Here is a 144,179-nt window from a genome sequence, read left to right on the forward strand (position 1 = left end):
TGACTCTATTTAAGCTCAGTGTAGGCATAGGAGCTGTAGCTTGTAGGAGTATGAGTTCCCAGCTCAGTCACAGCCATGTCTACACCAGGCAATGGACCTGCTGATCTTTACCTGTTAAGCTCACTTCCTAGTTTGACCTCAGACCTGTCTCATCACCATGAACTTACCCAGTTACCTGGTCTCTTGGTTGGCTGGTTGCCATCCCCAGGACTGCCCTGCTTGTCTCACTCAGGTACTGTGGGGCTGGGCCCTGGCTGGTGAGGCTGCTGCCCCGCTGACTGTATTAGCCCTGTGGGCTCCCAGCTCTTTGGGAGCCACTGGACCTTGCTGTGCACTGACGTTCTGAATGTTGAGTGTTGTCTCTCTATAACAACAGAAAGATAGGAGCTACACAGAAAACTTTCTAGTAGAAGCTCTACTATGACAAACAGCAAAAAATCTTTTGGGTGAAACTGTGAAGGCCAGGTGCCTTCAGCTTAATGCATATGTGATTAGAAACAACATGTATAAACTGTTATCTTTCAGTTCCATCTCTTAGAGATATTGAAGTGTTCCACAACAGGATAAGAGAGAAATTCCAGCCACTATTCCGAATAAAGTTGCCGTTGCAAACACCTGTGGTATATCCAGGCCAGCTCAAGACCACTGAGAAGAAACCTCTGGTGACCTGCTCTGTGTGCTTTTGCTCTAGGCCAGGTCCAAACAGGGAACCTCAGTATCTAAATTGGTTTGAGCACATATAAACATATGGGCTTACTGAAATAAAAGGTTTCTCTCAGTGATAACGAAGAGGTGGTGGATGTATTCACCTGCCTGCAATTAGAGCTTACTGTCCCTCTGTGTTTGAGCATGAGATCCCTGTGCCTGAAGGCAGGCAGCAGCTCTGCTTGAGGGGAGGCAGCTCTGTAGCCTTTCTGCAGCACAAGGATGTGCAGGATGTTTGCTGATGTCCCTGATATCTCAAAAGCATTCAGTGTAAGTCTGTAGAGTGCATGTATGGTGACTGGAACTGCCTTGGTTTGTTTTGTTGTCTGGAAGATCATCATCAGTTACTGTGAAGGACGTTACTGGCAGGTAGAAAGAAGAGCTTGAAGGACGAAGAGAGGAAACCTGTTGGGAAGCAAGAAGTTCAGTTTCAATTGGAAGTCTATTACTGACTCCTCAGATTCCTCTGTTCAGCTTCAAAACTTCTTACATCTTTCAGCTTATTGCAAAATTAATAGACTTTTCCCAAAGTTTGATGGTTTTCTACCTTCCCACCCTTTAATGTACAAGGCTCATATTAACCTTTGTGAGATTTCTGTATTGTGCCATACCTAACAGTTTTCCAGTACTTGATTTCTCAGAACATATAAAAAAGGTGAACAAAACCAGGTCTACTTGAAGTATTTGAGGGTGGGGGCTTGTTTGTTTGTTTGCTTGCTTGCCTCCACTGGAAAAGAAAGCAGCAAAAGGGATGGGGTTAACAAAGGAGAGAGAGGCAGGGAAAATAAAGGAAAAGAGCCACCTGAAAGAGTACTATACTGAATTTGAAACTGTGCTGCTAAGCCTTGCAGGGCAACTTCAGAAGTTTTCTACAAAGAAAGCTAGTTTGATGAGCAAGAATTATTTTGTTGTGTTTGATAGATATGAGATGGTGTTTATCAGTAACTCACATGTATCTACCTATTCCTGGGATACAGATTAAAGCCACGATGACCCACAGTGTAGACAGCTCTCCAGATCCTGTACCAGGAGCAGGCAGCCTTCCAATGCAAACAAGGAGCTTTAAGTAGTGGTGATTAATTCATCAACCCAACAAACTGGAAAGCTGAATCTCACTGAATGGCTCATTAACCTAAACCATATTAAGCTGCTAACACTAGTTAAAGTCACATATAATAGTGACTGACACTAAAGGGAACACCAGCTGGCACATTCACCCCTTATTCACTCCTTAAATACTTGTGCCTGAACAATCTGATGAAGCACTGAGGGGTACATAGGCTGACTTGGAGAGGCCCCCGCAGAAATACATAGAAACTAAAGTTCAGGCAGTCATCTCTGCAAAGCAGAGCAACATCAGATATGCTGTGATAGTGGTATCAGATCTACATATAATTCCTAGGAGATCAAAAAACCCCACATGCCAGTCAAGCATGTCTTTACCCCTGATACACAACTATGTCTGAGTTAGGGCTTGAATTAGAAACCTGCAAGACTTACAGCATTTCTGCGCTTCCCTTAACTGTGGCCAGAACAGCAAGGAAGAGCTGGTTAGCTGCACTAAATAGTGATTATTCCAGTTGCTGTCCATGTCTGTGTTCTAGCAGATATAAGCCATTGCTCAGGGCAGAATGCCAGTTCTTCTGCAATTATTTCTTTACCACTCCTGTTTGCAGCTGAGTTGATACAAGAGTTGACAAGTGGTATATACTTTTGGTACATAATTGAACTGAAATGCAGTTTAAAATAAATTCTTCTAGAACACTTCTTGGAACAGCTTCTAGAGTTGTTTTGTGTGCTAGATTTTCCATAGACCCGATTGTCTGGGACAATGAATTTTCTATATTTAAACTGACAATCCTGTACCTTTGTCTTGTGTCCCTTTGTATAAACACTGCTTCTGTGTCATGAGGGAAGTGTAAAAACATTCTATTTGCCTTTTTTTTGCTTTTGATTTACTTTAGCATTTTTTTATTATTATTCCTACTGGGAAAACCTAATTACAAATACTATTTCTTTCTACAACTGTATTGGTTCAGGGTGTGCAGAATTAGACGTAAGTGTCCCATTAATGCCAATGGAAAATTTACACCTTAGTGTCCTTTCTCGTTAAGCTGCAATTTGTTCTGTCCTTTTGAGTCTTTCTGTCCATAAACTCTTTGCTTTACTACTTAGCATTCAAAAACCCAGCTACCTTAAGCTTAGTATCTTCCTCGCCATAGTTAAATTGAATTTGCAAGTACATATGCTTGTAGTTAGCTGAACTGCAGGCTTGCACGCAGAATTCTGCTATCTTCTTTTGACATAATATGCTGCTTACATGAGCAAACTCCCTGCTGTCATACCACCAGTCATTCTTTCTAATACTGCTTATTGGCCCCCCCCGCCTTTTTTTATCTCTTACTCTTTCTTCTGAATAAAGCAGTGTTTGCCCGCCAGCAGATTTCATTCAAATGGGTAGGATATCAGGTTTGCTCACATTTTCAGCTACCATTCAAAATAAATACAAACAGTTAAGTTATTACCTGACTGTAAATGATTGCAATTAGTTCTGCACTGTGTTCTGGTTATCAGGACTTTTGCTCACTGCCTTTTAATCGAGTGTAGCAGTCTCTCCACAACTAGGCGCTTTGGATAACCACTTGTGAGCCGTATTTGCCTAAATCCAACTCAATTTCTCTAATTTAGCAGCCAGTGTTGGAAGTGGCTTGAAGATACCCTTCTGTTTTACAGATTAGGCACCGATCTAGCGCCTGCTGACTTACACCGACTGTGTGGTTTTCTTTTCTTGCCAGCAATTTCAAGGCAGTATAAATTTCCAGTAATAAGTTTCTCAAAATAAATCTGTGGAGGTTCTCATGTTGTTCTCTAACTAGAATTCTTCAGCCTTTGAGAAAGTGAAGGTGGACGAAGGAGATTTCTGTACGTTACACCTCATGTTGGGGGTTGTGGGGAAAGAAATTACAGGTTCACTTTGGTTAACAACCGATAAAATATGAACCTCCTTTTGTCAGTCATCAAAATACATTCAGCAAGACTAAAAGGCAAATGGATAAACAAAAACAACATCTGTATCTAATTACTCTATGAAAGCTAGAAGAGTTAAAAAAACAAAAAACAAACTGCACAGGAACAGCAGATCTGTTGGCAGGATGATGCTTTTCTGTCCCTGTTTGCCCTGCAAAGAGACAGTTTCCTGGCAATTTATGTCACTGTGGGATTGATACTGCTTGTCAACATTGAATGGAAAATGCAAACATCACTTTCAGTCAAACTGTGTTTTTGTTTGGTTGTATGGGTGACTTACTGCAGTTTCCATGTAACAATATCTCCTTCATCATGAAGGATTTAGGGACATTTTTGGCAGGTTCCTTGTTCTCTGCTATCTCCAGATGTGTCTCTAAAAACTTGGTATGCAGTGTGGAGAAGGAAAGTGTGTGATTCAGAGGGGTTCATTTCCCCCTCTTACTCCCCATCTGCTGTCTTTCTTTCAGTACAGAGAATAATGCAAGATGCTCTTCTGCATCACAGAACTCCCACACCCCAAATGTATTCCCAGGGGAATACAATTTAGCAATAATATTCTATGCAAGCACACTCTGAGGGGTCAACATGACACCCATGGTAAACCAACCTGAGGCCATAACTGTGTGATGGTTGTAATATGAGCTGCAAATCACCTGTACCTTGTAGAAAGGTATGTTCAGGTTTAAGGAGAAGGGTGCATGATCACTGTGCAAGGATTTGGGAAGGAAATGTCATCAAGCAACATTCACAGGCAAAATACAAAGTAAAAAAAAAAGACTACTGAGCACTGCTGATGGCAGATGCTGGTTGAGCAGGATGCAAATTGCAATCATCCCCTTACAAAAATAACTGAACAGACTTTGTCTTCTATTTGGAGAATTATCTTTTTGCATTTGCTGCTATCTTTTTTTTCCCCCTCCTTCCTAAGATTTTTAAAAAAATTTATTTTCTTACAAGTACTTCAGGATGATCCATGCTTTCACAGGTCAATCAATAGGCAAATGTAGGCAAAAACCCTCTATAAATTTCTGAGGAGAAGTGCAAGCAAGGTGACTTTGTTTTTTCACTCTTTATATTCACTACAGAGTGAAAGAACCAAACCCACTTTTTTTCAGCACCAAATACTACCGACCCAATAAATAAGTTTAGAAGCACTGAGCAAGAGTCAACAAATACTCAACAAGAGGACACGAAAAGTGTAATGCTTCCAACAGAAAAGGCAGAATTTGAAGCTAATGTCACATTACTTTAATTAACAAAAAAAAAAAAAAAAAAGGAATTTTTGACTTTAGATGTTTTAAACTCATGTTTTTATACATAGAAAAGAAATGTCTGCAGCTTACTGACTTGCTAATTGCAACTTGTTTCTTTTTCCCAAAGTATTAATTCAGAGGATTAACAGGCTAGTTAGACTTCTGATTTCAACTATTTAAAAGATAATGATCTAGTGCTAAAGCATTCTCCAAAGTCACATTGTCAGTAAACCTTCTAAGGCCCCAGGTTGGAGTTTATTTGCAGGGAAATTGTGACTATTTTAGGACTCTATTAACAAGAATGCAAACAGGGTCTTTCAGCCACAATCCTTGGCAGAACACATCGTGTTTTAGCCAGCTGCCTATCAAGTAGCATCATTTAATTTGTAATCTTGTATGTTTTCAACAAGGATGGGAACTTTCTTTACAGACTAAAGTACAAAGTAAGTTTGGGATGGTGTCATGTGGCAGCTGAGAAAATGGCCAAGTCCAGGTCAGCACTCAAGATAGCTCCTAGAAGAACAGTGGGAATTCAACCGCTGAGCTTCCCACTGAACTAGATGTTACAGATCTAGCTTTTAGGCAGATGGTGTTGTCTGGAATAGCTATACTTGCCTCTGCCTGAGTTCCTCATCATCTCTAGGAGCAGTTCTGTGCTAGCTGTGACCTTACCACATCTGGCAGAGTACAAGAACTATTGAGAGGCAAGACATTTTAAATAGATGATCTGCTTGGTAGTGTTTTGCTCATTCTAAAGCTACTTGTAAATTCTGCGTAAAACCGGGCAAGTAGATTATTTTTTTTTCCACAGCTTAGAAGAATTGAATTCTGACCAAGTCATAATGTTTGATTTTGATCTTTTCTTTTCAAAAGGTTTCAATTAGCAGCTTTGGTTAGATTTGTAAAGGGTACTTAAAAAGCAAAAAAAAAAAAAAAAAAAAGACCTGCCCAGATCTAAAAAAAAAAAATAGTTTGACCCAAACCAGATTTCCTTTGCTGAGTAGCACAGGTATGTGGCTCAGAAATGACTTGCAGACTCTGTAAGCACATAAGGCCCCTTCGCATTCATAATGCTTTATATAGCACCTGCTTTATGCAGCACCTTTATGTAGACCATTTTGGAAGACACCAAATCCTTTTTACTAAAAGCAAAGTAAAGGAATAGTAACCAATAGCAAATTATGCTAAGTGAAAGTAACTGTCTAGCAGGGGGGGGCAGAGAGGGACAACAAAGCAAAGGGAAACTTAAAATCAAATTCCCTCCGCAACTCCTGTTACACTGTGTCTTCCTGCCAGCTCCTTCTCCCTTGCATTACATTGCTTTAGATGGTGGCTTCTTATCGAGTAGATGTTGTTGTAAGTATCCGTGATGTTAAGAGCACAGATTGCATTTGCTTTAAATAGGAACCGTGTGTCCCTAAACTTCTTGGGCTTTCTAGGAAAACTTCCTACAACGTAACTTCTAAATTGGCACAGAAATGTAAGTGTTTTGCATTACCTCTTAATGAAATGTGCAATTAGCTTGGAACTTGAATATGACAGCTGGTTATGAATGCACCACAAGTAATGACAGGTTTATATTTATGTAAAGCTTTCTATCTGATCTTGGGGTCTTCTGCAGTATCTCCGTCTTTCAGCCTATTTGATGGGTAGCTATGTATGGATTACCTTCTCGTTCTATACTGCCAAACTAGCAAAAAGCTAAGTGACTTGACTAGCAATTTGTGACAACTGGAAATAGGATAAGGGACTCAAAAGATTAAATCCTGCAAACTTTATTTATGTGAGTAACTGTAACTGGTCTGAATCCTAATTTCATGCCCTACTGCCTTAATCACAAAATGAGCCTTTCTCTGGGCAACAAAGCAGCTGCAGAGAGAAAAGAGAAACATAAAGCTTATCTCACAGAAGTCATAACTTACATACTGACAGCCCTCCAAGGGAGAGGGCTTTTAGCCTTACTTTCTTAAGCAGCCATTTTGGGACCGTAGCTGGTATTCACTCAGCCACTACGGTCTTCCAGCAGGGAATGTTTTATCTTTTGGCTGTTGGCTTTGTTGTGATTGTGCACAGTTTGTTTTCAAATGAAATTCACAACGTGGAATTAAAATACAGTGTGTTCAGAATGTAGGACAGAATGTTAATTTAAAGGCAAGAAAAGGTCTGGAAAGCCTGTAAGGGATATCAGAGAGGAGAAGTGGTTTCCATGACAACAAATCCACCAAAATCTTTGCATTCATATTGATTCTAGTGATGGATGAGCCAATTTGGGGGCAGGGAATAAAAAAAAGGAGAAAAATATTTAACCCTGATGAAGAATGCATTTTCCTTGGAAAAAAAAAAAAATTATAGGAGTCTTTCTTCCCGAAGTCCTTAACTCAGATCCCAGCTACCAGAGACTTAACGCAAAGCATGACTAGCCTGGCTTATTTCCCTGTAGTCTGGTTTAGTTTGTAATGTGCTTTGTTAATTGTGCCCCCCCCAGCTGAGCTAGGCAGGGGAGAATGATACTGCACAAAAAGGGACTGAAACTGCCTGAATAAAATTATAGGGGACGAGGGGGATACGTGTCCTCCGAGTGTGACAGGACTTGACACTGTGTGGCTCTCTGAGCAGCCAGTGCGGATGCAGGCGAGGAGCAGGGCAGGAAGGAGCTCTTTGTGCTGCCCTGGAGCAGCCCTGGGACACCTCTCTGCTGGGCTCTATTGTGCTTTGAAGACTTTTTTCCTTTTTCATCCGTGTCTTGCCTGGTTTTGCCGCTCATGTGCCAGTGTGAGCATTTATGTGGCTTTCATGGCGCTCTATGAGACAGGTAGTTAGAAGCACTTCAGGAGCACAGACTCAGCTGCTTTAACAGCTTTTCCATTCCTGAGTCGTGATGTCACTGGAAATTAGCCCCTTGTAGACTATTACATACTTCAGTGCTTTTTAAAATCTTCACTGCACACGCTTTTTAAAAAGTGTGCTGCTGTAGGTCTTAGTTGTATATATGAGGAGAATGAAACAAAGGAAAATAGACTGATGGGTCTCAAGCCCTCAATAAAAACTTATCAAAGGGACAGAAAAAGTATTTTGTGCTGTATGATCTCATGTGGATACCATATGCGCTTTAGGTAACACATGCTTCTTGCAGTCACAAAGTAACCTGAGTTTAATTAATCTTCATAACTATAGTTGCACAGGAAATCTGTAAACAGCTTTGAAAAGAATCCTTTAATTATGATCATTTACTCTTCAACATTTTACATTCTGTGCATGCCTCAGACACCATTGCTCTCTTAAAAAAATGGCCACATTATCTTTTTAATATATTAAATGCTGTTGCAACAGGACCAAAACCTTCTTACAGTCAGTGGAGCTTTAGGGAAGACTGCCTGGCTTATAATTTCCACCCCATGTAGAAAAGGCAGGAAGAGGTTTATTCTACTATAGTGTTGAAAGCAAAAGCAGGAAAGCAGAAAATAGTGTTCCTATTGCTCAAGGCATCCAGCAAAAGTCCAGTGCAGATAGTGCAGCAGTTCATTGCTGAGATCTCTGACATCTTCCAGTGCCACACGTTCCAGAAATCAGTGCCTGGGTTCTGCTCTTATTCTGCACACTAACATCCATTTCTAATAATTGCCCTGTAACAAGGTGATATATAGAGAGATTAAGGGAACTAAGTTGTGGCTATGGGCCGCTGTGTCAACAAGAAGAGGCAAAGGTATAAACACAATGCAGATGCACAAAGCTACTGCTCAGTGAAGTGCTGGGCTGCAAGGAAGCAGGCTTTCTGGAAGGATTTTAGGGTCTAAAACACCAGATTTCTTGAGGATGAGAGTAAGGGAGAGACATAAGAGCTTCTGCCAAGAAGTGATTGCTGAAGACTGGGTTACCAGGAGCTGAGCAGGGACGGTGGAGAGGCTTTGTTTTCAGAGATATATGGAGTCTGAAAGATCTGGTAACCCAGGCCCATTTTGCTTACAAGGTGGTTTGTTGATAAATCCCACTGTCTTGAGTTTTTTAATTTCCAGGTTGAATTAATTTCAGTCCTTAAACAGATAATGAGCAGAGACACTGGTATGGCTTATTTTAAAGTTACTGCTTCTAGATGCTTTTGAAAAAAATATGGAGACATGAAAGGTCTTTAATGGAGAGTTTGTAATTTTTGTTGCCGTAACCAATGTTGCCATGTTTGTTATCAAGACTGAAACTGTAGAAAGAACCTCTTCACTCCAACAATCACTGTGGAATGGCCTGTGGAAGTACATGGTGGGATTGCCCTGACCTCTTCGCTAGCAGCAGCACAAATGTACCAATGATGCATCACATGAGACTGCTTCCTCATGCGGTATTCTGGCTCACTCAACTTGGTTGGCATCTAATGGAAACACAAGGGACGCTGTTAGCAAGCAGCTCGTCAAGTTCTTACACTCTTACACTCACTGTTCAAGGTCTGCTTAGGTTTTGTGGCTTCATCTGATTCTCACTGTATCCACACCTCTAGCTTGAGCTAAGAAGTGACTTAAAAATGAAGCTAGTTTGCCCACTGAAGTCATGATGAAACTCATGCTGTTAATGTAGCCAACAACAACTAACAAGAAGGGTGACAATTATGGTGAAAAACATGGCTTGGCTTCCATGCAAGAACAAGTCATAGACTAGGACTTGGAAAGTCTTGGAAAAAAGGACAAAAGAGAAGTATGATATGTCAATACAATCACAGATGGTGTGGAGATCAACTGAGACAACAAATAGGCATTCCCATAATGTAAGCAAGAGACAACCAAGGAAAAGAGCAGAAAGTGGATTTAAAAGCTACCAAAAAGAATGCCTTTTTGTTACAGTCCATAATTAGACTTTGAAATGCCTTGCTAGTACAAGTTCAAAAAATATAGCTAGCTTTAAAAACAGGAGGACACCTACTTCCTTCTCTGTTTCTAGAGAGTTCTTATAGCTGGGGTAGGAAAGCGAGGCCTGGAGTGACCATGTCTCACAGGAAGCTCTACGTCCCTCAGCTGGCTGGGCAGCTCTTGCCTCTAGGCTAGGTAGTAGCACCTTGGTCCTATTAAGTTAACAGCGAAACCTGTCCTGTTCCCTTTGTCTTCTACCCTTTTCAGGGCCAGCTGTTCAGGGGTAGAAAAAGCACTGTACCCTGTTGAGAGTCAGTGGATGGAAACATTACTATTCTGTGAAAGTGTTATCTTTCCATTTTCATATTTTGGCGATCACATTGGCTTGCAGTCTTACCACTTACACAGTAAGTGAACCTTCAGCTGCATCTATAAAGAAACCAACCAATGAGTCTCTGATTTTAAATTAATATAAGCTTTATTCCTATGGTGGACTTGGATAAATTTGTGATTTAAATGAAAACGTGTCTTATTTATCTTTTAGGTCCTTCTGAAACCCACTGAAAGAGCTTTACATAGCATTATGTAAACAGCTAGTATTACACCTACTCTTCATAGTACAGCAACAGTTAATCAACATTAATTAGGTTTAAGCACAGAATATGTTTTAAGTAACTGTTTGCAATATTCTTCCTGTCTTCCCGCAAAATTCTTCCAAATCTCTAGATATTCTCTGTGGATTAACTAATTGAGTTTCACACCATCTCCTGTTATAATAACGGAAAGGAAACAAAGCAGGTAGATGAGGGGACTTGTTGAATACCCCAGTGACTAGTCAATGTCAGCGCCCTGCTTGCACTATTTGGTTCATTTTTAGGAAGAATAGTCTCCCCCTTTGAACAAGGGGAGTGAGCTGGGCAAGCAATTCAGGTCCTAGGTACCAGAGAAGACACCCAGTGTCTAAGTTGTGAATAGACCTTTTACTGTCTCTCTGCATACAGAGATGTTCACCTTTAAGTAACAATTTCTCAGAAAGTTTCTGATTAAACAGAGCAGAGAGCTCATCTGCTGTAACTTGACACAGTTTCCTTGAAGTCAGTGGATTTAACTAGGGGAGAATCTAAACCACTGTAGTTAGCAGTGCTTTGATATTCACAAATTATGCTCTTGAAATGAATATAAAATCACAGTTATCCCTCATGAGAATAAACAAGGGCTCTCAAAACTCAGCAGGCATTGTGCAGTGTGTTAGAGTGGTTTCAAGCACACTGTTGAACCTAGCAATGAACTGACTCCAAGTCATTCTTCATAGGAGCTCTAGAAAAAAAAAATGTGACAGAGGTTTTTCTCAGACATAACTGGACAGGCTGTTTACCAGGTTGTTTTGCGCCAGTATAGTAACCTGATACTGGTAGTAGAAAGTGATCATTGTATTAATTCCCACTTAAAAGAATTAATACTTTCTAGAACGCCTTATATCTCAAAGCACTCCTGGAAACCGAGGAATCCTCTAAGTTCCCTGTAAGGCAGGTGGACAAGTATTAAATCTTCATTTCACAACTCCGAAAATTGGGTAACAACCACACTGACTGGTTTGTTGAAGCCTCTCAGTTGACTAATGGCAGAAGCCCTGCAGAACTGAGAGCAGCTGCTGACCACTGGCCCCACATGCAACACATGGCCGTGATTCCTCATGCTGTAGGAACTGTGTTCATCACTTGTCTGGGCTCCATAGTGGGAATGAGTCTTCCATTAGTACACAAGCATACTGTCTCCATCATCCCAATTTTATTTATTCTTTATTAAAACATTCTTCTGGGGACAGAAGGAGTATATTCTGTTCATTTATTTATCTACAAATTAGACATATGATAGGAAGCCTAAAGATAAGACTTTGCCTTAATAGTCAATGTGGGAAAGATTTGGCCCTAGGGAATTCTCTGTCCTCATAAAGACAATACAGCTGTGTCCTTCACCAGCTGCTGTGTGGGAAACAGCATCTGAGGGAGAGGAGTTAGGGCAGGGGGGGAAGGTACAATAAGAAAAAAATATAAACAGAATAATTTGAGACAGCCTTAAAGTAGTGAAAAACAGACACCAGAATCAGTATCTAGAAGTCTGACACTCTTCGCTACTCCTGGAATTAAGCAAGGAATGCATGTAAATTGTTGTCTCTTTTTAGGGACAATCATGTATGAGACAGGAGTTCCGGTCTCAGGCTCTCAGATGTGTGCTCTTGTCTTTTCTTGGCAAATCACTGACTTCAGTGAAAATATTCTCATTGGTAACAGTCGCAGGAACACTAAGGAGAGCCTGGCAGTCACACAGACCTTCAAAAACCTCCAAGTATGATGAAAACATGCGTGCAAAATACCTAAATGAAGGTGGAGCTATGTCAAAAATGTGCCATTAAGATCACCTTTTTTATATCTCTATATTTAATGCTGACTGATCATGAGATACTAATGGTAAAATGTTAGATATTAAGCCAATTACTGAATTACATTTCAAAATCTAAAAGAACTGACCCTGAAGAACTTTGTGGGTTTATAGTTTAATGTAGATACAATGTTCCTAACAGACACGTTTGAACCGATATTTAATAATTTTTACTTTTCTGTCCAATATATGACAATATAAAAAGCAACCCCTTGGGCACTGTGCAAATACCTCCCACAGTAAATCTGAAACATAAACACAATGCTAAGTCCAACCTAATTAAATAAAACAAATCAGGTATTAAAAGACTTTTTTAAGCTAAGTGCTAGTGGATTTTGGAGTTTTGCTAGTGGATAATGCTAAAGGGATTTTAGTCCACTATGCTTACTCTTTGTTATTTCAATATAGAAACATCTGGCTAAGCCAGGCATTAGCGAGATGTGCTCTGTGAATACAAGTGTCCCTGCTGCATGTGTGCATGTTAAATACAGTGTACTGGCATTTTTTTCCAAACAGTCAGTCCTGATGCCAGCATATAGCTTAGGAAATGTTGCCAGTGTTATGAAAAAATAGGAGGAAGAAGTCTGAGCATACTGCATTATGAAAAGGAAAGTAATGCACATAAGAAATAAAATTTTGATATATTAAACAGTATTTAAAAGTTTGAAATCTACAAAACAAAGCCCTGGGTATTAGTAGTGATAATGAGAGATTGTCAGATGATGATACTTTGAATCACTGTATTTATAAAGACTTTGCAGTTCCTTTAAAAAGTGGGATTTTTTTTTCATGTTACCGTTGGTATATTCTATAATGACTCAGCAGTTGACGTGTTGACTATCTACTTACGATTTCCACGAAGCCATTTGGAGCAAAGTGCATATGTCAATTTACATGTTGATTGGATTAGCATGGAGGATAATGGATTTATGAGAAAAATAACCAGGATTTGTGTTATTTTAAAGTGTATCTCAATTGCTTACAGTAAAGGAAAAGAGAATAGTAAGTCATGAAATTTCAGGGAGCACTAAAATCAGGATATGATAACAATATCAGGGCTGATAGCTTTCAGGAAAGGGCTTTTAAGCAGTGTGCTTTGCAGCTTTCTGCAATAATAATGTCTAAAACCCCCAAGCAATGAGCACCCTGTGAGGGTATGTAATTGCTACCTTCTGTGGTCTCTGAGGTTTTGATATCAGTTGAGCAGTCATGTGCGCCTCAGCCTATTGCCAGGGACTGAAAATTACATTACAGACTCAGAAATGTGCAGCACTTTGAGTAAATCCACACCCAAACCCCGGAAGACTATTTGAGTGTAAAGGCATTCCAGATGGGAATTTAAATGCTAAATTTCATGTCGTATTATTTAGCAGGTTAGTTTATCCCTCATTTGTTTGCCATCTGTCATGTTTTCAGAAAAAATGCTTGTAACTCATCAGCCTACAAAAACAGAAAAGATTGCTACCTCAAACCAAAGATGATCACTATAAGATGCAATTTCAGAATAATTATAAATTAAAATGACACCATTAGGGAAAATTCTGCTTTGCAGTTGTTGCTTTAGTTAGTAAAGTCAGGACCACTACTCCAGCCTTGAGTTTTTTGTTTGGTTTTTTGTCTGTTTCTGCACACACAACTGATTAGATCTGAGAGTGGGTACATCTGTCTGGCAAATCTGTGTTATGAACAGATCATAACCAATAGGGACAAAAATGGACCAAGACTACAGTATATTTGCTCCATTGGCAAAGAGTGTTTTCAACTGGATTTATGGTTTAATTTCTGTCACTACTAATTTGGGAGTGAAACTCTGTACATAAAACCTTAGCATATTTGAAAAAAGGGCAGCTATTTACCTGCCAAAGAATAATTAACTGCTCTTTGCTCACCTGAATTTCATTAGGGAGGGAAAATATGGTGACTTTTCCAAACAGAAAAAGAATAGCAAAAGCCCAAAAACCAATATAAAATAAATGCAATGAAACATAATACAGTTTCTATTTATAAGTATTTCTCTACTAACAAAACCAAAATATGGTAAACCTCAAAAGTTATTACCTGTTTTGCAAATTTAGTTAAATAAAATAAGCATTCTTTTACTCTATGGAATAGGCAGGGAAGAGCACAGTTTCTTAGAAACTGAGGTCAGTATGTCTTTTTACATCTTTCATTCCACCAATCAAATCTGAGAATCCTGCTGCATTGAATTGTGGTCTTGTCATTGGTCAGAAAATTCTTTTAAATTTATAGGACCAGAGGGACTATTATGATAATGTCATATGCAATTTTAGATTTCATGAGTTGATTCTTATTATTTCCTGGTCTGCTAGATTAAAAAAAAATTTCTTATCAAACAGGCCATTGTCAAAATGCCAGTATCAGTGTTGTAGTTGCATGGTAACACTTGTTCTTCCTGACACAACACCTGAAAATGTTTTGTTTTGTTTTGTTTTTTTTCCAGTCACTTGTGCCTGTTGACAGTGAGTAAATATCAAAGGTACAAGGAGTAATAGAGGATGTAGAGGACAGAATGAACTTACCATAAAATAAAACTGCCTCTAGAAAGCTGTGAGATATTTTGGAAGTACATGTGCTTTAGTAAAGCCTTTGACACCATTTCCCACCGCATTCTCCTGCAGAAACTGTCTGCGCATGGCTTGGATGGGCATACTCTTTGATGGGTAAAAGTCTGGCCGGATGGCCGGGCCCGAAGTGTGGTGGTGAATGGAGTTAAATCACTTGTGGCCAGTTGGCAGCCGGTCACAAGTGGTGCTCCCCAGGGCTCAGTACTGGGGTCAGTTCTGTTTAATATCTTTATCAATGATCTGGACGAGGGGATAGAGTGCACGCTCAGAAAATTTGCAGACAACACCACGTCGGGCAGGAATGTTGATCTGCTTGAGAGTAGGAAGGCTCTACAGAGGGATCTGGACAGACTGGATTGATGGGCCAAGGCCAACTGTATGAGGTTCAACAAGGTTCAGTGCTGGGTCCTGCACTTGGGTTACAACAACCCCCAGCAGCGCTACAGGCTTGGAGGAGAGTGGCTGGAGAGCTGCCCGGCAGAAAAGGATCTGGGGATGGTGGTCAACAGCAGGCTGAATATAAGCCAGTGGTGTGCCCAGGTGGCCAAGAAGGCCAATGGCATCCTGGCTTGTATTAGAAACAGTGTGACCAGCAGGACTGGGGAAGGGATCATCCCCCTGTACTTGGCACTGGTGAGGCTGCACCTCAAATACTGTGTCCAGTTTTGGGCCCCTCACTACAAGACAGACATTGAGGTGCTGGACCGTGTCTAGAGAAGGGCAACGAAGCTGGTGAAGGGTCTAGGGCACAGGTCTGATGGGGAGCAGCTGAGGGAACTGGGGGGGTTTAGTCTGGAGAAAAGGAGGCTGAGGGGAGACCTTATCAGTCTCTACAATTACCTGAAAGGAGGTTGTAGCAAGGTGGGTGTTGGTCTCTTCTCTCAGGTAACAAGTGATAGAATGAGAGGAAACAGCCTCAAGTTGTGCCAGAGGAGGTTTAGACTGGATATTAGGAACAATTTCTTCACCCAAAGGTTTGTCAAGCATTGGAACAGGCTGCCCAGGGAAGTGGTTGAGTCACCACCCCTGGAGGTATTTAAAAGAATGGTAGCCGTGGTGCTTAGGGACATGGTTTAGTGATGGGCTAGGCAGTGTGAGGTTAACATTTGGACTCGATGATCTTAAAGTTCTTCTCCAATGTAAACAATTCTATGATTCTATGATTCTAATTGAGAGAACATATTGCAAGTGGAAAAAGTGAATTCAGAACTATTCACAAAACGCAGCTGTAGGGAAAAAAAGAAGCAGAAAAAGAAAGAAACAGTGAGATTTCATTAGTTGTATTTGTGGGGGAACATATGTAGTCATTTATCCTTTGAAGAGATCTGTATCTTCAGTACAACTAGCTGGATACAAGAGCTAGGTGCTGAGTACGTTACTTTGAGGTATATTTGATCTTTGCTCTCGTCTGCCCTAGCCTACTCTGGCTGACTGTCTCCAGTTCCAATCTGAGAGAATTATGTTGTCTAACCTCTGCATTCCTGACGTGTATTTAGAATAGATGTAATTTACCTTGGGTTGTGAAGCCTGTGTGTATTCACCAGTCCCACAAAGCTCCTGCTGTTAAAATTGAGGGAAGTCAAAATGCTGGATTTATTATTAGAATCTGAACTCTAACACTATCTGGAAGGGATGAAGATGTCATGCATCAGTCTATGCCAATGTCAAGGGTACAGAGACTTATTGCTTCCAGAGGAATTAAGGACTAATTCAGTCCCTTCACACTGATGGCCAAATCCTTCTCTGTGTCACACCATTTCAGGGAAGAAGAGAACATAACCCCAAGAATCAGAATTTCACATCTTCTCATTTAACGGAACTGCTTTACTCACTTTCCTCTTCTTTGAATCATCTATTTTGACACTCTTGAGTGTTCAAAAGGAAACGAAGGAAGACTTCTGTTCCAGGCATGAAAAGCAGTCTTTTCCTGGACCTTTGGATCTCAGATCCACAGATACGCATGGAGCTACATGTTAGAGCAGAGCACACGTACACCCAGGGGATCTGGCCCTCCTGGGTAAGGAACTCTCTGGTGCACACACACAGTAATCCCTGCACTGTACCCATATCCTGACAGCCACTGGCTGTTGTCATTTCCCTCACAGTTTGGCAGTCAGCACAGGTTAATGTAGAGCTGTCCCTGTACAGAATATGCTATATAGCAGGGCCTTATGCTTGGTGACAGACACACAGTTCCTTCTTCTGCCTTCCCAGCTGTGCCCAGAAAACAGCTTCTTCCCCGTGAAGATGCTTAAACTTCTACAAGTCCACCTTCTCCCCAGCAAATTTCTTTCCATAATCCCGGCCTTTAGTTTTGCAATGACTTCATTAGTTTAGCCCGTGCAAATTCAGAGGTTGCTGACTCCTTAAGCCTAATTTTTGTGCTACTTAAAAATCCTAAGACACAGATCTAAAATGAAGAGGCTATTTTAAAACAGTAAGTTAAAGTTCTTTACATTCTATATGATTTAAAAATAATAAAAAACATAATGAAAGAGTTGATATTACACTTGCTGGAAAACTCATGTAAGGATATGCTGATTCTGCCGTTCCTATCAAAGCAGAACTCAAATGTGACCTGATGTCCGTGGGAAAGGCAAAATGGCTGTAAGGATAAGAATATGAACAAGAACTAAAAGACAGGGGCTCTTCTGTAGACTTTGCCATGTCTTTTTAATTCCTCAGTGCCTCTGTTTCCCAACCTGTACAACACAGGGTTACAAAACTTAGCTGGATCAAGCCTAAGGAATGCGATGCAACCATACCAAAACAGGCAAAATAGAAATCTCTTCCTTGGGGTTTTCATCTATCCAGTCATATACATTACAGTAATTGCTAAATTGAGTTCTTGAAAAGACAGAAACTAGTTGATAACAGTAAGGCATTGTCAATCCATTATGCAAATGCAAAATAAATGAAAGGACCAGAGGACTGGGTAGAACATAAAGTGATTGTGGTTTCACGAGACTAAGCTATTGCACAGAGGGATGCAGAATTAGGGTGTTGTATTGTTGTGCAAATAAAACGGCAAAGAGGGGGGTCTAAGTTGTAATGGAAACAGTGCTTCAGGGCCAAGGACTGCTGTGACTCCAGATGTCAGTAGTTTGTTAAACATAATACAAAACAACATAAAATGTAAAAAATGCAACTGGAACAAAAGGTTAGGCTGTCTCTCTCCATGCCTCAGTGAAAAGAATGAGAAGAAAAACAAAGTCACTTGGCAGCTGGGGTTTCTCAAATCTTGCCGGTGCTTCTCAAACCTTGCCGGCACTCTGCGATCTCCTCCGTTGCTAAAGCAGTTGTATCACTACACAAGCAGCACCCTACCATTAAGCAAATAGGGTCTCTCTCATCCCATCGCTACATAAACAGTCCCCTACCACGGCAAAAACATCCCTTCATTACCGTGCAGTATCTCGCTATTTCAAACACAGCATCCCACTACTGCATTACAACTCCATTACACAACGTCATGTCAGCAAACTCTCTCATTAAGTGGCAAGTTTAAGAAAGCATTGCTGAAAAAACAAACAGGCCTGCTAGGTGTTCTTTTTTTAAAGCTTCTCCAACTTTCTTTTGTCTTCTTACTCTCCATCAGAGTGTCAGATTGACTTTGCATAACGCCACTGATGGGGGAATAACATTACAGATGAACTTGGGTCACTATGTTCAAAGGTCTTACCTGGTGCCTTGGGGGAAAACAGACTGCATGGCCTAACTGTCCACTTTGCTTTTCCTGGTGCTTATCTGGGGCCACTGGGATGACCCTGAGTAAGAACAATCCTTCCAGGAGAATGAGAGTCATCCCATCTCCGTGCTGTTGGACTCAGCTCTGTTAACAGAGTTAATACTGTTATCTGTAGCCTGGACCATTAGTGTGGACCTAGTTTCCAGTAAAAATACATCAAACACAGTCTTAAAGATTCTCCCACTAAGAAATCAGGTAATGAGGTGAAAGGAGCAGGACTTAGATTCTCTGCTATGAAAGATAATGAGATTTCAAAACTTCAGCTATATTTCTAAATGGAACAAAACCCTCAAAAATCATATTCTGAATTTCTAATTCTAATTCCACAGTTCTAATTCTATTCTCTTCTAATTCAACTAAAAAATAGTAAAAGTTCAAAGCAGCAAGTCATTGCAAACTGTGAAATACAAATCTAGGCAAGCTTTGGAAGAAACAACAATAAATTTTATTATACCAACTGCTATTATTGGTAAACAAGTCAGGTTTGGGGGCATGCAGCTCCTGCTTCAGGTCTGAAACAGAAACAGTCTTTGACTCCTTTCCAGATGCATCATCTGGTCTAATAAAAGATATTAAGTCTCCCAGCATGCCTTGCCTTATTCATATGTTTAGGCCTCTTCTGCCACAATAAATAGTAATAATAGGATATTTCTGTAAGAAAATGACATTTCAACAGTACTTCTTTCATCAAAGCATCATTCAACAAAAGTGGGCTGGTTTTGTCAAACTATCTTTTTCAGCAGGCACAGACTTTCATATTCTGTATAACAATTCAATTTAGCAAAAATTATCAGTGTTCCAAAATAATACATAAACATTGGTAAAAATGTGATGATAGCTTTCATTTGGGAAAAGCTTAAACAGGCTGGAAATGGATCAGAAAGAAGAATAAAAAACAGATACAGCAGAGGCATTGCATAGAGCCTAAGATCCTAGGGCAGTCACAGCCACAGGACATGGCTGAGACCAACGGTATTATAAGAGTGAACTGACAATTTTTAATTTGTCAACAATGGAACCATCTATAGCTGAATTAAGAGAGTCACATATGTTTGAACACAATCAAGTCACTAGCTGTGATCAGAGAATGATTGTGCAGCAGTATATCACAGGGAAATCTTTTTGGATTTCCTTAGAAGTATCCTGCATAAGCAACTGGGTACTTCTAGAACAAGGCTATTTTACTGGGATCTGTTGCTATGTACTATGTGCAAATAGACATTGACTTTCCTCACCTGTCATCTGTATGCTCCTAAAGGTGAATGGTATCCATTTTGGACAGTTCTTCTAGCACTTAATATTTTGTGACTAAACTTCTTTTATTTTTTTTAAATACATGGGGCACTTCCCAGTTTCTGTTGGGACCCTCTATACTGTAAAAAAGCTCTATGTTCATTTTTCTGGGCTTCTACATAGACACAGCAGGGGATCTCTGTTAAGATCTGTTTGTTCTTCCTGACTTTGTTTTTTGCTCCTGCACTATCAGCAGTCACCTCTCATACCTAGACATCAAACCCTTCCACACTGCTGCTCTCCACTCGAGCCAGAGACAAGCCTCTTTGGTGGAACTGAGTCTCCTACATGAAGCATTGCAGGACTGGATCAAAGCTAAGTATTCTGTTAAATTTTAATACTGCCTATAACCAAATTCCAAGGAGCTGCTGTACTTAATCATCCTGGTATCTAGAGGCTGTTGTGAGAGGCAGACCTGCCCAGAAGCAGTAAAAGAGACTCCCAGCTGAGAGTAGATACCTGTTGCACAGCATAAATCATCCTATCCCTTCCTATATTATCCGCTTCTCTCCAAACCCGCTGGTCTGGATGAGCAGGGAGAGCTATAATCCAACTGCCTTCTTGCTATTATCCCACTCAAATCTCCATAATAACATGAAGTGGAAGGAGAGCCAGAGCGAATAGCAGCCCTGTTACTCACCCAAACAGCCAGCCAGAGATTGTGTAGAAATGTTAAATGCAAAACAGCCTTGACTGCTGAAAGAAGGGACCTCACAGCCAAGCCTATGCTCTCACTGAAGTATCAGTCATGAGTTTTGACGTATTTCCCTCTCTGGACCCTCAGCTAGGGTATCTTATTCCAAAGAAGTCATCAGAGACAAAATCAACAGATCAGTAACTCTAGTTCAGTCACCTCCCCCTGTTCATACCATAGAGCATCAAATAATTCTAATATTAACCTTTTGTAGGCAGCAAGATATTCATTATCTGCAAATGCTGACAGTCTATGGAAATTGCAAGATAATCAGTTTTTTTCATCTAAAAATATGAGTGTACATTTTCCTGAAGAACCACAGGACAATAGTGACAACGAGAGGCTAGATTCAGAAAAGAAAATGAGCTCTGAGGAGGGTTATTGGCTCTGTTGAAAAAGCATTACCAATCCACTACTACTAACAGAGTTTTCTCTCATATAAAGGCCAGCAGAAAATTAAGACTAGATATTTTTCACCTGATAGCAAATATTAAAACCATGTCTGTGTCCTAAAAGATTTCATAGCAAAACTCTATCTTCTATAAGCATGCTTGGCTGCTTTGATGTTGGAATATCGGCGTGGGGGGCAGGGAGGAAGGGGCGAAATCTTGTCTGATTAAAGAAAATGCTGTTATTTATGTTAGAAGGACACAGACTCAGGATCAAACTTTCTGTAGGAAAACTAGTTCCATCTGTAAGTGAAATTCTGCCAAACCTCTGCATCCATTTCCACTGGCAGAGGACCTTGGCCCTCCTTTTGCAGCCTGTAACCAATCATATGAAGTGATTCACAAGAATAACATTAAAGTAGCTTTTTTCTTCTCTCTCTGGCGAACATCCATCACCCTCTGTCTGATATGCTGTGAGGAACTCAGAGTGCAGAGCTTAAATTGTTTTAGTTCCCAAAATTGTTCCAGATTGTTTCAGTTGCCAGTGAGCTTGGACACCGTTTACCGCTTAAGTTTTCTTAGTGACTTTGTATCAACTGTCTGATTAAAGTTACCATGTGATTTCTGTTTAATGTTTAACCGTAGGCTTTCTAATACGATTTCTCACATCTCATTCCCTAGACCTTAGAACTGCATTTCCATTCCCAGTAATGTATAGACAACCAATCCTCTTATTGTAAGCCTTATATTAAAGGGCTCCAGGCAGTACCTAGAGTGAAAGGTACCCTTTTGTCAATAATACCTTGAGAGAAATTATTCACTAAACTTTTCTGTCTTTTAAATATCAAAACAGATAGCAATGAACATCCAATCCGAGCAGGTGGGATTTTGACTAGTTCTGTATTATACTACCTGCTGTTACTCATTCTGTGTTTTACAGCTTGGCCTAAGCCCTGTACAGATTCACACTCAGTAACCTCAGTGCCCATGATGAGCCTTGACACCTTGCTGGTGTGTACAAAATCCACATTCTGCTTGCATGGATCTCTTGAGACTGGAGAGAAACAAAGTCATTTAGACTGACAGCTCAAAAACAGTGTGCTTAGGAAATGTGTCCTTTTAAAAGCAAAATATTCCCAAACTTGCCTTGCTTGAAATAAAGCACAGTTATTCTCCTTTTTCAAAGGGGTTCCACCCACATTATTGAGGAGTAGCTTACTATTTAGATTTAAAATGGGATTTTGTAATGGATTGGAAACGACAGACTGACTCTTAGACACTTGATTGTACATTCAAAGAGATGGGTGAAGCACTGCAAACTTTCTTATATGTGTGATCTACTCTAGTGAAAACTTCCAAGAGAGAAAACTACATAATCTGCTTTAAATAATTCCATTCATCTGAATAGCAGATGGCTATCTGGCCTTCCAAGATAGCTTTGAAAAATTCCAATTTTGATTTCAGCATTTAGAATTTATTTTAGTGGAAAGTTATTTCATGTATCTCACCAAACCTAAATCAGAATGTCTTCACCAGTTCTGCAAGACGCCACCCTTAGAAATTGCATTTCTCTAACCTGTTTGTGTTATCTAATTGCATTGCTCTGCATCTTTCTAGGAGGTGCTAACTAGGGGAATGATCTCTCCAGTGAAGCCATGCAATGCTGAAGCATCCAAACAAGAAATATTATTTCCAATACTCAGGACACCATCCTCCTGAATAGGTAAATGCTTGGATGCTTTTTGGCACTTCTTTGCTTCAGGAATATTGTCAAAGTGTCACGGTCAGAACAGCTTCCAAGGCATCTTTACAGATGTGATACACAATGTATCACAAATACTGACATGACCTTTACATTATTAAAACATCTTCCGTTGTAAAGCTTATGACTGCTATTGTCTCAAATGGCAGTGCCTGACAGGACTGTATAATTGCTCTTTATTATTAAGTCTTGTGATTTTGCATCTCCTCCTTCACGTATTTTCTTACTACAGTAATGCTAAGTATTTTAATGTTCCTGTGCTTTTGCTTACAGCCCTCAGATAAGCATTTCTTACTTGTTTTTTACTGGTACTGCTCTTGCAGTCTGCTGTTCCAGCCATTTATTTTATTATAAGTATTTCCTACCTGCCATCTTATTTATATCATGCCTCCAAGTGCCAAGACACCTGGAGAGGAATTCACAAACTTCCAACATCCAGTAAAAACACTATCAACCTTGACAATGTTTTTTTTTAAAACTACCACCTTCTCACATTTGTTTTTCCATCACACATGCATGTATGAGTGCATTTGTGTGTGCAGCTGCTGAGGTCAGAGAGGGGGAAATAGGAATTTTTTTAACAACTAAATATTTCCAGTTTCAAATTCCTTAAGTAAAGACAGCCAATCTATATGATGGCAAAATAAAGGAAGATAAAGCAGAGTATCAACACTGCAGCTGCACTGCTTAGTGGTAATGGAAACAGCAGGACAATGTGAATTTGCCAAGTGACTTAGTAGGGACTGCCATTCCTTATCACAGACAGAGGTCTTGGATGGGTCCAGCCTCAGGACAGTTTTCCCTAGGAAAGGGGCATTCAGCAGCCTTAGCTAAAAGCGGGTTATTTCTTTCATCAAATAGTTTCTTTAATGAAACTTAGGGTTTCAGTCATCCAAAATGACTCCTTAATCTGGAGTAGACTCAGGATATTTTCTACAAAAAAAGAAAAAAAAAGAAAAGAAATTAAAATGGTACTTTGATTTTTCTATCATGAATCCTATTTGACACTTGAAATAGTCTAGTACACAAGAAAAAGTCTGAACCATGAGCAGAAATATTGACTGACTTATATCAGTGACTGCTGATATTTGCAAAGGTTTCCGGGGCACCTACATCTCTCACCCTCCTCACCTTCAGGTCCAGAGCTCACAGTTAGTAATATAAAAACCACTAAGAATGGAAGAGCTCCCTCACTGACACCTCTTACAAATGAGATGATGACTTGCTACTACATCGGTTTAAGAAACTGCCATGAGCTGTGTCTTTTCCACAGAATAATGCTGGCAGGTAGGAAAGTGTGCCCTTCTGTACAAAAGCTGGTATGCTATCTTAAATGATGTTTTAGTAAGTCTAAGCCCAGAAGTAAAATTAAGACAGCTGCTAGCTACAGTTCATAAGAGTGGCAAACCCACCCCAGGACTGTGAATTGTGTCTCTGTGCAGGACATGTGTTCCCAACAGAGCTACCGGGCAGGAATACTAATGCCACTACTGAACTCTGAATGGTATTCTTTGTCTAATGCTGCCACCTCTGAAGTCAATGAACACTAAAGTCTTATGAACACTAAAGTGGAAATTTAGTTAGTACTTGTGCTCTGCAAAAAATCCTTGTCCAAAGCATAAAGGAGAAGTACAGTACTTCTTTAGTCTCCTTCTGAACCTACTTCCTACCAAAAGTAAGGTTAGGTTCCCCGGTTAGCCTCAGGAAAAGGGGAGGCTGGTTCATTTATTTGATTTTAGAGGAGAGTGAATATTATTTGTCATTATGTTATGGGACTAGACTTCTTGACTGCTGCCGTTAGACATCATCCATCAGAATCACACTGAACAGTATCTTTAAAAAGTGGTAATAAACTTCTGTAGACAATAACCAAGAGGAGCAGGTGCTTAACATTATTTAATCTTATCAGAGAGCATATGCATTTGCCAAGTCTTACTTTTATGACTGATGAAACAAGCAGCAGAATGGAGGAAAGTCCCTAGAAAATTAAGATGACATCAATGCAAGAAGATTTAAAAAGAGCCAAAATTCTTCTGAACTCCAAACATCACTGGATAGCAGAAGCTAGACACATTACATGTAATATAATTTATGTTCACTTTGAATGTGTTCCACGCTGTCACATGAAGCAAGAAGGCATTAGCAGAAACAGCTGTGCTCCCTTCATTCCCCTCACTCAGGCTTCCAAGGAAATAATTGCAGTTACAAGATCTTTTGGAGTTACAACTTTGGGTTTACAAGACTTTTGTGTATTCCTGCCCACTGGTAAGGGTACAAACAATTGCAGTATAAGATATACCATGTTTATATATCTGAGGGATAGGATCAATCCTAAACTATTTGACTTTCAAAACCAGAACCACATTGTTTGTTTTTATCTTAGTTATCAGTCTTCAAACAAACCAGTCTCATGAGAATGTTATGCCATCCCATCAAAACTTGAAAACAGTTTGGAATCTCAGACATATCTTTATGTTCGAGTTATGTGTTCTTTTTCTTTACATGAATAGCTAATTAATGTATTCAGCTTAGGTTTCAATTTATCTCTTACCTACAGGACATTTATTTTAAATGTTCTTATCAGAGCAAACCAGAAATTATCTTTATATTGGCAATCTCTTTAGTATGGTGAAAACACCATTTTCTGACTATAAATAACTTTTAATAAGTGCCGCTCTGACTTCCTCAAATAATTCCTAACTACCTTGAATCTGAACTTTTGAAAGTCATCAAACAAATGTCCTTTTTCAAGAAAGACGTAAATGGATATGCTACAGCCATGTGTCACACAGACTGCAAGCCTTTTTTGCTCTTTATAAAACATGGGAAACCTTTTCAAATGAACATAGTAATTTTGGGTGTTCAGCTTGAGAGACTAAATAGGTTTTCAGAGCACTGCTACTCAGTATTTCCTAGAAAGCAATCCTTTTCTGGTTTGTTGAGGATAGACACTTGATATCACAAATCCCTTTTAACAATCTTAGCTTGTTTTATTTCTCACTAATAAACTCAATTTTTATTACTGCTAGTGTCCCACTGATGCTTCTCTGGCAAGAATTAGAATAAATACCCATTACTGTTTGAAATTGGTTAGTGGTTTATAAAGAGGAGTAAGTATAGAGTTTTAAGGTGAAATTACATTAAGTGCGGGGTAACCAAGTGGCCAAGCTGCCAAGAAAGATTGAGCAGTCCCAGTGTGTCCCACATCACAGGGACTTCCCACGGTCAGCAGCAGGGCTGCTAGCTGATCTGGCTGTTGGAGAGTCAGCTAACAAGGTATTAACTGGATTGCCTGAGACCCAGCCAGAGTCATGTGGCAATGGATAGCTGAAACTGCTGGAAAGCAATGTCACCCCTCACCTGTGACAACCTCCTGGAGTCTCCTTCCACATGGCTCTTAAGATATCTGGTATGTAATCTGTGGCTCCTGCCCATGTAAAGACTGTGCTGGATAGCTCACAGGACCAGGAAAGCTGGCCAGCCTGCAGTGTGCTAATTAATAAATATTTAGGCATTTTCCTTGGTATTGTAGGAACATAATTCAGAAAATATCAAATGAATGTAAGATTGTTAATAACAGAGGAGAATGTCAACCAGCACTGCCTCAGTAAAAGAACCCACCCTGACTGCTAGTACTAGCTGATGTGCGTGTGAAGAGAGAAAGATGCCATGGGTCTGGGAAGAGCTGGCCCCTCTTATTGTGGTGATAGTCATGATTCAGTGTTTTAACCTACCCTAGCTATTTTCATGGCTTGTTTATTCCTTAAGACAACTGGTTTCCCCACACATTCAATTGCTGTGATACCTGCATGAAATCTGTAGCATTAGCAGCGTAGTGTTTGAACTCTCTAACACAGGTGGCTTGGCTATTGTGAATGAGGCTGATGTAATTGCACTATGGGTGCATAATGCAGGTCAGAGGACATACTTAAAATGCTTATGGATGAGTTTGGAAACAAGTTTGCTTAAACAAGGTGGGTTTTACACCTCTATTTCTATCTGGAAGCCTGGATTAAGAGGATGAAGCTTCTCTGTGGCTGCTGAGTGGCGTGGACTGCCCTGGCAAGGGCAAGAAAACTAAAGACTTGGTACAGCTGCCTCCATGAAGGAGGGCTTGAGAGAAGCCACTGTTTGGTTGTGAGGAAGCAGGTTAGAGGCCCTTCAGCAGATCATGAGGCTGTACCTCTCCCCTAGGCAGTCTGCAGAAGAAACACAAATACTGGCGAGTGCTAAAGAGATACTTTGACTCATTGAAGGAAGGGCAAGAGGAAACACACTAAGCTCTACTGCATCATTTTCCTCACAGACTGGCAAAGCCTACCAAGTTCAGCAGTGAGCACTGTACCAAAACAGACTGACAAATACTGGAGCCCCCTGGGTATGTTTGTCGGTTCTGCTCAAACAATCTGCCTTGGCTGGGATTTGAGAACTCTCCCTTTCTGAATGAGATTTCTGTGTTATTGGAGAAAGTTGACAGAGTTCTCTTCCCCCTGAGCTCCTCACACATCTGGAGGGCATACAGAGATCCACGCGGGCATAGGCTGTTTCCTAGCACTAGCCATGTGTGTCAGAATTGCACTGCACTGCTGCTACGTGCCCATGCGAAACAACTCGTCCTTTCCAGAAGCATTGGACAGAATTACTGTGCATGTGTAAGCCAGTTGCATTGCTGTCAGACAGACAGACAGTGCATGTTCCACAAAGTCTGCACAGGCACAGACCTACACATTTCTGTCTGCAAATTTCTTTCAGAAGTACTCTTGCCCTAGAAGAATAAGACACTGGTGCCACTTTGGAATTACTCACACATCTGTACTGGACACTTGATTGCTCTTTTTATACCACTAGCTTGCTCTTAAGTTAGGATGACAAAGTGGCAGTGGGAAGAGAGATTTTCTTTTCCAAATTCTGCTGCTGCTTTTCCAGCCTCTGCTATAGGACTGGAGTGTGTGGTGACCAGGAAATTATAGGGTAAGGATTGAAGAGACTTTAAAAAAATTATTTTCTTAGCACACAGAAAAACAGTGCTCCTTCCAATATGCTTTTAACATTAACTCTTACGGGGATATGTGTGTCTGAGTGTGTGCACATATGGTGTTTGTTTTGCTTTGGGTTTCTTCAACATATGAAATTCTTTTTTGATAACTTTATATAGACATCAATAAAGTAGCAAAATCTGAGACACTGCTAATAGGAGCATACAATCACCATCATCAGTACATCCCAACTCAAAACAGGAATACATAATACCTGCTTATTGCCCCAGTGAAAATCAATTCTCATGTAGCTGCCTAATTTCTTTTCCTCTCTCCCTTCTCTTCTGCCAGTTAAAATGTATTTTAGAACTGCTTTTGCACGGGGTCTCCCATTTATCAGGCACCCATGGCCAGCTGAAAAGAACATCAGTAGAACTGTCAGGCTGTTCATAAAATATTTGGTTGGTGGGCTACAAATATCACATTTGGGGTTAGAGTGAGGTCCCAAAATAAACTGAAGCTGGAAATTTGTTATGGAGGACTTCAATGTCTTTGCAAGGATACAGCTTTGAAAACTTCAGAAGAGGACAAAAAATACTTTAGCACATTTTTGCAAAATGAATGTCTCACCCTCTCCCCAGGAAATTAATCAGAGTGTAATCAAAATATATTTCCAGCTGCTGAAGTTCACTTCCTCCCTTGTAGAATTTGCTCACATAAATTGAACCTCAAATTCAAAGCCATGTTAACTGGACAGCTGTGTTCATAAGCTGCATGAAGTGGCAGTATCTGGTCTTATCTCTGTTGTGCCTGCAGTAGTCCTGCTTGATGGGACTTCCTTACACAGAGATCACATATATGGGAGAGAAAAAAAACCAACACAGAAACCCCTAAGCTAATATTTACTACAAATCAAGCAGAAACTTTGTAAGTGACAGTGGAATACATACAGTCTTCACTTATTCAGAACTGTGACTTTTGCTGTGGTATTCCCACCCTGCAAACTGGGATTGATGGAGCTTACCAATCTAAAAATGAGAAAATTCATGGGTTGAGATAAAGACAATTTAACAGGTAAAGCAGCAGCTGATAGCACAAGCAAAGCAAAATAAGGAATTCATTCACTCTGTCCCATGGTAGGCAGATGTTTAGCCATTTCCAGAAAGCAGGGCTACATCATGCATAATAGTTACCTGAGAAGACAAATGCCATAACTGCGAATGTCTTCCAAACTTCCTCCTCCTTTCCTTCAGCTTTTAATGCTGAGCATGATGTCATATGGTCTGGAATATCTCTTTGGTCAGTTGGGGGCAGTTGCCCTGGTTATGCCCCCTCCCAACTTCTTCTGCACCCCCAGCCTGTTCGCTAGCAGGGTGAGAAACAGAGAAGTGTGAGAAACAGAAAAGGCCTTGATGCTGTGTAAGCGCTGTTCAGCAATAACTAAAACATCCCTATGTTATCAAAACTGGTTTGGTCACAAATCCAGAAAACCAGCATCATACCAGGTACTATGAAGAAAATTAACTCTATCTCTGCCAAAACCAGTACAGCAGGAAATCAAGAACAATTACAGCTGCAAGGAAAATATAGGGCAGGCAGAATGTAATTACCCAGGTTGGAATATGGCCAGGACACAAGGGCTTAATGTTCTTATTCTTGTGAAAGGAACAACAAAAAATTCTTGCACCGCATCAGCCAGGCTCTCTAGTTTGCCATGGCACCTCCCATGGCGCTGTTCCCAGCACTAGAGTAGCCATAGGCTCCTAGGGAACTGGTCCCCATTGCCTTTCGGTGTTTATTGCCTTAGGTATGATGACTGAGGAAAGAGCCAAATCAATTCAGAGACAAAACCAAAACCATCTAGGTAATTTAAAGGAACATGCTATCGAGCTGCAAAGCACAGCACCATTGAAACAGGTGGCTGCTGGGAATCCAGATTCTTCAGGTGACTTTAAAAGGTATTTGAACATACTGGAGGAAAAAGCACACTAGAGAAAGAGTAATAAAAAGAAGCATCAAAATATTGAAAATATTGTACTACTGAGCTAGAACTAATTAATTTGCCTAACTATCCTGAACAGGCATTACAAACACTGAATATAGTCACAGTGCCAGGACAAAATGCAAAATGCTGGTAGGTTCCTAAAATGGCACCAAATCCATTAAATGGCTCTGCATACTAAAATCACAGTTAAGATTTTAATATTTGCATGTTTTGAACTGATGTTAATGCCTGACACATGGATGAGGGTATCTCAGCTGCAGAATTAGTATACCAAATTACCAGAAGAAGATGTCAGAACTTCCACTGTGGAAGATTTTGTGTTGATAATTCAAATTTAAAGCCTGAATTAAATCACTGACAGTTTTTAATCTCTTTCAAAACAGATCTATTTGTATGTTTATTTTACAACTGTGAATATTTTTATTATTCATGTGAATGTCTAGTATTGCTTTGAATGTTACTCAGTTCTTCACCTCAACAAGTTCACACAACACAGCATATGTGTTCTTTGATGAAAAAAATTGCCCTTTCACAGATTTGAGGACTGCCTTTTCAAAGTTCCTTTTAAAATTTTCTGATATGAGTGATTATGTTAAGTTGATAGCTTCTTAGGATATAAGTGGGGGATGACATCACCTTGAAGCAGTATTTCTTTGTAATGAAAGATTGAAGTTTTGTTTTGCTGAATAACACAGAACTCAACAGATATTCCATTTCTTGTTCTGTTTTCAGCTATCTTGCACTTTCTAGAACATCCCCTCTGAGTTGGTAACAGAAATGTTCCTTCTCAGTTCTCTTACTCACACAGCTCCACCAAATAGTGCCATAGCTTCTTGAATTTAGTCCCTAGAAAATCGCCTTGGCTCAGAAAATCAGGTCCTATGCATAGACATGTACTTGGTGATGCTCCCCTTCTTTCAGCAAACTAGTTTGAAACAGAAACTCTTACATTTAGCCTCAAAGACCCCAAAATCTTTTGCATCACCTGCCTTATAAAAAAAAAAAAAAAAAAAGATGATGCATTGAGAAGAACTTCTTTTCTGTAGTGATGTCTAACTTCTTGAGGTGTCAAATCTGGAGGCAGATTTGTCAGGTAGTAGTCATGCATTGGACAAATACTACCTTTGTCTTCAAGGTACACTAGAAACTGGGGGCTTGGATATACAGAAGTGTTACAAGAATAAGAAGAGGTTTACTTTCATAGGGGAAGAACATACTTCTTGACAGAGGAAAGTATAATGTTGCTACTTGCTCCCTTCAAAGCTGTTCAAGAGCATGTCATCCTTCCAGGTTTAATTCCCCTCTCTAAGAACAAGAAACGAAACCTCATCCACGCCAAGCAATATATATACACAAAGTTTAAGATTCTGCTCAGCAAGTCACTGTGCCTCAACGCAGCAAGATACCAATTGCACAAACAGGAGAAACATGCTGATGAGATTCAGTTAAGTGGTATAAAAGAACTCACTCACTTGACTTAGTGCATTTCTAAGCACATTTCTCACAGACAAGATCCAGACAACCCCCAAGAGTGCAATGGTCTATGAATTGAGTACAAAGTCCTTTGGATTTCTCAAGTTCTCGAAATGTGAAACAATCAATTCTGAAAGATTTTTTGACAAAGAGGAAAAAAATTCTTTGCTATAGACTAGAATGGTATGCACAAGTCCAAGTCCTGGTACAAGTGTCCTGCTATCAGAAAACGTTTCAAGCAATGTGTTTTTTGTGCCTCTACAGAGAAGAAATGTATAAGGTCTCACTAATTCCTTTGTGCTGTTCACTGATAAGTTAAGAAGCAGTTTAAAGATGAAAAAAACCCCTAAGAGAAGGAACTGCTCTCTTCTTCCCATGACATACAGGAGAGAGTTCACCATGCGCTCCATTCATACAGTCTGAGAACGAGCTTCTCTCCCCAGGATTTGTGTTATTGCCGCACAGTGGTACTGGGGCCATGTGAAACATCACCGTGTGGCAAGGCTATGTGAGATAATGTGTTTCTGTCCAAGATGTCTTCCTAGATAGCAAGGTGCTGTTCTTTCAAGAGGAGGAAAAAAATTTGGCTAGTCCCCAATTAATTTGATGTGGTTTGCAGTATGAAAATAATGTTGCATTTTTAAAATAATCTCTTTAGATAATATCAAAAAAACTGTAAAGATCAGTCTTAATGTTAGGATCCCTGTTGGTTTGAACCACAGTGCATTGAACAAGGAAATTTTGAAAACTTTTTTGGATGACAGGAAGTGTTGGCACTGCCATCATCTTCATAGCTATTGTCCCTGATGAAACTGGCTTTTGCTACTTCCTCAGCCATACAAGGCCCTCTATAGTCTCTTTTCTCCTTTAGATGAATGCTGTAATGAGAGGCTCAAATCTTTTGTTTCTGCTATACTTAGTATCTGTCCTTGTATGCAATAGTTTTCTTTCCCTTCCAGATGTTATCAAAGTCCAATAACTGCTCTTGAGAGCCAAGACAGATGTAAGCTATTTTTTAAAACACAATTCAAGCCAACTTTCTTTCTTTGAGATGTAAAAATATAACGAAATATTATGAATGCCTTTTAATGCTATAGAAATGCAAAAATAAGCGCTATAATAATCATTAGATTATTTATCATCATCTGTCAAGGCCAAATCCTAGCTCTAATAGCAATCACCATGGCTAGGCTCCAATGTAATTATTATCAGGGACCTGCTCCAAAGACCATTGTCAAAGTCAATGAGAAACTTTCTCCCACTTAGTTCAGGGTACTTTGGACCAGGCTCCAAACTGTCTAAGCTTGCAGAAGCTGCCTTTGGTCCTCTCAAAGCCAATACTCACAACACCGAGGTTGCTGTCGGTAGAGATACTTCAAGACAGCAATCTTTACAGCACTGCCTGGGGAAGTTTGGCCAACCAGCTTTACGTAATAGCTAATTCCTTTCCCTTGTTACCTCTGATTGCTGTATCCCTTAGTGCCACCTTAACAGTTGAGGTGATGTTGCTCAGTTTCAGTATTGTCATTCATGCTTGAGGATCCTTCCAATGGACAGTGACTATTAATTGCCCTATATTGACTTGGCAGGTCAGAAATATATTGCAGCTTTTCAGCAATTTACGGAAAAAGGGCAGCAAGACCTTTTATTTTCCCAGCTTCTCCACTTCGTGCTTGAATAAGACGAGGCATAAGGAGCACAAGTTAAATTGTAACAGCTAAATACTTTCAAATCAAAACCAAGTTTGCTGAATATAAAGTTTTCGTTGCTGTTTGACCCCATGAAAAGGGAGATATGGGTAGCTTTAATAGTGACACACATTCCTGCTGGTTTTAATCAACAGATAATTAATAACAAATTATAATCATAATAGCATATTTCATCCCAAAGGCTCCAAGAGCTCTTGATAAAAAGTTGGCCAAATGCTGTACTTAATTATACTCATGCAATCGAGTTCAAATGAGGGTGGACGTTCTTTAACCTCTACAAGGCAGCCACTTCCAAGAAGGAACGTAGCACGTGCTCATCAGAACACGCTGCTCCATGCAATGAGGAAGGGCAACAAGTAAAGACCCTCTGAAAAAGCCAACTGAAACACCGGGGAACACTTAGCAATTATTACTTGGATAGGAACTGGGTGAGGGAAATGTTAGTCTTAGGTTAGCTAGTACAGACAGAATGCTACAGGATCTTGTATGAAAAATGCTAGCCAGAACCTTCAGATCCAGCCGATCCATTTCTAACACCCCATACAAGCACCTGTTTGCTCAGTGAGTAACGTCACACTGTGCAGCACATGGGTGATTACATTTCTTATCCAAATCCTGGCTAGCCATAACCGTGCTGAGCTTTTGAGATCTGGTGGCTGATAATCAAAGGGTAATGACCTTGACAGTTTAGCAAATTATTGGCAACAAAGGCTAATTGCTACTGCAGGATACGGTGCTTGAATATGGTACGTTACTCTGCACATGATCTTTATTTGCTGTGAGTTGGTTCCTATCTGGTATCTAACCATCAAAAGCTGCACTATCAGAAGAACAAAAGGCAAAAAACAAAAACAAGCAACACTAACCATGGGGATGTATTTTCCTTTTAGCAAAAAACACCAGCTACCTTTTGGAAAGATTACACTCTGGAGTTGTTGACAAATAGAATGATCAGAGCAACAGTCTGTTTATCATGTCATCTAGAATAGCATTAAAAATATAGCACTGTAGCTTGTAAGATTTAGCAGTATTAAAACTGGTGCAAACACAGTTGCAGTAATAGTTCTTAAACCTGCCAAAGCAAGTACTGAGTTGCTTTGTACTTAGTGCAGTTGTCGTCTTCCTTCAGGCCTGCAGATAACAGCTTCCAGTTTACATTCATTTTCAGTTCCCTCAACTGAACTATCATGTTTAGGGTTTCAGCCCTCGAACCCCTTATATCGCCCTTCTTAGATTGCTAAAACAGTGCCTCAGTAACATTTCTTGCCAAACGCACACTGTTAGACTCTCCAGATTAGCCAGGTTACACTTAATTCCTGGAAGTGACAGTTCAGTCTCATTGGCAAGCTTGTTCCCCACGGACATCTTGGGTAACTTCTTAAAACTGACTAGACAGTGAGATGCTCCAGATTTACACCCTTCTTTCTCCCAGAGGTGCCTGCATTAACGCATGCAGCCAAGCCCATGCCCACCCAATATGTCCTTCAGGGGAGTCAGCGCACGGTCATGCCCCTAGGGAGACAGGTCTGTGCATCCAGGAACCATACCTTCAACAGATTCCCCTAGAGATGTGCTTCTGAGTCACCAGCTTGCCAACACAGCAGGCGAAGCCTAGCACATTTATAAATAATCTGTGGGAAACTCGGGGGAAACCATAGTTTTCCTCCCTCACAGGAGCTTCTTTAAACAGAAGCTCCCTTTTCTTAGATGTTTGTAAGGAATTCTGCAGCGTACAACAGCATTACAAATCAGATAGTAAATTCAGCAGATAGGCAGAGACCTTTATGTGCAGGTACCAAGCGCAGTACAGGTGTCAAGAACACCACAAGCTTGTGCAGCCTGTGCTGAAATCCATGTAGTATTCTCATGAAGTTTAAAGTGAGCTTGGAGACATCTGCATGCCTCATAAGTCAGTATAACTGCAGCCCCCCAAATCTCTGAGTTTTGATGGAATAGCAGCAGATCTTTTTCAAGTCAATGAACTATGGCATGACATCCAATTTTAAGCAGAACTTTCCACTGTCACAGCTCTCCTAGCAGCTAAAGCTTAAAAAGTTAGAGATTATGACACTGCCTCCAGAACAAATCACAGACTCCTTCCTTTCAAGGGATGCAGTCAGGAAAACGCTGTAGGTAGGAAGGTTGGGAAGGCAAAAAGGAAGGCAGGGAGTAAGGAAGGGAGGGAGGGAGGGAGGGAGGGAGGGAGGGAGGAAGGAAGGAAGGAAGGAAGGAAGGAAGGAAGGAAGGAAGGAAGGAAGGAAGGAAGGAAGGAAGGAAGGAAGGAAGGAAGGAAGGGTTAGCATTTTGTCTCTGTGATACTACAGCACCAATTTCCAAACGTATTGGATCAGTAGGGTAATTTTAACTTTCCAAATCTCTCATGACCCATAATCAGATCAAACTGAATTGAGGTGATCTTAAAATCTACTGTCTTAATACAGGTTCACTGCTGAAACGTAGATCACACGTGGTGACCAGCAGCTCAGGAGCAACAATTTGGGAACCGCTGTGTTAGGGTTTGCTCTGAACAGTGCTGGATATTCATGGAATTTGCCACAGAATTTATTCTCTTAATGCCAAGTTAGTCTGCAAAATTGGAGCCTTCAAGTGAAAAGAAACACATCTAGGCTAAAGCACCTCATTTAAAAAGGTGAGGAAAAGTTGTACAAAATCTTCTACCCATAGCTGCAGATGGCTAGTTTATGAGCTGCTTTCAGATGGTAGTTTTGACCTTACCAACACAAGCTGTCATGGAGGCAAAAGACAGCCAACCCCACTGTGTTGTAACCAGCGCAGAGGAAACCCAGACAGTCACAGGGCAGCAACACGGCAGGTAACCCACAGCTGCCTTACCAGACAATGCCAACGGAGTGGAGAGGGCTGTAGCCTCTTCCGAACTCATGGCACATCCACGCCCAGAGAAAGGGAGCTCTTGTGTTCAAGATCCAGCCTCACGTGAACCGAACAGTCGGTTAGCACTGCTCTGGGAGCAGGTCTCAACAACTGCAGATATCCTGCATTTTAAAAAAGCTAGGTCAATCAGAACCAATACTTAGCCTGAACACAAGGACAATGGGCCTATGATGAACACAAGGGCTAATCAAGTGCTAATCAGGAGCAAAATCTATAACCCTGAAGTAAGAGTTGAGATGCCAGAGCAGTAGTTATTCATTGACACTGTATAAATTAGACAGCTAGAATATCATTAGCTATTACCTTTTCAAACCGCACGGGCAAAGAAAATTCCTGATTATTATGGTGGATTACAGGACAATCCAATTATTAGTCTCAGCATAAATACTCCTTGTAATTAATGGGCAACAGCGTTAAACTCTGCTAATATTTTCTACATTAAAACTCATAAGCAATCTGGCAACCCATGCACAATTAGCTGTGTTACAGAATGGTAATTAGCCAGTTTTATGAGATGTATCCTCTCTATCTGCACTTCCTAGTAATAAACATTAGTGTTTATACTTCTGTTGCTGTATGATTAACGCATGTTAAACATTGGTTCACACATCATCCTTAAATTCACATAGATCAATGTAGACATTAAGAAAACAGACAAACATTTGGGGTGGGTCCAGAATCCACTGATGGGGTAAATGATAACCAAAAAAACCCTCCAGACCTGCTTGGGAGGAAAAGGAGGCTAGGTCTTCCTGACTCAACAACTTGCTGGGTTCGTTACCAATTTTATTATCATAAGACAACGGATGTTAGTAGAGGTTGTGACTGTTACTTCATCTTCTGAAGAGTGGCTGTGTTTTAATGCAGTGAAACATGTAGGATGGGGTTGGTTCTTCTACTACAGCGATGGCTACTTTGATGCTGCTGCGAGAGAAACCAGTTTACCTTGAAAAACCCTCTAGCAGGTGTTCATTCGGGTGGGCTCACCCCGCTCCTGCCTCTGCTGGGGAACGTGCCCTTGAGAGGGAGACGGTGGGGATTTCTGACTGGGAATCTTACACTGAGGAAATGTCAAACTGGGAAGAATCCCAGGGCGATTCTGACCATTTCTTTTCCTACACTTTGACATTTTTGAGGAAGTTTGGAAATCTATCTTCGTTTCAGCACTTTGAAAACACAGTTCTAAGTTTTCCCGTTGTCAAGGACTTTCCGCTTGGAAACACACACACACACACTCAAACTCGGTCAGGAAACAGAGTTTTTCTAGCAGCTCCCCGGACTTGCCGTTCTTAACTTTGTGCAACTTCGGGGCCGAGGGGAACGGGCGATCGCCCGCCTGCTCCAGGGAGCTGCTCCCCGGCACGGCTCTGCCTGGAGAAGGATGAGGGGAAAAGGGGGAGCGCGGCGCGGTGCCGCCTCCAGGCAGAGCGATGGCGGCCAGGCCAGGCCAGGCCGGGCCTGAGGGGCGGCCGGGGCCGAGGCTCCTGGGGGTCCCGGGGGGGCCGGGGGGGGCCGGGGCCGGGCGGCCCCGCCGCTGAGGGGCGGGCTGGGGGCGGGGCGGGGCGGCGCGCCCGGCCTCGCTGCTGCGCGGCCCCCGCTGCGTGGGGAGGGCGCGGCGGAGCGGCGGGCGCCGAGCTTTAAATGAACATTTACTATCGCTCGGGGAGGCAGCGCCGGTGGCTCGGGCCGGGCGGCGGCGGCAGCGGCAGCAGCAGCAGCTCTCCTCTCTCCTTCTCCCCCGCCGCGGCGGCAGGTAGGTGCGCGCGTTCCAGCGCCAACTTCAGTCCTTCGCCGTGCGCCCGCGCCGCGGCACCCTGAGGCGAGGCGGGCGGCGCTGGTTGCCCCGCGGGGAGACCCGGCCGGTGCCCGCGCCCTGCCCCGGCCGGCCGGGAGCGCTGCTGCGGCCGCCCTCGGGCGAGGAAGGCTGAGGCGGCGCCGGCGGCGTCTCCCCCGAGCGCGGTGGGGAGCCGGGGCGGGGGGGGGGTGGCCCCGCGGGGGCGCCGGAGCCGCTGAGGTAAATCGCCCGGGAGGCGGCCGCGGGCGGCCGCCTGTTGCCGTCGCGCCGGTGGCGGGTCCGGTGGCGGGTCCGGTGGCGCGGGGGTTGGCGGTGACACCCCGCGTGTTTCACAAGCACGGGCGGTCGCCGCTGAGATGCGCTGAGCCCCCGCGTGCGCTGCGCAGGGCTGCGCGGCTGCGGGGCGCTCCTCGGCCCGCGGAGCTCTCGCTCCCCTGGAGACCCTGAACAGCCTCATCCTCATAAAAGTTATTTCCAGAAGGTGGAGTGGTTTATTTTCTTTGGTTTAATATTAAGTGTGTTCTAGCGCTCTGATAGTCCGTAGCAGAGCGTGGATTTGAAATCACGAAGTGTCAGTCCAGTGCTCTGTTTCTAGCTTGTTAACGGATTTAAAGACTCAGTTATGATTTCTCTTCATGTATTATCTTTGCTCAGTTGCTTTAGAACTGAATTTTCAACAGAGATGAGTGAACTTTAAAGAAAATCAGGTCAGGCATAGATTCCGGGCATCAAACCCTTTTCAGGTCCCAGAAATAGCCACAGAAGTAGCGTGACCAATTCTTTTTTCATGCACAAAGCTTTTTATTTTTTTACTTTGGTTGGAATTTCTGACAGATACTGGAGCTCATCGGCTGGATATTTTCAACTTAGTTTATTGAAATAAACGTGCTTTCTAAGCTTGCATTCTTATGCAGTTAGACTAGTCTCCCTTGACTATACGAGTTTCTGACAGATTGTAGTTCTTTAAAATAATGAAGTCTGTTTAGCACAAGCTTTTTCCATTTGCATTTTTAGGGTTTAGATCTATAAGAAGGTGAAAAGGAAGATGACTGTGAGGGAATGTGCATATTTAGCTGTTACAGGGTAAAAAAATGGATATTAATAATAAAGGTTCAGAGGGAATGTTTTATTTCTAATATTCTGTACTTGAAACAACGGGGTGCTTAAGTTATTGTATGACTTATAAAGTCTCCAAACAAGAATTGACAAATATTTATCTTGCAGTAAATGGGTCAGATGATAACATCTTCCACTGGATCTCTTAATTCAGTATTGGACAGCTTTGGTTGCTAAGTAGCTATGAATTTCTAATCCCAAAGTAAATGATGTCATAATGACATCATCATGTCCTTTCACCTGATTGATTCTCATAAGAGAACAGTAATGAGATTTGATATACATGTCCCATCTCTTTAATATTCTTCCTCTGCTTCAGGGGATTTCCTGACCTGCCTGGCAAATTCCAGTGAATCACACTGAGCTCTAGTAAAAAGACTTTCCTTTTGGAGATGAGGTGGAACATTAAAGGGACAGTGGCTGATCCTGGTCTCTTCAACATCTGAGAAGCTTGGCAGCTCATGTTTTAAATGTGGAGATCTAGATATGAAGTGCAGTGATTTAAAACTTGGAGTTATTAAATTCGCATGCAGGTGTGAAAGTGACTTGAATTTCAAAGACACTCAGCTTGAGCTGTTCAAATTGACTTTAATTGGGTATGTGGAACTTCAGCACTGTTGAGGATCAAGTCACTTAATGTGTGTGAATCTAAATACTTTAGATGGGGCGGGGGAAGGGAGAAAACGTAAGCTGATATCTTCCTTCAGTTGCCAAAATAAATTTCAGTCTTAATGGTAGATGGATGAAATCTGTCAGAAATTGCCATGTTATTACTGTGTTAGAGAATTAACAGCTCCGCTTTGGTTTTGGTTTTTTTAGGAGTAGGTAGCATAATTTAACCATGGGTAAGTTTGAAGCATTTTAATATCAACCCTAGCATCATAGGGAACTCCTTGTAAGAGAGTTCTAAATCTTTAGAGTTTATAGAACGTGTAAGAAATCTATGGGTTTTGTTTCTTCTGAGGTTAAAGGTACAAATGATGTCATTTGGTGGTGGTAATCGGCATGCACTGCTATTTTTTACAGTTATTTTTATCATCTGTGTGTTCATATGAGCATGGGTCTGCATAAATTTTTAGACACTTGCTTTCATGATAAATAGTTGTTTTGTGATCATGAATTTCTTCATACCCACCGAATTTGAAATTTTCTAGACAGGGCTGTGTGTATTTTATGTGTGTAAATCTTACTATTTCATATGCATGTGGAAAAGGGAGAAATGAAGCGATTTTCACGTCTGCTTTATTGAACATGTAATTTCGTTTGGTAAAGTTAAAAGCTGAGTCTGCTTTAACATTTAGAGGCTGCACACACCAGTCTCATTTGATTCATGAATACCGTGGGTTGCTAAAATGCGTTTCAAAAGTAAACAATGACTTGTTAGCATGGACTAGTTGGTGGTTAATGTATTTACTGAAGATACTGACTGCTGATGTGATGCTTCTGTTCCTGCTAAAGTACCGCGGCGTTGATGGCTCTATTAAGTATAACAGAGTAGTAATTGAACATGAGGGCTGGGAACAAGTGGGAAGGTGGTGGGGGAAGATGTTTTTGACTGTGTACTTGAATCTATTCACCGTGTAAGTGCAATCCAAGCTACAGATGCAAAAAGGAAATTTCTAAATAATCTGTAAGAATGCTGCACTCATCATCCTATATGCAGTGACAAATTTCCACAAGCTTTAGATGCTTTCTGGGATGACTCAACTACGAACAAGTGATTTGGAAAAAATATTATCTCTGAAGAGAATCCTTGGTGACAATTTCTTTTCAAGTTATCTTAGGATTTTCTACTTACCATGATTTCTTCTAACTCATGCTTGCCTTGAATGTTGGAAACGAAAAATGAATTTGGACTTGGGGATATATCTGTGCCGTTCAGCTGCATGTTAGGTGGTCATCTGTGACATTTGCATGGTTGTGCTTTTAATATGGTGACACATTTGGTTACATAAAATGCAGAAAGCAGTGCACCTCAGTGCCTTTCTGAATGCTTGTAATGGAAGGTTGATGCTGCAGTCCTGACCATTTTGAACAGGCGATGACAGCGCAGACGTGGCCAAATAGAGAAAGACAGTGAACACTTTTACAGTCGTGACAGATCTCCCTTAAAAGACAAGGTCAGTTGTTGCAGTGGCTCAGTAAAACAACGGACAAGGCAACGAAGTCTTTTGTTGTACGACTAGCAATAAGAAATGGCATCTTTAGATTTTTGTTATCTACTGCAAGATTAAGCTGTGTCCAGATCACGAGTGAATTATCTGGTATTTGGCTTAAAAAAAACCCCCACAACTGATATGCTTCAGAACTTCCAGCAACTGAGATATTTTGTTCTGCTGCTTCTGTCCTTTGACTGTCAGTGTGAGGATAGCCAGCGTTTCGGCCACAATTTATGCTTTTGTCATAAGCTCTGTGTGAGAATAGAATGAAATACCAAGTGGATTATTGGATTTACTTTTTTTAATTTAGATTTTTAAGTGGAAAATAATATCTGTAAAATCTGAGACTTTCTCAGGCCACTTGTGTGAGCCTTTTATAAGGGCAACACCGGCGGTTGGATATTTGAAATGTGTTTTGTTCAGTCAGATTGGAAGGTAACCTGATAAGTAAATTCATCTATTCCTGGATCTTCTTTACTGGTTAAAAAAAAAAAATCTGCCAGCTGCATAAAGAGTGCTATTTACAGAATGCAGACAGGATTTGGTCCCTCATATACTAGGAAGTAAAATAATTTAAAAACATAGTTTTGTATATGTACTCTACCCTCCTTTCCGTTACAAAGGAATCTGAAGAAGGAAGGTCACGCAGTGTAACATGAACAACAAATTGTTACTCTTCAAGAAACCCTTTGGGTTTTTTATTTTTGCAGAAATGTATTTTGCAATAATTTTAATTGTTCAAGATCTGGCCAACATGCAAGCTTGTGAACACAGAAGACACTGACCACGTCCACAATAGAGCTGATGTAATCTGCAAACCAAGGACTAAATGCTGCTGTCGGTTGCACTAGTGTAGTAGGAACAACATCAGCTTGAGAGGTCATGCTTGGCTTTTCCCCAGGGAAGCAGACCCAAACCATTTACATAACATTCTGATATTTCCGTGTTGCTACTCTGATCAGTCTTAAATGTGCAGAAAATGCCACTCTTTGAACAATAATTCTGCTTTGTATGGGGTTAATGACAGCTCTGTTACCAAAGAACCCTGTGGGTTTCGGGCAACCCACAAGGTGTAACAGGTACCAGTCCTTTGAGTGCAGCTGTAATTGATGCAGTGCTCCGAGTCATCACTTTGGTGTCTCAGAAGTCCTGTGTTTGTTTTACTCTGTAGGAATTTCAATGTGCCACTGATTGTCTGTTTAAAAAAAACCAAAACAACCCCAAAAAACCCACAGGAAACCCCAACAACAACCGAAAAACCCTAAAAGAAATAAAATCAAATCCTGATGTGAGCTTTACATGCTGCTAGCTGGCATTATCTGTTAGATATGAAAAGGCTATTTAAGATTTAAATTAAGGATATTTAGGTATCAGTTGTTCCAAAATCACTTTTCCACTCAAAATTATTTCTGAAAGAACACAACATCCAAAAAGATAGAAGTTATTTAAGAAGAATTTAGTGATTTGTTAAGCTGAAAAATTTTGATTTTTATTGTTTTGATCTTCATATTTTAAAAGATGTGATATCTTGTTAGCAAACTTAATGCTGATTTTAGTCTGAAGCACTATCTTAGAAGAATCATTGTGTAAATTGAATATTTTCTGTGCAAAATAACAATTCTTTTAAAGTTTAATTAGAATGATATAATAATGAAAAGCATACAGTGAAAAATCAGTACTTTTGATACCAGTTGTATTCATATGCTTATCAAGCAATGCCTACACAGTTGAGGCTCATTCCTTAACTTTACAAAATCGTGTAACAAGACTAAAATCTAGGGCAGAAGAAAGGAAGAAACAGTCGCATCAGTGGTGAATAAATACATCACAAAATTTTCTTTTGAAAAAATACATGCTTTCAGTTACCGATGTATTACTTTCAATATAAACTAAAAATACATAGGTAAATTGTCCCAGTTTCATCTTGAATTCTGCTTGTGCAAGAAGTGCTGATTTTTATTTTTATTTTACTTTTTCCTCCCTCTGAAATGGAATGCATAAAACTAAGCTCAAGATGCAAACTGCTTTCCCAGAGAAGTTTGCTCAGTGTTTTCCTCGCTTCTGAGTAGGGGGTGTTGGATGGGAGGGGAGAGTTTGCACAGTTTGTGCACTCACCTTTCTTCTGAAATGTGACTTACAATATGCCCTTGAAGACAAAGGGCACATACCACCAACTCTTCACCATTATGAACCCTAGAATTAGTTTGGGGGTTCTGCGATATAGCTTCGGGGAATCGGTTTGCTTGTTGTTCGTTTTTTGTTTGTTTGCTTTTTCCTGGCTGAAATGTACTGGAGACTCAGTCTGACAACAGATACAGTGCTCAAAGAGAAATTTTTCTCTATCAAGGTGATGTTACTATACCTCTTAATTTCAGGCTACAACAATTGTTTCCCCAGTGTGTGACCGTTTTCTCAGTGAAGCTGAGATGAAATGAGGCAGCTGTTTTAAAAACAAGTATCACAGGAATAAAACATGGCCTCCAGTTGTGGATACAACAAGGGGGGCACTGTTTAGTATTCTTCTCTTCCTCGATTGTTTTTAAAGGCTAATGAAAGCCTAAGGAGACACTCAGACAGTCACACTAGCACAAATCCCTATTATTGCTCTGATGATGAGCCTTGATGCTGGAAATTTTGCATGCTGCATCTTTATTGCCTTCTGTAAATGCCACAAATAGCAGGAAGGGATAGATAAAATGACACAGATGCTTTAATTATGATTTGATTACAGAGCAACCAGAGGAGTCTATTCTGAGGAATATGCAATTAGAGAAAATTCTGAGGACTATCTAACCTTCCGAAATTAAAATTAACTGGGATTATTTGAACAGGGTTTTAACATTTCTGAAAAAATATCATTCCTCAAGGATCTTGCTGCTCTTGTGTGATGGATCCTCTCTAGACTAGCAGATGGGTTTCAGGGTAACACAATGTCATTTTCCTCAGCTGCATCTGCTGGTTTGCTTCACCTAGCAGTCCCATCTTTGTATCCCTTGCTGGCCACGTACAGGAGGGTGACGCAGAACCTGCATTTGGACTGGAAGTAAGCAACCATCCCCGGGTTGAAGCACAAATAAAGGCAGAGCGGTTTAAGCATTCCTGGATCATCGCTCCATATCTTCTCTCTGAAGATGGAGTTTTTCGATCTCATGAGCAAGAAAATTAGAGTTGTGCAAACTTTTTATGCAGGTTCCAAAGGGAAGGCATAGATGGAAAATTCCATGCCTTTTCCTCTTGCAAGCTATTTAATAGCAGAAAGCCATATGATTAAATATGTTAAGCTTCTTTGTGGGCTTAAGTGGCACAAATGACTTGAATTTAATTCCATTTATTTCACTAGCTGTCAAACACGAGCAGAATAGCAATATGCCTCCAGCCTCAAATGTAAAGATTCTTAAACCTTATGGAAGTTACATTCTCAGATGGTAATCACGCTTTTTTCACTTTCCTGAAATGAGTTCACCTATTTGGACAGGCAGCATCAGCCTGGAGACTGGTATCAGGCACAGAGTTGATAAAACAATGGGTTGTACCCGCTAGCTGCAGGAACAGCGAGGTGAGGGCACAAGCAGGTCACGAGGCTTTCAGGTTGCAAACAGCACCATGTACACATAATGGTGATGGCAGCCGTGAACAAGTAATGTCTTACTTTTCCACAATGCTTAATATTTTCACTTACCAGTAGTAGAAGTTTTTTTTTCTCTTATTTTCTGCAGAACCTAATATTTAAATATTTATCACTTATGCTTGAAAATCATACTCCCAAGCGTAATGTCAGTCACTCTCGGTGAACTACGGCTCTCCAGCCTGAAAGGGCCCATCCTGGGTGCTAGTTTGGGGCGCAGAGTTTGCTTTGGAGCTGGAGTGTGGCAGCAGTGGGAGGGAGAAAGCCTCCTGCTTCAGCGAGCTTCCTGAGACCTGCCGTCTCAGCTGTTCAGAGAGGCCATGTGAAACTTTGTTGATCTTGCTGCCTGGATGCTCCGTGCATGGACAGGGCGTTGAGAGAGGGGCACCAGCTGGTTTCACTCATCTCCCTGGCAGGTCTGTTCTGAAGGCTGACCTTACTTTTGACCTTACTTAGCTTCAACAGCAACGGATACACCTGACCTGACACTGAGCACATGTCGTAAGTGGAGGAGCTGAGGGAACTGGGGTTGTTTAGTCTGGAGAAGAGGAGGCTGAGGGGAGAGCTCATCGCCCTCTACAAATTGTTACTCTTCAAGAAACCCTTTGGGTTTTTTATTTTTGCAGAAACGTATTTTGCAATCATTTTAATTGTTCAAGATCTGGCCAACATGCAAGCTTGTGAACACAGAAGACACTGACCACGTCCACGTCCACCTACCTGAAAGGAGGGTGCAGAGAGCTGGGGGTGAGCCTCTTTAACCAAGTAACAAGCGATAGGACAAGAGGGAATGGCCTCAAGCTGGACCAGGGAAGGTTTAGATTAGATATTAGGAAGCATTTCTTTACAAAACGAGTTGTTAGGCGTTGGAATAGGCTGCCCAGGGAGGTGGTGGAGTCCCCATCCCTGGAGGTGTTTAAGAGTAGAGTTGACTTAGTGCTGAGGGATCCGGTGTAGTTGGGAACTGTCACTGTTGGGTTGATGGTTGGACTGGATGATCTTCAAGGTCTCTTCCAACCTAGACGATTCTGTGATTGTGTGAATGCAGCCTGCATAGCTGAGGATAGATGGTCTTCAAGACAGTTAAAAGAATTGCTGTTCTTTCTGAACAGGTGCTGACCACAATTAAGCTTAAGTGTACCTAAAGATCAGCTGGATTCAGCAGCCTGTCAGTCCCCTTTGTCAATGGCAAGGGCATTTTCTAGTGTAGTGCCTTCTTTATTTATTTTAACATTTCTTTTTAAGAGCCTTCAAACCCTCCAACTTCAAAGCGCTTCTGTTCCTACTGACCCATGTGTATTTCACAGGGATGAAACCTCTAGCTAGCAACTTAGGGATGATTTGTCAAGGGTCGCTTTAATAAATTAGGTTATTTATTTTCTGACTGAAATTCCCTGGTTGGTGACTAAGAGAAACTTTGTATTAAGCTGTGCAAAGCATAATGAGGCTGCTGTAATGCTTTGATGTGGAAATGCTTAAATGTTAAAAAAAAAAAAAAAAAAAAAAGTGGTGTTATTGATAGAGAAAGCTTACTTAAAGTATCTAGGGACAATTTATGTAAACCAAATATAGATTATACTATAAAGATTATAGATTTTGATAGTAGCCCTTTAAAACTTTAATATTGGGCATCACAAAAAGGTCAAAATCAAATTATTCTCTTGAACTGTTCTGCAGATACTTACAAACTCAGTCCTTTTTTAAAAATAAAGATGTATTTTATACCAGTGATAATATTGCAATAGATATACAGTAGGACTTTTGTTTCCTGATACCTGTTACAAAGCCATTCTTTGTCAATAAACTTAATGAGCTGACTGTTAATTTTTCTGAAATTAAACGGCTATAGTGAATTTGCACTATGTTCATCTCACTTAATGAAGACGGTTATATAAGTGTCGCTTCCCCTTAGCTGACTGAATTGTATTTCCCATGCCACTTCCTGCTTTCCATGTTGCTTGTAGATTAGCAAAACAGAGTTTGCTGTATTTTCTTCTTTTCTTCTTATATCTATTCTTGAGGCTTATTAGCACAAAGTAGCTCTGAGCCATGGCTTGGACACCAGAGATTCTGAAAGCCTCAAATAGCCGTAATAATGGAGTTGGATGAAGGATGCTGGTTGCCATGGGAACAGTGCATGTGCCACACAAGATAATGTAACTGCTGTAGTGCAGAGATCTGTGCTGCATATTGATTGCAAGATTTCTTGAATTCCGTATGAATTTTGTGCTTTGTACCGTGTGTTCCACCTAGCAAGTGAGAGAAGCTTGTCAGCTGGACTAAATCCAGAGAGATTTTTGCCAATTTGAAAAAAGTTGACTTTTGCATGTGGGTCAGAAGGGGTCAGAACTACTTGAGAGTATTGTTAGGTTCACAGCCTTTCCTTGTTGAGTTGACAGTGTCCTAACTGTGGTGTTAAATCAGAGTTAATGAAGTATTGGAACTGAGGCAGTATGGTTGATTCCCTGTTGTTAAAAGTGACAATAGAAGGCCTTAGGAAACCGAACCATCACCTATATGATGTTTCCTATGGTGACTTGTCACGTGGATGTCTGCACAGTGTCACAGTTCCCCAGCGTACCTCTTCATTGCTCTTGTTGGTGTGCCACTGAAAATTTCATTTTTGTTCCAGCTTGTCGAGGACGAATCTAATTAGTGGCATAGCTGTGCAAAATATTGTGATTAAGAAATATCACGCTCATTGACAGCCAAGAGAATGAGTGCAGTATTGGTCATTTCACCAAGCTGGGGGAAGGTAAAACATGCAGGTTTTAATTTGGAGGAATTCTGTGTGGGCGAGATTGGAGCTTCTTTTTTTCTTTGAATGTATGAAAATCACACCTTTTCAGAGGGGCAGCGTCTACCAGGTTAACATAGTACTAGTGGGCTGCTAAAATTGGCAGCAGTCTTGCATAAAAATGAATGAAGTAGGACTGGTTTTGCTATAATTGTGCAGTCTAAGTTTTCTGGGTCCTGGAATAATAGCGGAGAAGCTCTAGTAATTGTCCCAGATCCTCACTGGCATAGGCCAGCAAAGGTCTGTCAGTGGTTTACTTAGCGAAGTGCTGCTTTGCTGCAGGTAAGCCCTGGCGTGTGATCTCAACAGAGACCCATATTCTGTTTTGGGATTCCACTTCCTTTACTCAGATGAGATCTCTAGGCCACGTTCGTTCCCCAGTGAAAGACAGCTGGATCCACTACTGCTCAGGATGATCGTGCAGATGAGATAATGCAAATTAAAACTGTCCTTCTCATGTTACCCCCCTGGGATGGGTGATGCCAGAAACTCTTAGTTGTCTTGAGCAGGATTGCTGGCAATTGGCCACTTGTCCTCTCTCTAATGGTAAAAGTTGTAATTTCCCCAGTGCTAATGTTACTGTATCAAACCTGCCACTCCCCTCCTCCCAAGTTATATGTGGGGATACATACCCTTTAATTTTGTTCTCGGATCTGCTTTCCCAAATTTTTAGCTATGAGGAGTTTGTGTCAGAACACAAACTTCTGGCAGCTAGTTAAAAAAAATAAAACAAACAAACAACAACAAAAAATATGCTGAGACTTATTGAAAGGTCTCCGCTTTTTTGTTTTTTATCTTTTTTTTAATCCCCAGAAAACCTCCTGTTAGAGAAAATACTGTATAATTATTGATCTTGCAAGGTTTTTGGAGATGACATATATTGTTTCATACCTACCTCACACTGAATCTGTGTGTTGTCTGAATCCACCTTAAAGACATCAGAACTTTAGGAACTGTGATTCAGTGAGGTTTTCTGGGTCTGCTCTAATAAGATTCTTATCTTGAGGGAGAGATGGGTAACTTAAAATATATGTGAGGTATCATTTGTCAGAAATGTGTCTGAGAGGACGTATTTAGAACTGCTAGGCTGTTGTGCCCTCTGGGCATCATTTACAGGGTTGTGTGACTTTGTTCATCAGTACAGGTCATCTCAAATGTGCTCAGATAACCAGTCAGTTTCTTCTTAACTCCCATTTCAGTTTTTTCTTGGCTACTATTCCTGGTTTTAGATCCTACCACCACATCCCAGCAGAGTACCTAATTTTATTGCCAGTTCAAAAAACTGGTTGTACAGGATCAGCTTCTTTGGAGTTAGACTGGCTGTTAGGAAGGATTTCTTTGCAGAAGGGGTTGTTGGGCGTTGGAATGGGCTGCCCAGGGCAGGGGTGGAGTCCCCATCCCTGGAGGGGTTGAAGAGTCGGGTTGACACAGCGCTGAGGGATATGGTGGAGTTGGGAACTGTCAATGTTAGGTTAATGGTTGGGCTGGATGATCTTCAAGGTCTTTTCTAACCTAGCGGATTCTGTGATTCTGAGTTCTTCTGGAGTTCTATTGTACAGCCAAGACAAACTGAGGTATCACCTAAGATGCCTGTTTATAACCAAGATGCCTGCTTTGTAATGTATAGACAGTTACATTTTAGACAACCTAAACATAGTATGGGACTAGTGCACTCTGATATGTTTAATTAAAACCATTAATTAGTCATTTCTTTTGTAACCTTCTAAGATTTTCTGGGATTGTGTAATAATTCATGGGCGAAAATCCTTGGACTTTTTTGAATCAAATCACATGTTGAATTTAGTTAAGTGAACTAATTGGTGAACTTGGACATGAGACATCACTTTAGGTATTAGTAAGACTCTTCCCTGAGTGAAACCCGACTCCAGTGGTGTCAGTCATCCACCAGTTTGGCTAAGCCCTTCCTGCTGCGCCCGGTTTGAGTAGTGCCTCTCACACCCTGTGGTCACTTCGTGTGCTGCTGCCATGTAAACAGAGACTGGGACCTTCTGCCAGGTGTCTAGGGATTAGCTGGTTAGGTTTGCATATGTGTGTGTATGTACACATATAAATACACATCACACTGTGTGTTTGTGTATCTATGTGTATGATCTCTACAGTTTTTATCTTTTCCTACTGTCAGTTGTGCTCCTGCTGTCATTCAATGATGTTTAAGATGATTACTTGGATTAAAAAGTGCTTCAGTTAGGATAAAAGTGAACTGACTGGAACTGAATGTCAGTTCTAACTTTTGTTTTGGTCTATGCTGTGTGCACTCGGCTGGAAATGGCTTGTCACCATAACAAGGTGGTAACATGGTTCTGAATGAACATGCAGTAGTGGCACAGTTATTGATTGTCACTAGTTTGTCCTTCGACTATCTGGTACTGTCCTGATGTTAAAGAAATGCTTTTAAGTATGGGCCCATGTGTGAATGTCTGTAAATACATACAGCAGCCTGCCTCAAAGTGCCCGTGAAGAATGCCAGTGAGCATGCTTACTCCTTCTGGTGGTTTATGGTGTTGATGTCTAAGTCTATTGCATTGCCCCCAGGAATTTCCAATGTCAAAATGGTGCTGAATTTGATAAAGGCAGGGACTGAGTTTATAGTATGATATCTTTTCAACCCACATTTTTTCTGAACAAAGTAGAGTTTGAGGGGCTAGATAAAGCACATGTGAAAGGAAATATGCTTCTGTCGCTTGATAGAAAACCACCTAGGTTAACAAATGTGTCAACTTTTGTGTTATTCCTTAGGTGACTTTTCTAGGTTGAACTCCACTGAATCTGAAAGCTGCTGCTGATTGCTGAGGTCTTGTGTAGCATCTAGTGTACATCTACCTTGTTTACTGGACTAAAGCTGTAGGAATTGAGTGATTATAAAGTAACAGTTAACACCCTGTAGCTGAATAGATTTTTAGGAGTGCAGGTCTGATACAAAATGCAGCTGCTGCCCCCTCCCCTATCCTGCCAAAAACCCCAAAACCCACAAAATCTCTGGCATGTAAGATGGATGCTGGATTGAATATGATCATGTTCCATTATTGTGCAATTATTATATTATTTATTATAATGTTCCATTATTGTTTTATTTATTGTTGAGAAAGGAATAAAGATGAATATTTCTGAAAAAAAAAATCAGGAAAATGAGCTAAATGCTTACCTTGGAAAGGTCAGTGACCTGAATGGATCAACAGTAATTTTTACTGGTTGTGAATCTGGCCCTGGCATCTAGGTCCCCTAAGGAGCAGAGGAAGGGTTTTGCTGTTTTTTTGAATACAAGCAAATGGATACTGTCTATGGTTTCTAACTCAGAACTCCCTTTTCCAGTGCTCATAGCAGCCTTTAAGCCTTCAAGAGGAAGCAGCAATACCTGATGGTGCATAGATACATGTGGTAGAATTTCATCTTCATAGCTGGCTGAAAAAGGAGATTGATGGTTCTGCTTCACAGTGACACTCGGAGGACTGTGAGGAAGATTATTTTCCCACATTTGCATTCAGCTACTCCAAGTATATCAATTTCCACTGAGCGTAAGGATGATTTTGATTTTACACAACGAGAGTTTCCAAGGAGGCACTAGATTTACAAAAGCGGTTGCCAAGGGTCTCCAAGGGACTTGACAGTTTTACAGACTGATGACATACTACTGGTGTAGTCTTAATGGAAGTTGGGTTTGATATAAATAATAAAGAATTGGAGGTGCTCAAGGACAACATTCAAAAGCAATTTGGAGAGGCCATGGAACGTTTTGATTTGTCGCAGTATAATTCCTTCCACAAAAGGCAGTTGAACTGTGACTGGTGGAATTTACTTATTATAGCTTTATACTTTTTATATTGAAAATTGAGCTTCAGCATTATATTCCATTTCTGTCTGTCTTTATGCAGATTACACAAAAATAAATGGGTAGTTTATGAGGGTAAAATCTTCATGGTAGGGAACATTTAAATTAAAATTGTCAAAGAATGGTTTTTATTTTAGAAGAGTATCTGTATCTCTGCTAAAGCGATTTAGTAATGGACAAATATGGGCTTGGGAAATGCTTAGATGGACCTTTGAAAAACTTAAAAAAAATTGTCCAGGAAATTTGTTAAAGTCTACTTAAAAAAACCCACACATTATTATTTGCAGATCATGTCTATGGCAGCACTGACAGTATTAGAAAGGCAACCCTATTTAGTTTGTTCCTTTGTTCTTTATATAAGAACTTGCTGCCTTGTCTTCTGAGTAACACAAAAGCTATTTTATTTCTGAGGAACAAATGCTTTGAGTGAATCCTGTAAGATACTGGTTGTCTTTCATGAGGCCACTATATTCTCCTTTTGCCACTATTTTTGAAGTTGTAGAAAATTGCAACAGAATTGCATTGCAAGGGTAAAGCTGCTTATTTTGCTTCAAGTGGTTAAAGAAAAGAATTGCTGAGAGGTACCTAAGATATGGCAGCTAAATATTTGAATGTCCATGTACCTGCTAGTTAAAAGCTATGTGTACTGTGGCTCTAGGTTAATTCTTTTCATTTATAGATGTACTGATGTTAGAGGTGAGATGGAGGGGCAGGGGAATAATCTTCCTTCTTTAAAGGCTATATAGATGTTGTCTTGAAATGCATTGTATTCAGGCTGACTCAAAAGCTATTGCAGTTTGCTTTTTGCCACATAGGGATTAATCACATTCATGTATTTACAGTCAAGATTAGCTGCTTCCTCGCTCCATGCAGACAATCTAAAAATCACATTGATGATGGGTAACGCTGATAAACATATAGTAAAGCAAACAAAAAAAGTGTGCAGATTTATGGGCAGTTTTGTTCTTAGGGGGTGTCAAAGGTGTGCAGATTGAGGATAGCTAAGCCGTTAGCAAATGCGCTCCTATTGTTGAAGCACAGAATGAGGAAAAGCAGCTGTAATTGCACAAAGATATATCAGTTGTACTTCCCTTGTGGATAGAAAGACATGCAAATAATTAACACTACAAAGGAATGGCCACAATTAAAAGAGTCTAGCATTACCCTCTGGTGTCCTGTTTGGAAAGCAGATGAAAACTATCAAGGCCCAACTCCCTGCTTGCTTCGCTGCACAGAGGAGACTTTTGGCAACGGGGTCAGAAGCAGAGCTGAAATGATTGCTACTTGGTGCTGCAAGAGTGGTTGCTCCTGCTTGGACCCTTTAGGATCAAAGAATGGCCAAGGAACATAACTGTGGGTGTTTTTTGTCCTTCATCCACCATTTATCCCACTGGGTCTGCAACTTTTTTGGCTGAATAGTAGCAAGCAGGTCTGCTCTAAGTAACCCAGCTCTCTCCAGCAGGTGTGAGATTTGGCACTGGGTCCCTTGAAGTTGGGTCCGCAAGAAGAGTTTGCAGCTGAAGAGCTTTGAATAGCAGCAGGTAACAAGCTCAAACTGCAGTACCTCAGACTTGTCACTGTTTCTTGCTAGCCTCTGGATTAGGAGCGTAAGCAAGCAAAAAATTCTGAGGAATGCTGTAGCCATTTGGAAAAAAAAAAAAAAAAAGGCAAACAACAAAACCCCTAAGAATTGTTGTTTAAGAACTTAACATTGAGTCAGAATGAGGAACACAAGTGATTATTACACTTAGCATCTGGCATGTGTGTCAGCCTACCTTGTGCCTGAAAGCGGAGTGTATGGCTGTCTCCAGACAGTTTTATCCATCAATGCTGTATTCATGTACTTCAACAGCGAATGGCTGGTGTAAGAGCGTTTGTGTGGGTACCGTACATTCTACTATACTTATATTATCAATGATTATGCTGATATGGTTTCTATGTGAAACACACTGTGAGCCTATCTGTAGATTGTTACATTCACTTGTCTTTTCTACTGGGCTGGGCTACTTGAGACCACACTGCTTTGTTTATTTATTTTTTTTAAAGGCATTTGCTGTGTTTGAGTGAAGTAATTCTGTAGTTGTTTATCTTCTGCTAGTGTTTGTAATGAGATTTATTCTGTAGTCCTAGTTATGAATGTTGTACAGCAGTTTTTCTCTATGATGTTCCTACTTTCAAGATGGAGGATTTACTCACAGCCGCTAGAAATGAGTGTTGTTTTTCCAGCAGGAAGCTCTTGTAGTGGAAATCAGGGAGCTGGAAGAGAGGTTGGAAGTGTAAATGAGAAAATTCAGGGATCTTTGCAGAAAGCCATAGCTCCACTGACCTTGATACACTTACAGCAGTGGACAATGCAGTTCTGTGCATTTAGACATGGTTATGAAGAGCATAAAATTTTGACTGGATCGCAGCTGGGCTGCTGTAACGTATTGCAGGGGAGGGTCCTTATTTTCACCAGGAAATCTGAATTGGTTATTGTTCTGTCTGGAGGATGGCTATCACAAGAATTCTGCTTCCATTTATTTTTTTTATAGGATTAATTCAGTCCCAGCTACCTAATGTTACTGTTGCTTCCACAAAATATTTCCACTTCTAGAACAGCGAACTAAAATAATCTGCATTCAATTTAGAACAAGGCTTTATATTTCATTTGAATAATGATCACAGCTTTCTTAAAATCAGAGGTGAAATTCCATCACTGGTTGGATGTGGACAGGAATCTGAAATGCGTGATACACCATTGAATGAGTTGTGTTTGAGGATGTCTAAACTGTCTTGCAAATAAATGTCTCCAACATCATGGTTTGTTTCTAGGCATCTTTATTTAGCAGGAGCATGAGTTATCTCTGCCATGTAGCAGTCAAGATTCACAGCTTTCGTGGAAGATCTACTACTATGGGAATAAAGACTTCCTTTGTTTACAGGAGGCGGCGGGGGGGTGGGGGAAGCACCCTTCAGGCTGTTGTTTATAGCTGCTGACATGTGATAGAACAGGAACATGCCTTTGCTTGTGGAATCTCAGATTGGCATCTTTACAGGGAGGGGGAAATCTTCAAGGGTAGTTTAAAGCTGACACTTTGTCATCTTGCAGTGATAAGCCCTAAAAAGAGCTGTTGTATGCACTGGAGTATGTTATGCATAATAAAAATTGAATACTGGGAGAGTTAGAAATGGTAGTTTGTATTCAGCAGCTGAATTATGCAAGGTATAGTGTGCTGTCTTGTTTGGAACATTCTCAGTTAATGGGAATTTTTTTGCTAATAAAAGGCTTCAAGATTTGGTCCAATGGATCTTAAAAATGGTAGTGCTATTTATGGATATGATTGGCAGATGTAATCCTTTTCCTGCTCTCATCTACATCTTTCCTTTGCTAGTCTGTGCCAGCCATTAGACCAAAACATAATTAAATCTAGTATTTCAGAACCAAAGTAGACATTAATCATTTGGGGTACTTTTTGCTTTTTCTTTTTCTTAGAAGTCTAAGAAAGATAGACACCTTAATCCCACTGAAATGCACACGTACGTATTTTTGGCTCCTTTGAAAAGTTCAGCCACCCTATTTAATATAATCCAGTGGTGATCTTCTATCAGCGCTCTCAATGACATATTAGTCTTTGACATTCCCATTGCAGATGTTGGGAATGAATTGGAAACATCATATATTGTTTAAAAAAAGCTACCATAGTAATTTTTTCTTATCTATTAGTCTCTGTTTTCTGTTTTTTTTTTTTTTTAATTGTACCACTTGATACCCCCCAAATGCTTCCATAGCATAAGACATACCAACTTGCCTCAGTTTCCCCTTTTGTTGAGGTGAGTGATGACTTGCTGTCAGCCATTGTACAAGCTTTCTTTTTCTGAACAAACCTGAAAAAACAGAACAGCCTATAAAAATGTACAAAGTAGCATTGGCCCTTCTAAAGTGTGACAAGCAAGTAAAAATTTTGCCTTCTTAAACAATGTACTAGCTTTGCCCTGAACATAGTTATCCCACAAGGTTGTTATGACTGTTTGATACACATGCTGGTGTGTCCCTTTTAACAGGTAGCCATGTAAAAGGTCATAAGGTTTGAAGATAGGAATGATGGAAGCCTAAAACTGGTGATATCTTGATGTAGCCTGTCCTCTGCTGGTTGGAGGCACTTCAGTGAACGTTTACACAAGTAGGAAACAATATTTGGAGTTTATTTTCTCTATTTAAAAAAATGGATGGAAAGCTTTATCCACAGCAGCTCTGTTAGCATAAACAATTAAGGAAGAGAAGTTGCAGTCCATGGACCTGACACTTCTTTCTTCTCGCAGGATGTCCGAGCAGTGTGCCACCTTTAGAGATGTGGTGGACATCATGAAAATGCATGGTACACAATCATAGGAAATTTAGATTAGGAAGAACCTCTGGAGGTCATCAGGTCCATGCATGTGCACTGTGTGAGTTGGTTTTGTTATTTGTCCACATTTGAATGGCTTATAACAAATTTTTAACAAATCAAGATATTGCATGCATGTCACTCGGGTTGCTCACTTTCTCTGCTTCTTCCAAGTTGGTTGTTGAAAGCTCATTTTTATAGCTATAGGGGGGTTAATATTTCTCTCCTTACTGCAATAACTTTATAGCATGGTGTGCTGTTTGTTTAGGCTTGTTAAAACTTGCTCCATTTAGCCAAATGCCCTTTTCCTTCAAAGTAACATGAGCTCCCAGGGGAAGCTGAGGATATTCACTGCTTGACAGAACGGAGCCCTCCATTCGCACAATCCCTGCAGTCTGGCATTATATGTGGAGTAAGTCCATTACGACTGCCTTAGATTGGCTTAGAGCTAAATCAGAGGCAAGAACATTTCACTCTGTCTGTGCTGTGCAGATAAGAACTAATATTTGTCTGTGAAGAAATCTGACTTGTTTTGCCACTTATTATTTTATTATTCCCAAAGGGGTATACAATTAACTTCTGTGCACTCTTCTTTAGGAGTCCTCATTCCCTGGTTAACACCTGAAAGATATGGCTTCAGATGAGACAGGGTATGTTGCTTATATTCAGTATTGTGCAATACAGAAAGATTTCCTTTCTTGTGGAGAAAAGATGCAAGGAATCGCTTATTGTCTAATAGGCAGAACCAGATTACTTTTGGTTTGGTTTTTTTTTTTTTATTTTAGGAAAATGGATGCATTTTAGAAATTATTTTAGAAAAAATAAAGAATAAAGAAATGTGTAGGAATATAAATCAGAGCTTTATTATTTCAATCCAGGTTTTATGGTATTGGGTTCTGGGAAAAATAAAAGAACTTACTCTGTGTGTGTGTGTTGGTATGAACAGGTGCAGCAATTGCTTTTGAAATGAGTCCAAGCAAGTAACATTAAGTCCTCATTTTACACCTCACTGAATGCTGTGCAAAGAGCAGAACTTCCCAGCAGCATGAGCAGATATAATTCCATTGATAGCTTTGGCGCTGAGCCTATTCACTTAAATCAGTGAAGTAGTATCTGCTCATGCCTCAGTAAACAAAGCCTATTATATTATATTATATAGGTCAGTATTTGTTTTGGGACAGTTCTTAGTCTTTTGAATGCTTTGCCTTCCAAGGTTAATACTGTATTCTCAAAAAGAGCTTCTGTTTCTTCAGCCTCCCATTTTTGAGGCTGCAAGAATTGTGAGACCAATATTGTCTTCCTTCAGTTGAGACTTTTGAGGCCTGTATAGCGGAAACAGTATTTTACTTCCAAACTTCTGGAGTTTCAGTCAAGCTCTTGGTGTGAGAGGAAGGGCTCGCAAGATGGACAGATGAATGCACTTGCAGCAGTGAAGCCTGAGGGACAGTTTTAGCTCCTTTTAGAAATACTGCGACTCTGTAGGACCACAGTGTTCCCAGTTTGAAATCTAGAAACAGAGGGGTTAGGGAACCTTCCTAAAGCCAAGTGCTGCTATGGTAAAATGCAAACAGCTTTGCTTCTGTCTCAGTAGATGAACAAGAGTCACTGGAAAATTGTCTGTGTAGTTACCTTTGAACAGTAAATAGAAAAGTAATTTAAAAAACCCCATCAATACCGGGTTCTACAAACTCATTGTTCAGGGGGTAGAGTGGTGGTTTGGTCACAAAGTTGTAACAGCCTTTTGTGAGTGAAGAGCTCCTTGGGTTCTCTGTGGCAGGTAAGAAGATGTTCTGCCATTTACTTCTTGTCCTTCTCTTACCACCCAGGTACCAGGGCCAGTGGAGGGAGTGGAAGGGATTTTTCTGCTGTATTCCCTATGCCTGTAGCTATTATCCAGGAACTCTGTAATGTGGGGTGTGTCCCTGGTCAGCGGTCTGGCATTAGGCTCAGCATTTTTTTCAGAAATGTTCATACTGAATATTATCTCTTTGTTTTATTCATTGAAGTGAGATCATCTTTTGAATATTTCTGTTAGTTTTCTTAGTCACAGAAACCAGAAAAGTGAAGTGCTTACTAGGGTTTTCCCACTTAATTGCTGTGAAACCTTGAACCGGTCTTCACGATCTCCACTTTTTTTTTTTAATTGAAGCATTTGTAGTGAGGCAAAAAAAGGATGTTTAGCCCTCCCCAATAAATGAAACCATCTCCTCCCTTGCAGGTCTCTCTTGGAACCATGCCTCTGATTTCATGAACACTTTCCTCCTGATATCACCACAGCATAGAAATTTGAGAGAAGAAGCGGAGCTATTGACTTGCTTATGAACAACAGAATGGTTAAGCAATTTGTATGCAGACCTGAGTAAAACAAACAATACAGAACAGCCCCCAGCTAATATTATTTTCAGCTATACCACATAAGTAATATAGCTGCGAAGAGAAAAACTGTGGGGGAGGGTGAAGGACCATACTTACCTTTTATTTTTTTCAATGGGGTCTTGCTCAAGTACTCAGCTTTTTGATTGCTGCAGTCAGATAGCTAATAACAAAAAGGAAATAAGACTGAGGGACATCATGGTATCTCTAACCTGTCTTAGGAGACACTTAGCGGAGATGACCATTCAGCCCACATCTACTGACACTCAGTCTTACTGGCCAGAGCAACTTTGCCTTGTATATGCCCCTGATTCAGCTATGTTAAACTTCTTGGGTGTTACCTTAATTTCAAGCATGTGCTTAAATCTCACTAGTTTAAAGCAAATCTTAATCATTTCAGTAAAAAAAAAAAAAAAAGTGCAGAACTAGATTTAGAGAGAGAAAATATGTAATTCTCATCAACTATTGATTTAAGTTATGAAAAAATACCATATTTTTCTATGCCATCACTGCTGTATATATTTAATAAAAAAGAACGGTAATACTGTACTACAGAAAGCTGTGTTCACTTAGAGCTTGAGAAGGCAGCAGTTATTTGCTTCTCATTTGGAAGGTGACATTCCCAGCTAGATGGCCTAGAAAATCATTTTCAAAAAGTAAGAAAAATTAGTTCAGGAGGACTATTGAACATCCAGCACTCTCCTAGGCAACAAATTGCCAAGTACCTGGCAATACCTGACACTATGACAAGTGTTCAGCCTGGGGGGTGGTGACAAGTGATGAGCTATTCAGAACACCTCTTCCCTTTCACATCTCGGGTGAGCTTGCAGAGCTGCCACTACAAAATTCTCGTGTTTGGGGCTTTTTTGGAAATTGATAAACTGAGCAAGGATGTTCCATTGGCATACAGTAAATGTGGTACCTCATAATACTGCTGTCTGTTTTTCTATTTTTAAAGAAGAGCTTTTCATGGCATGTTGTACTAATTTCCAAATTGTTTGATGGACCCTGAGACATAACCCAAGGATAGAAAGGGTTTATGTCATCTGGGGGGCTTTTTTATAGCAGTTTTCATGTACGTCAGTTTTTTGGGGGGTTTTTTCTTTTTTTTTTTTTTTTTTTTTTTTTTTTCCCCTAGAGCAGGCTGGTTTGTAATTGGCTTTTGCAAATAATTTTTTTTTTGTTTTACTTTTGCTCTTAAATATGACAATGCACCTTATAAAAACAGTGCAAAGGGAAATGATGCCAAATTCATAATTTCAAAATACATAGGACTTTTGCTTCCCTTTAGATTTGTTTGTCAGAATCTAGTATTTGGCACTATTACCCCTGTGGCTGTGGGACTTTCTGTGCAGCTAAGGGTTGGAAACTTTTAAATGGGAGGTAACTAAACGCCATGAAGTTGCTGCTGCAGGCTGATGGAAATGAGCGTTAATGTGCCATTGGTATTCTCTCTGGGTTTCTCACCAGCATTTCAAAGAGCAAGTGTCCTCAGAGATTTACTCCTGTGATTTCTATTGAGTCCAGCTATTGTTGTGATGGGGTTCTGGGAGCTGAAAAAGAGCATAAAAATACCTGTAGAGCAGATACATGAGAAATAAAGTTTATAATTATGTTGCTCATTATTAAGTTTGTTCTTTGATTTAACAGCTTCCTGGAACCTGGGGTACACTACCAGTCACATCTGGGGTAGAATTCATCAGCTGTTTGTTAGAAAAGAACTACAGATAGGCAGAATCCAATTACCAAAGCTGAAACTTTGCCAAGACTCTGGATTTACTTTTCCAAAAGTGCCAAGGCATCTTTCACAGTCACAAATTATGACACTTAGCTTTTGGATGGGACACAAGGATAGGCTTATTGTGAAGAATATGGTTGCAGAAATAATTTGCCTAGTGTATAGACAGCGTCTACATGTGGTAGTATTCCTCAAGAGAAGGGAGAGAGACAGTTGAGCTGCCAAGCAGTACAGATAAATTGTATCTGAAAAGAAAAAGTATTGGTTACAGAACGATATAGGTAATTGCTACCATATGTTGTTCCAAGCTTTTTTCTTCAACTGAGCAGTCATGTATTACAGTGCAAATAACTGAAACTTCTTCAGACTCATCTGCAAGTTATTTTGCGTGCTTAATGATAGCCATGAGTTCTTTGGGACTGTGAAGGCCTTCATCGAAAAATCTTGGTCGTCCAATTTCTCAGATGGAACCAGTGGCATTGACTAAGCTAGAGGAAGGATAGACAAAGACAAACTATACTTGTGAGGCTGTTGAGCATTATGGAGCAAGCAATACTTTGAATGTGGATATCAAATACCTATATAATATTTAGTAGGTGGCAACTGTAAGAGAAGATTGTGATGGAAAAAGGAGTTTCCTTCCGTTCTACAGGAATGTATGCTACTGCAAGATCTCTGTAAAGAAAAGAGTGTGAAATGAGATAAGAGGCAGAAATGAGGAATGCTAGAAGCAGCCCAGGAGTGTGTGTACTGTATAAGGGATGGACTGTTTAACCTATGCTGCAAAGAACAGATCTCTTCCAGAAAGTTTAGTCAAGAATAAAGTGTTTTTTATCATTAGGTAGGGAATGCTCAAATATGAAAGACTGTTCAGATTTTCATATGTAAATTTGACCTCTGGCATTCTGAAGGCCAATGGAACGGGACTTTCAAACCCCAGAAGGCACATTAGCAGTGAACAGTATTCAAATGACATTTCAAACACTAAATACAGTAACTCACTCTTCTCTTATATCCCATCTGTCATTGTTCTGTCTGTCTAGCTAATTTACTGGAGTCTTGTCATGTGACAGTGTATTTATCCTCGTCACAGACTTATTTCACTTATCTAAGATTTCCAGTTTGGATGAGTGAAAGAATATTGCTGCAGTGTAATTCTCCACTGTCTAAGAGATAAGCTTCTAAAATCTCAGTGTGCACCCCAAGAGAAGTTAGGGTAGTATCCAGGACTTCACTTATAAATCAGTTCTTGACCCTGTGCCTTATCATTAAAAGTCAAAAATCATCTATCTTCAGGATTTGAAAACTGATAGTTTGTGCTATAGTAGAGGATCCATCTTGCTAATTCTAGCACCTGTATACTTCTAATCCTGTTAAAATACCATTCTTCTTTGATAGTCATTGCATGTGTACTCTTAAATTACTCTTATTCCCTTTCCATAATTCTTTACTGTTGTTGTTGTCTCATCATTGCTTGTAAATTTTTCCCATGTTGCCATGGCATCATAAAACGAGCATGTTCTAAGGCTTCACAAGGGGCTGACATGATCCTTCCAGCCTGGGGAGAGCATGGCCAGTGTCTGAGCTGTCTGGAGATAAGTCGTTGTTTCTGTTGCGTTATCTACTACCACACTCAGATGCTGCTCCCCTTTGTCTGGAGGTCTTCCCAAATCCACCAAGAAACAGGGACAAGCTAGCACCTTTTAAACAGAACCAATAGTTGAATAACTATATGCAGGTGCTAGAAATTCAGAAACTAAAGGATTTCGTAAACCACAAAACACCAGCTCTTACTTACTACAGCATATAGTAATCTCTGGCTGCTGCCATGGTTGTCCTATTCAAACATGGAGAGGATGTCTGTATGGATATATACTCAGCCTCTCAGTATTACAGAATCACAGAATTGTCTAGGTTGGAAAAGACCTTGAAGATCATCCAGTCCAACCATTAGCCTAACATTGACAGTTCCCAACTACACCAGATCCCTCAGCGCTATGTCAACCCGACTCTTAAACACCTCCAGGGATGGGGACTCCACCACCTCCCTGGGCAGCCTATTCCAACGCCTGACTACCCGTTCTGTAAAGAAATGCTTCCTAATATCCAGTCTAAACCTTCCCTGGCACAACTTGAGGCCATTCCCTCTTGTCCTATCACTCATTACTTGGTTAAAGAGACTCATCCCCAGCTCTCTGCACCCTCCTTTCAGGTAGTTGTAGAGGGCGATGAGGTCTCCCCTCACCCTCCTCTTCTCCAGACTAAACCCCCCCAGTTCCCTCAGTATTGCTCTTGCTCACTTTTTTTCATCACTTGAGGATTCCGAAACAGCAAGGGGGGGGTGAAGAGTTGAGATCCCAGATGTCCCAAGAAAGAGTTAGTCTCCTACTTGATGTGTTTCAGAAGCATGAAGTGGAAGAAGGGAAGAACAGGAGATAAGCTGAGTTTCAGAAATGCTCATTCTTTGGACTTTTATCAACGACGTAGGGTTTTTCTGTTGTGGTGGTTTGTCGGGTATTTTTTTGCCCCCTCTTCCTCCCTCAGTACTGCAGGCTGCTGAAATATGACTGCCTGGGAGAGTCTTTTCATGCTTAATATTGGTGCTGCGCTATCTGAACTGCTTTATGTTGTTGTAATTACCGTGATTTCTATTGGGGTCTGTAATCTCTGACAGGTCGAGCTTATAAATGGAAACTTTGCCTAGGAGTGTTCAAAGTGTGTCTGGCGGTGGCCTTTCCATAATAAATAATGAACATTTGCCATGATAAAGTTTGAAGAAAGCGGGTGGTTTTTGGATTGAGGGGAGGAGGTATATGTGTGTGTTTGTCTTTTCCTTCGCTGCTTCTTTGGAGAACTGCGCTCCCTAGCTGGAAGATATAATGGCTGTATGAATTGCTATTTAATCAGGGATGCTAATTAAGTCTTAGCTCTTTAATGCTTTCGTGGGAGAGCTGTATATGATTTGCAGTGGCTGGAATTGCAATTGCAGGCAATTAAGCTGCTCTTGACTTGGTAGGACCCAAAAGTGCAGTTTTATGATGGATATTTGGGACTTGGAGAGATTCTGCCACCTTCAACATTTTCCTTGGTCTGAAGATCGTTGTTGTTTTTAAGAGGAAATAATCTAAAGCAGTGAGGCAGTGAAGAAATACATTTCAGATTTTAAGTAGCTTTTTGTGTATAATTACAGCAATACATCCACTTTTATGACACAGTTAATATAATTATTGGTTAAATATAAAGCTTATTCTTAACAGAAATCTTACTTAGCTTTCCAGCATTGCTTCTTTAGTTTTATAATGGAATTGAGAAACTAAGGTTCTTTAGCGCTGGCTATCTGCCATCTTATCAGATGCCAACAAAGGGTTCCTACACAGGTCTTGGCAACACTTTTCAGTCAGGTGGGTCGGACTTAGTACAGTGGTTGGTCTCAAATGAGAAATTTTCCAATGACTGGCCTAAAGAACTGTAATATCTGTGAGCTAAAGTGGGAGAAAATGTGTGGAGTACTTGTCGGGTTTATGGTAGTACAGACAAAAGCAAACCAGGAACCAAATCCTGCAACAAATAGCATGCAGGTCTGCTTAGTGATTAAGTATAGGCTGGGATTTTTAGGTTCTGGGTTTTTTAATCCCCCAAACATTATATCTTGGTAGTTGAAATCGGTGGTACTTCGTAGTGGTCACTGTAATCTTTGGTCCTCTAGGAGCTGATTCAGTAATTATGTCATAGCCTTGTATCCAATAATATGCTATTTCTGCATGGCATAAGGGACAGAAGAGAGAAAAAAATATTCTTCATGTTTGTTTTTCTTTATCTGAATACTGCTTGGAAAGGCAGACTTCTCTTAGGAAAAAAGAAATTCAGAGAAATTTCAGATGCTTGATGGAGGAGAAAGAGAGCACAAGATGGATTTAAGAGGTTTTAGATAAAAAGCACAGTATATAATCATAGCCTGTGAGATTAGAGGAGTTTTTGACTTTGTTTTCAGCAGAGTTAACTCTTTCCTTCCCCCTTTCTCCCTTATTGTCTCAGTCACTTCTCATAGGGCAGGAGCAAAATGGAAATGCAAAAGTGATGAAATAAACAGTTGGGAAGTCTGTGAATGGGCACAATAATGTCATAAGGAACAATGTCAGATCTCACGGAGCAAAGGTCAAATGGTTGGTCTTTACCTACTCCATGAACACAGGTTAGGAAGCTTACTCTTCCTTTGGCTCAGTGTATTAATATAGTGCCCTGTATTGTTTTTCAGCTGTGTACCACCACTCAATTGTGTCGCTAAAGTATGCCAAACTGTGGCACTGTGATGATAAACTGACAAATATTAATTGAGGGCAACAGAAGCCACATACTGCAGTGATGCAAATAGTGTTGAAATTAGCAGTGCCAACATAGTCAAGCAAATAAACCTAACTCAGCAAATTAGCTTGGGTACTAGAAATGCTACAGTGGGTAAATTGATGAGCTTATTCAACTAGGCTGCCTGCAGTAGCTGAGCTAGCTTTTTCAGAGCAGTTTTAACTGTCTTGGTGCTGGACTGCATTGCTTACCGTAAATAAACACTTTCTGTAGCTCGTGCTGGTTTGTGATGTGGTACATGGAATATTTACCACTAGCACTCTGAATTTTCTTCGTCTGTGCTTAACCACAGTGAAGCAGTCGGGAGTGGTACCATCCTGACTTCAGTCCACTCTGAAGTACTTTCAGTTAGCTACATCAGATAAATGTTAGAAAAGCAGAAATGATGATTGTAACAGTTGATAATAAATGGAGCCTCTTTCTGCTTTGCATTTGAAACCTGTTCTGGAGCTGGGATTAGCTGACTTTGTCCTTCAGGATTCTTCCAGGTTTATTCTATGCAGAGCTTTTACGACATACTGGTTTGAGTTTTGGCTTACTACTATCCTGCCCCTCTTGCGATCAAGCTCCACAGAGGAAGCGGGAGGTTGTTTACAGCAGAGATAGTCAGACTTCAGATGCTAAAAGCTCCCCAAGAATCTGGATACCCAATTACTGCTGAAGTGCTTATTCAAACACATGGGAATTTGTGAGACAAATCTTTTGGGTACTGCGAATTGCACTCTGATTTTGAGAGAGGAAAAGGACAGGCGTTATGTAAGCTATTATTTTTAAGTTCATAGTTAACAAAATTAGTGACCTTTGAAAACTTGAACATTAGCCATCATAGATTGCCATACTGACCTCTGCATGAGAGGAGGTTGCACTCTGAAATGTTTACAGCCACGTTCCAGAGAACGTACGTTTTGAATGATGTTGAAATCGTTGTGCTATATAGTGAGATACAGTCTTCATGAAGAGGACTCAGTTCCACTTCCAGGTTAATCAGTTCCTGTTAGATGGTTGTGGCCATTTCACCTTTCTCAGTCTTAGTTTATATTTGCTGTAAATTAGACGAATGATCCTAGATTGATTTCTAATGTTTAAAATCTATGACATGTAACATTCTAACAGCAAGGAATTATTGCTGATGAGAGAATGCATAGGCATCGTGCAAGATCAATATTTCCCTAATTTGTTCCAGTGTGAAAATACATGTTTTCCAAGATCCGTTCCACGTGTTTACATAGAAATCTGCTCCTACTTTGAAGGGTTGTCTGGGCAGTACCAAGATACTAACTGAAGTGGAATGCATCGATCCTGAGGAGGCCCTGGGGTAGGATTAAGTGAAATCTTTGATGGGAAAAGCATGGAGTAGAACATGTACTATGGTGTGGCAGCAGAGGAATAGATGCTAATCTAGCCAAAATAACACTGGGAGACTGGAAGCCTGCTGATAAATAACATTGCTCATCTATTATCCATAAGCAGCTGAGAATACAGATTTTCTTGACTGGCAAGAAAATATGACTGTCCCAATTTTCAGGCTGTTTTCTCAAATAAATTAAGAGAGCTTATTATTGCATCTATGATTGCCTGAGGACACTTTTCTCAGATCTCCACTTGAGAAATTCTGGCACAATAATCTAATTTGGACACACTGAAAATAGGGGTCATTTTGTTAATATTTCAATGCCAGAAATGTGCTCTGTAGTGTATGTATGCCTGGCTTTTTCCAGTGAAGATCCTCTCTGCCAGCTCAGACCAGAGCTTGGTGACAGGCATATTTTACAGATGTTTAAGAGTAGCATCTCCAGATGTGCTTAAGGATCACACCTGAAACTGAATTCTTGCTGATTTTGGAGGGTTATTGGCTTAAATATCAATTATAGATCTGACCCAAAGCAATGTTAAAACACAGAATTGGATGCTATAGAACTACTGCTGTTGGGTCACATTGGATTTCTTTATTTATTTCCCTTTCAGACACATGTCTCATCCACGTATATGCTTTTATCTGTGTTGGAATTCTGGGAGCTTGAGTAATTTTAAGAGAAACACTAAAAAATGTGGTTTCTTGGGCAAATCTGAAGCAGACTCCACTGATTGAGAAGTAGATGGCTTATTACTCCTCCTGTTGTAAGGGAGAGCTTGACTGATTGCTGCCTTAAAACAAAAGTTAGGCTCCAGCTGGCGTTCTTGGAGCAGTCCAGCTAGGAGGGGAGATTTGAGCCGTGTTTTTATTGGTGTTAATTTCATTAATAATAGAGCTGTTGTCCAGGAAGAGACTAAATTCTTGAACCAGAAATATGCATAGGCTTTAAGTGCTTCAGTTGAAAGGTGCTTTTATTTACTCTGAGAATGTATTCATCAACATAGCCTGTGTTTCAGATATTTTAATGTCGTTTTTATACATGCTTACAGTCATTAGTTTGCAAATGATGATTGAATTAGCAAATTAGATTCCTTCACCCTTGGCAAGTGCCACAAACCTTGCAATTGGAAGGCTGTAAAAGCCTGAGAGGGGAAAAAAAGCAGTTTCCAAAAAGAGCAAAAAGAAACCATACCAAATTATTTGCTGTAGCAAATAAGGTTTTGTCTGATATAATTAAATATATACAACTATTGGGGTTTTTTTTTTTCCAGACAGTCAAATGGGATTAAAGTGTTATCGGTATGAATGTTCACATCCTCAAGTGTGGATCTGGAAAAATGTTTTCTGATGTGCTATTGTTCAGGTCAGGCAGCTGGAAATAAAGCTGTCAATCTTACAGATGGGTGCAGGCTCTTCATTTTTAGAACAAGGTAAGCCACATGTGCACTCTTACCTGATATGAAAACACATTTTTCCTTTTTAAAATTCTTCCTTGTGAACTGTGTACCTTTAGAAAAGGGCAAGCTTAAGCTAATCTTCTACAGGGAAAAATCAGCAAAATCATATCTCTCATGTATAATATTTTTGCTCAGGTGGCTTACTGTTCAAACAAATTGGGGGGTGGGCAGTGGGGGGGGAGATAACCCTCTCCTTTGCCTCCTTGAGAAAGGTGTTTGCTTTCTAAGACTTCAGCTTGAACTTCATACTGAAAAATATGCCCCCTGAGATCAAGGAAAATTGTGTCTTGTAGTGACTGATACGAAATAATTAAATTTCTGCCTTGGAATGAATAGCTGTCCTCTTAGAACATAAATGGTCGGTCAGTTGAAACTGAAGATGTAACACTGTTTCTGACAAGGCCGGACATATTACTAATGAGGTGTCTCAAGGACCTCCACTGTCTCTCAAAACAGCCTATCTGCCTGGCCCTCGTGAACAAGAAACCTAGCACTTAACTCACCCAGATGGTATATTTTATCTGGGACTTGCAGGTTTTCTAGTTCTCCTGCTTGTTGGTCTGGACTCCTGATCAGCTTAATTATCCCAGTTAAGTACTGGGCCAGTGTGGCATCAGAATCACTGACAGAGGTCTTCCAGAACTGGCAAGCACTAGTGCTGGGGCACAGACTTTGAGGGGAAAATTGTCCCAGATGTTGACTCTGGTTTTCAGGTTGCAGCATTTAGCCTTTGGTTCCAAATTGTCTTGTGTTCTCCTTGGTGTGTTGATGTTCACCAGATGGTGTCTTATCTTTCTGTTTGATAAAAGTAGCAGGCTTTGATTCATGACAGAAACCAACATTTGGTGTTATCTGGCTTCATGACCCTGTCAGTTGGCTTTCACTTATGAGTAACATCAGTGTTGGTACTTGGATATCTTCTAGTAAGTTTACTGTAAACAAAAAAAACCCCTACAAATCAATTCCTTCATGAGGTAGAAAACTCTTAGCCTATGCTTATCCTGCAGTAAGTAAAGGCGATATTTTGTCTTATATTTTAAATGAATGAATTTGTGTGAGCGCTAGCCATTCTTAATGGTCCCAAACAGGAAGAGTTATTAGCAGGTATACAGGGGATGCCTAAGGGGATTGTTCAATCTGTTTCTTTTGACCAAAGCAGCAAAACTTTGAAGCTGCTTAGTAACTACAAAGCTAGAGACAGGTAAAACCAAAATTATAGTGATTGGTTGACAATGCATGTCATCCATACCAGAAACCTTTGTACTACATTTCGATGTATTTAAATAATCCTATGCTAAAAGCTGTTTAGAATCATCACTGTAGTCAGAAGGTAAAAAAAATGCCCAGATACACTATTAGGCTTTTAAATGAAATGCCACATCACACAGATGTGACCAAGGGATCCCAAGTTTGCTCTGCGCAGGGCCTGCAGCTGACATGCCAGCAAGAGGCACAAGAAATGTGTAAGAGTAGGGGCTGCACCCAGAGCCTCGGGTTTGATGCCTTGCCACGTCCAAACATGAGCCCCATTGCCATGTGTCGAAGACTTGCTGCCATCAGTGTATGGAGAATGTAAGAGAAGACTTGTATCTCTTACAGGATATTTAGTTACAGAAAGTTGAGTCTGAGATGCTTAACAATTCAGAACCAAGGCGTAGACACATAGCTGCAAAATAAACAAAATGCTTTTGGGTTTTGTTCAGAGTGATGCCAACGTTTTGGAGCAGAGCCTGACCCCCTGCTGGTCTTGAGCCAGGTTTTCACTGTGGGTTTAAAATCATTTGGGACAGGAGTGAAACCTCACCTCGTTGGTATTGTAATGCAAACGAGTCATCAGTTAAAATGAAGGGTGACTGGTTTTCATGTATTGACCATTTTCAAAATTCTCAAAATTATCATGAGGGGGTTTTTTTTATTATTTTTTAAGGAAAATGAAAGCAAATTGTTCCATTTATCTCCTACCTTCAGAGTGAGCTTCCTGATTGTTTGTCCTTATCGCTTCAAGCCAGAAAGTTTTATAGATTTGCTAGGCCCCTCAATATTGCAGCTTCAAATTAATGATTTGGCAGGAGGGGAGAGGGGAGAATTTCTTGTTTCCATTTAAACTGCTTTTAGTTCAGAATGAAATCCCATTTAAACTTAAAGGTTTGGTTTGAAGTTTGAGGACCAAAGAAAATAGAACAGAAAGAAAATTTGGCTTTAGCTTGGAGCTGTATCTGAAAAGGGTAACCTCAGATTCAGGGCTTCTCTTTCACTCTCTTCTGCACCCCCCTCCAAAGGGGTATGTTTCTGCTGAAAGAGGCTTAACTGTATTAATATGTGCATGTGCCTGCAGTCTTTTTTTTTTTTTTTTGTTTAGTTTGGTTTGCAGTGTATGATAACTGCATGTAAGACTCACAAATGTAAAGTCTTTTCTTATTCAGAAAATAGGGCTATTTAAAATAAGCCATGCTCTAAAATGTAGAGGCAGCACCAAAATTAGAATCATTTGGAATTAGCAGTGTTGGCAGCTGCTATTGTCAGTCGATAGGCTTGTAAACTAGGAAACAGAGCATCTGCCATAGCTGCCTCCTCTCCACCAGGCTTGGAGAAGTTCAGGCCTGCATTATGTATGGCTGCTGAAATAGGATAAGGGTTTTTGTGGGAGTTAGGAGGGGAAAAAGATGAATTGTGATAAAGTGATACAAATTGAAGGAAGCTTGACTTGCATGACGATAGTATACCCAGCCTCTAAAAGTGTGGACCATTACCTCTCTGTTCGTCTAAATGCATCCCTAGCCCTGTGTCTGATGTACACAGCTTTGTGGATCCTGTCTGTTGGGTGGGTCTCTAAGATTTAGACAATGTCCCACTGTGGATGTCATCCCAAGGGACTGGCCCAGTCACACAGAGAAGAGGATCTTGGATATGCCAAGATGTCATCCTGTGAGGAGTAAGTTGGCCATGGCATTTTTAGGCAGTGTTTTTAGATTTAAGACAAACCCAAATATCCCCAGATATTGGGGATAACTGGAGGTGGCAGAAAGGAGTACATTAAACCAAGAGAAACACCCAGCACAAAAATGCAGCATTTTTGTTGCCCAAAGTCTGTTTTTATTATACCATAGCTTTTGAAATTTTGTGACTTTTTCTTCATCATCATTTTACAGAAATGGTTTTTCTAGTCCTTTTGGCTTCATAGTGAAGCATGAAACTGAAACTTGTGTATTTTTTTTAAGGCTAATACAAAGAATAGACACTCTTTATTTCTCTCTCTCCCCTCCCCCACTGGTGAAGATAGGCCTTTTCAACCATTAAGAGTTAACAACAGCCTTTTCAGATTAGATATCCATTTTAAGACAGTATCTGGTCTAAATTTGGCCTTATTGGGTACTGTGAATTACATGGGAAATTATAGGTTGAGGAGCACTGCATTTAGGGAAATTCTGGGTGTTTGGATCAGATTCTGTGAATTTTGGCTTTGAAAGTTTGGTCAGGGCATACAGATTGGAACAGGTAGCGTTGCCTTTGCTGCAGCTCCTCCCTTCAACAGTGGGCTGCTTATAGCAGTGTGACGTTGTCAGTGTTGATACAAAACGGGTCATTCACAGGCTGGTGATCAGTAGTCAGTGCCTGCATTAAATGAGAAACTTCAAACTGAAATGATGCTCTTTCTGATGTATTCTGACGTGTGGAGCAATATGTTACTAACTACTCTTGCCCAAAACAATAACACTTCAAAGAAAAAATAAAAATTACACCGTGACAGATGGGAGATGCTTACAGACGTCAAACAAACCAAAATCCCAGGAGACACGATCAGCACATACAGAAGGAATGCAGAGTGTTTTATATTATGTTTTTACATCATGTTTTCACCAAAGGAAATACGTAGGTCTTCAGGAAAATAGCAGCTCCCAATGAATTAGGCCGTGTGCCAGTTTTCATAGACTTCTGACAACATTAGTAACCCCAACATGATGGCTGTCCCAGGACTGGCTATGGCAGATCTGGCCTAGCAGACCAGTTTCATACAGTTAGTTCTTCCCTCCTGCGTCCACCAGCCTGTGCAAACGGCAGACCCCTAGCCATTTCTAAAGGAGCAGCTCGAGCAGCTCTCTAGTCTCACTAAGAGGGGTGCTGCCATGCTCCAGTCCAACTCGCACAGTGACACCCTTCAGCAGCACTGCAGGACCACCTCCTCCATCTCTTTTCCCTAGTGGAAGGCTCCATGCCAGCAAATGTCACTATAGTGTCTTCTTTGGGAAGACAATAACATGCAACTTGCCAGACCAGGAAAAATTAAATAACAAACACTACCTCTAGTTACTTGCACTGAGATTTATTTTTTTTTCTTGCATAAAGGGAGACTGTGATCTTTGCTGGAGCCTTTATGTGCCTTTATTTGGCTTCACAAGGCAAAGAGTCTTTCATACCTAATCATTTGTACATGCTGGAAATAAAAAGAGGCTATTCAAGAAGTGTAGCAATATTATTATTGAAGGTTAGGGGATTGCACTGGCACTCAGAGAAACTCTGCTCTAAATTCTGCCCCAGCCTACTGCTTGGGCAAATTACTTTGCCTTTCTGTTGTACTTGCTGCTCCCTTTTTCTGTCCTGGCTTCCTGCGTTGGTGTGTCTCCAAGGTCTCGTCTTTGTGCAAGTCTCTGAGCCAGCAGAAGCTCAATGCCTTGAAGGCAGGAAGTCAGAACTGCCCAGCTCCTGCCTGCAGCAGCTCAGTGGAACTGCTCTGGCCAAGGCAGAAACTATTGGGGCAACTGTATCACAAATACCAAATCAGGGTGCAAAACAGGGGCCAGTGGGGAAAAAGTTGATGGGCAGGCTGTTTACCACCCTCATCTCCCAAGCAAAGGGGAGAGGGGTGGATGGGAGAAAAGGGTATGTAAGGGAAGCAAATCAAGTGACTGGCAGTACCTGTAAATCAGGACCGTGTTTGATTTCTGCAGTTCAGAGCAGTCAGTAAATCCACTGCTCCACTAACTTGTATTTGGCTTGCTTCTGTAGCCAAGAGGGACCTGGTATGTTGGGTTATTTCCTGGGTGTTAGCAAGGAGATACTGGATGCTAAGACAGCATCAACCAGGATGCTGACTGTCACCAATCATGACCTTTTTTGAACCTCTCCATGTTCCCTAGCAATTGCATTTTCTACCAGTGTGGGCTCTGAGGGAAGGCCTTTGGGTTTGCACAACACAGATGCTTATTAACACCAATTAGGTCTAAAGAGTGATACCCAACTAATGTGAAGAACAACGGGCAAACCCATTTTTATACAGCAGCAATTTAGATTATTACCCTGCTCTATAAAAATTCAAATAGATGGGAGTCCAGTCAGTAGCCAAGAGTCCAGCTAAGGATGGGAATGCTGTCCTTAGCTGGGCAGCTTCTCTAGAGCAAGTCCTACTGAATATCTAACTGTGGTGAAACTAGATGTGTGGTTGCAGTAGATGGTAATGATTATATTTTGTTGCGTTAGTCAGTCTAGAAGCCAATAATAGATATTGTGACAAAGACTTTATTGCAAAGAAATACAACAATGGAAACAGCAAAGAAAACACCGTATTCAATAAGGTAGGAATCACCAAAGTGTCTAAGCAAGCAGGTACCCCACGTTGTAAGGGCTGTTTGGTCTGTTGTGAATTGCTGGAAATCTATTCAAAGTTTGGCCTGGAAGGTTTTTTATGTGTAAATGTAGAGTAGTAGGGGCAGTTGAGTTATAATATACTCAAATATAGCTACCAACAGCCTTGTTAAAATTGCTGTGATTGATTGGGAAGTAATGTTAGTCAGTATAAAAGCTTTGTAGGAGACTGGTTATCAGTAACTCAGTTCTGATATAATTCCATGATGAATGGAAAATGTTTCTCTCTCCTTGCATCTCCCTCCATAATCAATTGTCTATTTTAAATAAAAATGATACACAGTCCAGATGAAAAAAATCATTGCAGACTTATAAGAAAATATTGCAATTTTTGGCACAGGCTTCAGGCAGACTCCCAAGATTGTCAGGGTAATTTTGCACTTATGGTGCAAGTGTGTTTTGCTTTATCTTTATCCTGATGTTAACAAGAAGAACAAAATTTATTGTCTTTCAAACATAATCTTGCTGTGGGCTATATGGCCTGCACTTTTCATGATTTTGCAACTTGTTTCTTGTTTGTTTCTCTTCTTTGTATTGTGGATTTTTCTGGATGATTACGGAATCCCTGATAATTGTAAAGGTACACCTTTGCTAGTAAGTTCTTCAAAAAGAACTATGAAACATTTTTTGTGGAGGGTGAAGTGATAAATATTTATTTAAGGATCTGACCATAATATGTTCTGATAGCAATACTGTATAAGAGACAAGCACTTTGTGCAGGTTAGACCTTTGTATCTTTTACATCAAGGGTGAATTTCACACCAGGAATGCTCTGTGCACTACAGAAGCTGAATGTAAGTCTCATTACTGAACTGAAGCTGGACTTAGGGAGTAAATGCTTGTGGTTTGGGCTCAAAATTGCGCAGGTATCTCAGAAGGGTTCCCTGTATGCCACAGAAATGTGAGCAGTTCTGGTGACGTTTGGCTTCTGTTTTGCATCTTTGTTTCTGAATTAGTGCTGAATTATTCTTGCATGTGAGGACTGGAAAACTGAAAAGATGATGGTTTTCCTTCTTGGTGGTGGTGTGACTGTCTTCAAGCCATAGTTATACATGCCAGCTTTATCACTGCTTTGGATTCTTGTGACAACTTGTGCATCCCATGAGAGACAGATAAGTGCTGTAGAAATGCTGGCACACCTTAAGGAGAGGCAAGACAGAATATTTTTAGGAAACTTATTTTCTTTCTTTGCTTCACATGTAGGCTCTACGGGGTAGCTTGAGACAAAATTTGTTCCTTTAAGGGTAGCTAGAACTGGGAGCAAGCAGATGAGTTTTCATGCCATGCCTTAGAGCGTGAAGGGACTCGGTGTCAGTGTATTTCTTCAGTATGAGTGAAATCTGTCTGTAAATGTTTACAAATGGGCAAGGGAATGAAGCTCCTACCACTTCCATCCTATCTCCCCTTCACCCCAAACTGATGCCTTCCAGGCACGTGTTCTAGTCTGAGGTGTGAGAGATTGATATTTTAGTGGTACTTAAGATACTATAAACCTATAGTTTGCATCTGTTGTCATCCCACTTCTTTGAGGAAGCAAGGTGCATGCAATCATTTGACAGCCTGATGCCTGCTGCTTTGCTCCCAATAACTTCTGAACCTGTTGATCGGGGTCAGCCATGTTTGACAGAGAAGAATCTAATGTCTTAAAGACTTCTGTTTACAAGCTTCATAAAATCAATTTAGAGGCAAGAGATGAAAGTTAATCCATTTCCTGAAAAGTTGCAGTGTACAAGCTTGTACTGGACATCAGAGAAGTCACATAAGGGCATGTCACTATGCATGTCCCAGTACTAAGAAGAAATTCAGCAAATTTCAATCATGTTGGATCCCACTGCAAGATGCAAACTTGACCAATCTTACCTGCTTAAAAGCATTCAAAACTACTTTCTTTAAATGTATTCTCTTAGATACCTTCTTACTGATTTGATCAAAGCCATGTTTTTTGGCCAACCCTGCTTCTTATTACTGGAATGATTATACTTGCTACATCAAATAAGTGATGTGATAATAGTTATTTTTAGTTGTGTTACTGTATTCAAAAAACCTCCACTTCAAGCAGCACTTTTGGGTAACTTTTTCAAAGCAGAGGTGACTGTGGGGGTAGAGGAGGAAATGTCAGTGTACAGGACATGTTTCTATGGCTCTGAAATACACTGTAAGTACATCTTACTGGAACCGGTTTCATAATTCTTTATTCAACCAAGCGTTTATACTTTTTTTTTTTTTTCCCTAACCAATACAGAGTGCTGTTCATAAAATAAGACCTTTGTAGTGCAGCATGTAGGTTTTTAATGCATCTTTTATGCTTTTATATACCCTCTAAAGATTTTCCAGCATGTAGCTCACCTTCTCTCAGCTGACAACAATACATCAGTTTACACCACCTGTAGATGCAGCAGCTTTTGTGGATTACCACTTCATATTTAAGCATGCATAGCTTTCCAAAATGCCTCAGCAAAGTAAACATACAGTGTATAAATAGTTAAGAAGAAAGAGTAGAGAGATGCAAGGAATGTCTGTGTGCAGCTCATACAACCAGGTGTTCAGAGGATGTGTAATTTAGATTTCCTTCTGCAAGTGCTGCTGTTGTCAATGGTGAAAGAAATGTAGCTAGCTGTACAAATTTAATCAGACGGATGCTTAGATCTGTGGCACTCTTACTCCTGTGTATCTGATATATTGATTTATTAATCAGAGGGAAGATTATGTTAAAGTCAAAATGTAGACTTGTATAGGGAAAATCAAAGCTTTTAACTTGAAAATAACAAGCTGCTATGGACAAGCAACCAATCTAATTGAGATCCCACACACAGTCGGTGTTTTGGGCCAACTTCAGAAGTACTACGATCCAGCTGAGGTCCTTCTTTTGTTGCTATATTATCTTTGGAACACCTAATGTGCTTCACTGACTAAAGATGGGAATTAGGGTGAAGTGATGTTTTATTAGTCAGTAAAAATAATAAGAGCCACTATTTATTTTATTCAAGCTAAGTACAAGAAAGCCATTACAGAAAGTCTCATGCCATTAAATTTCACCTAAAATCCAATAGTATTTCTGAGATAAGGCCCTGTTGCTATCAAGCTTTTCCGCAAACAGGCATTTGCACAAAACTCAACCCCTTTTTAATTCCTTTAGGTAAAATCAAAGGGAAAATATAGACAGTGGTATTTAGAATTTGCACGTTTTTGTGGTGAAAATAAAATTGCCTGTAGTTCATCTTCTGGAATAGCTATGCTTTTCCTGCCCACATTTGTCTTGCCTCTGATCATTCTTGCTGCAGTTATTATTTCATATTGCAAAAGATCAAGTCAGCTTTAGTTTCTCTTTGCTCAGCATGGTTTGCCAGAGCTCTGTGGAGCACTCAGCTGGGGAATCAGATGCTGGTGCAGATGCAACTGGCATCACTGATTTTGTCACAGTGATGCCAGATTCCACATATCCATCTTAAGAAATTAAATAAGTGAACAAGCACTGTGAAACACTTCTAAAAATTGTGATGGCTTTTCATGAACAGCAGAGACTACAGGGAAGTTCAGAAGAGGTGAACCAAAAGAAAAAAGAATTAGTCTGCTTTGTCTCTTTGTGGGTTGATGTTTTTTGGTGGTTGTTTTTTTGTGGCTTTTTTTTTTTTTTCTTTGCATGATCTGTTTCAATACGCAATTTAGCAATTGTACATAAAGGAAAATTCTCCTCTCATTAAGAAACCAGAGGTGACGTGGTGGCTGGTTGGGCCAGCGAGCATTGCACAAAGTATTGAATCAAAATGAACGCTGTGGAAGTCCACATAACTGAGCCAGCTTTTTCATGAAAGATCTAAAGTACCAGTAGGAAAAGTTAGTAGCAGCATTATTCAATGCATATGGGTTTCTGCTGTATATGTGTGGTAGAAGAGCATGTGTGATATCACCTGGTGTGCACTATCTATGTGCACAGTATTTTGCTTACTGCTTCCAAACAGTATCCCTGCTATAAAAGAATAATAAAACAGCTCTCCTTGTGGACATCTCAGAATGGAAGTCCAATGAGCTCAGCACTCCTCTTCTTACACTTTCAGTGTTTTAATGCCATCTCACAAGACACTGCTGACATGGGGTATATATTTTGCTGTGAAACTCAGCATATGGATGGCAGACTTTTGACTTGATTGGCCAATACAAATAGAATCATAAGTGCAAATAACTCATGGCCCCAGTGGGCTCAATTGGAGTCCCACTCAGGTTAGAGGAATAACACCTTTAAAGTTTTATGAAGCCAATGTGGCATTTTATATAACAGCATTTCTTCAGTATTTCTTGAATGGAGCTGCCGGAGTCTTGCTTTGTGTGGAGCCCTTGGAGCTGCTGCACTCCGGGGAGGGAGGAATGCAATGGATTGGAGGGGAGGGAGTAATGAACTTTGAACGTGGCAGAGGTTCATCATTTAAAGGAGCTGGGGTTTCCTGCTGAGTGTGTGTGCTTTTGAACTGTTCTTTCTTGCCTTTTGATATCACTCATAAAAGATGATAGTAATATTGCTGTTCACTTTCATTTTATGCAGCCAGTTCTAAACTCTTCAAATCCACTTTTATGCAGACTAGGAGAGAGAAAAATGCTTTTATTAATTAAGTGGCATTCTTTTTGTTCCAGTTTCCCTGGTTGTGCTTATTACCTTGGCTGCTATGTGTGCTTGGCTCTCTCAAGTCATTCTTCTCTAATGTGGTGGTGATGCAGGACAACCAGATGGTGTCCAAAACCCTGTTTTAGAGGGCTTTGTCCTCTTGGCTGAGCAACCCTAGTAACTGAAGTCAAGGAAGCTCCATTGTGCCCTGAGGAATGTGGTGGGAAGCTGCTGTGCCCTTCCTAGCACACTCAGTGTTGGCATGAAGGAACCGGGGGAGCAAAGACCGACTTATTTAAAAGATCTCTCCATCTTCTTCCCACAAAGCATAACATCACATAGCAAGCATCATACCTGCTCTGCTTGCTGACAACTACAATTTGTATTTCATTTTGCCCAAGCCAACCCACAGAGCTTACATAAGTGTCTTTCTGTCCCATTCCATGTCAGACCAATTTTAAATTTAAATCTCAGTGTTGTGGGATATTGCCTAATCAGATTAGAGAGCATGTACCAAGTATCTTTACCGCTGTATTGCTGGTTTCTCTGGATTGTTGTATGTAAATCGTAGTTTTTGAAGTACTACTGATATATGGAGAGTGTGGATTGGAGGTTAGAAGCTACTTCTATTGTTGTAATTTATTATTATTATTATTTCTTAGGCTTGGGGAAAATTATTTTTCATAGCATGAAAACCCCCGACTTTCAAGCCTAGTGAATGAAAGCATATTTTCATTATCTCATACTGATTTGCTGTATTGCCATATATGCACAGATGTCCATGCATAGATATCACTGCCAGTAAAATCTCCAGCATGGTCTCCAAGTAGAATAATGTCATTAGCATAGGTCAGGCAGGACAGATGTAAACTGGTCAGTCTCCACCTCTATCCTCTCAAAGTGAGCCCCTGCTGAGTCTTTGGGCTTGCCCAAGCTTGCTGAATACTTGTAGTGTGTGCAATGGGGTGTTTGCCAAAGGTTATGCTGTACAATGAAGTTAAACACATCTCCACGTGTGACTGTTTGAACTACTGCTTTCAATCTCTTTTAATATTAAAAGCACCAGGCTGCCTGTTGCCCCCCCCCCCCCCCCCCCCCCTTGACATAGACATGTGCATGCTTGCTGGGGTGTCTTGTGACGTTTCAGCCTTACATCCAGCATTACAGTAGTATTGAAACAGGTCTGGGCACCTTCTTCCAGGAGGACTCACAGAATCACAGGTTCTTTGCTTTATTCATGAAGAATTTTCTAACTAACCCTCCAGTTCATCTTCGTCATGGACACTTAGAGTGGACTAAAGTACTCCCTTCATTCAACCAGAGGCTTTAATGCGTACCCACAACTCTCCAGAGCCTGGCAGGGCTGGAACAGCCAGGGCAGGCTCAATGCCCAGCTCTTGCCTGCAGAGCCAGTTTATAGATATGAGGGGGTGAAGCCTGTTGGCTTGGTTGTTCAAGTTTGGAGATGCAACACAGATCCTTTCGTGGAGTACCAGCTGTGAGGATGAGTTTCTCTCTCATTATGAGCCAAATGAGAGATATACATACATATATATCTCTCTATGTAGTGTTGGTTTATTTGGGGATTTTTATGTTGTTTTCAGTTTCTTTTCCCACTCATCCTCAACACACTCAGCCTCTTCCAGTACTTCGAAGCTCCTGCTGATGATAAAGCACAGCCCGAATGTAAATTGCAACAGGACCTGTTTGTAAAAGTACTAGAACACCCAGGTGATCCTTCGCTTCGTACAGCCTGTGCTGTCTAAAAAGAAACCCTTTCACTTCTGTATCTTCATCAGTAGGTGGTGCTGGCAAACTAAACTGCACATTTGTTATTGCGCTCTTGGAGCTGCCTACACCACCGACTTACACACGTGTAGGTGGGGAGGTCAAAGTTTCAACGTGATCTCGATCTGGCCTCAGAACAGAAGCCCCATTTTGCTGACACAATGATCTGTATTTCCTGGTGCGTAAGGAAATGCATTACCTGAACTGCTCAAACTTCTGACTACAGCCAGAAATGACACTTATTGGTATACAAAATTGGACATACTTGCATTGAAATATGGAAAACTAAGTCCACAGTTTTATGAAGGGGAGATATCTGTACACAGGACTTGTGAGGAGGTGAAAGTACATAAATGGAGTTTCCCTCTTTGAGTCTCATCTTGAAGCAGAACAGAGAGGCAGGTTACAAGCATGATCCTTGTTTCTCTCCTCACCCCAACATACCCACAGCTGGTTCTTCTTCAGCTTCCAACTGAAATTTTTTTTTTTATTACTTGTTGGATGTGGGCTTATAATAAGCATTTTAATCATGCAGCGATCTGAAATGAGAAGTTGAAGAAAAGCACTGTTTATAACAGTCTTGACATGCTTTTTTATGTTTCTTTTAACATAATTTACAATTAGAAGTGAATGGCTGATAATCTCAATCTTCCTTTACACAAATCTGTAAATAAAATTATTGTTGATCATTGCATGACCTCATGGCCAATGTTGCCAACGCTGCCGTAAGGTGTAGCTTCACACTGGCAAGTGTTTCATTTGTTGCAATCTCTGGTTTGAGGACTGGTGACTGGCATACAATAAAAGAAGTTAAGAGGAACTTGACAATAAATTGATAGTGAATGGGCATACAGTAGGCATGCAATAGAGACTAGCTCACTTTTTTTTTTCCAGTTGACGTAGAGCTGTAGAAGTTTGCAGGAGTCACACATGCTTTAGAGTTGACTGAAATATCCCAGGTCGTTTTTCAGAATGCATATTTGCTTCCTTGATTTTTTCCTTTATTTACATTTTGAAAATGTATATAGTGCCAGTAATGGTTTTTGAAAAGGTGCAAGAATGCAACCCACAGTAGGAAACAAAAACTGAGGGGTGATTACTGCAACCTGTTGTCTTACAGTGCTTATTTAAGCTTAGTGAAACATTTGTCTTTTATTAACAGCTAATTATAACCACATGTAAAACTCCACACCATTACCCAGGATTAAATCTTGTTGCTTCATCTGGTTTATTGTTTAATTCCTTTGGGAGTATTTTAGAGAAAGGTGTGTTAGGTAAGTGCATGCTGTTCATAACTTTTTAAATTCACTATTAAAGGCAGCAAGTGCTATTTCTTGATAGCCACGACTTCTTGTAAATAAAGGAACTTTACAATTGTGAGAATTCTCCTTTACTTTTTTTAAATACAGAACGATTAAATGGAAAAGTTTCATTGCCCAATTTCTGGGCTGTTTTATCTATACTGTACAGTGGACTATGAAATAGAAACCTCATTACTGACTCATCTTACATACATATATATATATATAGAGAGAGAGAGAGCTCGTCTGGGCTATATGCTATGTACACTACGATGCTGCATTTTATAATTATTTTGGTTTTGTGGACTCATAGCTATGGGGGGGGACAAAAAATGAATAACTGAGGGTTGGAGATTGTTTGGGGGGACTATGTTAGTTCTGCCCAGCCTCCTACTGAGTCCATAAGAAAAAATCCAGAGGGCAGAGCCAAGGTCTTTGAGACACCGCATGGCGAAGCTCTTTTGGCAGCGAGGTCTCTGGTCACCGTATGTTTTTAAGTTGCCTAAAGTCCTGCTGAAGCAACGCCGAATCGTGTGATGTTGTGTTTTCCAGGGCGATCCAGAAGCTGGTACAGGATTGCGGCCTAGCTGACACAGACTGCACCCCCGCTGGGGGCTGGGGGGGTCCCGCTTCGCCTGCCAAGCCCCAACTGCGCGGTTGGGCGCCCCCGAGCCGCAAAGCTGCTGTCCACGTGGACTGGTGCTGAAATCTCTCGTCCGGCTGCTGCCAGAGCCTCTCCCGCCAAACCCAGAGACATGGCAACAAACGGAACTAAAGTGGCAGATGGACAGATCTCCACGGAAGTTGATGCTTCGATCACCAATGACAAGCCTAAAACCTTGGTAGTAAAAGTGCAGAAGAAGAAGACGGATGTTCCAGACCGGGATACTTGGAAAGGAAAATTTGACTTTCTTATGTCCTGTGTAGGTTATGCCATTGGCTTAGGGAATGTCTGGCGATTTCCATACCTTTGTGGCAAGAATGGTGGAGGTATGTTTGCTGTTTCATTCTTACAACCTTGATATATTGTATATTAGAACTCACCGTAAAAATTATCAGTAAAACAGAACTTGGTTTTCATAGCTTTTTGATCTGTATAGGTATGCTTTGGGTTTGGTTATGTTTTTGTTGTTGGGTTTTTTTTTTTGTTTTTTCTTTACACCTGTCCAGGAGAGTTGGAGCCACTTTGGAGTGTGGTGCTCTGCTTTGAGGTCTGTTCTGGAGTTTATTCTAACTTGTAGTTGGCAGGTGTTCTTAAAAGACCAAAAGGTATTAGAGCAGAACTAAAGCACATTGTCCGCCAACCCTTCAGTGCTCTCTTTTGGTTTCAGTTTTTGAGAGGATTGCATACAGCTTGTGATACCGACTCTGAGCTTACCATAAAAGGCTAACTTCAGCTGGAAAGCAGCCAGTTCTGATTAAAGCCTTTATGCTATCTGCATGCTCCTGTGATAGATGAAGGCAACAAAATACAAAGGCTTTTGCGTTTTAACTTTTTACTTAAACAGAAAATATTCAAATGATGAAGAGATATATTTTTTCCCCATATTTTCACTTCTTGAGATACTGGTTCAGCAGTGTGCATGTGATTTCCACTAACTCTTTGGAAAAGTTACACTTAACAGGAAAAAAAAGTGGGTTTTTTTTCATATATAATAGGGATGGATATAGTGGCAACTCAGTAGTGTTTTTCCCCATTGTAACAGACTTTTTCTTCTTTCTTTTTAGGTGCATTCCTGATTCCCTATTTCCTTACTTTAATTTTTGCTGGAGTGCCACTGTTTCTTTTGGAGTGTTCCCTTGGTCAGTATACATCTATAGGAGGCCTCGGAGTGTGGAAGCTTGCTCCAATGTTCAAAGGTATGGTATGAATTTGGGTTATTTTCCCTTTGTTTCCAAGTTGCAAAAGTTGCACACAGTGACAGGGCAAGAATGTTTCTTTATGCCTTCATACTTTTACTTCAACCATAATTTTACAGAAAACCCTAACTTTCTGAGGTGTAAACACAATTGTGAAACACGCTAGAATATTAATCATTCCCCATTAAAAACAGCAAGAGTTAGACATTAGAATCTCAACAAACTTATTTTTTAACTTGAAAAACATTGATTTTTTGGGTTTTTTTTTTGTTTTGTTAGGAATATATAAAGACTGTTCAAAATAGCATTTTAAATTTAGCAATATTTGTCTGAGCAGGTATGGAACTCTGTTCACAGCAATTTGGTAAACATTATTTCTAGTCAAGGTCACAGAGCTTTGTATCTCCTGTTGTTCTCTATTGAAATTCAAAGGCCAGCCACTTTAAAGGTGGCAATTTCATACTGAATTGCATAAGACAAGCTCACTCCACACTTTGATTTTTAGCTAGTTCGAGGTTTCTCATTGCTAGAACCTCAAGATTTTAGTCTAGATTCTGCACAGACCTACAAACCTCACAAACTGTCTTTTCACCCTCTAGTCTTAAATCCTTTGACACTTAAGAGCTCATGATCTGACCCCTGGGCCAGAAGAGGAACAAGTTACACATTGATTTATAAACTACTTCACACAGTAGGATGGACAGTAGCATAGGGTGAGCTAAAAGTTTGTTTAAGTGGATTTTGTTCTAGGAAATTTTGTACTGGGAAAACCCAGGGAGAGGAAAATGTTTCTCACAGATAACTATCCTAACTTTGCTGGAGTTAATGGTGTTGGTAGGGGACACAATGCAAGGTATCATCGTTTGGATGAGATGTTGGGGGGGATGGTGTAGGGGAGAACTTTGTAGAGTAGGGCTGATGGTTGGACTTGATGATCCCAAGGGTCTTTTCCAACCTGAATGATTCTGTGATGCTGTGGTATAGATCCTGCTTTGCATTATACTGATTATTTTCAGCACTTGCTCGTGTTTAGTGTCATGTGGTAACTGTCACCAGCCTGAATATTTTAAAATACGCCTGAATTCTCCATGTAGAGTAGAAGACAAGTCATTCTCATTGTGGAACCCCTGACATTTCTTTAGTCTGAGATGACATAATAGCATTATACTAAGCATCAAGCACTTGGATCAGTGTATTAAATGGACAGCTGGTCTTATAATTCATACTCAACTCGCATGCATCTGCCAGAGGTTTCTGTGGGACTGCTATTTCACAGAATGAGCTGATTTAGCTCATTTCCCTAGAAGTAAAAAATACCTGTAAAATCTCAGCAGCAGCAGATGTGACTGCTTACTGCAACACACAGAGAACTGGACATGGTGATTAAACTTATAGATGACCTAACTATCACTCAAATTAGTGACCATTTTATAAGGGTATTTCTAAAAACTTAACTTGGCTTCTACAAAATTCCATAAATGGCATCTGCCCCATATGTTATATTTGTCTTTCTGAACTGCAGCTCTTCAACTGACACTTGTACAAACATTACTAAAAGTTGCCTTCTTTTGTTTCTTCTTTTCTTCTTTACAGGTGTGGGACTAGCTGCTGCAGTCCTTTCCTTTTGGCTAAATATTTACTACATTGTGATTATTTCATGGGCCATATACTACCTGTATAATTCCTTTACCACTGTAAGTGGGGGGCAGGGGTGGAAGGGGTGGAATTGTTTGTTGGATGTAAAGCAAAGTGATATGTAGATAAGCTGATTAATCTGTCTCACTGTAAAGGTGTGAGGTTAACACAAAATGCATAGAAATCAGGAGGATAAGCCCTTTCTTGCTAAAGGAAAGCTACTTTGTAAAAATCCCTCCTTTTTAATTTCCTTTTCTGCACAAGAAATGTAGAATAGAAAACTGTGAGGAAAATATTCCGTTCCAAGAATACCAGTGGAGAAACATAATAATAGGTTATTATTAGCCACAGGCTTCTCTTTCTTACTGATTTGTTTAAATTTCCCCATCTTAATCTTCAGAGCCACAGCTCTTTCATCTCTACCCTTTTAGTTTCACTTATTTTCTGTCTCTGCCCTTTAATCGCAAGCATGCTTCCTTGCTTCTCTGCTGTGCTAACGAGAGTACTTGTACCCCTTTGCCTTCAAGCTTCTAGGCCAGTAACTCACCTGAGAGAAATTCTAGTGTGTAACTGAGTTGTTTTTTTTTTTTTTTTTGTCAATAGCAGCCACACAAGTGTTAGATTTTTGGGAAACAGTATCATTGCAACATGGTTTAATGGTGGAGGGTTTTATTAAAGAAATCCCCATGGAATGGAAGGTCTGTGATGGAATGGAAGCTCTGAACTTCCATTCATTGTTGTTATTTTCACTTTGTTTTCTTTTCTTTTAACTTTTATTTTTAACTGCCTTTTTTTCCGTCTCAAGGATGATTCATCAGCTGAGTAGGTCTTGTCTGATTTGTGGGGTTTGGCCATCTGAGGAAGCATTCTTACATAAGTCTCAATAATTAATGCATTATTGTTCAGTTATTGTCTCTTCTACAGATTTTGTTCATGCTTGCCTGTTCTCAGCTTTAGAAAATTGTCCATTGACCAAATTTGCATTAATTACTGTCTGGGAGTGACATGATCGTTTCTTTTTTTTCTTATCCTCAGATCTGTTATTGATGTGAAAGGTCAGTCACAGTCGAAGTGGTGCACTGGCCCATATTAGATGAACATTGACTTCTAATTCCCTTGAAGCCTCTTATCCTTGTATTTATAACATGCAGAACCCTAATACAACATTTTCTGAGAGGATTTTCCAAGATTTGCCAGCAGAAGAATATCTAAATTGTATCTAAATGAGATTAATTCTAATGGACATGATATGGAAACAGGTTCTTCTTCTCAGAACTTCTGAAAGATAACAGCATAATGGACACATAGAAAATGCATGCAAAAAATAGAAAGTTTACATTTTTCTAATTGTCCCCTGATCTGAGGGGAAAATTAAAATCTCTGGTCAATAACCATCACACCTTTACTATCCCTAGTGCAACAAGAAGTAACAGGACCTCCAGGAGGTCCTTTCTGCTGCCCTTATTTCTTGTAGTGCACTCAGTGTGCTCTCACATGCTGAGAGGCATATCCAGAGCATTTGGGCTGATATATGAAAGAAAGAAATAAATATTTTCACATCTGATTCACAAAATTGATATGAAGTTAAATAACTTATGTGACAGACATGCACCCCAGGGAGGTCAGTGCACTGCAGAACTCAAAGTATATTAGTTCTCCACTTAACTGTCATTTCTAGTAGAGAGAGAGATACCTGAGGTAATACTTACTTAAAAAGTGTTTGACTGCTTAGGTTTTTCTCTCTCTCTTTCTTAAATAGACTCTTCCTTGGAAACACTGTGAGAACCCATGGAACACTGACCGCTGCTTCTCCAATTATACCTTAGCAAACACCACCAACATGACAAGTGCCGTGGTTGAATTCTGGGAGTAAGCTGATAATTTTCCTCTATATCATTCCTGTGCATATGCAAGGATCAGCTTGTTATCATTCATATACAATCTTCTGAATTAGTTGTCAAATACACCGTTCTGTTGGCTTATTCTAGACGCAACATGCACCAGATGACTGATGGATTGGAAAAACCAGGGCAAATACGATGGCCGCTAGCAATTACTCTAGCAATTGCCTGGATTCTGGTGTATTTTTGTATCTGGAAGGGGGTAGGCTGGACTGGAAAGGTAAGATTAAAAAGTACTGTAAATACCTTTCAATTAAAAATGCCCATTTTACTCAAATATTCTGAAAATTCTTGAGGTAAGAGCACTGGGGACAGTTTTGCTGGAATAGCTCTGTGAAGTATTTAATTTCTATCTTTCTTGAATTGATACAGCACCATGTTTTTGAAAGAGCTGGCTCCTCTGTAGCTAGGTCTGACCACAGTCTTAGATGGTATGTTCACTCACAGACTTCTTGGCTTTGCCAGGTATAAAATTGCCTAAAAACATGTCTGCTTGTTCCTGGGATGAATATTCTAGCTAGTTTGGATAGCAATAGAGTGAGGATGCGGTGGTTTGGCGTCAGTGAGAAGCATGCACTTATTGCACAGCTCTTGCTGGACTTAGATATGTAAGTGTCAAAGCTGTATTGCATGTAAGAGCTACTCCCTCCTTTCCTCATGCTGAATGAGAGCCGTAGGTGGTTCTTGCCACAGGCATGCTTGTGTCCTGTGCTTCTTGGAGTCTGACTGGCTTCTGAGTGCAACATAGAATTTACTAGTGAATTAAAGGAAATTATATTGTTGACAGACCTTTCTCCAGGAATGACAGGGCAACAGCATCTGACATTGGCATATACCTTTCCCTCTCCCCAAAATGACTGGAAGAAATCTTAGGGAAATGAAAAGCCGCAGCCATGAGGCTTGGTGGCAACTGGAGGCTTGGGTTATAAGACCTCAGGTTTGGTGTAGAAGACTAGGATTTTTTCATACTGAAAGAATGAATTGTTAAGTTTTGACAAGACGGTTGTTACTGTGACCCACTTCAAGCTGCATGTTGATCATGGCCTAGTTAAGCTCAGACCAAACCATTTTATTTCTTCTATCCGCAAAGAAGGCGGCAGAAAGAGGGCTGACTTTGTTTCTTTGGAGTCTGACTTCATAGTGTCTTTTTTATAGGGCTTTTGAAAAGCCAAGAGAGAAGGACCCTCTATATCAAAACATAGATGAGGAGACAGCATGAAAAATACAAGAGCAGCTGTCTGAGAGGTGGAGAAAAACTAACAGATGTTGTTCTACAAGCAGGGTACTGGTGCCATGAACCTTGTGCTTTTGGGAGCTCCCCCTGTTGAATACAAAAAACCCAAAAGCATGAGCCCCTCATGCAAAAATATCTGATTCCACCTTCAGGAAAATCGGCAACAGCCACCTGCCTTGTAGACGACATGGTATTTAGGGAATTCTGCAGTAGGCGCTGCCCTTTCCACACCAAGCCTTTCCATTGATAAATGCTTCTATGTTAAAAGTCAGCCTCAGTTGCTGCTACAGTATTTTTAGGGAGCAAATATTTTCTGAAGTGTTAGCAAGCAAAGATCATTCTTCCTTCCACACTTACAATGTCTTGTTTCTTCACATCAGGTGGTATATTTCTCTGCTACTTATCCCTATGTTATGCTGCTTATCTTGTTCTTCCGTGGTGTAACACTGCCTGGAGCAAAAGAAGGCATTTTATTCTATATAACTCCCAACTTCAGTAAGCTTTCAGACTCTGAGGTAAATATTCAATCCTTGTAAACAAAAGTTTCACTACTAACTGTTCACCTTTCAGACATATGACCTGCTCCTCAAGTGCAGAAACAGATTTTTAAAAAAATTATTTCCTGCAATCAGGTTTGGCTGGATGCTGCCACACAGATTTTCTTCTCCTATGGTTTGGGTCTTGGTTCACTGATTGCCCTTGGAAGTTACAACCCTTTCCACAATAATGTTTACAGGTAAGGAGATGCCTGCACATATTACAATGGCATTTTCCTGTCTCAGCTGGAGCTGGATTCTGTCTTTCTGTGTACTATAGCATTGATAGAAAGTGCAGTCTCAGATCTGACTATGAAATGTTTATGTCTAACTAGGATTGAGATGTATAACTGCATTTACACTAATAGGAGAGAGTATGACTTGTCCAGCATGAAATGGAACCCAAACTGTGAAATCCTAAATCGTGAAATCTTTTCACAGGAAACAAGCTGATGAACAGTAGCACTGCTTTACCTACTGCTTAAAGCACCTTACTTTTATTTCAGGGACTCCATCATAGTGTGCTGCATAAACTCATGCACGAGCATGTTTGCTGGCTTTGTTATCTTCTCCATTGTTGGATTCATGGCTAATGTCACAAAGAGGCCTATTGCAGATGTTGCAGCATCAGGTATCCAATATATTTTTCTCTAAGTTGTTCAGTGGCATCAGTTATTTTTTTGTTTGCATGTTGTATCCAACTGCTTCATGTAATTGTTCAAAATCCCTCCCTCAAAACGTTCCTCAGCTCCCTGTCATTTCAGTCGCCCTTACTGGTTGCAGAAGGGAGAGCATTGTTTCAAACCTCTCAAGGCAGCGCCAGCAAAATCATTTCATGTCGAGCAGACTGTCTGCCTGCCTGCCTAGTGCTCTCAAACCTTTGGTGTGGAGAGTGGGCAGCCAGAGACTCATCTTGGGCTGACGCAGTGAATGCTAATGAATACTACTTGCAGGGGATGCATTTACAAGAGATGGCAGCAGTTATCTGCTTCAGTGCTTAGCTGTGACATCAGATTATGAGCCTCTTGCTACTGAAATTGTTGAAAGCAAACTGAAAGGAGGAATGATGGTCATTGTGGTTTTGGAGCCTATATTCTCAAATTCAGCTGGGTTTTTAAGTTCCTTTTACTGTTTCTTGAGGTTAAGCCCTTTGAGACAGCTCCATTTCTCACCTGTTCAGACCTACAGCCATCAGCCAGTTTTATGGGACCCTTTAATATGAAAGTCATTTTACTTAGGGGGCAGTAAGACGTCCGTGGAAAAATTCTGCTATTCTTTGCAGCTCCTTGTCTGTCTTCCAGATGAAAAAGCTTAAAGTAGCAGAGCAGATGGTTGCCCTAACGCAGCTGGTGTACCAGATACTCATTTAGCAGTTCTGGCCACAGGGGCGGATCTGATAACTGAAAGCTTGGTTGGAAGTCACTGGTGGACAAAGTATGTCTTGCTATACTAGCAAATATATCCCATTGATGAAATATTTCCTTAGTTAGAAAAGTAGAGAATTTAATCCCTAAAAATAATCTTTAATAAGCCACACATACAAAGAAATTAGGAAAATAATTATGACGGCATACACTGTTGTCAAAAAATGCTATGGAAAGTCAGTGGTGTGTGAAATAAGCTTCTTGGATTTATATATTTGATACAGATATAACTATATAGAGACTACACCTACAAACAGAACAATATTTTTATATCATACTAAGCTCCTAAATACATTTTAAGGTACCTAAGATAATAGACTTCTGAAAGATGCCCATGATGTCCTGTGGCCACTAATTGCAAAGGATATTTGGAAATTTGACCTTTTAATTAAGGTTTCTATTTCTCCTAGCAAGCTCAGAAACTGGCGCTTTATTTTAGCACCGTGAGACATGTTGTTTTGCAATCTTTTATACAGCTTTGCAAAACAAACAGTATTATTAAAAGCTGTAGCTGCGTGTTGGTGGAACAGAGTAAAATTAAGAACATATTTATCTTAAGTTATTTCGCTTTTACTACTGCCATTGGGAAGGCATTCCAATCATATCTGCTATTGCTAGCAAGTAATTGTTTTAAAATCTGCATTGCATTTACTTTGACAATTCAGGTGTCCAGTGCCACCCCTTGCTTCACTGGTTTGAAAGTTATCACTGTCCAACCAGTTGTCATGGACAGATTTACTTTTAATGAAAACTGAAATATCAGATACCCCCCTTTAGGTAAAGCACACTAATTTTATTTCTGTGATTATTTAGTTTGCTACAGGTTTCCCTCTTAACCCGACATCAGCTGGCTTCCAGCTATGCTATGACAACAAAAAGAGCTCCTTTTTTAATAAGAATTTATGTTCTCCTTCCAACACTATGCCCCCCATCAGCAGCTAGTAGGAACACAAATGAAAAGGTTTGCCTGTTCACAACTACATAATTTATTAAAACGTGTATTTTAAGATAATTAAGGGAATGGAATAGCAAATGGGAATGCAATAAATGCTGGAAAAATGTCTTCTCCATTTCTGAGCTGTCTTTGTTTCTCTTCTGAACTACCTGGTGCAAAGCAAAGGATTACAGCTATCAATAACTATTTGAGAGGGGGAGAAAGCTGATCAGTACCTGAAGATGTAATCCTAGCCATTAACATTCCCCGTCTTTGCTATACAAAGGTGTCTCTTAGGAGCAGCTTCTGAACTGCATCTAGTATTTTCTTTGTTTGCTTGCTTGGTTTTGGGGGTTTTAGGATTTTTTGTTTTCCTTTGGTTGGTTCATTTTAAAAGCAAGCCTTGTGCACTGACTTCTTGGTCAGTGAACACTGATTAAGCTGAAATCCCTGGTCAGATGCTGCCTCTGTGGGTCAGTCATTCAAATATATCTAAAGCCTGTGCATCAACAGGAGGAAATAATCACAACACCCAATCAATCACGTTGACCTTTTCTCTCCTGTTTCTCCTACCAGGCCCTGGACTGGCATTTCTAGCTTATCCAGAAGCAGTGACACAGTTACCAATTTCTCCTTTGTGGGCAATACTGTTCTTCTCCATGTTGCTTATGCTCGGAATTGACAGTCAGGTAAAACTGGTGTAATAATTAATAATGAAGATAGCTTTTATGCAACTGTATGGTGCAAGGTTGGCCTCTCTGTTCATTCTGCACTGCCAGCTGTTAGTGGTGCAGAATGGTTTCTGGAATAATCAGATAAATAATAGGAGGTACTAAGGAGAGGGAAGACTAAGAGGTTCAAGGAGCCTGGAATAGTAAAAAGCTGATACTAAGACACTTTCACTTTGTGATGAACTGGTGGAAGCATATACAGAATGTGCAGAAAATTTATTCTGCAGACAAAAGGAACTTTCTTTGAAATCTTAACCATTCAATCACAATATTAAAAATACCTTTGCGTGTTCATCAACATAGGAGACACTGGGATATGCTTTACAATATGTAGATGCCACAAGTATTTCTGAAAGGCAACTTCAGAACTTACCACGTGGAGCAAAAACATGCAGTGCACATTTCATTTCAAGCATACAAATGTCAGGAGCAAATTCAGGAGGCAGTAGGCTCATTATTGAGGACATCCTGGGTCTTAGTGTGTTCTAAAATCACTTCCCAGTTGTAAGGATCAAGACTTAATGGTTCAGGCCTTAGGTAAGAGTTATAGATGGTATCCAACAACAGGAAATGGATTGGGAGGCACACCCTAGAGGTTCTGCAAATCCAAATAAAACGTTCTCTCAGGTTACTGTCTAGATTGAATAATTAAATAATGAAATAATTAAGTCATGAAATCGTTTAAAAAAATGTTTATTGCAAAATGAACAAAAAAGCACACAGAACAAGAAAAAGCACTTTACATGCTAGAAGGGACTACGTCCAACAAAAGCATTCATTAATCAGTAATACTTTTAATGCAGGTAGAAACTATATTGTAAACACTAAAATCACCCTGTCTTATTTTGCAAAGCGTATGTTGAGGACTTTGTTAGGGAAGTCCCTTCTGCCTGCTGAAATGTTTGGTCATTTGTATGCGACTGGTCATAGGCAGATGTGTTAAATCTACTTGCAATCAGTTGCAGTTGTCAAACCAGCACCTTACAGTTATTAGCACAGTCTTCATAGCACATAAAGGAATATGAGAATTACTAGCTTAGTACTGTACTAGTCTTTCAGTAGAGAAAATCCATCATTTTCTGTAAATCCAAGTTGACTTCAGCCTGTGAACCAAAATACAAAAAGACCAAGAGGGCATTTTATCCTGCATCATGAAAGGAAGCTGACAATTTGTTTTCCATTTCTTCGTTTTTCAATAAGCTTCAGGCTTGACATTAAAACCTATTGCTCAATCGGGGAGGAAACTACTGTGAAATTAATTGGGTCAAAAATATTCTTGAAAGAACTTGTCTCTAGGCAACTAACAGCTGAGGAAGGTAGTCTAATATTATTAAAAAGAATATATATCTACAGGCTGTCACGCTTTCTTCATTTTCTGTCTATCAGAAACATTTCATACACTATAATTTATAGGAGCTGTAACTATTGGTTAAATTCTGATTGCACTGCTGGAAATTAATAAAACTTTACATACATTCCATTTTTCACTATTTCAGCCATCATTCTAATAACATTAATTTTCAATATATACATACCAAAAAGAAATCTGATGTATGGCTATGCTTTCAATTTGGAGGACCACATCCTCATCAACAATCTTTCCTGGGGATAGAAAAAGTATCTGGTTTATTATAGATGAGAATCAATCTTGTGTCTTTAACCTTCACCACGAAGCACTAATCTGATTAGACTTTTTGTGTCTGTTGGCTTTCGTGTATGTGAGTAAATCACACGAAGGAGCAGTGTAAGTTTTTGAAGGATTTAGGGGTCAAAGCCTTCAACTGTAGGTGTATCCTCTTTTATAACAAGAATGAGCACTATGTTCATAAAGCACATGCTGTAGTTCAGGGTTTGGAATTTTGAGTGTTTTTCTAGCTGGAAATCTTTTTGCACAGATCTTTTTAGACAGAAACAAGGATATTCAGAAGCATTGCTTCCACTGAAGTCAAGTGAATTTTCATTTATCATTTAATGGATGCAGCCTCAAGCCAGTGATGGGCACAATTGAAAACTCCTCCCCTAAATCTAATCCTGCTGTTGTACTGCATTGCACTGTATTTTATTTCTAACTTTACTTGCAGTTCTGCACTGTGGAAGGATTCATAACAGCTTTGGTGGATGAATTTCCGAAGTTACTGCGCAATCGAAGAGAAATCTTCATTGCTGTTGTATGCATTGTTTCCTATCTGATAGGGCTGTCCAATATTACTCAGGTATGTTCTGTATAAGAATGTGATCTTACGTCTACTGTACAGCATCTGCTTTATTTCTCCCTTCCCCTGCTCCAACCAGAAATCGTTGCAGACCATTGAAGTGGCAGCATCTATTATCAATGCTATCTAAAGACTTCAGGCAGCAGACATTAACTTATAAGTGTAAAATGCCTGTAGTCTGTGGATGCAGTTTGTCCTACTTCATGGTTCAGCTGACAAGAAAATACACATCTCTGCAGTCTGTCTTACAGCCCAAGAAGTGGTAGCTAGGGATACTCTCCATTGCTTCCCGTGATCTACTAGATTGCAAACTATTTGAGGGAAATGATGGAATTATTGAACAAAAAGGAGTAAAGTGAAATTAAACCAGTTAATTGAATTCTAGCAGTAATCTAATTTTGTCAGTATTGACCTCAAGCGTTAGAAAACTTTAACCTCTTAATTTTAATTAATTTACATTAATATGTCCCTAACCTATTTGCCACTGTTAGTTTGTAGCTTGCATTTTAATCTGTCTTGATATTGGAGTCCTTACTATGTATTTTAACACTTCCTTCTTATATGTTTTAGGGTGGAATCTATGTGTTTAAGCTTTTTGACTACTACTCTGCCAGTGGAATGAGTCTCTTGTTTCTTGTATTCTTTGAGTGCATCTCGATATCCTGGTGCTATGGTAAACAATATGTTTTTATTTTTTCCATAAGCCGTACGCATCATAAGGATACTTCATCTACTGATTTGTTCTCTTGTGTGTGCACATGCTGAGGTGGAACTGAAATTGGCCTTGTTTTATATGCATATAATTTCACTGAGGTCTCAAAGTTAGCTTGTTGGCTCTTTAAAACACCCTGTGTCTAAGCCTGGAAGTCATTAGATGCTAAGTGTTTCAGGAATACTAAAGAGATGACATCTCCCTCTTTCTTTTTTTTTTTTGGGGGGGGTTTTTTTTGGTTTTTTTTTTGGTTTTGGTTTTTCCCCCCCGTCCCCCTTCCTTGGAAAGCCTGGATCTTCAGAGGTGTTAGGTACTGCTGTTCTCAACATAATGACTTAGGTCTTTTGGACTTTGTAATGTTTCCTTTCCAGAAATGACTCTCTCACTCTAGGATCTTGTAGTGAGAGCCAGGCTCCTTGGTCAGTTGTATCTTGCATAATTGCCCTAAAATATCCAGAAAACTGGACTGGCAAACTCTGGGTTTAAAGATTAATGAATATGTTTCATATTCTTGCCAGAGTATTTGTGCATTTGACCTTAGTTCTGTGTTAGCTAGTTCAAGGACCTACTCCCATCATTACTAAGGCACTTCAGCTTATATTACAAAACTGATTCAGAGCTAGATAACGGGAGTCTTTCTGCTGTCTTAATGGGCTTAAGTGGATGGAACAGCATTTTATAGGGGAGAGATACTGCATAAGAATCCAAAAAATGTGAATGGAAAAATACACCAGCTAAATAATGAAGAAATCAAACTTACAAAGAATATGGTCAACGTACCTTTTAGAAGATGATGGAGTGCTGGTAGGTAACAGCAGCAGCAGAAGGGCTACTCTTTGGTATCATTTGCAGTTCTCCATGTATATGGTATGCATATATCCACACAGAGTGAAGCTGGATAATGCTAGGATGGGTTTATTTTAAAAAAGAAAAAAAAAAAGTTTATAAAATATAATTCAAAATCTCTTGTTCTACCAAGAATTAGGGTTGAAATTAACCAAGAGCATTCGTTGCATCTGACCTTCAGATGTACAGACTTCCTCAGCCTTTGCATGGGAATAGGTTTGCTCGTTGCTAATTAATTATGATGCAGAAGAATGAGAACAAATGATTCTTGGTGCATCTGAGTTTGCACATTTCTCATTCAGATAGGTGAAAGGTTATGCTGGGGTCTGTATAGAGCTTCCAAATATACCTCATTGTTTATGACATCGTCTCTCAAAACCACTGAGCTTTCAATTGAATTAATTATCTGATATATTTCTATGCTGTTTCTTATTTCTGTATTTAGGTGTTAATAGATTTTATGACAACATCCAAGAGATGGTGGGATACAGACCCTGCATCTGGTGGAAACTCTGCTGGTCATTTTTCACTCCTATCATTGTGGCAGTAAGGAACAAACTTTTATTATATGATTCAAAGGATGTAAATGAGGTGGCCTATGTACTACAGTGTTGTCATTGCCACCCCCGCAGGTTCATATTAACTCTGACCTCATTCCTTTTTTAAGGATTTGAACAATTCCATTGAGGCAATAAGCAAAACCCAGTGTCATTAGAGGAAGCCTGTGCCCTAAGAAAAGAAGCCTTGCTCAATTTCAAGACTTGTATTAGTCCTCTGGAAATGATAACTAGTCAAGAGTTTGATTGGCAGAGATAGAAAACTGTAAGAAATAAATTTTGACCATTTCTTGTATTCTTAGATAAAATTTAACAATCTCTCTAAAGTCTAAGTTTTCCATATACACAAAAATGCCCATAGTTTATAAGCTGAATTCCTTCACAGGCACTATTCTGGTAATAGACTAGGACTGTAAAATGGTGTTCTCTCATGGGATTCTGTAGCAGATATTACCCAGTTTATATTACATTGCTACCATTTTTTCTGGCAAACTTGCAAGGATTTTGTGCACTGGAAACCATAATATAGTCTTTTCCTGATTCTAAACTTTATCCAGTTAAGCCCATACAGTACTTTTTGAAATAATAAGCAAAGAAATGTAAATTTACTACACATAATGTAGTCAACCCAGATGCAATATAAAAAGCTGTTATCAAGTAGACACTATTACACATGACACAATACTTCTCACTCACTGATATTTCTCTGATAGTCCCATATAGATAGTCATACAAAAGCAAACAAAGAGCACTAAAGAGGGGCACAGAAATGTGTTTGTATTGAGGGTTCCGTGATTAATCTCTACCCAGATGAAGGCAGCTTTCATTTTTCTGAAAATAAGTGTTCAGGAAGGCGCAAAAATGCATTTTTGTTTATTTTACTGGTGTAGAAGGAAGATGACCAACATTGCATGTAAAACTTACCAGACTTCTCCTATCCTGTAAAGTCTTCAACAGAACTTGTTGTCCAGTGCAAGTTCAGAGGTGGTGATGACACGCTAATAAAATCTGCCTCTCTGCATTCTCCCCTCTGGGAATATGTTCTGCACAAGGCCTGAACCTGGGATCAGAATGAGCTTCCTTTTTGCTGGTTCAGTTTAGCAAGTTTCCCTGATGCAGGCTGTTTTAGACATTTGAAACAGGCCAGGGTAGGACTCTTCTTTGGGAACTTAAAGGAAAAAATACCGTGTTGGCAGGTCATCTGTTTGAAAACACAACAAAAGCAACCCACAATGCTGCTGATCGATGGTACAGTATATATGTGTATGCAGGTATTATTCCCCAGGACCCCCATCTTTCCCAATAGCCCCCTTCCCTCTGATTTTGTGCAGGTTATCTGAGGACTCTACTAGTACCAGTGGATTCCCCGTACCAGCATACCTGGATAATCTGAGATGCAGGTTATGTATGTGAAAATATAGTGTTGACTTGAAACATTAAGATTAATTTTGGTAAGAAGCTTCTTGGGGAAACTATCTCCTCATCTCTTGTTATTGAAAAATTCAAAGTGGTTTTTGAATTTCATAGGATAAGATCTGTTATACAGACAAATCAGTAGCCACTTACTGAACTGCAGGTTCCACTCTGACTGCCCTCATTTTTCATTACAAGTTTGTTCCGAGGATCTGAACAATATCAAAGCCTCTGGGCCAAGCACTCTTAGGTGGTGATATTAGAGAGGTCAGTGCAGAGCCAGGCTTTAAAGAATGTTTCTTATTCAGAGCCTCTAGGATTCTGCTGCTGACCAGTACAGGAGAGCTGTACTGAAACTATTATTCAAATAAGAAAGTTAGTGGAAACAAACAAACAACTTCACAATTTCAGATTTACAGTTTCATTATTTACACGTTCCCACACTAGAGATTAAGCTAGCAGGGAGTCAGTCAGTGCAGTGGGCTGATATCTGCCTGTTTCCTGCAACCTCCATCTGGAAGACTGACCTGCAGGCCCCATCTACAAGCCAGTGCCCAGCAGCCATCACCGGGGACCAAAGGAACCCTTTTCTCCCTACCTGGATGTAAAAGCAGGCTTGAGGTCCAAGTCAATCCAGAAAAGCTCTTGAACACAGAACACTCTGGAAATCTCATCCAAACCTTCTTTTTTGCTGTATTTTGCAGGGAGTATTTATCTTCAGTGCTGTCCAAATGACTCCACTCACAATGGGAAGTTACGTTTTCCCAAAATGGGGCCAAGGGGTTGGCTGGTTCATGGCTTTGTCTTCTATGGTGCTGATACCAGGCTATATGGCATATATGTTTCTAACCCTGAAAGGCTCCTTAAAACAGGTAAGTCTCTCTTTTTTTTTTTCCCTGACCACATGACTTCATCTTGAGAAACCTGTGCACACTGATAAAAGATTGCTGGGCAGTTATTTTCTACTATATATTTCCTGTGGCCTCACTTGCTTAGCCCTGTTATTTTCTATCAAGCTGGAAAAACATAAAACCAAGTACTAAACAGACAAAAGACAAGACAGTGTCTGTGCCATCTGTTGTTAAACATAATTCACTGCATTAAATGTGGTCCTTATCTCTGGGTTTTGATAGTTTCTGGTACATTGCATCCCAGCTCCTTACACCTTGAAAACAAAATAGCAGTTTACAAAATATGTAAATTTGTCCTATTAACAGAAGACATACCATCATGTATCAAGGCGGGTGATGCTCTAAGGAATTGGAATGAAACTCTTGGGCCTAAACCCACATAACTCTTGGTTTCCATGAGTCTGCTCACAGTGACCCTATTTAGCATCTCCCTGCAATGTGATGAAAGATTTGAGCTCCTGTTCTGCGTTACACCCATTCTAAGTTACAACAGCTGCCTTGTTCTGCTGCAGCTGAGAGAAAGTACATGTAAAATCTTGGGATCACATTTTATGATTGTGCTGCACTTCCCTTTAGTCTTTTTTTAAAGGATTTCTGTAAACAGTTATTTCATGAAGAATATTAGAGGCCTTTTTCTCATTGCACTGTGCTCTTAGCCTCTCCCTGATTCCTGATTCCTTATTCCAATAGTTAAAAGGAAATCACACTTCCCATGTGAGAGAGGTGTTGTATGGCTTAAATCCGTTTTAAGGTCCTCAGAGAAATGCTGCTAAAGGAGTGTGAAATGTTAATAAGGCTATTGACCAGTACACTGGTTTAGTAATCACGTGCAATTGCCATACTTAACTTTTTTAATCTGGGTGCACCCTCAGTTTTCCCTCTCCTGCTGATAATCTCATTCTGTGCATAAGAGACTTCTTCAGCCACAAGTATTGGAACATGCATCTGTATCCTCTATGACTGTGGGAACCAAAGATTGTCAAAATTAATCTGTCAGAATTTCTGGAATATTCCTAAATCAGCTGAATCTTTGCAAAGGGACAAATGATCTTAAGCAGAATTGACAAGGAATGTCTCATGAATTGCTCAGATCTTGATCGAAATATTTGTCTTCAGCAAATTTTAAAAGACTCTGTGATGCTTCAAAGAAGTCTACAAAAAAAATGCTGGTTTCCCCCCCCTCTGCTTCTTCTTAGCTCCTACATTTTGAATATCTTTCCAATGGTCTTATGAAAACATTTATGTTCAAATGGAGAATTGTTGCTCTAAAATATAGCTGCTTCTTGGGCAGAGTATATAAGTATCTTCTAAGTATAAAACCACAGTAAAAGTTCCCCATCTCAGTCTTGCTGTGGATTAAGGTCTCATTTTTGAAAGCATTGACAAATGATCATTAGATAATAGAAGGAGCCTACAGCCCTCACAGGCTTTGACGATCAAAACTGAGCTCTCGATAGGAATGTGAGCTAGGCAGATAAGCTTCATGAATGGAGAACACAAAAGGACTAGGAAAGACAGAGCAGAAATAAAACAATCTTAAATACAAGTCTACTGTAGCTGTTGTATCCTTGGAGGTAGTGACTCGCAGAAGCTGCAGCCAATACTCTGCAGTCTCTTCTGCTCCCTGGGGAGGTCACCATCGTGTCTGAGGTCCAGCCTTGAGTCCCTGCTGCCCACTGCAACCTTGCAGCCTCTCTGCTTGACCTGTGGGCTTGCAGCAGTCGCTCCTCACCTGCCCCACGCTGCAGTCTCTTCTCATTTCTTTTCCCTAGGCATGCTCCATTGTCAGTGCCTGGTGGCATCCACCATTTTGTATGTGGTCTTTTAACTCCTACTGTCCTGTCAGAACTCAGCTAAAACTGGTTTTAGTATATGTGACTTGCTGTCTTTTTGATAGACAGAATTCTTAATTTTAGCTCTAATGCCTTGACAGAAGTGTTTAGGATTGCTTTTTTTAAAAAAAAAAGTAAGCTTAGAAACAGGTTTTTGACTGCCTCACATTTATTGTTCTTTAAACAGCGCATCCAAGTAATGATTCAGCCAAGTGAAGACATCACTCATCCTGAAAACGGGCCAGACCAGGCCCAACAGAGCAACTCTGCAAACAAAGAAGCCTACATCTAAACTTCTGTATTGTGAAAGTACCAATACTACTCCAGAAAAACAAAAAATATGGTTGAATATGACCACAAATTTATGTCTGAGAATATAATTACCTACCTCTAGTGGCAAAAAAAAAAAAAAGAAAAAAAAGAAAAAAAGAAAAAGGTCATCTCCACTATAAGGGAATCGCCATGGGTATGATCCAACCGTTGTGCAAGCTCAGATGTTGACAGTGTTTTGTGTTCTCTGGCAATCCACAGACTGTTAATGTTTTTATCCTTTCACAATAATAGTTGCATATCTTGGAATTTGTAAATTGATGTGCCAAGACCTTTTTAATCTACCTTTTAGCACGACTATTTGAAGTTTTGTGCTGCTGATTTTTAGTAGTTTATCAATATTTCTTACCACTGAATCCCAAGACTGTTATTTCTGACTTTGCAGGAGTAAAATTAAGTTTGGAATTGTTTTGTACAAAAGAATGAAGTATTTTGTAAACAAGTGAAAAAATTCTGCCCTTTAAATTTGTTCTAGTCGCGGCCATTTGAGGGGGAAGAGATTTCTTTCAAATAACAGTAGACACAGCCTTTATAAACATTCCTAGTGCAAATGAAGTTATATGGCTATTTGTGGCAATACAGCATAAAATGGCTGTAAATGCTATCTGTACTTAGCCTTTCAGGATAACTTTCAAATAAGAGCGTAAATTTCTTTGAAAATGCATATACTATTTCTTACAAAAAGAACATATCTCTGAATCAATACGGCATGAATCACAGATGTTAGAGGCAAAAATATGACTTCTAACTTTTTTAGCAAAATGAGAAGTAACATCCAAGAGCTCTTAAAGATTCCCAGGAGTAAAAGAAATGCAAAGTATTTGCAGTTCAAGCTCAGAGTATTTGAGCTTTTATTATGCTGTTATTATTCTACTATTACTGCATTGCCACCAAAATAGAAACCAAAACAATGGCTTAAAGATTGAAGCTTATCCTTGTAGTTCTAATGTAGGGTTTAATTCACAACTGTTCTTTTTAATCTGTTAAAGGACTTACCAGTTTCTAATAAGCAAATTACAAAATATGGATCGTTAGCACTTTGAAAACAGTTTTACTTTTATTTACATATTATTTGTGGTGATGAAGGCTTGAGGGAAAGCTATTCCAATAATGTAAGAATCTCTACTCTGGGCTCAGTCTGCATTTGCCGTGTAGCTAGAAAGCCCATTCAGCTCATGGAAGATTTTCCCTGTGTGGAAAATGCAGTGGTTAGCCCTGTATGGTATTTCTCGTTTGGCAGCTATATGACAGACACAAAGGATTATGGAAAATGCAGCAGTTGATGTTCGATTGTAAATGACTGTGACAGAACTGTGCAATGAAACATGCTTTTCAGCAAATTTTTGTGCAACGTACAATGTTAGATAGCACAATTTATGTAGAACTACTACGTGAAAAACATGTTAACTGTGAATGTTGGGTTTTTCGTTGTTTTTGTCTGAAGGTGACAAACATGTTCTTGCAATAAGGTATTATTCTCAGAATGTCAAGCACATTATTGTAGAAATAATATATATATAATACACATGTATTTCAAACTACATCATAAAATCTCAGAGTATGTTTGGTAGATTCTAAACTGTTTCATACATAGATCAACTGTAAAATATTATGAGATCTAAGCTACATCCTAAACAGCTATAGCTGAAATGCAAAAGTCCTGTAAGTCTTTGGGATTTAGAGGAAACCCCTACATCCTACACAAACATTATACATGATACATACACATTATAATTGTGAATTTCATTAGACTAAGGAAAAAATTCCAACTTTCTCTTTATTGTTTAATGTAATCAAGTCCCATGTTGTTCTAAGAAAAATGCAGTATTTAATGTTTGATTGTAAACAATTATGACAGATGTTTGACAGACCTGCTCTTTAGCAAAAAGCTGTACAAACGTATCATATAGCACAAAATAGTGTTGTAGAACTACTGTGTGTAAACTGTGAATAGCTGTATCTTTTTTGTAGTACTTGCCCTGAAAAAAAGATTATTGTATGATCATATATGCTTTTTGCAATAAGGAAATATCTGAACACCAAGCAAATCTATCTCTATATAAAAATATATATGTAATATATACATATTCAAAAATATATACAGAGCCTGTTTAAAAGAGTACAGTATTATTTAGTAAATTGCAACCTGTTCTATGGACCAAATGTAAAATATTTATAAATTAAGATGCATTTTAAATGTCTATAAATGGTGTCATAATTAAAGCACGATTGTTATGTAAGTTTCCAAGAGTTTAGAGGAAAAAGAATAAAGGTTATATTATACATTAAATTCAGAATTTTTCAGTCTTTCATTGGACAAAACCAACATGTGTTATTTCCTGTGAAACAAGTTCTAAATGTTTCATGTAATTATATATTAAAAAATACAGTATTTTGATATTTAAAGTTTATATCACACTTGTGATGTGTATAATTAATCCATACTGCCGTTTCGATAATTTAGTAAGTATGTGCATACATTATGCAGAACACTTAAAAGGTGACAGTTTATAGCCCTACCTGGCATCCTGCTGCTTTAGTACACCTGTAGGAAGATGGCAGACCAGGGCCTCCGAGCAGCCCTAGCAAAAAGCCTGGATTTTAAAAAAAACGTTCCTCAGGTACATTTCTGCTGCTACTTTGGGGTATGAACTGCAGCACCTGAAGTCACGGCTTTCTAAGCTGTCACTGAGGAGGGCACCATCCCAGGCTGAAGCCCATGGGCTGGTGAAACAGCGGCCTCATACTAAACAGACAGATGTTACATTTCTACCAGAAAATTGTTGTTCTCTGTATCAGCTGCCATGAAAGAGGGAGAAGCTGTCAAGCAAGTTGCACGGCAGTGTGTGCTACATCTGCATCTATGCAATACTGCCGAGGAGCTGAATGCTCCTGTGCTCTGAATTTAATTATCTAACTATAAAATTGGAACAGGACATCATGCTGGGAAAGAGTCTAAGCAATTTGGAGAACATGATTAGAATTGAAAATGCTCCTGATAGAAGCGTCTGAAATCATAGACTTCAAAATGCTGACCTTAGAAAGGAGCACTCAAATATGCAAGTACAAGGCGAGGGCAGATCCTTCTTCTGCTTTTAGAAAAGCTGGGGAGGAAGGGCAGAAGCATGTAGATTGTTCTGGAAATTGTTCACAGATTGTTCTGGAAATTTTTCGCAGATTGTTCTGGAAATGGGGGAAGGAGCAACTTTGATGCTTTTGAAATACAGAGGAAAATCTAAATGATCTTTAATGTTTAGTTCATGGGCATTATGTAGTGTATTATGGCCTGCTGCTTTCACAGTATATTGTAAGAAAAAGGATGAGAGTTGCAGCTGAGAGAAGCAGACGTGTTCTTTAGTGCTGGGTGTCTGCGCAAGGGGCAAAGGATGGCTGAGGAAAAGGAACCTAGTTGAAGGATATTGCGTTAGTGCTGTGATATTTCCATGTTCTCCTGGAGGAATTTTCTCTTGCTGTGCTGCAGAAATCCCAACAGCAATTCAACAAGAAAAATGCAAATAAGGTCACTTCTTCCCTACAGGACTGCAGGATGCCCTGCGAGAAACCCATGTCCTTGCTCGTCAGGAATATTAGTTCAGCTGCGTGTGCTGTTATTCTAAAATAACACTATGTCGCTTTTGGGGGTTTTTTGTTTGTTTTAAGCCTGATTATTTCTGTTTTGTTCTGCTCAGACCACAATAGCATTGCAATTAACTATTAAAATTGCTCAGCTCTCACTGTTGGCTGGTTCTCGGGGGGCTGGGTTACAACCCAAAGGCATGGTTATGCATTCAGGTGCAGATGATCTCATGTTACCGTAGCCTGGAAGTAAGCGCAGGGTGACATCTCCTGCCTGCCAACACCCCTTCATCATCAGAACCACATTTGGCAGCCGCCATTGAACCCAGCTGGGGGCAGCAAAATGGGCTGCACTAAAGCATTCAGTCCCTTCCACTTCAGGATGGACTCCCAGTGATGAGGAGTCTGAGATCTGTTGTATGGCTACCTACAAGCACACACAGACGGACACGAAGGAAAGTGATGGCACGAAAGCCTTATTTCCCAGGAATCTGAACCGATTAACTCGGAGCTAAGTGTGAGCTGCAGCAGCTGCCAGCCAGCTATAGCTGTTACCCTTACCTTAGTGTCTGTGAGTCTGCCAAACTACCTCAAATTAACCAGTTTCACTGCTCACTCTTCAGAGCAAGATGGAAGGCACCAGGCTTTATATTCAAAAGCTTCTTTTCATGTCCTCCCCCTGCCACTCCCCCCCATTGCTTTCCCAGCTTCCACACTCCTCAGGATTATAAATTGGAGAGGGGGAAACACCAAAACCAAAAATCCACCCCCCAAAAAAACCCAAGAGAAAAACCCCCTACGTGCTATATATATAAATATATGGCCAGTTATTCCTAGTGTCCAGAGATGGCCCCGAAGGTACGGTGGTAACTTCTGCCCTCCCTTCTGATCATTGCCCGTATCTTCACTGCTTCTTCCTCTCCTCTCCTGGTAGCCACAGTGCCAGTGGTGTGGCTGTGGGGGGGCAGCTGAAAGTCACTTCTCCTCCAGGCAGACTAAGCATCCCTTCAGCCCATGCATGGACAGAAAGTGATGACAAGGAAGAAGAACAGCAGTCATGACTATCTTCATGACAAGTGGCACTGACTGAGTAGAAAAATGTTTAAAATAAAACAGGTGAGAATGAGATGGGAAAGAGGGGTTTGCCCACATACAATTTTTTCTGTTTGTTTTTTTTTTTTTCCCCAGTCGAAATCTGCCTTACTTCCTCTCTTCTTCCTATTAAAAAAAAAAAAAAAAAGGATCAGAGCACAAAGGGGAATTAAATGAATTAAATGGGGTAAAGTGAAACATAGTAGTAGTCCCACCACAGAGCTTAGTCTTCTGATGAAGGTGATGTAAGTATTGCCACTTCTCATTCCTGCCTCTATAAGCTGAGCCTGGTCAATAATCCTGCCACTCTTTCCCGCTGACAGTGAGCAATGTTCCTCTATTTTCACAGAAATTCAATTAATTTTCAGGGCTACAGAGCTGTATTGTTGCCGTTGTTCTATTCTTCTGACCAAACAGATCAGTGACTGACTCAAGCAGCCCCGCCGCTCACCGTGCCAGCACCCTTCGGCAGGCAGTAGGGCAGAGGCACCCACTAACCCCCCGCTGCCAACCCCTGGGCACACGGGTGGACACGGCTGCATGCGTGCACCTGTGCACACACACACGCCAGCACACACACACACTACCAGTGCATGCGTTCAAGACTTGCCCCTATTTTAAAATTTATGAATTGCTAGGGGAGAACTTACACTATTCTGCAATTTAACATCTGATTATCTTTTTCCCCAGGTTTGTAAACGGTCCCACGTTAAAATCAGTGGCAAATATTCAGTTATTATTTTTGAATATCAAACAGGCTGAAGTAATCCTGTGAGTTATTTGTGAGTCATAAGTACATGATGGTGCTAAATGTGTCCAACACTGCCTAAGAGAAGGACAGGATGGCTCAGGAATTGTCACAAGGACAAAATGTAATGCATTTTGCCAGCAATGGTTCTTTAGACATATTGGAATAGCTGCTTTACATGTCTTGAGATACAAGTAGCTGAAAGGTGGTTATAAACATTTTAAAGTAACAGTGGGTAGAAAATGGCCAAAAAGTACATGTTAAATTTGTGTCTGGAGTCTCCTCCGCACTTTACCAAACTGGATACCCACTTAGAGCTGGAAGGGGATTAAAACTGAGTGGAACAAGTCACCATTACGTTACATCAATGTGATTTCTGTTCATTATAATTATTCTAAAGCAACCTGGGAACATCTAAATGAGTTTAACTTAAAAAAGCCTAAGAGGCTAGTTTTAGTCTACAAAAAGCTTTTCCAGAAATCACTGGCACCATCTTTTACTGGCAATACCATACGCAAAAATACATCTGCTTTCACATCCCAGTCCTCCCTGCAGATGAATAGTTATCCCCACACACAAGCGATCAAAATTAACTACAGCCAATACAGTCAGGACTTTGACCCCTGCTCAGCCACCTGGCCTGGCAGGGGGGCAGGAGCAGTACCGCCAGCTAAAAGCAGCAGCTTCTAACCAGCCAGCCATTCCCACGCAGAACCCCCCGAGCAGCACCCAGGCTGTGCAGAGCCTGCCTGTGCCCGAGGGGCTGGTGCTGCTGGGGCTGAGTCCCAAAAACCAGCTGCGATTCCTGCTGCCGGGGCCGTACCTCTGGGCAGCATCCCACGGGTCTCCTCTGGAGCACCACAAGCAAAATTTCTGTCCCAACACACTCAACTTTAGCAGCAGGAAGCCAATAAATTACCTTGTATATATAAAGCTATTTGGTATCACAAGAATGGCAACAGCTACCCTGGAATGACTGAGGAGCATGTTGATGAAGACCTTCTGTGAGTAAAACAATAAATCTCTTGCTGAATATAAGCCAGAGCATCAGGTTGTGTTAGGGAATTATTTCTAGGTCATTTTAGTTCACTGCACTACTCTGCAAATACTTCACCGGATGAATGACCAAAATAATTAATCACAACACTGTAGAGAAACACCACCTCACACTGTAGGTGACTAACGTTGCCCTAAAAGTGATAGAGCCCAGCAGGTTTTAACCTGCTCTTTACCAGCTGTCATACAGCAGCAACACACGACCTTTACTGTTGATCTTTCCCCAGATTTATTCTTAGTCTAGGGGGGTAAGGGTGACCTTTCCCAGCCTGGTTGCTCCTGCTGTTAGCAAGCTGTACCATGACAGAACTGTCCTGTCAGCATCTGCTTCAAAATTACAAATTCAGATTTTGGTTGAAAACTGCTGCACCTCAAATCTCCCACACTACTTAGAGTTAATTAATCCCTCCGTCTATTCCACTTGCAACTGAAGACACTGAGCTTCCAACAATTTACCCCAATGATCGATCAGGTCCGATGTTCCATCTGAAATAAGAAAGTGCAAGCTGGGAACGAGACAGAGAAGAAAGATTTGTTCTCTTCATTGTTACAGCTTACTTGTGGGTGTGGGCTGCAGGGGGGTCACTGAAGAGTCATCAGTGTGCACAGAGAAACAGCAGAATTTGTGCTCACCAGGGAACTACTCTATCATCTATGTTGAATTGTTTCACTTCTATCATTAACCTACAGACTAACTGCCCGAGGTATGGCTTTAGCAGTAAATATTATCTTACACAACGGGCACACTAAGGTAAGAAAGATTGCCAGTAATTAAGATGTGCCAACAACACACACAAGATTTTATTTCTTCCAGTGTCTCCAGTCAGCCATGCCCACACTTGCCAGGTGGCTCTCAGGCCAGCAACCAGCTCAGAAGGCTTCTTCAGCAAATGTAAATACATGGACACACCAAAACCAACTCGAAACACATTGATGCTCTAACACTTCATGGTGTTAACTTGATGATTTATCAGATTCAATCAGCTCTCTTCAGCCCTGTACAATAATTTTCCATTTCAAGAATGATGTATTAGAAAAGGTAGTTTGAGTGAACAAGATACTGGTAATCTCAAGCAATAAATGAAATGCCAGCAAACGGTCCTTTTAAAATGAGAAAATAAAGGGAGGAAGGTCTCGGTCAGCTAACAAATGAGTTAGCAAAGATTTATTACAAATCTGCAGTACCTATATTAATACTAGCCTTTTTTTTCTTCTTTTTTTTTAGTTTTTTTGGACAAGTCAAGATAAGGCAAAGAAAACTGGAGTGCACGGTGACAGGGATTTTGGCCCTAAAGCACTATTTTATGGGACTATTGGTTGGGGTTTTGAGGGGAAAAAAAGACACAGATTTGAATGTCCACAATTAAATAATAAAATTCAAGCTTATAAGCAAACGGTATAATAAAACAAGTCTAGAGAACATAAAGGTACCAATCTACCGGCTTCTGCTGTTGAAGAATGGTAATTGTACTCAGTTCCATGATTCAAAGTTATTCAACAGTCAGCATGAAACATTGTGCGTGTGTTTCTTTTAAGCTTCTCACTTTCACAAAAATCTTCCCCAAATATGCTCAGAAAGTGGCTTTTTTCTTAGTTCTTTACATACTATGTGTTACTAACATTCAATGTTTTATGATATGTTATGGTTTTGGCTCATCCTTTTGTAAGTCACAAGCTTCTCCAGGGGTTTCTGGCATGCTTATTTTTCATTTCCACATTCTGCTTTGATTTTCTTTATCTTATGAAACTAAATTCTCCAGGATTATGAAACTAGGACTAGTGGATGGGGGTTTATTTTTATTTATTGCTAGCTTTTCAGGAAACATTTAATTTAAAATTTTCCCAGTTAAATTATTGCTATAGGAATAGCCTCATTAGCAGCTTACATTAATATAAAACTGCAAATCAAAAGAATGCTACCGCACCATCATACTGCTGTCAAAATGTTATCCCTTTCAAAAGACCCTTTTTGCACCAAGAGTCCACATCCATGTGGCCCGCCCCATCCAGCTTTTTAATGTCTCTTTTTTAGCATGGTTGCTAGCATAATTTCTGTAAAAGCCACTTTTTCTTTTATAACGCTGTGTGCTGCCACATGCAGGTTTCCTCTGGCGAAGAGGCCTCAGAAATACACAGCTCCTTCCCGTGCTGTTCTGCCAGAGGCGTGGTGGATGGGGTGCTGGGGGGCTCCCCACTGCGAGGAGGGGCCCACGGGCACGTGTGCCAGCAGCCAGTGGTTCTGGGGGCCGTGGCGTCAGCACAACGAGTCGAGAGGAGGAGGGAGCAGACCGCAGCCCATGGTACATTAACCAGGGAAGTTTGGAAATGTAAAACTCAATGGGCTGTCAGAACAATGTTCCTCCAAAGCTTGGCACAGGCCAGCGTTTTGTCAGTGTAAGTACAAATGCCAAAACTGGCTAAGTCTTCAAACAAGCCATGTACATTTTTTTAGTGACTGATGTAAGTAAGAGGAGGAAAATTCGTTTTCCTTAGAATCACTAATAAATACATATGCTGGAAAGCTGGGTGGCCTGCAGCCTGTAGCTCATATCCGAGGGCCGGCTTGTCTCTTCAGTGAAGTGAGATTAACAGTCTCAGCTCAGACCTAGAGGACAATGTTCACTATGTAAACTGACCTCAGTCAGACCTTTTTGGCAGATGCTGCCCTGATGGGCCCTGGCAACACTGTCATCAGTTTTAAAGGGAAAAAAAAAATGTAACTTGTGTGATTTTATCACAGCTCAATTAGTGGTACATATTTTAACTTTGCAACCACTTCTTGTTACTAAGGCAGTTGAGCAGATGCAGCTCAGTGCAGTTAATCATTATTTCTCACTCTTACTGGAGCACCCCCGAGGGTCTTGGCTGGGCCAAAATCTCATTATTTTGAACATTGCACAAACACAAAGCCAAGAGCAGTACTTTTTGTATTACTTTAGCTTTCAAGATAGGGCAAAAGGTTCATTCACTATTCAATCTCTATTTATCTATTTGTTGCTGCTATGAATAACAAATCCAAGTCCAAAGTACAGCAGTGACCAGGGGACTCCTATGGCAGTGCGACATCCCTGTCTGTGGGAGGGGAGGTTAAGGTGACATTTTAATTGCTCAAGCCTGTGCTGCAACTTGCTCTTTACAAGCTCCCAGTAATTCCTCACATGCCTCTATGAGGTGTGTTAACCTCCAGCACCTCAAACCAGGCTCAGGGCTGGAAGACCCTCCTGTTACACTGGTGTAACTCAGTGGAGATGGCCCAAAGCTATAATGCAAACCAGATGAGAATCTGCCCCTCCATCTACAGCTCTTTTACAGCGCCATGGAGAATCTGGCAATCTGCTCATAACAGCCAAGACAACCACCTCTGACTGGGTGCAGCCACCCTTTCACAGCTTGGGATATGCTGGTGGACTGCCCAAGCAGTTTGTTAATAAATCTGATCTAAACTTTTTAAAACATACTGTTTTATTTTGATTAAGGGAGCACCCAGCTCAGCTGGCAAATAAGAGGGACTGAAAAGCTCCAATTGTGTGACACGCAGCTGCAGACAAGATCCTGGGTAATAACTCTTGCCCCAGGTCAGTTATTTGATGAATGCTTGTCTGTCTGCAAACTCAGATGCTGACTTGGTTTCCATTTCAGGCCCATCAGACAGAGCAGTTACTGAGCATGAAGGATGCACCATCTTCCCCAAGAGAACTTGTCTTGAAAACCAACCCTCACTTGAAATAAACATTCAGTGTAGGCCAGGAATTAAACCCACTATCCACTATTGCCTACTTCTTCAGATTTGACTCCAGGACAATTGCAGACATGGCAAGGAAAGCAGAGGTGGGAATCAACCCACCGACTATGCCTCCTGGATGGCTGCATCCTAACTGAAGGAAAATAAGAAATCCAGCCTGGGCATTCTGTGTGCACCCCGAGAGTGGCTGGGAGCTCCAGTCATTAACCAGTGCGCTGCTGGTCTGTGCTCTGGAGATACATGAGGCAGACAGGCAGTTTGAACTGTTTCTGTCCATAGCCCCCAGGCTGATGAGACAACCACCTACTGAGTTACACTGAAACCATCACAACTGCAGTGCAGAAGGTACATGAGGATTTTTTCCTTGTGAGAATCTCCTGGCAGCAAGTTGCATGGGTGCTTCCCCATGGACACCCTGGCCCTGCTGATTTGCGATGCGCCCATGGGAACAGAAGCGCATGTAGCCACAAGTGATGCCACCATGCACAAGCAGTTGCCCGCTTGATACACTTCTGTTTCAAGCCAAGGCTGCTTCAGGGCCGTGAGACAGACCAGAACCAAGCAGCATAAAGCAAAAGCTCAGCTTTGCAAGACCAGTAAATGTTTGTCTACAGAATACCAGCGGTGTTCTCCCTTTAACAGAGATGTGAACAGTACATCATTTCTCACTAGTTGAGTCTTCCCTGGAGAGTTGCTCTTCATTCCTGTCATGCAATATGTGGTTTGGGAATTAGAGTGCCTCCATTGCTTTTCTCTGTCTGTCAATGCCAGATTTGCTGTTACACTTTTTTTTTTTTTTTTTTAATTATTTCAAATAAATGCTTGACTATGATTTTAGTCAACAAGTGTGGGAAACAAAATTCAGCTGGTATAAACTTCTACATGAAGCTAACAGTAAAGCCACATGAAACATGAGCTTTTAGATTTCTGTTAGCTGACACGTATGTACAAGAAATTCTTGAAAGAACAGGCAGTGAAGAAAGGCAGACATCACACAATATATTTCCAAACACCAGTTATACTTCCTAAAATTTGTGAACCTCTAGAGAGGTGTAAGATTCAAATGTAAAATGCCTAAATGAAAAGAAAACTTAGAAGGCTTATTAAGTCACAATAAAATACATATTCTTGATTTTGCTGGCTGAGGCTTCCACTTCTGTCTCCTACCACCTTGACCTCAATATTTCTCTGTATCACCACAACTGGTCATAACTGGATGAACAATTTCAAAAGGACACAGAACCCTTGCAAACACTGAAGCAAAGTACTCAACAGCCTTTAAAAAGAACATGGGGCTGATAAAAGGACATAATTTTTAAACAGAAGCTACCTATAGATAAAGTTTGGAGCAGATATGGAACGGAGTTTTTATGGAAATACTTTCTGTGCGCTTCAGAACCTGAAAAGGTTAAAAATCATAAGGTAAAGGTTTCTTATTTATCTGCCACTTAGAGGCACCAAGCTCACTTCAGATAAGTAATTTGGTCCTGAAAACAATAAATCTGGAAAAAAATGAAACTTCTCACAAGGACTAATTCATCCTGCCAAATAGTAGATCTGATAGTTCTGATGTGCAGAACTATCACTTCTCACAGGATGTAATAGCATGTTAAAATTCAAAGAAAAAAGAAACTGTATTAAAAGCCTGGCCACCTTTTCCAGAAAAAGTGTATGCCATGTTAACATGATGGTTTTCATTTAGAGCTAAAAATAATTAAGCTAAATTTTGAACGCTTGTTTCCTTCATATCTTCCTTTTTGACTCAGTGCCTTCACTAAGTGCTCACAAACAAAACAGGGTGGAATGGTTTTGGGTCTCATGGATAAGAAACTCAGCTACCAAATATCACAAGCAGATAAAATTATTCTGGCGGACACATTTTCTCTAGTGTCTTGTCATTAGCGGATGGGTGTTGTCAGCAATAGCTGCAGATCAGCTGTGGTGATTTTTAACTTGTAGGCACCTGCTGAACTTATGATAATATAATGAGCTCTTGAGTCTTTAAGAGTAATAAGCATTTACTACTTGTGTTGCTAATGATACAGACTTACAGCACATGTTCCTATTTCTAAGGACTAATGTTGATCTGAATAACTGAACACACCAGGAACTTTTTCAGGACTTTAAAGTATGTGGCTTTTCATATACATAAAACATTAAATATCTTTTTTTCATACTTATCTCTTAGTTCTAAAATCTAGTGTCACTAAAACTGACAACAATTTGATGATCAAGATTAACTTCCAAGTATATACTGGCACTACTTCCTCGCCATACTGAACTGAATAGCAGTGTTTAACTATACTGCTACTTCGCATGCCTTGAAACCCTTACAATGTGAACACTGACAAAGTAATTGCATGTGTTTCTGACTCTTGCACCAAATGTTGTGGTCCATCTTGTTTGACTTCTTTATTTGCCTGTATGCCAGAGGTCTGGCAAGGAGGCTGAGAAAGCCTGTTCACTTCTATTAACAAGCACCCCATAATAGTTGTCAATAGCCTTCCTTTGGCACAGAAAGGTGCCAAGTACCAATGCCAAAGGCACAGGGAGAAGTGCTGCTGCGTTTTTGTGATGAGGTTCTCAACACCTTTCCTGCTACGGGTGCAAAAGGTTTGGTCTGGCTTTTGAAAGGAGAACAAAGAAGTGATCCGTTTTTCTTCTTCCAAGGATGAGTACATCCCCTAGGCAGTTTGATGTAAATTGTAATGATTCAAGAGCAGCATTTATGGTTAAAAATGAAAGCTGGTTCGATACAGAAGAATGGGTATTAGATAATTTTGTACTTCTTAAAATTATTACATCATGAATGGGTGATTTTATTTTTAAAGAAGTCAAAACTGTGAAGATATTCTGATGCAAATATTTCCTCTCTATCACTTTCATTATTTAATTAGTTAGAATGAAAATATTGTGAATACATTATTGCAGATGACATACATTTTTTTTAGATCTATTCATGGTTAAGAAAACATTTTCTTTTCGCTTCAAGAACCAGAGTAAAACATGCTCTTGATCAACATGAAAAGTTAAAAATTACTTCAGGTACAAAGGAACCCTCTGATAGCTGAACGCACTAGCGTGAAATAGCCCGTGAAAAAGCTTTGCTATCTTCTTTGAGAGGTATGTGTGTGGGGAGAAAAGATCGTGCTCTGAGGAGTCTGCAGGTGCTAATGCTAAGCCACTGTTCCTTCAGTAAGATCCAACTGTTAGGGCCTTTTTTATTTTTCGAGAATCTGCTATGCTTTGCAACGATCTCTGCTACGCACAGTATGAACCACTCAGACGTCAGATCTAATGATAGATAGCTTTTAAAAAAATTAAACCCCATCATCAACAAAACATCGTCTGTTCTTGTCACAACCTCTGTGGCTCTAATGGGCACAGCATTGCCCTGGCAGGTGAGCAGAGACACAGCCCATGGGACCAGCAGCCCCGAGGAGCCACCGCCACGCTCACCTCCAAGGATGTGACAGGGCGCCGTCCTCCAACACTCCAGTCCTCAGCTATGCCGAAGTGCTTGGCTCTTCCTCGTCAGCCAGCCTCAGTCAGCGGCACTCGGAGAGTGCTCAAGACACATACAGGGAGCTTGATAATGTTCATTGCAAGAGTATTTTTTATGTCTATTAGACTATGAATGTGTGTTGGGGACAAAAACATGGTCTGGTACTCTCCAGAGGTGATGGAGTGGTGGTGGGATTTTCCTCTCCACTTAGAAATGAGCAGCATTATGAATTTGTTAATTAAAAAGTGTATCCTCAATTTCAAGCATTATCTAATAGAGCACAGTGTCCCTCTGGGGATACAAAATATCTTACTGGTATTCAAAGAAAAGCAGCTAAAGGAAAAATGCAGTTACAGAGTGGAGAGGAAGAAGCGGGACTTAGTTTAGAAATTTGTGGCAACTTTTCTCTTGACAAAGCTGAAACCCGAAAACTTTCACCTGTGATAAACAGAGCTTCTGGGAGTAGAGCGAGGAGCAGTAATTGGGCCTTCAACCAAAAATCACCCCACTCAGGGTAAGAGTTTTTTCTCTGTTGAATGAAAAAGATCCGTTGTGTGGGCAGGTGATGACAGTTAAATACAAACACAGGGGAGCATCATCTCTTAAAAAGCCACTTGAAAAACAAGAAAGAAATGGAGTAGGAGGAAAATCTGTTCAAGGATTCTCCTGTCTAGTGATAACACTGAGGAAACATTACTCATTCATATAAACAATCTTGTACCCAGAGACCATATGCAAGCAACTGTGTTATGTGCTTCCTTAGATTGAATTGTGTCTAATTAAAGAAGATTGCTCATAATTTTTTCCTTGATCAGTCTTTCCTCTAAATTTTGAAAGGAAATTTTTGTTTCCTTTGGTCTCAGTTCACACCGAACGTAGTGTTGATTGGCTGCATCCTTGAAGTCCCTTCTTCCTCTGGGCAGGATAATGCTTGCTCAAATATACAGACAGCAGCCAAAAGTTTGCTTGAAGTCTCCGGGCCGTCTCCTTATTGGAATCAACATGTGCATATTCCAGTTTTGATCATTAACAGTGAGACTACACATGATAATATTCAGCCTGGTGGCAGAGCTCTGGTTGAATTGAGACCTGAAAGGGCACTGCTGGCAAGGACTCATCTGGTCAAGAATCTTTTGTTATTTGAAAAAGTGGAATAGAGTGTGGCAAGGTACCAGTGTGCACTGCCTGTCGCCTCAGGGCGAGGGACTGCAGCTTTTTTATAGGGCTTGACTAGGATGTTTCTAATGGTTTCAAGTTGGGCATCTTTAGGCGTTAGGAATTTCTTGTTAGAAAACTATACTGTTTGATGCATGTTGTTCAAGCGTGTAACAACCCTAAAACATATGTACAAATACAATCTGTGTATGAGGAATATGAGGAATGTGTGCATGCAAACTGTGCGTGTACAAAAAGTCTCTTCTAGACCTGATTTAAAGGAATCTAGTGAAAATGAACTGGCAGTTTTGCCTGTGTAAATTGTGGTCATCTTTACCAGCAGGAAGGGGGCTGAGGAACTGGTTTTTTGGGTAGTTAGCTGGGCTAGTAACAGGCCATAAGTTTTGTATACGGTTTACAAGACCTCAGAGCTGCAGTCTGGCAGGGCTGCTCTGTCTGAACTTCTCTTGACCTGCCCGCAGCTCTGTTTTATTTGGTTTAGCTGTGACAGCAACTTCTCTAAATGACCAGTTATCTATGGATGATCTGTTTTATTTTTGTTATCTTTGTGTGCTATAACCATAGTTTTATAGGGACAGCAGTAACAAGCAGTAATTCTATGTAAAATGGGATTTTTAATGACTGGAACACAATGATATAATGTAGAGAAATATAGGTCTGGTACAACAACAGAGACCTTGAGAATTGGAGACATAGGATGAGGCGTGCAGGAATATAGATATGGGATGGTAAGATTTGGGGCAGAAGAGACCCCTAAGGCTATAAACCACTCATCAATGGTGAGTTAAAGAAATGCAGACCTAGAGATGGACAAAACTGGTTTTAAGGGAAATGGAGAACAAAGAAATACTATTTAAAATGTGTGAAAGACACCATATATAGTAAATCCAGATATCACATGGAGCTGCAGAGAAGGAAAGAAAGGAAGAAGGAAGAAAGGAAGAAAGGAAGGAAGGAAGAAAGGAAGGAAGGAAGGAAGGAAGGAAGAAAGGAAGGAAGGAAGGAAGGAAGGAAGGAAGAAAGGAAGGAAGGAAGGAAGGAAGAAAGAAAGAAAGAAAGACAGAAAGAAAGAAAGAAAGAAAGAAAGAAAGAAAGAAAGAAAGAAAGAAATGTAAAAGCCTGTCAGCAAACATAAAAATGACCACAAACGAATCCTAGAATGAAGAAGAAATCATCAAGATCAACTCCATCTAGACTACTAATGAATCTTGAATTAGCTCATTAAGATTTCAATTATACTAACAGTACATTCTTGGCTTTATATACAAGGTATGTGTCCTGTTTGCCCATAAACAAGATTTACAGCACAACAGTTCCACCAATTCCCTCTCACCACCACAAAACTGCAAACCAAGGCCAGTACTTCACAGGCATTGACTTCCTTGAGGATCACGTTATGCTTTGTGACTCCCTTCTCAGTTCACACTGGAGCATGCTCACCACAACATGTCACCACCTGAAGGACACAGGTGAAAAACTCCTTTCCTCAAACTGCAGTGAGCAGGCAAACGACCAAGGTATTCCTCTCCATGCTCACCCTTCCTAATGAAAAATGAAGGGTGCCTGGATTTTATTATTTCAAAATGTATTGTGAGTCCCAATAGGATTAAAGTTCAGAATGAGTGTTGCGGGTTGAGGGGTAGGAATTTAGCGTAGATCTTTTCACATCACAGTCCTGTCCAGATGCTGAGCGAATCCATTTCCCACAAAGTATGCTAAACTAGCCCCTGCAACATCGTAATTTATTTCATTAATTTGTCTTAGAGTCATCTTGTTTTGCCTACCAATCAAGCTAATAACCATGTCATATGAGCTTTACAGCTGGGACAGATTTAAGGTCTTGGGAACCAGCTGGAGTTGAAAACCAAACACTACAAAAGGTTCCTCAGAGTATACGCTTCCATCAATTTAGTCCTGGAGTTTAAAAAAAGTCCAAAGGGTGAAGAATTTCCATTTCCTCATAATTTTTCTGAGCCTGCTACAGATGGTTACTATATGCAGTTGCATTCATCCCATGTGCTTGAGGGGAACAGAGAATTGTGCTTTGACCATCAGGTATTTTCTGGAATCCCAGTCAGTCATGTAATAGTTCCCCCAGTCCTTTCTGCCTTGGATCAAAGACGAGAGGCAGGAGTTAAGATACTTGCTGAGTAAGGTATTATAATTGGTTCCACCAGTACATCTGGACTTCAGCATTTGAGAAATATGAAGGTATTTTCCACAATAACGTTTTGCTGCAATATTTCTCAGATGCACAAGATGAAAGTCATAATCCATTTAGAGAACAGAGTGGGAGTCCTGTTGTAGACAACACTAAGCATTTTTTTCTATGCATCTATTCACCAGTATTTTTGTAGTAGCAACAGATTCACGTAAACCAATGAAATTGCTCGACCGATTTCTACAACAGAAGCTTGCCCATTGTTCAAACAGGATGCTGTAGTAGCTCTAATACATCAATGAGCAGCCACTCATTGATTATCTTGGCTCTATCTTCCTCTCTGTCAAAAGCTGTCACATGTTTTTCATCTAAATTAGGTACTCTTTTTTCCTCGTGCAGCTGCAGTTATTCAGATAGACAACAGTGCTTTGCTGTGTTGCATTGCATTTCATATTTATAAAGCTGAGCAATGTGCATTACAAATATGAAACATAAAAACAATTTTCTGAGAAAGGTCAAAACTACCAAGGTGCTTAAGGATCAACTTTTAAATCGAGAGATATAAGCAAGATTTCTATCTCTATGAATGGGTGTTTTGTGTGAGTTTCTGAGAGCAAATATGAAATGAGGCCATCAATAAAGCCAAGCAGTGGCAATTAGTTTTGCTTACGTAAGTATTTTCTTTACTGCTTCTTTAAAGCACCTCCCTCTTCTCATAAAAGTGTGGTCACAAGGACTTGGGATCCCACTTCTCTTCAGAAATTCTTTTTGCTTCTCCTCAGAGATTTTTACTTCCTGGGCTTGACAATAAAAAGGTAGAAACAATCACTTGGCATTATGTTTTATGCTGAATCCATAAAACTCCATTAATTTCACTCCATCTGAAATAAAACTCAGGGTTGAAATTAACATTCATATACAGGAAAGCATAGATTACTTTGAAAAGTTCATGAACCCTATTAAAATCTGAAAACCTTAAATTCCTACCATAACAGAAAGCAAGCAAATCTAGCAGGGAAATCTAAGACTTCCCTGGTTTATTCATGCTATTTTATTTAGCATGTACTAATCTTTTACGTAAAATACTCAGCTTACAGTGACCTGATGCAAGGGTACTTAAAGGAAGCCACTGCAGCTACATGACTCTTCAGATATTGTTCAAATTTCACTAATGTTTTTATACTTGTTAACATTCATTTATTTCAATAATATTTCCCTATGTTTTTGAAATATCAACTCAATACTTTCAGAACATAAGACTGAGATCACAATAATTACTCATTGTGTTATCCTATACAGAAATTCTTGCAGTGCACCAATACAGGACTAAAGTGAATGGACACATAATTCAGAGTACAGAAGACCCATCTCCTTTCCAAGATCCACTGTGGATAATGGCACAACACTCAGAAGTGCATAATCGGAAACCTGTCATAGCATCACAGAAAAAAATTCAGCCAGACAGGACCTCTAAAGGACAGTTTGTCCAACCTTCTCAAGGCAGGGCTGACTGCAAAGTTAGATCGTTGCCTGGGGTCTTATCCAGTTTCAAAAATCTCCAAGGATGGAGATACCACATCACTGGATGACCGGTTCCAGTGTGACCCACTCTCATTGTGATGACTGATGGGTTCTCAAGTGTGCCTCAGGACAGGTTTTACCTTATATTTCACAATTTATTTAAAGCTTTCAGACTTTGGGCTGGTGTTCCTAACTACACAGTACTCACCAAAGCTATTTTGGAGCAAGTGGGTAGGTCTAGCTACCCAGCTACACAGACCGAGGCATTATCCTACCAGAACACAGTCCATTTATATAATACATTTAAAACCAGTTTTCCCCGTTACAAAGTGCATTACCATTGCAGTCAGTGGAAACTAGACTGTAGAATGAATTTCATGGAAAATAACCTTACAAATCATCACCTGGTACCTGCAGCTCAGGTCCCAGGGCCTCCGTGTGAAAGGAACTGTCCCTTCCTCCCCCCAGTGCATGGGTTTCTGCTTCAGCTGTAAATCTTATGCCAGACACACTGAATTGCCTGTATCTGCATCACATCATTGCTCTGCACGTGAGCAGCATGTCCAAGCAATATGCAATAAAGATGACTTTAAATCGTATGTGCCCCGAGTTTCTCTGTAAATATGCACGCTGTGCCCAGGCAATAGCCCTGGAATTACACCAAGTAAACAGGCTGTGTTTGCTTATGCTGGTATCCAGGGCAGCAAAAGTACGTGTTGTAAAAAAACTTGTTTTCTGTTCAGTTTGCTGCTCTTGCCAACTCTGCAAAATTCAGACACAAGAACTCTTTCTCACTGTCATTTGCAGTCTTGCTCATGAAGAGGTAACTCCACACAGTTCATCATCAACAAACTGAGGTTTTCACATTATCAGAATTTGTCTGGGTTGAAAGTAATTTGCTTATTTAGTACACCCTCAGCAGAACAGATACCATGGAGTCAAGCATTAATAAAGCACAGCCTTCATCTAAACTACAATGAAATTTCCTAAAAATTTCCTAGAAAGCTTAAGGACAAGAAGGATACTGCCCATATAACTGATCTCTAAGGGATGATAAATTCCACTTGATCATAGACCACAGGCAGCCTTCATGTGGAATTTATAAAATCTACTGACTTACGGCTTATGTTCATGACTTTGATTTTAAACCAAATTATTCTATTTTTCCTGACAACCCTTTTGTTTTAGATAGAAACCTTAATATGACAATGTGACATGTATTTAAATAAATGACAGATTTAATTAATCCAAAATAGGTTTATGAACAGAGCAGATCACATTTTTTAGCTCTCATTATTTGATCAGTCAACTTAATCTCAAAAAATAACCCTGGCAGCTTCTTACTGCATCTCTTTTCATCTTTTTTTATTTTTAATCACAAGCCTTTTGTGGTTTATACCCTCTTCTGCTAAGCAAATCATAAATACATTGGAGAGTAATTTTAAATCCTTCTTTACCAATCTCTTCTCTCACTGTTCCCATTTTGCCACTGATTTCCTTCTTCCTCTCTAAAAAAACCTTGACAAAATCCAAAACCCAGCAACAGAAATTTTTGTCATTACAAATGAACATTTTTCAGAAACTCTTTCAGAGCAAAATACAGTAAGTGTTCTTCACCTTACAAGCCTTCTGGCTTGGAGCTGACATTGTACATACATGGGGTTCTTTGCTGAGACTAGCCTCCAAGCAATTCAACAACACTGCCAGCAAAGCTTAAGGACCCACCAAGGTCAGAAGAAAGAAAGAAAGAAAAAGCAAACAAAAGAGTACCAGTGAGATTCTCTCTGCTAAAAGATTTAACTGTAGAGAAACAATTCTAAAACCTGGACAAAAAAAAAATATATATATGGATATTACCAGATGCAGTATGCCCTCTGAGAAAAATTTTCAGTGCTTAATTATTTAAAATTAAAAAGGCAGTTTAGATAAAGAAGAGCATGCCATCACTCATCTAAATCTTTTAATAACATCAGCTTCAACTTTAAATGGAACATACCGGGGATTAAGCTGATATACTGAAATTATTTCTGAAAAATACACTGGTTGAATTTAAATCTAAATTTTTTTGCACCTCCAGCAATTGTCTTCTCAGGATGTGAAGCTTTGTACAAAATCATATTCTCTGAAATATTTTGGTCTGGATTTTGCCTCATTTTGGGGTCATCCACCCAAACGCTGGCGCTAGCCTCTCTGTTTAGAAGTCCTTTTAAGCTTCTCACAAAAGCTAGCACTGAGCTTTCCACACATGAAGAAGACTTCAAAATAACATGCAGTCCATCTTCATAATTACAGGACTATTTGTTTAAAATAAATAAATAGTAGTCAGTATTTCTCAGCTCATTGTCATTCAGCTGTTGCTATGCTGCCACACTAGTGACCAGCTTCCTGAGAGAAGAAGAGAATTGGAAACTCAGTGGCATTCGCTCAGGAGTTGTAGGTTCTGGCCATTTCCATATGAGTCAGCAACCAAAGATGCTGATTACACTATACATTTTAATGATGTGGGGTGAAAGGTGCTCTCAACTCTTCCTGAATGGCTGAGTCCATCTAACCGCAGTCATCGGCCGCCATACAATACACATAATGAATATATGGCTTTGAAGAAACTGTAAGAATATCTACTGGGTATTTAAAATACCAAAAGTCACAAAATTCCCCCAGTGACCAATAACGAAGGTAAGGTTTCCATGTGCCCTTTGCAGAGCTGCTAGCAGAAGATTCTTTGGCTCAGATCACCACAATTATGTAAGTTCCTGATCTCTACTGGAATCAAGGAGAATTAGGAAGCTACATGTTTTGGTGGATTTAAATTTTAGGAATCCAGTGGGAGAAAAACTCATCTGGCTGCTTACTTCACAGTGATTCCCGTATGAAATACCTGACACTAGCAAGTTACAATTTTGCTCTATATTCAATATAATGATTTGGTGTCAGTTCATTTCAGTTTTGATTTACAAAGCTACAATGCAAATCTACTTTAGGAACCATCCTTTCCCCAGTTCCCACTTGAACAGTGGAGTTCAGCAAGGACTTTGGGAAGCCAAGGCTGGAGTTCCTCAGCCCAGGAGCATGCACCCCTGACATCTCATATTGCTCAAATTTGTTATGTTTTCCAGACTCACTAGAAAAAGAAAAGTATTCATTCTGACATTTTCTAGCAGGCAAGAAAGCAATGGGGTTAATGCTGTGGGCTGGTTAAGTATTTTGATCCCAGCATTAGGTCATCTTGCTTTACATCCACTATATGCACAGCCAGAGCTAATTGTCAATCTGCTCGGCGCTCCATCACAAGCTCTGCTGGCACGAAGTGTTTTGCATACAAATGCTATTTGCAGCCTCTTCTTCCATCTCCCCTTTCTATGTATGGAGGTAGAGGACCTGTATTTCAGCATATGTATTTAAAAATCGACATGAATTTCAACAGCACTGTATGGGCTGTTCATGGACTGCACTGCCCACACAGCCCATTGACAAGAATCCATTTTACAGCTATTCCGTCAGAGTTTTTCATACAGTTGGTGGCATTCTGTGAAATCAGAGGCCAACTTAAATCTGGTGTTTCTGCTTGCACCTCTAGAAGAAGGTTGTAAGTAGGTGGGATTTGTTGCATCAATTCTGTTTTGCATGGCCTTAGATGTGATTCTACAGTTAAAGTTACCTGATGATAAAAAGCCTGGAACAGATACCTTCCTTGGCTTTTCTCCTAAAATTTGTAAGAGGTGAGCCAGATTTTTTCCTCTGCCCAGAGAATCTGGCAGAGTGACACACCATCCCCCTTCTTGGTTCTTAACACAAAACAGAATAGATTGATGACGGTAATTTCATAAAGCCAGATCCTGAGACCAGACTCTTAATATGGGACTTTATTAACAAACTCCCTCTCCTCTAATATCTGCAGCCATTAAAATGACTTGTTCCAAAGTACATCATCCCACTTTTTGATGGGAGGGATCTCCTTCTCTTATCACCTCAATTCATTCCAGACTTTGCAGAGTTCTGCCCAAGCAACCTAACCTTTTGCATTCCAGCAACCAAAATGTCTTCCAGTGCATTTTTACATTTTATTCACTCTGAGGAGCCTAGATTTTTATGACTTCTAGGTGACCAAACTCCTTTACGACAGTAACACATCAGCTGGGTGCATCCTGCTCAGTGAGAAAGGCAGAGAAGGCACTTGTTTGGGGAAAGAAATGCGAAGAAAAGAGCCTAAGCAAAAGATTTCCTGTCTCATTTCTAAAATGAGCAACTGAAATAAGGGCCATATATATTCATGCTCCCTCCTCTTCCCCTGCTGTTATTTCTCTGCACAGGTTGTTCACCTCCAGTTGCTAAGCAACATGCTTGTCTCACATGCTCTACATCCTAGTGCACAGAAAAAAAAGGGAAAAAAGATCCTGCAGGGGCAAAATTATGCTGACAAGTAGAGACCATAAACTTTTTCCTCTCCTCCCTCCCTTTTCTCCCATGCTCAATGTCTTTCACACTACATTAAATCTCATCTCACCATTCTCCACTAAAGCAAGCAGCACAATCCTTGGTTAACCGGAGCATACTCCCAGGTTGACTATAAAAAAAAAAAAAAACGGAGAAAGGAGATCAGTTCATGAACCGTATTTTCTGCTGAAAAGTATTGAGATTTCCTCTGAACAAATAGCAAGACTCCCAAAGGACTGTTGCTGTTGCAAATATTTAAATCCTGCACATGCACAGTAATCTAGGACAGGTTATAGACACAGAACATTATGTATTCTGCAGCACTGTAAAATCCATTTTCTTTACTTTTCCTATTATCAAAGGCTTTAAAATTTGACCATAAAGCATACTCCTCCAGGCTGCAATTTATTTCTAATGCAAGGTCTCAGTGCTGCCTGAACTCTTTTTTTCTTCTGTTATCCACCCACACAGACTATGAACATTTTAAAGAAATAATAAAAATAAAATTCACTTAAGCTATTCAGTAAATTTGAAGTAAACATTTTTATATGCTACACTATTCCTATGCAATCCAATTATTTGAAAGGAATCTCACAGGACTACACTTTGAAAAAACAGAAGTTTACAACCTTATATGTAGAGATATGTTTGTTTACAGCAAAACCCATACCTCTAGTAAATCAACTGCAATGTTCTGTTTTCCTTTATCAATACTGATTCCCACCCTTTTTGGTCTACAGCATACTCTCAACCCTCAACATTTCCCACGAACCACCATAGTGTCAAGCTTTCATTAAACATACCATAAAATACAATACAGTACTCTAGTTCATACCTTAGTTTACTGTACTGAACCATTCAGCAGTCATAGACAGACAGTGGTAAACTGATCCCAGTTTGGAAATAGATTGGAACGTGGGTCTGATTCTGAGGCTCAGTTTACCATCAGTAAAACAGATGGAGTTCTTTGCTTCCCTACTTTACAGTTTTCAGCAGAGAGGATGACTTTTGCTACTACAACAGCTACATTTCTGACAGATAATACATATTTGCCATCCAAACTATAAAAGAGTTTGGCAAGTTTCTGCCAAGTTTCTGCCAAATCAAAAACAAGATTCAGAAGACTCAAACATCTCATTTCAGAATGAAACCAACTGAACATACCTCTGAAACAAAGCATCAAAGACTAATTTATCTAATTCAAACTGTAATTTTCTAATTCAACTAAAAGAAATCTGAAAATTCAAGGCTGAAGTATTCACAGTTCAATAAGACATTCTGTTTGGCTCTAAATTACTTTCTGAAGAAAGAAGAGAAGAGGGTACAGCACAGCGATGGCAGTCAATATACCAATACCCCAGTGGTTTCACAATCTGGATTTGTGCGATACTACAACAATTAGACACAATTACTATTGGAGAATTCAAAAAAAAAAAGACATGTCCCACACTCTGAGCCCTTCCCTATGATCTAGCATGACCATGGTACACTTTCTATCACCCTTGTCTCTTCCTACAACTAACTGTAAGGTCTCTCCATTCCTGAAGTAAGGAAAAAACCTCAAAAAATTATGAAGAGATAGGATGTCTCTCCTGTGGTCATCAGTACATACTTTCTCCTCTATAAAATGTGAAAAAACAACAGGGACCTGTAAGTCCCTGCACCTGTGTAGGGATCCTACAGCCCTTGGGGACTGAAGATGTCAGGAGTTCACCTCTCCCAACTTTACTTTGTCTCACAGAGTCTTCTTCAGTCCAAAATTCCTCAAAAACAACCCCCAAGCCCAGGTATTTAATCCCACTCTGTGCATGCACTATCTGCCATACAAATCTTAAATGGAATTACAGTTCAGGAGACCTTTAGCTATCACTGTGCTCCAAGAGACTTCAGTCAGTCTATTCATAAGCATTCCTCTATGACAAGACAGGTTTATATCTTGTAACATGGTGGCATCGTCACATCAAAACAGAGTCAATACAACCTTGTATTGATTCACAGTATTTTTTTAAAAAATGTCTTAGTAACAGGAAATAATGTTGTGCAGAAAATACGTGACTGTGACTGAATCATAGCAGACACTTGATTTTCTGTGTAACATGAACAATGGGGAAAACAGAAACAGAAAAAGATTTAGGGTGTTTTGCCCACAGTCATAAAAGTAATGTATTTTGTTTTCAGTTCTAGATAGTGGTCTCAGCCTGCAGGCCCAGAGAAACATTTAGCTATATAGTAGTCATCGTTCTTCAATAAAACTCTGTTCTGTTTCACCTGCTCATTCAGTGTTGGAGTAACATAAATCTTGCCTAAGAGGACAGAAATTGTCATTCACCTCTGACAGGCTAGTGGTTAAAATTGATGTTTGCAGGAAAAAAATGTGTTTTCACAGCCAGTCATTCAAAACAGGAGTGCAATTCATTGTGCACTCTTAGAATGCTCTTTAAAAGCATCAGAAGAACTCGGTGGAGAAACAAGACCTTCAGAGCTAATTTAAGGCGATTAGAGGATTAGTGGGTTTAGGTTGAGAACTGTGAAATACAAAAAGCAGATTTTGAGGGGGCGAAAGTATAACTTAAAACTATCACCCATATGAGCATAACAAAAAATGAAACTCTTTCTGAACTATTCTATAAATTCTTCAAGAGACCTGTTCCTTGCACAGACCTCTCACTAGCAATGAAAAAACTTCGGAGGCAGAACAACTGCTCACTGCTGAATTCCTTAGGTAACGCCACTCCTATAACATCTGATGCCTACAAGACTTTTCTATAAGGGTACATCTTCTGTAAGAACCACATCAGAAATAAATTATCCAAAATGAGACAAGCAGGTCTACTGACATCATCCATATCACAAGACGGTCATTTTACATACCAAAGAAGTCAAGCCAAAAGGTGTCTTCTATCTTGTATTCCATATCAAAAAACATTGAAGAAATTGCCTTTTGTTGTCTTAATTCTATGGCACAGTCCATTTTAACCATATCTTGCTTAGCAAAGCATCTACTATGTTCAAAATCTGCAATATTTGATTGAAGCCAAGAGTCCTTGCACCCAACAATCAATAGCTGTTGGGTACAAGCCAGTAAGCCAAAACCCAGAAGAAAACTAGTAGCAACCAAGCCTTCCAAACCCCACGTCTGCATTTTTGGTTCTGTAAACCACAGCAGAGAACACAGCAGAAAGTCTTCAGGGGTGCAGCAGGAAAGCCCCAAATGCGGGGGTGCAAGGAGGTGTGCTTGCAGCAGCAGCAACTGACCTGCTCATTAGCAAGTGTTTCTGTTCTACAGCACTTTCAGGTAGCACCAGAAGACTGAAGACAAGAGGGGTGAAGGTATCTAAAACTCCCATTCTCTTAGCAGGGAAAGAAAGCAGCATCAGGTCAAAGTCTACTGTGCAGTAGTAGTGCACAGTAGACTTTGACCTGCTGTAATGCTATAACTGTGCTATTCGGTTGTCAGCCTCCCAGCCCATTTTGGCTGAAATCAATTCTGCTTCCAAAACCAAACTCCCTGATGCGCCAAACACCGTTATTGTGAAACAGCATGTCTCGAAAAACATATGTAATATGCAGAGTCAAGCAATGCTCATTACTTAGTACTCAGTCCATTAGGGGTTAAGACCAGAATTGTCAGGACCTGCAAGTTTAAGCCTTTAATGAGCTAAGATTATTATTCTCAGAAAATTTTAGTGCGGCTCTAGTAGGGATATATTTGAATTAGTTTCATGGCACTGAGAAACTAGAGGCTAACTCTCTCTAAACATGTGTCTATAACCTTACTTACTTCACGTAATCAAGAAAATCATGTACCAGTATCTGCATTCCATACTCCCGTGCAATTATTCCATTGACTTGAGAAAAAACCATGTGGACTTTACATTTAGGGAGGGTTCTCCTCAGGTTCCTTCAAACCTTTTAGCTTTGTCTTACTCTATTACACTGTTGTAGCTATTAATGGATTTACTGCGTTACACAGGGACAGAGTGAATGAATGACTCTGTGTGTGTGTATAAAAAGGCATGTATCGTCTCCTAAGGTCTGTCAAGCAATGAATGTAGACAAAGCAAAAATCTCACAAGAAATGTTGCTAACAGATGAATGCCCAGATATAACAGGCAGGGTGAAAATGCTTTAAAAATAATTAAGGCTTGGAAGGCTGGCCAAGACAGTTAGCAGCCAAAACACTCACTGGCCTTTGACATGCTGGCCTGTGGTTTTTAAGACTCTCTTTTAGCTCTCACCTTCTTACCTTCCCTGTACTCACATTCCAGTGTAAGGAAAAAAAAATGTATGGGAGGCTGCTCAGCACCTTTTCAGGATGTGCATGTCTCCCTTGGCCTATAACTAGGCAGTACTGATTGAGGGACAAAAACAATGAAAAAGAAAAACCTTTGGAACAGAACCTGGTAACAATCAACACAAGCTCCAAGCATTAATATGTTTTTCTCTCAAGACAGCATTTTAAATTAGAGCTTTCACTGTCCCAGTGAGAGATGTCACAGCCCAGTCAAGGCTGGGCAATGGTGGTGTAGTATCTAATGGGTAAGGGTTGCCCTTTCATTCACTGATGACACTATTTAATACCAGCTATTAATACATGATGGCATTTTCTATCAAGGGTGTCATAAAAAGGTCAGATTCCATTACTGCAACTTGTACATACGAGGACAGGCTCAACCCTTAAGCAACACTAATAACCTGCTACTTCCAGCCAACTTACTCCAAGTACAGCTTCATTCTGCCAAGTGCAACATACAGGCAGAGGGACCGAGCCTCGCAGGTCTGAAATCAACAGCAAGATGGAGGCATCAGAAGCACCTAGCCACCAGGAGTCAGTCACGGATGAGATTATTTTGACAGCATTTTCTTCTTTCTTTAATCATTTTTTCTGTAAATAAACATTTGCAGCTACAGTACATCTCGTATTTCCAGAGTAGGTCCAGATGATCTATGTGTCAAGGTCAGGCAAACTGCTACTTAGGACTGCTAGTTATAATAGTCCCTTCTTAAATAAACTATCACTGAATGGATCCTGATTTTGTTTGTTATATTGATCTGAAAATTGTTTAGACGACTAATTCCCAGCCTAAAGGTTGTGCACTCTGTGTTTTTTACACCTCCTCCTTTAATATGAGTTGTTCAGCTGGTCATTTAAAATCCCGCTGTATTAGTCTTGTTCTCTTGGTGTAATGCTGCTTTTCAGATAGGAACTTGAAATACTCAAAAATAGTTGAAATTAGTAACTTTTAGGACTATTATTCAAACTACGTTTAACAAAACATAACCAATCATGAGTTCCAAGTACGTCTCAATATGCAAATCAGAGAACTGTAGAACAGAAATTCAACTCAACCCTTTCACGTACATAAATATCCATCAAGTTTTTTATTTTTAATTAAATTATTTCATTTGTCAATAAATGTCACAAATACCTCTTGACACTTTCCATATTCTGCTTTGAGCTCCACAGTAGTTTTTTCTCAGCTCATCCCCATTCACTGATTAACTCATTTCAGTTTCTCACTTTGATTGTCTCTGATGAGGTCCCACTGAGAAAAGGCGATTTTGTACATACAATGAATTAAATAATAAATCCGAGAAGCTGTAGGTTTCTTTAAAATTTGGAGAGCAACTGGAAAACCAAGAGCTCACTAAAGCAAAATAAAGCACTGAAATGTTAGTATGCACTAATTTGCAATATACTTCATACATTTCTGTTGGTGAATGTATTGGTACTGTAGGGCTGCTGACACTCATCATAATTTATGGCAAAGTTCTTCAGTTAGCACAGCTAGCCATATGTATTTCCCAAAGGCATTACTGCAAAGCCCTCAGAGTAGGCATCCAAAAATGACACATAGGAAGCAGCAGTGAGTGTAATTGTGGTAGCTTTCCCTCTTCAGGGGCAGTAATGAATTGGGGTAGGCTTGCACCACCTCTGATATTTCCGTGCAAAAACCAGGATCCAGGCACCACTGTTCCCACTGTGCTTGACAGTGACACCCAGGAATACTATCCTCTCCATCCTGCAGGAGAGAAAGGGCAGTCCTCACTCATCCCTGCCTGAAGCAGCTTCATTTTTATCACTGCTGAACCCCTTGCAGAAATAGTTGAGGACCACTACCTTTCAGTAAACTAAAACAAATGGATAACAAACAAGCATTAAGCATACTAATTACTTAGAAATATTGGCTAACAAGACTGTTCCATATATGGTCAAGTTCATCAAGTAGTTAACATATTTAGAGTTGAAAAAGCAACCCACTATAAAAGATTGTTTCTCATGACACAGTGGCACTATGGAACTGAAGCAATGTGCTGTGGCTAGGCATTCTCTAGGAAACTAAAATTCATAGGCAGAATTCTTTTCAGTCTAAATATGCCCTGGTTTGAACCCTTCAAGACAGCAAGAGAAGGGCTCTGCAGTTCCACACCAGCTCAACTAAACATAACAAAAGTGGCTTGTGCCACTTTGAAGGGAGGCTCTGGAAGAAGGGCTGGGAATTCAGCAAACAGCAAGAAGCAGCGTGGCAGCTTCACGGAAGGGGGACTTGACAGCACTTCCTTTCTTCTGACCAGTTTGTTCTGCCCTCCTCTGTCATCGACACTTATCCAGGCACCAAAAGGGAAGAAACTACAAGGAAACAAACTGCCTATTTCACTTTAGAAAGACATTACATTGGTAAGATGGCAGCTGCACCAACAGGTGAAAATGAGCTCTATTTGCTACATTAAAGCTCTAATTTGATTTGGCAGAAAATCACTTGCAAATCAAGCAAATGTGACACAAGCATTTTCCCTTGTGTATGGCCACATCCAGAAACTACAGCCACATCTGTTTTGTTTGCTATACACTACTCTAATGCAGCACCAGTGAAAAATAAAACACATTTTTCCATTGCTACACCAGCTTCCCCTTAAGACTTATTTGAATTTTTCTTCCATTCAGGATCAGTCTTCCCTGGAAATAACAATAATTGTGTCTTCACTACAAAATCCGAAATTGCTGCATGACCTTCCTGCACAACACAAACTCTATGTTCTTTACAATCAGTTATTTCATTTTAAGCAGTGTTCATTTGCAAAGACTTCAATTTGCATCACCAATGAGTTTAGTACATTGTGAAAGGCTGCCACTACCACTGTCCTAAGCTCATGTTTAAGAAATTATTTTTGAAGTGAGGGCTCACAAAGGATTCTCACAGCTTCTCAGGTTTCAGGAAAATCTTTGACACCTGATGAAGTTTGATGCTGATATGTACACATGACATTCAAACTGACTGATGTCCCCAAAATGACATGCCAGATGCAAGGTGTAGTGAGATAATTTTAAAAGCTAGGACAGATTTACTCATAAATATTGATTTTGTATGTATTTATCTTTAAAATAAATGTCTTTTAAATATCAACCCTCATCTGGATTCTTCCAGTTTGCGTGTTACATTGTCTTTGAAGTCTCTTCTGTACTGCTCTTGCTCAGCTCAGTGCTGAAGGTTGACCTTTTATTACAATGAGAAACAAGGCCTTGGGCAAGGGAAGTACAAAATAAATGGACCAAAGTAAAATCTGATGGATTGCTTGAGTTATAACAACAAACTGCTAATGCAAACGTTATTCCTCATAAATCATGTTGCTTCCCTAAACTTACTCCATGTAAAACTAGCCTTTACATGTCCTAGCATTATATTCACTGGCAATTTACATATTCTAAAACACAATTGCAACCTGATTCCTCTAGGGGATGGTTTAATTCTTCCAGAGAAACTGTGAAAGTGTTAAATTATTTTCTTCAAATAGATTCTATGTCCTCCTTCTATGACCCTAGAAAAACAACCTGGAGCTACATGCGACTGACGTGCGTGCATGAGGATTGAGCTACAAAGCAGCTTCAAAGTGGGTATTGAATGATGTTAACTGGGCAGTTCCTCTCTCTCTCAAAAAAAAAAGATCGACTGATTTTACCAGTGGATTTGTTTCTGAACCAGTGAATAAAAGACATCCTGGTCATAAATTACTATCACACTACCTCCCAGGGATTACAATAGTAGTGTGCCAGACAACATTGATCAGATGGTTTAGGCATTAATTACTTCATTCTTCTGAGATGTTTCACAAATCCAGTGGAACAGGTTCAATCTGTCAGGAGTGCATGTAGAGAACACTGCATGGCAGTACCCAAATAGGACATCCAATTCTTTCATATGCTGATCCCAATGCTATGGGGAGCCGGAACAAGTCCTGCTGATACATGTTCTATCAGCCAACTCATTCTCCACTTCAGCAAGTCCACAAGATGTGCTGAACAAAGCAGTAACACAGTCTTCATTAATTATGCAGAAGCAATAAGTTAGGCAGCATCTTTTATACTTTGCTAAATTGTGGGAAGGGAGGGCAGGAAGTATATCACTATTATGCAGAGAGTACTAATTCCCTGCAGGCAATTCTGCAAACTTTAAGAAGGTTTCAAGGGGAGCATCCCCTAGGTCAGATCCTGAAATAGAAATTTTAATCATGCTAAAAAAAAAAAGCATCAAAGAAGTTCTATCAACAGAAACCTCCAGAAAGTTAAGTTCTCCAGAGGACTCTCTGTTCAATTCCCTTTGCAAAATTTAACAGAAATGAATTTTGAGTCTCCTTACAGGATCATGACAGCTCCCTTTGTAGATAGCAGAATTTCTAAGCTGGGAACCTTTGAGTTCACAAAGCAGCTCTGTAATAGATACAGCATTGCAAGACTGGATCTTCTTGATCTGAGGAGAGACACTCAATTAGATCCATTCCATGTGTGTAAAAGAATTCAATCATTAGCACCACTAATTACGCAGTGCTATGCACAGTGATCAGGCTCCTGCCTTGAAGACTTTTGCTATCTAAATGCGAAACAGCAGTTTTCCTCTAATGCCACGTGGACTTTTGCTCTCACAGGCCAGACTCTTGCTCCCATGATATAAAAAAGTTTGGGAGCTGGTATAAACACCTACTCATAACGGGGTTTTTCCTGGCATTATGACTATGGGAAAACAGGCAGTTTTAGGGGCATTGGAGTTAGTTTCAATTTGTAGAGTGCCAACCCATCCCACAGCCATTGCTCTCTCATCCTTCTGGAGTGGCCATTTCAGCCATCACTGGGTGACATCAATTTCTGTGCTGGAGTAATACCAGCTTTCTAACAGCTCTCAGCCTTATTATAAAACAAGCTTCTACACCCCAATAGCTGTGATAATCATCATTTATACTCAGGAGCAGTGGAATGGTTTATGAACTGTGGAAGGTAACTGCAGCATCATAATTGTTCTTCCTCTAAATTTATTCTGAACAATGAAGACACTAATGGTTTCATTAACCTAATCTTTCCTTAATGCCTATGTTATGTTTTTGGCAGACCAAGCTTACTTTACTTACTCAATTGACCTCTCTTTCTATCACACACAGACAGCTTCTTGCTTGCCACCATGTTACCAGCTCTTGGTGTGAATACTGAGAAGAGAAGGGAAACCACGGTTGAACCATAAGGAAGAGAAGCTCTAACAAAGTGGTCAAAAACCCTAGTAAGCTGGAGAGTCAGAATAAGACAGAAATTGAACCCAGTTTTTTCTGAGTTACTAGTCAAACAGAGTTCCCTAATTATATTTTAATTAGTCTCTCTCCATACAAAGAGGCAAATGTATAAAACTAAAGTATGCTCACAGGTGTGCATAGATTAAAATAGTCATTCCCAAATTTTAAGGGATTGAACTGACACAGCAAACAAGCAAAAGACAGAAAATGGCCTGGAAATCAAGTTTGGGAAAGAACTAGAGAACTGACTGCTCACTTACAGGTACAGATCAATAAAGTGTGAAATAACTAATTTACAGAAGCTTTGAATTACTGGCTCATGACAGAATTGGTAGTTTAGGTAAAAAGCTTTAAGAACTCAGACTCATTCTCAGACGATGCACAGACAGTAAGGTTTTTTTGATGCTGGAAAACCAAAGGGCAAAGGTGACCAGTAGTTAAATAAATGTGTTTGTTTTATACACAGCAACTACTCAAAATTAGACTGATAACAGGTGCTTTCCTTGTGTTTAAAGGTCATAATGTTGATATAATAAAGCTGTTTAACCCATGATGATTTAAAGATTTAAGGAAAGCAAGGATTTTAGGGAGAGGTACTACATATACTTTTTTGTTTGTTTTTAGACCAACAGAGTCGGGATAAAGAAAAATGATTCTTTTGTACATCTAAAGAATTCTTTAAAACTTGAGCAAAGAAGAAGTCTTCAAAGTTAAATGCAAATTGGGAATGCTTGCTGAACTTCATAAGAGCTGAAACAATTAACTCTTTTCTTATAAAACAAACCCATTATTTTCCTACTAAAAAGAAGAAGGTAAGGCACATGTGATGCAGCTACTAAATGAGGGTTGGGGTTATTCGTTGGTCTCTGTTAAGGCTTCAAACAAAAGATAATCAATTTCCCCAGGAGCCACCAAAGAAAGTTTCTCCTCTACTACGCTTATAAAACTAGGAAAAAAAAAATCTTATTTATGTTCATTCTTTTGGGATCACTGCAGGAAGCCTAAAGGGCTGAAGTGTTCTGCAACATTTCACTCTTTCTGCTGTTCAGTCCTAAGTGTGCTGTATGAGTTCAATGTGTTTCTCTTCTCTTAGTGCTATTTAATGGACAGATTCTTTGAATCAACTACTTTTACATGCTCTTCCAATTTCCACATCATTCTAAACATGTCTCAGACTATTTCCATCTTTTTTCTGGATAGTTTTGGACTCAAGTCCTGGCATATATAATAAATTTATTTCCTGTAATATTGGAAATCTTCCTGAAGCGATTACTTCCAAAGGCATTCAGATGTCTGCCTGTATGTTTGGTGAATTCTTAGCTTATTAAGGTAGAAATATATGTGAGCTGCTGCCAAGGAACAGCAAAGTTGAGCTAGCCCTTAAACTGCAGATTTTCAATGACCTGAGTCTATTTAGCTGCTGAATTGTTTTGCCAATTGCATACATTACTTTTGAGTTTCTGCTTCTGTCAAGCAGAACTCTGTTAATTGATTGTCCTCCTGTGTTGCTTCGCCTTATAAAGTATTGCTACTGTTGAGGCTTTAGAACTCTGAATAGTGTTTTTTTCCCCCACAGGTTATTATAATTATCATTTTTCAAGTGCTAAATAATATTGCTGCTTGCTGTATGTCGTTTAAGCTATGACACTAAGAGCTATGTTGTCCTATAAATGCATCTCCTATCAATCCTCAGCTGAGTCGTGAAAAGTATGGACTGGATATACCTATACTTTTCCTCATACGAAGTCAACATCAATGCCAAAACAGGAGAGATGAGAGAATGCATCTAGTGTTTCACAGCAATGTCTATGCTAACATAAATACAGGCCGAATATGTGCTTTAACTGTGAGAGCTTCCCCTTTATCTACAACCCTGATGAAAACCAATTTCAATGTCATTCCCTAACTTATCAAAATGTCCCAGAATTAATGGCAGCTGATATTGTCAAAACTTCTTAATGTCTGAAAAGGTCCTGACAAGACTCCTTTTGCCATTACCATGGTTTAACCCCAGCCAGAGACTAAGCATCACACAGCCACTCGCTCACTCACCCCACAGCACTATGGCGGGAAGAGAAGTGGAAGGGTAAAAGTGAGAAAACTCATGGGTTGAGATAGAAACAGCTTAACAATTGAAATAAAATAAAATATAATAATAATAATACTAACAACAACAACAACAACAACAACAACAACAATAATAATAATAAATTGCAATGAAAACAACAAAGAGAGAAATAAAACCCAGGAAGGACAAGTGATGCAAATCAAAACAATTGCTCACCAGGAACCGACTGATGCTCAGCCAGTCCCCAAGCAGCAGCCCCCCACCAACCTTCCCCCAGCTTTTATTGTTGAGCATGATGCCACATGGGATGGGATATCCCTTGGGCAGTTGAGGTCAACTGTCCCAGCTGTGTCCCCTCCCAACTTCTTGTGCACCCCCAGCCCGCTCGCTGACGGGTGGTGTGAGAGGCAGAAAAGGCCTTGGCTTTGTGTGAGCACTGCTCAGCAATAACTAAAACATCCCTGTGTTACCAACACTGTTTTCAGTAGAAATCCAAAACGTTGCACCATACCAGCTACTATGAAGAAAATTCACTCTATCCCAGGCAAAACCAGCACAGCCATTCAAAAAGGTTTTCATTATGTCCTCAATGAAAAAAAAAGAGCTCTACAAACATTCTGGACTGAACCCCAGCATGTTTTGTTCCCTGACTTCACCTGACTGACTCTTTTCTTCCCCCCCTTACCCTGCTCTCCCAAGCAAAGGCTTCCATATCATCTGATACCAGCTACCATATTTTGCCATATATCATGCCATACAAAATTCCTGGTTTTGACAAATGAAAATTACAAGAGGCCAGAAAACACCACCTAGTCATAATTACCCAATTAAACAGAAAAGCAATGGATTTGTCATATTACTTTCAATCACCCAAAGAATTAAATGGTACATAACAACTTGTGAGACTAAATGATTACTATACAATGAATACTTTACAGCATATACCTCACCGCATAAAATTCCCCCCTCCCAAACCACATTAATTTATCATTTGTCTTCACCTGGAAATGTATCACCTTAACTTCTTATATGGATACTTATTCCAGAAGCAGGCTTGCTTATAACCCATTTTACATATACTATTTCCAAAGTAACATAAACTTAAATCAGGAATAACTCTTTAATTACAGATAACAAACAAATAAACAAACAAACAAAACAAACACAAGCTTTCCTTCCAGAGATTATGCAGGTGGTCATCATTTCTGACCAACAAATTCCTTGGAAAATACTAAGAAAGGCAGTGAGACATGATTTCTTGATTAAGGTACAAAATCAGAGTACAGGAAACCTGACGTCTATTCTTACTCCTGCCGTAGACCTCCTGTTATAGGATCTACAGCTAATAGCTCTCTGTTCCGTAAACTTCTACATACTCATGGCTGTACACACAGTTATCACAGTTACAATAGCAAAGGTGCACCTATATATACCTACAGCAATGAGAAATCCAATCCAGTCTTACTATAAAACAAAAACATAGTATAATTTATGTAAAAAACAGTCATTACTGGAAATTTTCAGTAAAACCAAATCCAAACTAAAACACACTGCAAGAGAAGAATTCATTTGACAACCGTGCAAAGGGCAAAACACATTCAACTTCAAATGGGCAAAATGATCTGGATAAAGTTTTACTGTTATTTCTAATTATACGCTTCTACTATTTGCTAGTTTTGTAACTGCATTACAACCTCCCCAACAATCATCTCAAGCAGTTTCCAGTAACTACACAGAAGGAGGATGTTTTAAGTGAAAAATTGAAAGTGCTTGTAAATTGAAATGGTACATGAGAGCTTGTGATATGCATTCTTACCATTCCTGTTACCTTTTCTTGGCTAAGAAAAGCAAGAGTGCTCCTTCTCCAGTTTTCTTTGCCCTCTGATTTTTGCATTATGTCTAGGTTATGTTTGATTTTATTATTTTTTAATTTCCTATTTATAACAATAACTCTTAATTACATTTCTGATGTGCTAGAGTAAGTCTGTTCGTCCTCAAAAGGTTCTAAAGGAGAAAATCCCAGGAAACTCTGACAAACACATTCCATGATAAAAAGCGGGATATGTAGACAAATCCTTCAGGTTATTGCACTCCAAGGGAATCTCAGGAGTGGGGATAAACCTCCTCTACTAAGACACAAGAATCAGTTTAAGGATCAGTATCACCAAGCACTAGGTCTTGCCCTGTTAGACTTTAATAACCAAAATGTTTCAAAGAGTAATAGAAAAGATTGATGACTGACAACATGGTAAAATTACATTTATATATCTTCTTCCCCCAGAAATCTATGTCCACATGTTACAGTGGTTTTCAGATCTCCAGTAAGATGACGTTCAAATGTTTTGCATGGGCAAATAAACACCACACACAATTTTAGCCTTCCTGAACTATTGTGTTCCTTGATTTTTTCTTTTCTCTGATCCTCATTTCCACTGAAGACCGCATGTTCGGTGCTCCAACATTCGAAGAAAATAACTTTTTTTCTTCACCGTTTCACCTCTTTCTTGGAAGATGGGGGAAAAAAATAAAACTTAGATTTTATTAATTCTCTGAAAATTGGATTTTCCTTTTAGCCCCTTTACTGCCTTTTTTTGTCAGGAAAAACAGCTAAGTATGTCTTTCAGGACAAGGATTGTGAACAACTGTCCAGTTAACAGCATGGGGTTAGTCTGTTCCTCATCTAGGATTTCTGTAAACCATGCTTGAGCTCTGAGATTATCTCATTGTCTCTGGACAGCTCCTTTTAGTCCTGTATTATTTTCAGATCCTGTTTAGAGAACATTTCCTGTAGCCTGGCCCCAGTCTCTCTTCCAGTCAGATGTAGACTTTCTTCTTCTGCGGTGTTCCACCTTGATCTTGCCCCCTTCACGGCAGCCCTTTAAGACATATGTAGCTTTTAAGATGTGTTTAATTGAAGCCTGTAGGTCTGTTCTCAGCATCCTAATTCAGGTCTTTTTTCTGCTTTGGAGGCAGATTGAACTTTATGGCCTTCATTTTCAAAAGCCTCTGAGCTCCTAATTAGGCATACAATGTAAGCAGCCAGAATTTCAAAAAAGCCATGCACATTTGAGTCCTGAGCTTTGTAAAATCTACCCATCAGACTCGTGCTAGCAGCTACTAAATCCTTAGGAACTTTTTTCAAAATGTAGTCCATATTTTAGTAGAAAAATACCAATACCATCGGACAAGAGATCTACTGTGATCTTTCAAGTATTTGTGCAAACACATGCATTAACTTTATGAAATGTAGGTACAGATTTTTTTCTACCTACGTCCTCTTTTATATCATTGGTTTTAAAGACTGAACTTAACACTCTCTGATGAAGCAACAGAATATAAAGCTGCGTGCAATAATTACTCCTGGGATAATATGAATGTATGCTTATCAACAGACAAAGTATGAAGGCACTTGGAGAGAGAAAGACCAATAATTAGACTTTAAATAAGAATGCAGAATATGTGAAAAGAGTAAGACATCTGCTTGAAGCAAAGATGGAACATAATGAGAAATCTTCTATGAGAGAGGGATAATCAGGAGGCTAAAAAAGAGGATTATATTGCCCTACTAGATATTACAGAATCACAGAATTGTCTAGGTTGGAAAAGACCTTGAAGATCATCCAGTCCAACCATTGACCTAACACTGACAGTTCCCAACTACATCATATCCCTAAGTGCTAAGTCAACCTTACTCTTGAACACCTCCAGGGATGAGGACTCCACCACCTCCCTGGGCAGCCCATTCCAACACCTAACCACCTGTTCTGTAAAGAAATGCTTCCTAATATCCAGTCTAAACCTTCCCTGGTGCAATTTGAGGCCATTCCCTCTTGTCCTATCACTTGTTACTTGGTTAAAGAGACTCATCCCCAGCTCTCTGCACCCTCCTTTCAGGTAGCTGTAGAGGGCAATGAGGTCTCCCCTCAGCCTCCTCTTCTCCAGACTAAACAACCCCAGTTCCCTCAGCTGTTCCTCGTACGACATGTGCTCCAGACCCTTCACCAGCTTCGTTGCCCTTCTCTGGACATGCTCGAGTCATTCAATGGCCTTTTTGTAGTGAGGAGCCCAAAACTGAACAGAGTAATCGAGGTGTGGCCTCACCAGTGCCGAGTACAGGGGTAAGATCCCTTCCCTGTCCCTGCTGGCCACGCTATTTCTGATACAAGCCAGGATGCCACTGGCCTTCTTGGCCACCTGGGCACACTGCTGGCTCATGTTCAGCCAGCTGTCAGTCAACACCCTCAATATTAATATTACCTCAGAAGAATTTATTGTAACCTAAGAACCAAATACTATATGTTAGCTGACTGATAAATCCTGGTTTGCTTTGAGAAGAAAGACGTGTAACTACAGCATCTGTTTCTTGAAAAAAATTGCTAAATTAATGAAGTTACCAAAAGGCACGGTATTATTATTAGCTACCTAATGAGCTATGGAATGATGCAGTGGCACGGATTCAGTGCCCAATTTTGGGTAGCAGAGAAGGAAATCACTTTGAGTATGCTCACACTGCATAAATACATACAAGCTTGGCTCCAAACAGGAACAAAAAGCAAATTCACATCTAAAAGGTTTGTTTGTTGTGCACTATATTGCTACCAAAAACACATGCAGAGTGTTCCCTTGGAAAATAAGAAGGTTCACCTACCTTACTGGTGAACCATCTACTGTATGGCAGGTCTACAGTGTAAGAAAAAATCCAAATCAGTAGTATTTCAAGATGGATAGTTCTCCCAAACAACTGCATTTTGCAGTATTTATACATGAAAAAATCAACTGCTGTTGCTCCTGTGGGGTGTAACAAGAGGATGCTTGAGGCTTGAATGGCTTAGCTGAAGAAGCTAGATGAGATTTGGTCAGTGATGACTTCATGCTGATCCTGAGGTCTTGTGGAGACATAACAAATAGCCTGACCGACAGCTGATAACACTGATACATCTTGTCACAGTACACCCCTACAGAGCTAATAGTACACTATTTCTTTATTAGATTGGATATCTGTGGAGAAGAAATTGTTGCCTGTCATGTTTACCAGTGACAACCACCACTGTATGTGCTGAAATTAACAGATCAATGCAGGGCAGATTAATTAGTAATTTTGGGCTTCAGTTGGAAAAGGGAGGTTGACCTCGCTGGAGTCAGAACTGCTGTTCTGCAGAGAGGTTAACGTTATATGATTCTGATCAAGGAGACCTCAGACACTATGGGAAGCAGATCTCTGACTCGTTCTTGGACTTGCCAGTGGTAATTCAAAACCAAAAAATATCAGGAGAACTGTATTCTGTTTATCAGTCTCCCACAGGTTATACTAGTCCATTTCCACTTTATGTTCCCTGTCCATCAAACAAGAATAAATCCCACACACTGGTGAATAGTCAAGTTTAATTAACATTTATAAACTACTGCCTAACATTCATGTGGAATTAAACAGAGAAAGAACTAATATTGAAGAGAACATACAATTCAAAACAAAGTTAAATGTAAAATGTAGGGCATAGAGACATGAATCTCATTTTCTGCTTATGCATGGTACAAATTAAAGCACATTTTTAGCCTGTCATTTTTGTAGAGGAGGACAAATACCATGCAGCTTTAAATAAATATGAGTTTTTTAAAAAGGTATCTGTGAGACCAGCTGTTATCCAAGAGAGAATACAGTGGCCCTCTCTACTCTTTCGTATCGCTTTATTTCTCCATCGTTTCCATACCACTACATTTTCTGTTTATTTTTCCTATAGTCTGTATTGGTGTATCTGCTTGACCAGCTCAGAAAGCTTTGCTGAAGTCCACCATGTTCCAGAGGGCTGGGCCAAATGGGTTTGACTATTTCTAGTGACCTCATGTGAGAAACATGCACAATGACTAACCAGCGTTCCCAGGTTTTGAATATGAACATGTCAGGATAGATACGAAATACAAAATCAAAGGAACTAAATGTGGGATGTAAGTTGCTAACTGTTGCTTAGCAACACTACACTGATGTCACACAAATCATGACCTTAGCATCAGAGTCAACACCATTCATGCAGATATCTGCAAACAGATCATCTGATATGGCAGAAAACAAACAAAAAAAACCCATAACCATTTTATGCCGGCTTGAACATGCACTGCAGATGCTCTAATGCCACTTACGGGCAAAGAACAAGTTTGCCTCCTGATAAGCTCTAAGAATGCATATGGTAATTAAAGGAATAATCTTCGTAAATTAATAAATTCTGACCTCAAAGAAAGAAACAGCGGCTGGAGTGAAATAATTAGGCTCAATCAGACTCAATCAGATTTGCATGGTAGATATTAGAATCCTATTGAGAAGGAAATTGGAAAAGGTAGACAATAAACTGTTTACCTCCTTATGCATCAAGCATACTTTTTACTATTTCTCATGCAACATTTATTTCTCATATGCTATAATTTTACTCTTTAATTATATTTATGAACATATTAAGATACAGATAAGATACATTTTTTTCTTTTCTTTCAAGAGAATTTCACAGCCTGTTTCCTTCATTAAATAGCAATACTCAAAAACCTTTGAGGTACAAAATCCAAACTAAATTTCTTAGTAAGACAAAAAAAGCTTAAATATTTCATATCATATGTTCTACATATATATAAGTTCTAGGTTTTTTTTTTTAAAAAAAACATTAAATCACATTAAATTTTGTCTTTTCTCCCTTTAACTGAAAAGACCTTATTTCATTCAAGGTCAACTTCTTATTTGGTGTGAAAAGAAAACAGAAGGCCAAATTTTATCCTTTACTGCAGACCTGTGAGCATGGAAAACACTTGATAAAGTTGTAAAAAAATTCTGCTCAAGGCACCCATCCAGCAAGAGTGTTCTTGTCATTAGGTTAAAGCAATTCCAGGATGCTGCTGAATAGAACTTAACACAACAAGCTATGGAAGATTCATGAATATAAAATGCTCTTCCCATCTGGGTTTTCTAAATCAAAACCCTAACTTTCTCCTCCATAGCCTTCAGAGTTATACCAAAAACTGAAAATCTGTCCTCTTCCCACCAAACTGCTCCCACACATAATTAAAAAAAAAAAATAATTTTCTGGTTTCCTGAACACTAAAAAACTAAGCCAAAGCCATTGGTCCACACTAATCATAAGCTTCAGTCCAACCATCTGCAGCCATAAACTTATAGCAAAAAAAACGGTCTTCCATCCTTCTTTTTATAACTCCTAATGCTTACATTAGCATACCTGACTGCAGAGTATATACATGGAACCTAGAGGACCCCTTCTAGTCTTGGAATTTTTCCTAGTTTTCCAGCCTACATAGAATCCAACAATAAAGCCATCTGATAAATGCTTCCTTAGATATTTATTTTTCAAATTTTAACACTGACCCAGCAGGAGTCTTCCATTATACTTCAGCTATGCAAAAGCAGTAAAGTATAAATACATAAAAATATATAAAGTATATAAAAAGAAAAATTGGAGCAGCTGCTCCCTAGCTGGAACACAGGCTTCAGCAGATATTAATGACCAAACAGCAACTTTGAGTAGTGGTAGCTTGAGTCTGCCAAACTGAAAAGGTTAACGTTGGGATGGCAGCTTAAGAAAAAGGAGCTCTCCATGACAGTCTTGCAATAGGAACAATATTATAAACTTGTCAGCTATTTCTAGTAGGATAATTATTTGAACAAAATGGTTTTATGGGATTTTCATAGAGCCTACTCCCAAAAAGATATATTAAGGTTTGTCAGTATATCCTCAAAATATCACAGGCCACTAAGTTACACCAAAATAACTCATGTTAAATGCCATAACTGTGGCTAGATCAAAGTATGCTAGTCCTCAAGAAAATCAGCACTTATGTACCACAGCAGAGAGTGACAGAGACCAAAACTCCACCAGTGCCCAAGGCCCTGCAATGGTAAGAAACTGATTTGAGGAGACACATTCAAGTGGCCTCAGAGGCATATCACACCCTGTATTGTAGAGAAAGCACATTCCTAAGTGTCTACCAAACTGATCTGAGAATAAAACCCAAATAAATAAATGAAATAAAAACACGTCTTTCCCTGCCCTCCAATGCAGAGGTCATTAGTGATCTGAGGGTATGATGCAAGGTCCTGTAGCCAGACATGCAGAGAGAGGATCCGTACCAATGCTTCACTCCTTCCTTTTCTTCCTCTACACATGAAACAAGAGCAAAACCTTCATCCATTTCTCCAGGGTACACCTTCCCAAAATAAACCGGGGAAATGTTAATTTCCTGAATCCTAAAGTCTAACCATCTAAAGTCCTGATGCACAAAAAGTGATGATACACACTGGTTTACTGCAAGTGGTATGAGCATGCTGAAAGCAATGTGTTTAATTTATAACAATAAAACATTTTGTAGAAGTTGTGTCCCTACAAAATAATAAAATGAATAATCAGAAAATATTTGGAAGAGAATAATGGAACAATGAGCAACAAACACAGTATAAGACTTTAAAAAAAACTCAAACCAAACCAAAGAAAACCTGTTGATGAACAGGACAATTATCACAGCCCAGTTGGTTTTCATACATATATAGAACTTATTAATGAATCCTAGATTTTTAATTGAAAAAGTATTTCACAGTGGCTTGAATAAAACTAGTTCTGTGCACTGCACCGATTCACCATCAACAGGAAACACTATTCACAGCAGCCTGCCCCTTCAGTCCTTGGAGGGATCAAACAGGAACCCAGAGGTCTCTACAACAGGAACATTTGCTTGTTTTCTATTTCATAGTGTTCTATTTCCCTTTTAAATTAAGTTTATTAGATGTAAGTCACTCCCTGGAACTCTGTCACTCACCACACTTTTAAAAAAAATTATACTGCATGAAATAAGAAACACGAAACATGAGAAAAACAAACGTAGCAATTCTGAATTTATTTACAGTAAACTGCAATGAATTCATGCTTTGTTTTGCAATAGCGTATCCACTCAGGACTAAAGAATCCCATATGCCTCTTACCCTTCAGAAGAGCCAAGCAAGGACAATCAGAAAGTCCACTGCTTTATCTTGGTACTGTTCAAAAAGTCAGTAAAAGCCACTGCTGTGTTCCAAGGAGAATTTGAGAAAATTGGGAGTTTCTAACAAGAACAATAGTTCTGGCCTCTGCACTCAAACTGGCATTGTTTCAAGTATTTAGTGGTTCCTCTGATGCTTGTGCTGATTTGAACCCAAGTCCTCTATGACCAAGGTTCTTATTACCTGTGGGCATAGAGCCCTGAGGATATCTTTAGGAGGAATTAGGATGTTAATGCAAATTCCAGTCCAGCTCATTTCATTTAAAGGCTACTTCTTGCATCTTTTGGCTTCACATCTGAAAAAAAAATACTACACTATTTCTTCCTGTCAGATGTACCTGAACGTCATTCTTGAATGATGTAACCTGTCTGAGGACAAGGTGTTAATTTAATTTGCAAAAGTGAAACCTCCAGTTTCTTATGCCACTTTAAGTCATCATGATAATATATATCCATCTTCAGCAATTTGACTAACTGCTGTCACGGAAGTACCTTTAGTATGAAAGTGCTATGCAAGCAGAAGACATGTAACTATCATAATATGTCTCTGAACGTTTCATTTAATCTATTGTAAAAGTCTCTGTTGAATGGTTTATTCTGAAGCTTTCAGAAAAAAAATCTGATCTAATACAGAAGGGTGTCCACCAAAAATCTGAATCATGTTTCCCCAAAAAAAGCCCACAATAGGTAATGTGACTGTACATGGCCTAGTCACAAAGGAAAACAAGGTGTTGCCAATGCCAACAGTTCTACAGTGGCTAACGCAGTACCTGGTAGTCTTCAGAAAGTTCAGGCTTCTGAAATCAGGACTCTGATAAAAACAAATCTAACGTGAAACAAGGTTTGGCTTCAGGCCAGTGATGTGGAGTGAGCTTTAATTTAATCCAAGCATATCTTGATGTTTCAAACACAGGATAGCTTAAACACAGGAATAAGTAATACAATATTATCATATCTCAGGTTTGATTCTCGAGTCATATTATTAACAGTTGGAGTTGGAAACTGTTAAGCTATTTTTTATATACTATTCATATGAATATAAAGATATATATATATCACTGCTGTCTTGCTCAAAACATTCAGAAAGGAAACCTAAATGTGCCCTGAAAAACACCTTTCAAAGACCTAATACTGTCACAGTTAACTACCGTACGTCCAGACAATTAGCTCATACAAACAGTTCTGGCTCTTCATAAATCTCAGGAAAATGAAGTCTGCTGACAGCATAATTCTTGGGCCTGGCTTCGCACTGATGACATCTCCTCCTTTCCGACTCCATTGCCTATCTGAGCTGCCTGCTTAATTGCTGATTTACTGCTCTCTGTTCTGTGGC

General features: G+C 39.9%; 1 protein-coding gene across 4 annotated transcripts; it reads left to right on the forward strand.

Annotated features, from left to right (window-relative positions):
* Positions 1 to 37,381: 37,381 nt before the first annotated feature.
* Positions 37,382 to 101,478, forward strand: SLC6A1 (solute carrier family 6 member 1). 4 transcript variants are annotated; one of them, XM_074836616.1, is made up of 16 exons: positions 39,184 to 39,310; positions 80,672 to 80,961; positions 81,047 to 81,109; positions 81,848 to 81,979; positions 83,573 to 83,673; positions 85,374 to 85,483; positions 85,603 to 85,735; positions 87,130 to 87,264; positions 87,382 to 87,485; positions 87,792 to 87,916; positions 90,220 to 90,332; positions 92,456 to 92,587; positions 93,158 to 93,260; positions 94,591 to 94,691; positions 96,820 to 96,987; positions 99,046 to 101,478. In XM_074836616.1, exons 4-16 carry the CDS (start codon positions 81,970 to 81,972, stop codon positions 99,148 to 99,150), a joined length of 1,440 nt encoding a protein of 479 aa, XP_074692717.1. In that variant the 5' UTR covers positions 39,184 to 39,310; positions 80,672 to 80,961; positions 81,047 to 81,109; positions 81,848 to 81,969; the 3' UTR covers positions 99,151 to 101,478. The 4 variants fall into 4 exon arrangements, with proteins under 4 accessions (XP_074692714.1, XP_074692715.1, XP_074692717.1 ...); XM_074836613.1 differs by lacking the exon at positions 39,184 to 39,310 and adding an exon at positions 37,382 to 37,556 and having other exon boundaries at positions 80,672 to 81,109; XM_074836614.1 differs by having other exon boundaries at positions 39,183 to 39,310; positions 80,672 to 81,109.
* The last annotated feature ends 42,701 nt before the right edge of the window (positions 101,479 to 144,179 follow it).

Source organism: Strix aluco, chromosome 11, assembly GCF_031877795.1.
Source record: "Strix aluco isolate bStrAlu1 chromosome 11, bStrAlu1.hap1, whole genome shotgun sequence".
Lineage (NCBI taxonomy): Eukaryota > Metazoa > Chordata > Aves > Strigiformes > Strigidae > Strix > Strix aluco.

What these genes read in the sequence shown, in the direction of transcription:
- SLC6A1 (XM_074836613.1), top strand. Translation starts at nt 80,875, where the DNA reads ATGGCAACAAACGGAACTAAAGTGGCAGATGGACAGATCTCCACGGAA. An exon ending in GCCGTGGTTGAATTCTGGGA is followed by an intron (nt 85,484 to 85,602) that starts GTAAGCTGATAA and finishes GGCTTATTCTAG; the next exon opens with ACGCAACATGCACCAGATGA. An exon ending in TGCTCGGAATTGACAGTCAG is followed by an intron (nt 90,333 to 92,455) that starts GTAAAACTGGTG and finishes CTTTACTTGCAG; the next exon opens with TTCTGCACTGTGGAAGGATT.